The sequence below is a fragment of the Sinohyriopsis cumingii genome, chromosome 18 (genome assembly GCF_028554795.1).
Source record: "Sinohyriopsis cumingii isolate HCF-2022 chromosome 18, ASM2855479v2, whole genome shotgun sequence".
NCBI lineage: Eukaryota > Metazoa > Mollusca > Bivalvia > Unionida > Unionidae > Sinohyriopsis > Sinohyriopsis cumingii.
Window position 1 is genome coordinate 78,875,352 of NC_142978.1, and position 144,179 is coordinate 79,019,530.

At 36.0% G+C, this 144,179-nt stretch overlaps 5 protein-coding genes and 1 pseudogene across 18 annotated transcripts in view; 2 read left to right on the forward strand and 4 right to left on the reverse strand.

The window, feature by feature from the left end:
• Positions 1-4,496: 4,496 nt before the first annotated feature.
• Positions 4,497-82,766, reverse strand: LOC149777125 (collagenase 3-like). The gene is made up of 11 exons (XM_089941813.1): positions 82,631-82,766; positions 81,792-81,874; positions 80,934-81,088; positions 80,194-80,275; positions 78,080-78,234; positions 76,645-76,896; positions 76,294-76,371; positions 33,060-33,281; positions 32,085-32,236; positions 8,231-8,376; positions 4,497-5,118 (listed from the first exon to the last, which is right to left on the reverse strand). The coding sequence occupies exons 1-11, from the start codon at positions 82,730-82,732 to the stop codon at positions 5,016-5,018; spliced, it is 1,530 nt and encodes a 509-aa protein (XP_089797939.1). The 5' UTR covers positions 82,733-82,766; the 3' UTR covers positions 4,497-5,015.
• LOC149777126 (uncharacterized) lies at positions 37,048-49,742 on the forward strand. 9 transcript variants are annotated; one of them, XM_089941815.1, is made up of 13 exons: positions 40,120-40,201; positions 40,845-40,902; positions 41,738-41,869; positions 42,339-42,506; positions 43,038-43,174; positions 43,578-43,683; positions 44,141-44,224; positions 44,662-44,842; positions 45,151-45,240; positions 46,948-47,036; positions 47,477-47,535; positions 47,772-47,834; positions 49,562-49,742. In XM_089941815.1, exons 3-13 carry the CDS (start codon positions 41,762-41,764, stop codon positions 49,611-49,613), a joined length of 1,137 nt encoding a protein of 378 aa, XP_089797941.1. In that variant the 5' UTR covers positions 40,120-40,201; positions 40,845-40,902; positions 41,738-41,761; the 3' UTR covers positions 49,614-49,742. The 9 variants fall into 9 exon arrangements, 7 of the variants coding, with proteins under 7 accessions (XP_089797944.1, XP_089797942.1, XP_089797945.1 ...); XM_089941814.1 differs by lacking the exon at positions 40,120-40,201 and having other exon boundaries at positions 40,290-40,902; XM_089941817.1 differs by lacking the exon at positions 40,120-40,201 and having other exon boundaries at positions 40,290-41,869; positions 47,776-47,834; positions 49,562-49,698.
• Positions 59,405-69,590, reverse strand: LOC149777127 (general transcription factor II-I repeat domain-containing protein 1-like). 5 transcript variants are annotated; one of them, XM_089941822.1, is made up of 10 exons: positions 69,457-69,590; positions 68,134-68,278; positions 67,397-67,483; positions 66,770-66,866; positions 66,041-66,118; positions 65,615-65,670; positions 64,805-64,882; positions 64,368-64,445; positions 62,942-63,019; positions 59,405-61,245 (listed from the first exon to the last, which is right to left on the reverse strand). In XM_089941822.1, the coding sequence occupies exons 2-10, from the start codon at positions 68,258-68,260 to the stop codon at positions 61,169-61,171; spliced, it is 756 nt and encodes a 251-aa protein (XP_089797948.1). In that variant the 5' UTR covers positions 68,261-68,278; positions 69,457-69,590; the 3' UTR covers positions 59,405-61,168. The 5 variants fall into 5 exon arrangements, with proteins under 5 accessions (XP_089797948.1, XP_089797952.1, XP_089797951.1 ...); XM_089941826.1 differs by lacking the exon at positions 67,397-67,483; XM_089941825.1 differs by lacking the exon at positions 64,805-64,882.
• Positions 69,572-73,657, reverse strand: LOC149777128 (uncharacterized). Of its 2 annotated transcripts, XM_089941829.1 has the most exons (5): positions 73,371-73,513; positions 72,114-72,263; positions 71,065-71,203; positions 70,167-70,191; positions 69,572-69,629 (listed from the first exon to the last, which is right to left on the reverse strand). In XM_089941829.1, exons 1-5 carry the CDS (start codon positions 73,416-73,418, stop codon positions 69,587-69,589), a joined length of 405 nt encoding a protein of 134 aa, XP_089797955.1. In that variant the 5' UTR covers positions 73,419-73,513; the 3' UTR covers positions 69,572-69,586. The 2 variants fall into 2 exon arrangements, with proteins under 2 accessions (XP_089797955.1, XP_089797953.1); XM_089941827.1 differs by lacking the exon at positions 69,572-69,629 and having other exon boundaries at positions 69,641-71,203; positions 73,371-73,657.
• A 51,402-nt stretch (positions 82,767-134,168) lies between the features above and the next one.
• Positions 134,169-137,762, forward strand: LOC149777129 (coatomer subunit zeta-1 pseudogene; annotated as a pseudogene).
• A 2,306-nt stretch (positions 137,763-140,068) lies between these two features.
• The window catches only part of LOC149777130 (matrix metalloproteinase-19-like), an 18,679-nt gene continuing 14,568 nt past the window's right edge, over positions 140,069-144,179 (reverse strand). Inside the window, exon 11 of the mRNA XM_089941812.1 lies at positions 140,069-140,686. Within this exon, the coding sequence (XP_089797938.1) occupies positions 140,584-140,686 (103 nt within the window). The 3' untranslated portion in view covers positions 140,069-140,583. The remainder of the gene's footprint in view (positions 140,687-144,179) is intronic.

Below are 144,179 nucleotides of genomic sequence, written 5' to 3' on the forward strand. Positions count from 1 at the left end.
GAACAATACAGTTAGTAATACTCAGTCGCAGTTGTTTATTCACACTCATTGACATAAAAAGTAGCATGTAACAAATTACAATTTTCTTCAAAGGCGTTACTAAACCATCGCTTGCACTGCGAAAAATACCGTCTATTTCAATACGTTTATTTTCTTTTCACCCATAACCAATGCCACAAGTCAAAAACATATAAGTGATATATTCCATTGGACAAGTTGAATTGCATTACGTTTGAATTTGTATCCTGTATTTCATTAAATGTGTGTGTGTGTGTGTGACTTGGATTTTTTAATGTAGCTGTGGCGTTCGATGACGTTCTGCTATGAGTTGGGGTGGGGTGCTCCCAATATTTTATTTAAATTACTATAGAACTCCCACCCTGGCTACGATGTATGCAGTGTGACATTTTATAGTGATGTCAAGCACTGGGGCATCAGGCAGCAGACATTTAGCACCATGTCCCACCCAGTCACATTATCTTAACAACAGGCCGAACAGTCGTAACGCTAACATTTTAATGCTGAGAGCCAAGCGAGACAGCTGCTAGTACCCTTATATATATATATATATATATATATATATATATATATATATATATATATATATATATATATATATATATATATATATATATATATATATATTGTTACGTGCTTAGGCTCGAATAAACAGTAACACAAGAAAGAGTGAAAACAACAAGCTTCCAAAAATATTATAATTTAATTTCCTGGATAAATTCTGTAAAAACGAAAAAATTTGAACTTACGGTTTTAAGAATCAAATCCAAAAATAATATCAGAATAATCCACGAAATTTATTTTAGAAGTCCTAATAATAAAATGTTGTAATGATTTCAAGTTCAAGTCCCGACGAAGAATCCAAGATGGAAGACTATGACGTATGCTGTAACCTGTAATATGTTGAAGTCTGCAGTTCCTTGTAGAAACAAGAAATATCACTACGGTTTTGGGAATCCGAATACATTTTTGTAAGAGCTGTCTTTGTTCAAGAATTTCGTATGAACACAATTTCCAGGAAAAAAGAATTAATCCTTTTGAATCCAAATAATTTGAAATAACTGCAAACGACACAAATACACTTTCTAGTGTAAAGAAAAAAAGCCCAACTGAGAATATTTTTCCAAAACAAAGGTTATATGTTATTCTAAAACGCAGTTTCGAAAATTGCCAAGTTGCCAAATCGATGGGGGGTCGAGTGAGGGTGCTTATATCACGTACGCCTAACATGACCCTGACGAAAACCAATCATTTTACTCTAAGAAATAAAATTTAAAAAAAAATTGTTTACAACTTAACCACTTAGTCCCATCATGACCTCGACAGCATCCAATCAGTTTAAAATAAAAATGGAACTTATTTACGTGGCTGCTACTAATTTTGAATGAAGTTCAGGATCTAGGTCAACATTTACTGCTTACTAAAATGAGCAATCAAGGTCAAACTATTTTCTGGAAAAAGTATGAGTTCCTAGCAAACATTATTTTGACATATAACGAAATTTAAAAAAAAAAGAGATTTTAAAACTTACAAACAATGAAATCAGATATAATTAAATCAAATATACATAACAATATAGATATCTTTGGTATGACTCGGCCTGGATTCAATCGCGAGACCTCACACATCCGATGTTAAATTGTAAAATGATTGAAAAGTGAATACAAGGTTGCCTTTTCTTTAAAAAATATATGCAATTTTCCCATAGAAATGTATTGTCTTATTTCTCCACTGAACGATATTCACCATTAATTTGAAAGGAACTCTCCCTAGCAGGCATGATAAGGGGACGATAAAATATCGTGTATCTGTCCAATAAGAATACCATTAGAAGAGCACCAAGATGGGACACTAGTGACATTGCTTAGAACGGATTTATTACTGCCTTTCCGATCCACGAAATCAATCCAAGTTAATGGTTTTTCTCTTCTTTTCCGCTCATAGTTCATAGCTATTGTATTGTCTGTACTTAAAATGAACCAACATGGTTTTATTATTTTATTTTTATTTTTTATTTTATTGTCGAGCTTGCTTTAACGTTACATAATCCAAAAAGCAAAGCCACCTTGGTAACAAAATTAGGTTATTACAACCACAATTAACTTTTATGGGGTGATAGCATAAGTGACAAAGGTGAACGCGTACATCATATAAATGAAAGAAAAAGAAAATATTCAATGAAGCATAAAAATACACATGTGACACATCTGCCTGGATGAACCGTCAGCCTTTGGGGATTTCAACTGAACACGATCAAATTTCATGACTATATACAAAGATCTGTGTGCGCTCAGTAACGTATTATTGCCGATAGTAAGCCTTACCCCTCACATAGGATTGGTAAACGATCATTTGGAATTTTCGCATATGCGTAACAATGCTGTCTGATCTCTTAGTGTGCACGAGTTTATAACGTATTTTCCAAGGCAATCATCATCTGGATAAATCTGCATTTCTTTGAAAACTCTCTTATGCACGTCTATGTTCCTAGATTGTAGAAGCTTATGTTCAGATTAAAAACCACAAATTAATTTTTGAATGGATCCGCTTGTCAAACCTATAAATGTATAGCTAACGGCATGTCAGCACCATACCAGTGATAAAGTGGCAATTAAAAGTTGAGTATATACTGTTCGATGTATGTGTGCAAGCACACAAAAATCCATATTTGTTATTTTCTTTTTAGACCAACCATTTTGTATTTACAGCTGCTGTTTGGTACGATTCGATAGAATACCCTGTTTCCTTAACTACACATGCAGAGAAAAAGGAAAGAGAACATGCTGTCATTGTTATAAAACGATTCTTATGGGTAACACTGTTCTCTTTACAGCGAACCTTACGAACGCATCACGCTTTTGTTATATTAAACCTGTGTCCTTAGCGCCAACGTAGACAGTCCATTATTGTAGGGTATTCAGATTTATTTACACGGTGTGTGTCGGGTTCACCAGCTGTTAAGAGTAAACATTTATTGTATGATATTGGGAAAAAGAGTTAATTAAGGTGCTTAAAGAAATGAAAACAATCCAAATATACTGGTTTCTGATTAATAACATTTAATAAAAAGGACACTCTTGCGTACTTTAATAATAGATCCTTTTCACAATCTCTTGCATGATTGGTCTCCTTTCCTAGGAGGGTTTCTCGAAAGAGGCCAAATGTTTAAGGTCATTACTACCTGAGCAGTGTGACGCAAAGACTATGGGGACACTTTTACGCTCTCAAAATAATACAGAATGTTGCACAAATAAGTTAGCATTGTTGCGAGTGGGGGTGTGGTGGGAGTGTATTATTAGTATTATATTTAAAATGAGCGCTTCCTTATTAAAAAATAAAAGAATATCTATTTTCGATGTACACGGACCCTTGAATCTTAGTTAATTTAAACGTTCTTCAGAATTTCATGAAATCTTGATAAATTGATTTTCCTGAAATAATTTCAGTTTACAGAAATAATTTAAATACACAATTTTGTAAATTATATAGAGGACTATCTTGACTTTAAAAGTATATTTACTTCGGGGCAAGGGTGAGCCACCGGATATTTTGCACCAAAGAATCTTCTAACAAAATACTATCATTTTAAGGATAAATCACTTAGGTACTCGACTGCGCTTTACACAAAACATGCACATGCTACGTGGTCATCTGAAAATAGAACCTAGGTGAACCTTTTTTCCCCGAGAGGCCTAGTCGCTTAAGTGATTCTCGAGATCAAAACATAAGGATGATATTTTTTGATTTTTATTGCTTTATTAGCCCGTCAGAATTAAGTTCAATAGTTTAACTTTTTCTAGAAAAATCACATATGGTTTTCAGCATATTCCATTCTAATAAAATAATAAAATGTACGGGAAAAGATTGCGGTGCAGAAGCATTTAGTTTTACACTTGTTAATACATGTATACTATAATAGATTCACATCTGACGCAGTTCTCATATAGCAGAGCTATAAATAAACAAAACACGTAGGGTCATGTTAAAATTTGCCAAAGAGCTGTACGTGAAACGCTTTCTAATCAATGAACCGCTCCGGTGGCCTAGTGGTTAGAGCGTCCGCCTCGGATGCGGGAGGTCGTGGGTTCGATCCCCGGCCGAGTCATACCAAAGACTTAGAAAAATGGTACTAACAGCTGCCTCGCTTGGCGCTCAGCATTAAGAGGTTAGTGTTAGGACTGGTCGGCCCGGTGTCAGGATAATGTGACTGGGTGGGACATCATGCTACATGTCTGCGGCATGATGTCCCAGTGCTAGACATCACTATAAACTGCCACATTGCAGACATCGTAGCGATATGACTGAAAAATTGTTAAAGCTACGTTAAAAATCAAAATCACATCACATCACATCACACTTCTAATCAATGAGTGCTTTTTCCTTTCAAGTCCAGGATCAAAAAAGTGAATCAGGCAGAAATTAAACATTGATCCGCTCAAACTACTTGGGAAGACCATTCACAAATAATAGCGATGAGATATAGAACACTTATTTTATTTAATCTTTTTCCACCACAAGAATATGTAAGTGTACAGTATGCTGTGCCCAGAACTGCCCATGTTTCGCTTGGAAATAAAATTCATCCCCACGAATCAGACTTGCCAAAAAGCCACGAGCTTTGGAAAACTCGGAAAGATTTTTTTTACTATACACTCATGATGCACATGAAAAAATACGAATTCCAAATATTTGACTCTAATTTGTAAATTGATGTGTCCTATATATCAAATAATCCTAAAGTCATAAAATTAAAACGTTCAAGGACGGTATGTTCAAATCATCGCTTTTTCATGTTATTTCAAGTCCGAAAGAGACCACTACATATTGACAGGAAATAGTAATGTGACAAAAATGTATATACAGATGTTCATCTTTCTCTACTTATCTATGTACGTTAGAAAGTTTTTGTTTATCTTTTATAAGAGTGCTTATTCGACAAAGTTTTTCAGCCTATTTTTGTTTTATTCGATTTATGAGCACAGATGACTTTCTCGGAACTAGATGTTGGCGGATCCGCATGATCCCCTAATCCAGGCCGGCGCTACTGGTCGTGGGTAAGACTCGTCCAGTCTCCAATTTGTGGGATCAAATTTGTAGTACCTAGAAAAGAGGCGGAAAATGTGATTCAGGGATAGAAACAATGCTTGTAACATGTACACGTAATACATTTCCATAAGTGCAGCAAGTTAGTAGTTTTCAATTTAATAATATTTTATCACTCGTAATATTTCTTGTAAATGCAATAAACTGTTTTCAGGAATAAACGTTGCTGGTAAGATTTTGTGGACAACCTACGATTGCTACATTTCAGGGAGTTTCCTATATTCAAAAAGTAGCAGGCACTACTAATGAGACAAAGACGTATACAAGACATGAGAGGGCGGGGGAGAGAGAGAGAGAGAGAGAGAATAAAACTTAGAAGTGGAACAACATAATGTCTTGGTCCTTTCTAAAACCTATTTCGATCTCATTTAAACATAGATAATGGATAAGTATCAACAATGCAGACCATTCTCTGTACGTTTCAATATATATATATATATATATATATATATATATATATATATATATATATATATATATATATATATATATATATATGCTGTACCAATGATATACCACGAGATCTATACATTTTTCATTAAAAAGAAAGAAGGCTTGCCAAGTTTTCTTTAATGAAATCTGTATACAACGAGTGGTATATCATTGATGCAGCGTACATATTATACATATATTTTATTAATATCACATACAAGTACATATATTTGCCATTTGAGTGGAGTTCAGATTTACTACAGGCAGCTGTGTATTGGCCTAGTGAATGAACTCCTCATATCCCCAAAATGTAGTTCTATGTCTTTTGCGGCTATTCACAGTCACCTTTGCATATTGATAAATTGATTGTTTTCTTTTTTTTTTTTTTGTTTCTAGTTTTCTTCGCATTGATTAAATAAATATAGTACACACTTATTATTTAAACATGAAAGATGGTTTCAGTGACGAAAGTAGAGCACTACAAACACTTTGCTAGCTACGCCATTCACATGAACACTTAGACATTCACATACCGGCGCATGGAAAAATAATGTGGAATAAAAACTAAGCGAAATGACGAACCAGCAAGAGGTAATTAAAATATTTTCATATATTTACAATTGATCTCGGTCATTATTATGCTTCTTTAACAGTAGGCCTACCACCGGCCATGCAACTCAATCTCATATTTATTTAATAATAATTGATTTTTAGGGCATCTTAATATGTTTAAGAAACAACAACAATAACAAAACATTAAATAACCGAGGAATTTACCGTATAATGTCGACATGGTTTGCGATTTTGTATCATTGATAAACACTGTCGATAAATCCCAAGGAAAGGGCACACATATCGTTACGACGAACCATATTCTTGTAGGTTACTTGGTTAATTTCTGTTTCAAGGTTTTAATCCAGCCCAAGTTCCTTTTCTCTCTCACTCTACATTTCTGCGTAGTTTACTGTTATGCATGAGAGGAGAGGGGGAACATAAAGCAGATAGGATTGTGATGAAAATGTGTACCATATTAAATTCATTTAGAAAATGGGGATTATTAATACTTTTTATCGTTATTTTCATACGTCACTAATGATTAATGTGTGCAAATTCATCATTGATCTACAATCAACAATTGGACATGGTCGCGAAAATGATTGTATATACGTATTATTGCGTCATGGGCCATCACAATTCGATATACCAAAAGTATTGGTATATCAAATTGCTTTATACAAACAATTTAAAAGGAAGTGGTCGTAAAGTTAGAAGAACAAGGGTTGACAATAAGAATGGGTCGTCAATATGAAAACATAGATATCACAGAAAAGTAGCAGAAATTTATGAGCATTTTTACCGAAGGAAAAAAATGCAAATCAAATTAAAGAAAAGGACTGCTTGCACGGAAAGTATGCATGCTAATAATTGTATTTTGAAATTTAATATTTCGTTGTTATGTAGTTTTGTTAGAACTTTGCATCACAGGAGCTTGTAAAGTGGATGGGATATATGAAAGTTGTCCTGATATAAACTACTTTTTTCCCCTTTCCAAAAATATAGTGCGATACGTATATTAAATATGGTATCAGGATGTATCGTTCCAAATTCATTTCACACCATGGTCGTTCGTACCGGGCCATTTCACCCAGGATGTATTGTCTCTTTGGCATACTTACTTTTCCAACCATAAATTGACGCAACTTATTTCTTTTATTCTTTTTATTATCACAATTTTCGAACTTCAAACATTTCTCTCCAGCCATGTGAACGCTACACCGGTGCATTGGTTGTACATTTGGGTTCTTATGGTGATAACTTTAGGCATGTCATATCACCTGCACGACCTTGCATAGCGTAGCATGACGTAATGAATGAATACGAATAAAATCATGCCGAATAACTATAAATATATACCAGAAAATTGATTGGTATAATTTTTAGCACACACTAATTCTTGTTGGGAAACAATGGATAATTAGACATTTTAAATAAAGTAATTCGATCTGCTAAAAATAAATATAAATTGATGATGAAAAGAATGAACCTTGATGAAATTCTTCCCAAATATGATAATGATGTGTATATAGTCTGATACGGAGAAGAGTTGTTTCGCTGTGCACGGATTTGACACCATCCACTACTCAAATTCCCGTGTTTGCATGCTTCAGTTCCACAAGTCACATTCCTAACAATTCGATTCGATCAATCAAAGCCCAAACGTTTCATTCGGTATTGGTGATTTGGGGATCAAGCACACCAAATTTAATTAGACTACTAACGAGCGCGAAGTTATGCCTTGATTTCAGAGTGATGTACTCGTTAATATAAGGAAAGATATGACGAAATATGCATCGAAGGTCAGTGTATCTTGTACACCACCAGTAACTGGCCAATCAAATGTTATTCTGTGTTAATAAACAATCTTCTCTATTGTTCCGGTTAACTATTGTAGCGATGCATATCAGCTGCCTTTATTATACATTCCAGTTATACTTTGATACGGAATACGTTTTCCAGAGCGTATGCATGAATTCTCAGTGATTAATTGTCGAGTGAAATAAATTTAATCTATCCAATTCGTGACTGCATAACGTTCAACTACATATGCATCATCGACGTTAGAAGCTTTGCATCAGGCGACCACAATAATGATATACAAAACACGTTACAAACTTACTTGTCCTGCTTAAAGATGTAGATGAAACCATTTCGCAGGATGGTAGCCTGAAAATCTACAGGAAACTGTTTTCCCAGCTGAGAAATGGGATAGTTCAAACCACCGACCCGATTGCTGGAAGGGTGCCAGTCCCAGAAATGGGTTTTCTGTGTAGGATATATATATATATATATATATATATATATATATATATATATATATATATATATATATATATATATATCGATAATAAGCACCACATTGCGAAGAGAACAGACACAGATCTACCGTTCCATAATGTGCCGGCTAACCGGACGTGTACACTGCTCGTTGGAAATAACATGTAGAACGAACAGTCAGCGAGCATCAAGTTATGCCAGCACATCACGCGACGGAAGATATGGGTCTACGCAGATGGGTTCGTATAATACACGGAAAATGAACGACATTACTAACGGATACTTAATGTGCAGCAGCAGCAGCTTCCATACTTTAATTCAACATCTTTTAATATATATAATACATATTTTACATCCTCTCTAATTTTATCAGAAATAAGCTTCACATTTTAAATATGCTGTATATCCCCGCGTCTGTCCGTCCGTCCGACAACAGTTGCTTGTTATCACATGACAGAAGTCAAATTTCATTTTCATCAGATTTTGATCATACCTGGAATAACAGTTTATATCATGAAGACATCGAAAGAGATCAATAACGAAAGAGATCAGAACGGAAATCGAATTATTCTTGCATAGATTGGCAGAGTTTGTTGCCACTCTAGAGGCCATATTTCCAGTCTGATTTTAATCAGTTTTAGAATGGTCTTATATCATCAGATCTCTGATGTTTAGACACTGAGTAATGCGTGCTTACTAACGTGGTTATCCTGCACCCGATAGACTGGGATTGTTACTACTCCGTAGGCTGCATTTCTTACCGTATTTTAATAAAACTTCCATTATGAGTCTGTGTCATGGAGATCAAAGCATAATAATGAGGTGATCTTGCATCTGATTGGCTACGTTTATAACCACTCTGAAGGACATATTTCTGATCTGATTCGATAATGAGCGAGATCCATGCATACTAACTGAGTTGATTTTGCATTTGATAAACAGTCTGTTACCACAGGGAAAGACTTATTTCTAAGCCGATTATGATCAAACTTGGAATATAGGCTTATATGATCAAGATCTTTGAAAAGTTTTGTGATGAGCGATATCCACGTATGTTAATGATTTGATCTTTATCTGATTGGACAAACTTGCTACCATTCTAGTATCAATATATCCGGTCTCATTTTGATTAAACATGGAATGCATATGTCATCAAGATCTCGGATAATTTTTATAAGAGCGGGATCTGTTCATATTACTAAAGTGATCTTGCATCTGAGTAACCGAAGCGCTTTGAAGACCATACTTCTGATCCGATTTTGATAAAAGTTGTAATATTGCATTATACCATTATGATCTATAAAAAGTTTGACAATAAGGGAGATCCAAGAATAGTAATGATGTAAACTTGGGTTTGTTTTGGCAGATCTTGTTATCACTTTTTTAGCGATTCTTTTTATGATCAAATTTATATTAAAGTTTTTAAATGGTTTTGTATCATTAAGATGTTGAATGAATATGATTCCAACCAATCACTTCGCTTATTTATGAGGTAATCTTGTATCTAATTGGTTAAAATTGTTGCCCGTATGGAGAGGGAATTTGTATACGATTTTGTGGCATATGAGATCGTATCAATAAAGTCTTAGTTTTTATAACAAGTTTAATCTGCCCATATTAATGAGGTGAGCCGGCTGAGTTTGTTACAACTCTGGAGGCCATATATCTTGTCCTAATTTATCCAATTTGGAATAAAGGCCTACATCATCGCGATCTCAGATTAGATCAATTATTAATGAGATTCATGCTTATTAATTAGTTGATCTTTGGTTTGATTGTCTGAGCCTGTTACCATTCTGCAGGCTTTATTTCTATTCTGATTTTGATCAAATATAGCAATAAAAATCAACAGGATCTCTGGCAGGTTTAATAATGAGTGAAATCAACGAATCTGAAAGAGACGATCTTGCACTTGATTTAGCTGAACTTGTTACGACTCTGGAGGCCATATTTGTATCTCGTTCTTAATTAAAAGTGAAATATTAGCTGATGTGATCTTTATCTCATATATAATTTGATGATGAGAGAGATCGATGCATATTATTGATGTGAACTTGCGTCTGATTGGCTAAACGTTTGACCGTTCTGGAAGCCATTTTACTGGTATGAATTTGATCAAGCTTGATATGTCACCAAGAATACGTCATCAAGCTCTTAGATAATCTTGATCATAAACGTGATCTGTTCATATTAATGGGACAACAGTAGTGAAGTGGGGCACCCTACGTACAATGGGAATTAGCATTACAGGGACCCCTGGGTCACTCTACGTACAATGGAAATTTAACATGGCGAAAAATCGTGGGTCACTCTACGTACAAGGGGAATTTAACATGGCGAAAAATCGTGGGTCACTCTACGTACAAGGGGAATTTAACATGGGAATAAATCGTGGGTCAATCTAGCGTCAAGGGAAATTGAATATAGGATTTTTTTAAAAAATAAAAAAATAAAAAAAATTTTTTAAAAAAGGGGTAGGCAATGGAAAGGCTATCTCTTTTCGAGAAATATGGCTGGCCCTGAAAAGGGCCTTTGGGTTTTATGTTAATGTATTCATTAACATAAATGGCACCGCATTGGTCTTCTTCTTGTCCTTAGGCTGCGTCTTACTGTTGGTCCGTACATCAGCACTCTTTTCAGGCATCCTTGTCTTTCGACGTAGATCCTACGTATCCACAGGCTGGTGTTGGTCCTGTGGACAACGGTCCACTTCGATCGGACATACATGAGCAAGTCTGTCCGAAACATCATGGAAGACACAAGGGTGGATGACTCAACTGTAGTCCACATCTTGAAGCGACGAGAACAGGTGAATCAATGCATTGAACGGCGCTTATTTATAGGCGGAGGAAGGATTGAAACGGATTGAGTTCATTTACCAATCCGAACACGCGTTACAGAATTCAGTCAGCTCGCATCCAATCCGAAGAGAGCAGTCTGTGACGTCACGTAGTCAATATAGATTCGCTAGCGCTTGTGTGCAGTCAATCTATGCGACAGTGATTCAACATGACGGAAACTCAGAAAACGATCCAGTGGGGTGCACCAGCAGGGGAGACTGCCCAAGGGAACCCGGACTTACTTTCAGAAGAGGTGAATTGGGATTTTGTGGATTTTCTCTCCTCGCAAGAATTTGTTCCGGAACCTTCGTTACTTTCTTCATTACCGCAAGTGGAGAATTTTAGACAGAGACAGAAAGAAGAATTGGAGAAATTTATACAACGACAAAAGGAAGCGGAACAGACTTTTCTCCTACAGCAACAGCAACAAGAAGAAGAGGTAAGAAAAAAACAACAGCAACAACAGCAAGAAGAAGTAGCAGCAAAGAAACAAGAGGGTGAAAATCAAACGGTCACGGTACTGTTGGACATTTTAGCGGAGTTAAGAAGTCTGAAACAAATGTATCAGACTTCTTTATCACGACCGAAGAGAATACGACCTTCCCGAGCTAAACACGTCAACCCTGTGACTAAGCCTACCGTACCACCCTTAGTGATTTCAACCCAATCATCATCATCATCAACATTACGCAGTCCAGAAGTAGGCCTTGGCCGTGGCAAAGGCTTAAGGCAGTTAAAATTGATTGCTTAAACTCACCCCTTCACCATTAAGAAAAAAAGGCCCTTTTCAGGGCCACCCACATTTCTCGAAAAGAAATACAATTTCAATTTGCCAATAACTCAAAAAAAAACTCACCCATGTTACCCTTTTAATACGTGTCTGTGTATGAGTGCGTGAGTGTAGCTTCTTATTTTAAAATCACAACTCAAAGACACTTACCTTATATCATTCATTTATTCTTTTCTCCATTTTTTACAATCCAATTCACAATTTATAACACAACACTTTAATAAAAAGTTCATTAATTTCTTCTTTTCTCCTTGTTTAGTCTCTCTGTTTTTTGAATTTCTTCACCGTCACACTCTTTTCCTCTTCTTCCTCCTCGCTTTCTTCCCTTCTTCTTTTTTTCTCCTGTTTCTTTTTCTTCACCTGTCTTCTTTCTTCCTCAGAAGAATCCCTCTCTTCCTCTGAAGAATCCCTCTCTTCTTCTGAAGAATTCCTCTCTTCTTCTGACTCCTCTTGTTTCTTTTTTGGGCAATCTGGAGACCAATGTCCTTTTTCTTTACAATAATAACAGGTATCTTGACTTTTGTCTCTTTTATCCCCTGTTTTTTTTCTTTTTTGACGGTCTGGACACTCTGAAGACCAATGCCCTTTCTTCTGACAGATATAGCAAGTATCTTGACTTTTATCTCTAAAGGAAGGAGAGTAGTCCGTAGGCTGGTCTGAAGAGAATTTTCTAATGACCCCTCGCAAAGCTCTGACGAAACGTTCCATCTGGTCAGTCTCTTCCATCGTTGTGCTCGGCTCGAGAGTGAAATGAATAGTGAAAGGACAAGACACACACCCTTTTATATACGCTGGTCTGCTATGACTATAAAGTAGTTTATGGTGTTTGAACTTGAGTCATTTGACTTTTTGCTTTCAAGATGAAACGATCCCATTCATTCGAGAAGAAAGAAGAAGAAAGTAAGAGGCAGAAACGTGATCTATCGCCTCGTACCAGGGCTGAGATCTTGGCACAAATTCATGCCAGTGATTTTGAAGAGGACATGAGTGAACCAGAATCCGAACCCTCTAAACCAAGTTCATCACCCTTAGTTAACCCTGAAAATTACTATTCCATTCGAGAGACGGAAAAGCGCTCCTCTAGAAAATTTAGAACCACGGCTTACAAATACACGGTGAAGTTTAAAAATTTCAAGGCTGAAGTGCCGTTAGAGAAAGCAGAAGGGTTCATCACCGAGGTGTGGGATTCTTTGCTCACTGCACTCAAGCGACAATGTCAACCCAAAGAAGACGATCGCTTGAGACTTTCCATACAACACGACGGTTTGAAATCCCCTGTTTGGATCGAGTTTAGCACCCCTGCAGAATTAACTGCTTCCAAAGTCATGGACAAGATTCAACACGTACAACAATCTAATGATCAGTTTGACATCACCGATGGTAAAGCCACACTGGACATGACCCACGTCTCTCCTCCTCAAGGGACTGGACGCAAAAAGATGTTATTGGTGGACGACCTTCGCAACACCAAAACGAGTCTCGTCCGAATTAACAACCCTCATGACCAGATGTGTTTAGCCCGTGCCATCGTGGTGGGACGAACCTATGCCAACAAGAACGACACGGTAGAATGGAAAAGAACCTGGAACACTATTCAACGTTCCGACCGAGCCAAACAACGAAACGAAGCAGAACTCCTGTTACAACAAGCCGGACTGCCCAAAGACACACCTTGTGGCATTCCCGAGATGCAAAAATTGCAAGATGTCCTAGCTCCACGATACACCTTGAAAGTGCACCCTCAAGAAATGCGCGGGCCTCTATTGTTTCGAGGCCAAGATTTTAAGGACGGAAAATACATTCACCTTTATCATCACGATGACCATTTCGATACCATTACCAGTATCACTGGATTCCTGAGATATGTTTATTATTGTGAGAAATGTGACTATGGTTATAATAATCGAGAGCAACACAAACATTGTGGATGGAAATGCTCAGGATGTTTGGCCTCTCCACCCTGTATGAGCGAAGAACCAGTGCCTTGTTCCACTTGTCTGCGCACGTTTGTCAGCCCTACCTGTTACCAACAACATTTGAAGACGCAAGGTTCACAGAAGAAATGCGCTTGTCAACTCCTGAGATTGTGCCCTACGTGTGGACAAGGCATACTTACCAATAATGCCAAGGCACACGTATGTCGAGGAAAGAAAAAATGTCACATTTGTCACCACATCGTGGACTTGGAACACCAATGCTACGTGCAAAAATACCAACCCTCACCAGAGAAAGAGGACGGTCACAAGAAGAAAGGCAATTTCATCTTTTTCGATTTCGAATGCATGCAAGAGACCGGCATTCACATTCCTAATTTTTGCGTGGCTCATCGAGCGTGCGAGAAGTGCATTCAAGAACCTATCTTCAGTCATTGCCCTCACTGCAGCAAGATTCCTGGAGGACGTGAAAAAATCTTTCGGGGACCGAACACGTTAGCCGATTTTGCTCGATGGGTCTTAGACCCCATCGACAAGACGTGGAGCCAAGAGGACATCGAACGTTACGGAGATTGTCATCGTCATGCCACGGTGATGGCTCACAATTTCTCCGGATACGATGGACAGTTTCTTTTGAGGTACTATACGGAACAAGGCACCGAGCGTCCTAAAGTGACTTTGAACGGAGCCAAAATCATTTTCATGCAAGTGGGACAAGTACAGTTTAAAGATTCGATGAGCTATTTGGCCATGCCTTTGAGTCGAATGCCTAAAACGTTTGGAATGACAGAAATGGCTAAAGGGTACTTTCCACACTTTTTCAATACGGAAGCCAATCAACACGCCGTTCTACCCCATTTACCTGAGGCTCACTATTACGACCCCGACAACATGCGTACCGAACAACGAGAAGCTTTCTACGCTTGGTACCAGGCTCACGCTTCGGACCCTTTCGACTTTCAGGAAGAAATGCTAAAGTATTGTCGTTCCGACGTGGACATTTTACGGCGTTGCTGTGGAAAATTTCGAGAACTGTTCATGGAACACGGAGGGGTCGATCCTTTGAAAGAAGCTTGCACCATTGCCAAAGCGTGTTCCTTAGTGTATCGACAACGATTCATGCCTGAAAACACCGTGGCTGTCATCAGTCCTCAAACGACCCACTTTGTCAAACGTCAGTACTCGGTCAAAGCCCTACGTTGGTTACATTACTTGTGCGACAAGGAAGACAAGTGGATTCAGCATGCCCGCAACGGAGGGGGCGAAAAGACCATCGGAACATATTCGGTAGATGGCTGGGACTTAGAAAACCCCAAGATCGTGTACGAGTTTAACGGTTGCTTATTTCACGGATGTCCCGTCTGTTACCCTGACCGTGGTACTAAAAATCAGTTTTTGCAACGAACCATGGAAGACTTGTACCAGGACACTTGTCAGCGACGCCTAAAGTTAGAACAGGAAGGATACCAAGTGGTGGAAATGTGGGAACACGAGTACGATCACCGTATGAAAACCGATCCCGAGTTTAAACGTCTCGTGGAAAGTTACCAGTTCATGGACCCGCTGAACCCGAGGGATAGTTTGTACGGAGGAAGGACCAATGCCACCTGTTTGCTGTACCAAGCCGACGAAGAGAAAGGAGAAGAAATCAAATACTTGGACGTGTGTTCGCTGTATCCCTACGTGTGCAAATATTGTCGCTTTCCCGTAGGGCACCCGCAATTGCTGACGGAACACATCGACCTGAAAAACATTCGACAATACGAAGGCTTGATCAAGTGCAAAGTTTTGCCTCCCACGAACCTATACCATCCCGTCTTACCTCACCATTGTCAAGGCAAACTGATGTTTCCCTTGTGCCGTACTTGTGCCGAAACGTGCAACCAAGACCAGCCTTGTCAGCACAGCCAGGAAGAACGGGCCTTGACGGGAACCTGGGTCAGCGTGGAATTGTTCAAAGCTCTGGACATGGGATACCAACTGTTAGAAGTGTACGAAATTTGCCACTTTCCCAAGACACAACAGTACCGCAAGGGTGACCCCACGCAGAAAGGCATTTTCGCAGACTACGTGGATGCCTTTTTGAAACTGAAGCAAGAAGCCAGCGGCTATCCTTCCTGGTGTCACACTCCCCAAGACCAAATAAAATTCAAAGAGAAATATTACGAACAAGAAGGTATCACTTTAGACCACATCGAGAAAAACGAAGGCAGGCGATCGTTTGCCAAAGTGATGTTAAATTGCTTGTGGGGTAAAATGGCACAACGACCGTGTTTACCCAAGACGGAATATTTGACAGAACCTTCCCGCTACTTCCAGATGATTCACGACAAAACCAAATACATGAAACACGTGGACGTCGTTCGAGAGAATTTGATCTTGGTCAATTACGAAGAAGATCTGGACTTTGTACAAGACGACCCTTTTGGAAATGTCATCATTGCGGCTTACGTGACAGCCCATGCTCGCTTAAAATTGTACGAAGCTTTAGAACTGTTAGGGGAACGCGTCCTGTACTTTGACACGGACAGTTGCATTTACATCCATCACCCGATTCAACATCACCCTAACATCGAAGGAGACCGTTTAGGAGCCTGGACAGACGAACATCCCGACGACAAGATTCTAAGTTTCGTCAGTGGCGGTCCCAAAAATTACGGCTACGAATACCGTGACAAACAAGGAGAAGTGCACACGACGTGCAAAGTGAAAGGACTGACTCTGAATTATCGTACCAGTCGAGTGGTCAACTTTGGGGTATTGAAAGAAGCCTTGCAATCGGGAGAGGATGGAAACTTTAAAGTGACCACCTATCAACCGAACAAAATTGTACGTTTACCCACTCACCACATCGTCAGTCGACCCTTGGAAAAAGTCTATCAAATTGTATACCAGAAGCGAGTTCGACTTCCCAATCATTTCACCTTACCGTACGGTCACGTCGGTATTGGTTTGTATATAAAAAGGAACCCTAGACAAGATCGATAGTTCATTGTGACTACCAAGACCGAGCAAACAAGATGAATACTTTGAAAGAGACATCGTTCCAGTTTGGGGATTGTAAAAAAGTTGTATCTTCCTCTAGTGTGACTAATATTGGATGGATAAGACCCAGGCATTGTGACGGAAAATGTCCGGAAGGAAACTGCGATTGTCCATGTGGTTACCATTGTAATTGCGTAACGGAGTTTGCAGACGAGTGCGATTGTGAGCCTTGCGATGGGACCGATGCTGTACCTTGTGACCTGAGCGATGCCGTAAAGCATCATGGGAACTTTAGTGCCCCTACCCCTGTCATGGAAAGTGATGCTGTGCGTGTCAAACCTGTGGGATGCGAAAGCGATGCTGCTCGTCCTCTTGGACATTTTACTGGGTTTCGTTTTAAAGGGGAATGTCGACCTTCACGTTTACCTCCCTACGGATGTCATCCAGCCCTGAGCAAACTCCTACCCATTTCACTCAACCCTCATCGAAACGAACCTGTGAAAAACGAATATTCGTTTCCTGTGCGTTCGTCGGAATACTGCGACTTTGAAAATCGTCTTCAATCGTTCAAAGGAAAATGGCCAAAGTATCTGGGAGGACCGACCCCCGAAGAATTAGCCAGAGCCGGATTTTTCTACTTGGGCGAAGGAGATAAAGTCAAGTGCTTCAGTTGCGGTGTGTCACTTCACCACTGGGAACCGCAAGATTCGGCCTTCGTTGAACATGCTCGATGGTCACCGAATTGTCATTACTTACCTTTAGTGGGACCGAGACATTGAAGTAACTTCTTACCATAATCATTTGTTCATGGATACTTTACAAGAGAACATTCGTGCTTTGCCTGTGGAGTTGAGAGAACGCATTTACCGAGAGCTGGTCAAAATACAAGTGAAACGTAAAGAACAATTGCATCCGATACGTCACCGGTGTTTGAACCACTGGTACCTGAAGGCTATACAAGGACTGATTCAATTGAAAGTGTTCCATTGGACAGACATTGATCAACGACCTTCTGGTTATAAAAAGGAATGGTTTGGTATGGACGATTGTAGTTACTACATTGTAAACGTATTGCATCGAATTCCAGAGGAAGAGTTAACGAATTACAAACTTTTTGAACACAATGTCAACTTGGTGAAAGAGGAAACTTCTGAACGAATTGTAATGTGTAGATTAGTGACTCAACGATTTAAATTCGACACTGAAGTGAAACCATGTTTGTGCAAAGAGTACATTTCTTGTGTCAGACCAAAGAGGATTTAGTATGACCTATTCATGGATACTTTACAAGAGAACATTCGTGCTTTGCCTGTGGAGTTGAGAGAACGCATTTACCGAGAGCTGGTGAAAATACAAGTGAAACGTAAAGAACAATTGCATCCGATACGTCACCAGATCTTTAACCACTGGTACTTGAATGGTATAAAAGAACTGATTCGTCAGAAATTCTTTCAATGGTCAGACATTGTTCAACACTTTGAGGTCGCTAATGATCGACATGTTCATAATTATGGTTACTTCGAGATTCACCTACAGCAATACATTGAGGAAGACAAGTTAAAGGATTACCAACATATTTTACGTGGAATCTACTTAGAGGAAGAGGAAACACCTAAACGAACTCTGACGTTTCGGTTACAGTATGCAAGATTTAGATTCCCTACTGGAGAACGAAGATCTCTGGCTAGAAAGTACGTCTATTGCATCCGAAAAAAAGAGAATATAAAAACAGGCTGCCATGCCACGGTTTATGTCACATGTCATCCAACAGATTCCGTGGAAGGAACTCAATGACCATATTCAAACCGTGGATCATTACCATCAATTATTACAAGAACTGTATCCATTCAATTTTGGACGACAAGTGGTGTGTGTCTTAGTGACTTGTTTTCTGGGATTTCGTTTACCAGCCGATTCTTTGTGGACTCTTTACGATCAGTACTTACCACCTCCATGGCCTTAAATGGTCACGAAAAACTCCTTTTGTTCAAAGCCTTGCGTTTTCATCTGGATACTTCTCGACCTCAACAGGAAAAAAAGATTCGTCAACTTTTAGCGACCCAAGACGTGTATGACGATGTGTGTGTAGCTTGTGACTTACACCCTCATTGGACAGATGTTCGTGATTGGAAAAAGGGGGGTTTTGAGGCTTGGACCCAAGAAGTGGCCCAGTATGCACAAGAGTTGTTCAAGGAAAAAAGTTACTTTTCAACCCGTGTTAGTGACGGTGCCAGAAGAACCCGTCACCGAGAACAACCACTCGCTTCAGGACAGGACTGTCATGGACATGCCTGAAAGGTCATTCCGGGAGGACACTTGTGTGACAATACCTCATGTAGAGACTGTAAGAACATTACACACTGTCCCTAGGACATCTTGGTTAACCAAAACATGTTGTACAGACACTTGTTTATATTCCACTTTGATCGCTTTGCTGTGTTTTATATTCCTGTACATCACTATTTGGGTTGTATGTATTTTTGTCTTTCGTGTTCATATTTGAAACATTCAATAAACGTGTTCTGAAAAAGTATATAAACTCTTGTCTTGTTTGTTTTTTCGTGTCACAAGTGACATTTCTCATGCCATGGCTACCTCTGCTGTCTCTGCTCCCTCTTCCTCTACTGTCAAAGTCATCGACGAACACTTAGATCGTGCCAGTTGGGAGGCTTTGTATCTTCGCCATCCCTTTAACATGCTCATTGCTGGACCTAGCGGTTCAGGCAAAACCGAATTCGTCAAACGTTTGATCGAACATAAACATCATTTGATCGATCGACCCCCTCAACGGATCGTGTGGTGTTACAAAGAGTGGCAATCGGCGTACAACCTCTTGCGAGAAAGTCAAGGCGATTCCATCGTGTTTGTGGAAGGCATTCCTAAAGAAGACGATGGCATCGTCTCTGACTCCCGTCTAACCCATTTGGTCATTTTCGACGACATGTTAGGAGAAGACGAAGAAGAAATTAAATTGTGGTTCACGCGCAAAGGGCATCACCGTAATGCCAGTGTCGTTTACATCACCCAAAATTTGTTTCAACAAAGTAAAGCCCATCGCACCATCAGTCTCAATGCGCATTACGTGGTCTTGTTTAAAAGCCCTCGAGATAAATCGCAAGTGCAAGTCTTAGCCAAACAGTTAGGAACGCCTTGGCTGACTCAGGCGTACGACGATGCCACTCAAACGCCACACGCCTATTTACTCGTCGATTTGAAACCTACGACTCCCGAGGATTTGCGATTTCGTACCCACTTGTTTCACCACTGGTGCCAAGACGGAGGGCCTGTCCTGTACACGTCTCCGTCCTCGACTTCATTTCACTCCTCCCATGAAAAAAATCTATAAAAACCTCAGACCCTTTTTCGTCTGTCTCACACAGTGTGAACATGACGTCCCTTCAGTCACATCTTCCCGTCAAATTGATTCGTGCCTTGTATGGCATCAGCCGAGAAAAAGATCCACAAACACGAGCTCGTGTCTTAGAAGCTAGTCTCAAAGAAGTCTTACGATGGTTCACGGTGACGGCACGTCAATTACTCCAAGGAATCATTCAGATTCCTCATCAAACCCAACGCTTTTTCGATCGAAACAAAGTCGCTTTGGTCCAACTGGCCGATCCCCGCATCGACACTCAAACCAAAAAACAAATCATTTTGAAACCTGGAGGGAGCGGTACTCTAGGAGGGGTCATCATTCGCTCACTCTTAAGATGGGATCCTAATGCCCCCAAAGTTATCCCCAAGACAAAAGTCCAACGAAGCCCCAAGAAGAAAAAGAAAAAGACCAAGTCCCCAAGAAGAATAACTTCTCCAGTGGCAGGACCCTCCTCTTACCAGACACCACCACCATCACCCCGGAAAAAGAAAAGAAGCCCCCAGAAAAAGAAACAGAGAAAAAGTCCCCAGAAAAAGAAAAGTCCACAGAAGAAGAAAACTAGTCGCAAGAGAGGCACTTCGGCCAGGACGCAACCTTACACTCGCAAGCCACGACCTGCCACAGCGTCTCCGGCAGCCTCACGTTTGTCCACTTCTCCGTTGATGTCACCAGGAACTGAAGAGTACTTGGAGACGTTGATCACACCAAGAACTTCTCCGTTGATGACCCCCAAAAGAACTTCCCCAGTGTCAGGACCTTCCAATTTAGCGGCAGTGGCTGCTGCTCACAAAGTACCTTCTCCCAAAATCAAAGTCCATGAAAGATCGGGCATGTTACAAAGTTTACTGGATTTGTCCAAGCAAGAACTGGCTCGATTTAGTCCGTTACGTACCCCTGCACGACGTGTCATGCCTGTCCTCAAACTGATAAAACGTAAAGACAATCAGTGGCGACGAGTTCCAGTATAAAAAGACCTGTGACCAAATCGGGGGTATCAGTGAACTTGTAAAAGATGTCACCTCCAAGAAGCCACAAAAGAAAGAGACAAAGGCAGACGCGTCATCCGACAAAGCGCTTAGCCAAGCATCGACGTTACCCTAAAAAAAGACACAGTCGTTCCAAGAAAAAGAGGCGTCAACAAAGGGGAGGATTCCTTGGCGATTTTCGGAAAAACATTGTCACCTTTATGACAAAGCGATAGTCCCAGAAAAAAAAAGATAAAAGGGTGTGCGTTAAGTCATCGACGTTAGTGTCTGTTCGGTGAATGTCCCGGAACCCACAAGCAAAAATGTCACCCTCCAGAAAACCCCAAGGAAAAAAAAGGAAAGGACTGCCACCACGTTTAGCCAAACATGGGGACCTGTTATCTGTCCTGTCCAAAGCTTCTCCACCCCTACGAAAAAAACTCATTCAAACGGCCTCCAAAGAGGTCATCGATACCGTGTGCGAATGTTGTTTGAACGTTTTGAAAGGCACGATCCCTTTGTCCAAACACCAGAAACAATGCTTAGGCAAACATCGTCACGTTCTTCGGAAAATGGTTCAAAAGAAAATTCCCATTCGTCAAAAAAAGAAGATGTTGGTCCAACGTGGAGGCATTTTACCTCTCTTGTTAGGCCCCATACTAAAAGGAGTCTTGGGAACCATGTTGGGAGGACTGATGGGAGCAAGATAAAAAGGCCTTCGGAAGTCCCAAGATCTCAGAATTCATCCCTGACAACCCCATGGAAGGACGAAAACTAGCTTTAGTGCCTTACAAACGATGGATGGAATACCATCGTTGGCAAGAACAACGCACCCCGCATTTACCTCCCAATCCCAATTTGAGCGAGATGTCCCAGTTACAACACGAACTGCAGTCCTTGATGGATCGCCAAGATTTGTCCGAAACAGAAAAATCGCAAAAGTACGGTCAACTCTTGCAACGACTGCAACTCTTTCACCAGAAAGCTTTAGACGAAACAGCTCTACCCACTTTGAAAGATTTTAAGACCTTGATGAAAAGTCCAGCACCATCACCAGTACCAGTACCAGTACCACCAGTACCCGTGACCAAGACAGAAATAGGAGAAGAAGAGGAAGGGTTTCAAACTCCACCAGAAAAAGTACGCAAGTTAACAACACCACCTACCTCCAGAATTGGATGGATTAAAAAGATGATGGCCACCCCTTCTTCCTCACAAGAGAAAAAGAAAGTGAAGACAGCAGTGAAGACAGAAGTGAAACAAGAACCGATATCCCCCGCTCAGACATCCTTCTCCTCTTCGACACCTATTGCCGGTCGCACACGCAAAGCCTTGCAATCCAAGAAAATACCCCAAGAGAAAAAGAGTAGCCTCTTCCAAGAGTGGGTGCCTTATTAAGACACCAATCAACACAAAAAAATGGAAAAAGTCTTAGCCAGCATTTACTACGATCCCTCCCATCCTGCAGGTTATGCAGGAGTTCAAAAATTGTATCGTGCTGCCAAAACTCGACTGAAAAGTCTCCGTTTACCTCAAGTGCAACGATGGTTACAAGAACAAGCTACCTACACTTTACACAAACCCATTCGACGCAAGTTTGCCAGAAGTCGCACCCGAGTGGAAGGCATCGATCATCAATGGCAAGCCGATTTAGCCGATGTCTCTCATTTAGCCAGCTACAATCGTGGCTACAAATATTTGTTTTGTGTCATCGACGTCTTTTCCAAATTTGCCTGGGTCGTGCCCTTGACTTCCAAATCCAGCAGCGAGTTAGTGCGAGCCCTGCAACGGGTGTTGAAACAAAGCGGCCGTCACCCTCTTCGATGGCAAACGGACAAAGGCACCGAATTTCTGAACCAAGCTTTCCAAAAAGAATTAAAGAAACGTGACATTCATTTTTTTACCACCGAGAATCCCGAAACCAAAGCCAGCATCGTGGAACGTTTTCAACGCACTTTGAAAGAACGCATGTGGAAATATTTTACGCATCACCACACTCTGAAGTACATCGACATCTTACCTCACCTGGTGCAAGCGTACAACCAATCTTACCATCGAAGCATCGGACGTGCCCCGCAAGACGTGACTCCCGACAACGAAGTGCTGGTGTTTGAGCGCCTGTTTGGTACGTCCCCGACGAGGGCTGTCCCCAAGAAAAGTGGAGAGTTGACCGTAGGAGATTGGGTGCGCATTGGCAAAACCAAACGCACTTTCGACAAAGGTTACTTACCTAACTGGACGACCGAATTGTTTCGCGTCACTGGACGAGTGCATGGCCGTCATCCTGCCGTCTATAAATTGGAAGACATGAACGGAGAAGTACTCAAAGGAACGTTTTATTTGCCCGAGTTACAACGTGTCACCAAAAAAGAAGACGACGTGTACGACATCGAAAGCATTCTGGAACGCAGAACCCGTAAAGTGGGCAAACGACGTGTCAAAGAAGTCAAAGTACGTTGGAAAGGATATCCACCCAGTTTCGATTCTTGGATCGACGCTTCGCAAGTCATCGACTATAAAAAGAAGAAGTGACCATCATGCCCTTTCACACAGCAGCAGACGCAGCTACGTCGACCAGTCCTTCTTCCCCTAGTTCTTCTGTGCAAGATTTACAAAAACAACCCTTGTGGGTGTGGTGTGGAGAACGTGTGCCTAAAACGCAAATCGTCTTTTTCTGCCAAATCTTCGTGGTGTATTGTGTCATCGGGGCAGCCATCGCCAATTTGAGTTTGCAACAAGGAGACAAACAATTGTGGACCATTTTATTGAGCAGTTGCATCGGTTACCTACTTCCCAATCCCTCCCTGAAATTCTCCTCGAACGGGAACGTTGTGTCCAGTGCCAGTGCCAGTCACCAGTCCAACCACAATCAGAACCCCATTTTGGGCGGAGACACACCTCTGACATCCACTAATATTCCCTCGGACAGCCACAGAACTCTGGAATTATGAGTCACCAAAACCAATTTTACTTAACCTTACCCAGTGACAGTTCCATGGAGGTGTTTCCCCACAACACGTTGTGCTGTTACACGGCCAAATTACCTCAAGCCATCCCCTTAGATCACGAAGCCCATTGGGAAGTGGCTTTAGTAGAAATGATTCACCCGACCCAAGTCCTCAATGTCCTTCCCAATCAAAATAAATTTGATGTGGAAGTTCATGACGAACAAATGCAACAGTACTTGGATACCCATGGCAAATATGACAAGAAAACCCGTAACACACAAAATCCAAAGTGGACCACCTATCACTTGTTCATTCCCCCAGGCTATTATTTTAGTGGTCAACATTTGGTCAGCACCATAGCCACCAGGTTTAATGGTGTGTTTCTGAAAGCTTTGGAAAGTGTCAAAAAAAGTGTCACCCTGGAGTACCACAAAACAGCTCGTCGCTTCCTGATAAAATTTCCTGAGGGGCCCAAAATCATGTCTTTCTTATTTTGTCCTGAATTGTTTGACATGTTGGGCGGGGACATAGAGATGAAGAAGAAAGTAGAACAACAAAAAGGCGAATTACTAGTCATTTCTGACAACGATACTTTTGCCAAGTATTTTCGAACCCCGGTAGAACTGAACCAAGGACTGAATTTGATGTTCGTGTACTCCGATGTGGTGGAATACAACGTGGTGGGACACACCTCCGTACCGTTACTGCGTGTCATTCCTTTCAAAGTGGATTCTGCCGCAAACGCTGACGAGGAAGGTGGAAACACTTACCACGTCCACCGCGAATTTGTCCATCCTCACTATTTGCCGGTCAGCAAGTCGTATTTGGACACGGTCAACATTACTATAAAAGGAGATTTGGGACAAAATATTCCATTCACCAAAGGAAAAGTCACGGTGAAACTCCATTTTCGAAAACGGTTCTCTCACGATTCGTAAGTAAGTCATGTATCCAGTGTACCGAGGGGTGGCTCGACAGCGAGGACACGGTTTAGGAGACATGTTAAAATCGGCCTTTCGTTCGGTGGTCCCGGTGTTGAAACCGATGGTGACACGCGGATTGCACGCCTTGAAAGATGCGGCACTGACGCAAGGCAAAGAATTTCTCCAAAATGTCATCATCGACAAACAAAACCCTAAAGAAGCCTTCATGAGGGCAGGCAAAAATGTCTTGCTGCAAACGGGTAAAGACATTTTGGGCCGACGAGACACACCTATAAATGCCCTGCACGATACCGAGTCAAGCATTCAGCAAGGACAAGGCAGAAAGAGACGAAGAAGAAAACACCCCTTCACCAGACTTCAAGCGAGAAAGGCCAAGAAAAGAAGAACCGTACGAGACTTAGACGTTTTCGATTATTGAGAAAAGAGACAAAAATGATGCACCGAGAATCTTGCGCCTGTTCCAAGACGGAACTGGATCTGTTTGCCATGCCCCCCACCATGATGACCATGCAAGAATCCCAATGGGTGGAATTTCACCCCGTCTCCTCATTGACAGCCTCAGCTCCCATCGAGTTTGAAATCAAGGGACAGCCCGAAGATTACATCGATCTGAATAGCAGTTACTTGTACTTGAAAGTCAAACTTGTCGATGAGGACAATTCGACCCTAGATGGCGATGAGGTAATAGCTCCCGTCAACAATTTCATGCATTCCTTGTTTAGCGGAGTGGACTTGTACTTGAACAACAAACTGGTCAGCAGCAGCATGGATACTTACCCTTATCGAGCGTACCTGGAAAATCTCTTGACGTACGGAATAGACGCCAAGAACACTCATCTCAATGCCTGTGTGGTATGGGAAGCTGACGAAGCTGAAAAGTTTGAAAATTTAGAAACTGATGAAAAGAAAGAAAACAATGACGGATTTATAGAACGAAGAAAGAGAATCAAAGATGGACAGAGTTTAGAACTGATGGATCGTTTACATCTGGACATGTGGTTGCAAGAGAAATATTTACTAAACGGGGTCAATGTCCGCCTGAGACTGAATCGGAGCAGTGCCGCTTTCCATTTGATAGGTAATACTGTTTGCAAAACTGTCATCGAGGAAGCCAGGCTCTACGTACGTCGTGTGGAAGTGTTACCTAAAGTGGGTAACGACATCAGTCAAACGTTGAGCAGAACGACAGCCAAGTATCCCATACGACGCGTGGAAGTGAAAACCTTCACCATTCCCAAGGGACAACGATCCATGATCGAAGATCATCTGTTCCAAGGACAGCTACCCAAGCGTTTGATCGTTGGTATCGTCGAAAATGAAGCCTTCAACGGAGCTTTGGCTAAAAATCCTTTCTACTTTCAACACTTTGGCGTGTCCAAGATCGAAGTCAGTCGCGATGGCAAGACCTTGTGTACCCGACCCTTTGAGCCTGACTTTGAGAAGAAGAATTACTTGAGATCGTACTTGTCCCTGTACGAAGCCACCGGTCAGTTAGGAACCAACACCAGTCACGGTATTACGTACGAGGATTATGTAGGAGGCTATGCTTTGTGGGCTTTCGATTTCACTCCAGACCAAGGCAGCGACGAGGGACATTTCCACCCTATAAAATCAGGCCAGATTCGTGTGGAAATTCAGTTTGCAAACCGAGACCCTGATGTAACGGTGAACGTCATCCTGTATGCAGAATTCGATAATACCATAGAAATCAACAGTTTGAGAGAAGTCATCCTAGATTACTAGAAAGCCATGGAAGACTGTTGTCCCTCTTTACCTAGTGAAGAAACTTTGGAGATGGAATGTAAGGAGACCGTGGAAGGAGAAGAAGATATCATGATGAAGTCGAGATGGCCAGAACAAGAAGCCCATTTAGTCTCCTGTTTTGCCAAACACTTGGTCGACAAAATAACAGAATTGATTAAGAAAAATTGCTATGGATGTCAAAACGATCATCCCAGTCAAATTCAACACGATAAATGCCTGATGTTGAGTCAAGAAGAAAAATTGGACGAGTATCTGGACGAAGCTTGGAGTCTCATCTCGAACAAAGACGTGTTGCACCAGTGGTATAAAGACTTGCGTGAACATTCTTGTCCACCATTAACCACTCAAGAGATCCATCGTATCGAAACTCTCCTGAATCAGAGTGAGGAAACAGAACGAATAACCGTTTATTCGTCAGACATTTTCAAGCAAAAAGTCAGGATCGAATTGACGACTTATTATTACCTGTGAAGAAGAAAAAAACACAAATCAATGGATACCTGGGAACTTTATTACCTTTTGAACCATAGTTCGTATACGGCTTCTTGGAATCCTGTCGTCTGTGCTAAAGATGAACTCCCTCATCGCAAACCTAAAGACCATCAAGCTTACGTGATCAACACGGACGAAAGTCATCTCCCAGGAACCCACTGGGTAGCCGTCTACTTTCCTCAAGAAGGATGTGTGGAATATTTCGATTCGTACGGATTGCCCCCTTTGGAAGACGATATCATCGACTTTATGAGAAGAAATGCTCAAACCACCCGATTCAATAACGTGAAATTACAAGGCACAGATTCCTTGGTGTGTGGACAGTACTGTGTGTATTTTCTGCATCATCGCAGCCTGGGCTATTCCTTAGAACATTTAGTGACTCATTTCGATCCTCGTTCTTCTGCTAGAAACGATGTGAAAGTAGATCGATGGTTTTGTGACCATTATGCTTATCTTTTGTCTCAAGCTAGGAAACGTAGTGTCCATCAATGGCCTAATGATTTCCAACAGTGGAAATCACAATTTCATTCACAACGTTGTCAGCCCTGTTTAAAGTAGATCGTCCATTGAGAAAAAAAGTTTGTGATTTGAAAAAATTATTTGATGTTATAGTGTTGGATTATTGTTAAAAATGTTAGAGTTGTTGTTTAGTGTTAAGTGATTTTTGAATAAAAAATGTTGTGTTTTGAAAAAATGCCTTTGTCTTTTGTTTAGCTATAAGAATGTTGAATTGATGCTCTTTCATTTCTTACTATCCCTCTCATGACAATCACTGAACGTTGCGAATCGAAAATCGTGTGGGGATGTTTTCCTTCACGTCCGCGCTTTCACTATAATAACCGGGGTTGTTTCCAGTCTAGCCATCCATTGTCGACTCATCCTCCTAAGAAGATGTGCTCCAAACTAGCTAAGCTCAACGAAGCCTACGTGAATTTGCATAGGGTCAGACACAGTCTGATACCGAAGCCAGAAGAAATAGAGAATGTGAGAATGTTAAAAATCACTGAAGACCTGATAGAAGAGCTCTTCAGAGAAGAAGTGAACAGGGAAAAAGAAGAATGGACGGAGAAGTACAGACTTCAGAGACAGCAGCAACAGCAGCAACAGCAGCAACAACAGCAACAGCAGCAACAACCTGAAGCTGACAGAGGCTTTGTCGATTGTCGTATCGACACCAAAGAATTCTTCTTCTCTTTCCGAAGAAGCAGACCTATTGCCAGAAAGTCTATCCTCAGAGGACATCGCATTCTTAGAAACTAAAAAAGAATGCCATAGCAAAACAAAAAACAGCCCTTTTCAGGGCTACCCAATACTCTAGAAAAGAAATAACGATCGATTTGCCAATGTGTGTAGGTAGAGTAGTGTGAAAATAAACACTAACTCTTTATTAAAGAATGTGAGGGTATGAGTTTGTGTGTTTGTGTAATTGTGTTTGTAAGTGAAAAAATAGATTGATGTATATAGTAGATTAAAATGATGTTAGTTTTTTGGCTGTTTGAGGTGTATATTTGGGGTTAGATTGGATTGCCTTGCGTATGTGGATAGTCTATTGAAGTGATGGGTAGCATAAAAACGTGAGTGAGTGTTTCTTTTAGGTCCGCGCGTTGTTGTTGTTTCTTGGTCATGATCTAGGTAAGATGAATTTTATGTTTTTAGGGGATGTTTTCCTTCACGTCCGCGCTTTCAGTATAAAATGAAACTCGTTCGGCAGTCCAGCTACCCTTGTTGATTGATCAACACCAAAAATGAACACGAGACTGGAGAAACTGTTGGAACTTCATGTGCATCTGGAATATGCCAGGCGCATATTAAATGAACTGGCCGCTGAAGCCATTGTCGAGGAGGGAAGGATAAGAGAGGAGGAAAGAAGAAAAAAAGAAGAGGAGGAAAGAAGATATAAAGAAGAGGAGGAGGAAAAGGAGAGAAGAAAAAATTTCAGAATCCCAGAGAGTGAAAATTGGGATTCTGAAGCGACATATCCTGCCTCTGCTCTCTCCCCCCAAAAGGTAAAAAGTAACTGGGGGATAAGATGTGTATGTGGCGCCAGGCCTGGAAGGTGCCACCATTAACCAGGTGTCCATGAAGTTCCAAACAAAAACAGCCCTTTTCAGGGCTACCCAATACTCTAGAAAAGAAATAACTATTAATTTGCCAATGTGTGTAGGTAGAGTAGTGTGTATATAAACACTAACTCTTATTTTAGATAGTGTGAGGGTATGAGTTTGTGTGTTTGTGTGTTTGTGTTTGTAAGAGCTCAGGTATGTTAGTGTGAATAGTAGATTATGGGTTTCTTAGCGTATGTGAAGAGTATAGTTAGGGTTTTATTATATGAAATGAGAAAGTAGGGGGATGTTTTCCTTCACGTTCGCGCGATGTTGGGTCATCATCTAGGTAAGATCCATTTTATGTTTTAGGGGGATGTTTTCCTTCACGTTCGCGCTTTTCGTATAAGAAGCCACAGTGCTCGTTGTTCAAACCATTCTGCAAAGAATACAAAGAAGATGGCTTCTAACCAAATGGACAAAATGGAAAAATTGCAAAACGTCCTCGACAATTTAGGAATGATAGAGCAAATGTTGGTTAACCTAAACGAGGATCACTATTCATATAGTCCCCATCGAGTGAAGATGGAGATAAACAATTTACGAAAAATGAAGGTAATCATCAGTGATCTGTTGAAAGAAATAAAGGAGGAGAAGGAGGATGAAGAGGAAAAGATAAGAATAAGAACATGGAACGAAAAAATTGAAAAAGAAGAGGAAAATGAGAAGAGGAAGAAAGAAGAGGAGGAGGAGGAAGAGAAGAAAGAAGAGAAGGAGAAAAAAAAGAAGAGAAAGAGTGTTGGAGATAAAATAAGAAGTTGGTGGAGGAAAAGAAGAAATTAGAAGAAGAAAACCCAAAGGCCCTTTTCAGGGCCCCATATATCTCGAAAAGAGATAGTCTTTGAATTGCCTACCCCTTTTTTAAAAAAATTTTTTTTAAAATTTAAAAAAAATCCCATGTTAAATTCCCCTTGTACGTAGAGTGACCCACGATTTATTCCCATGTTAAATTCCCCTTGTACGTAGAGTGACCCACGATTTTTCGCCATGTTAAATTTCCATTGTACGTAGAGTGACCCAGGGGTCCCTGTAATGCTAATTCCCATTGTACGTAGGGTGCCCCACTTCACTACTGACAACCTGCATCTGAGTGATTGAGTTTGTTACCGCTTCGGAGGCCATACTGCTGACACGATATTGATACAAATTGGAATATAGGCTTATATCATCGTGATATAATGAGCGAAATCCATGTTAATGAGGTGCTCATCTTATGTCTGTTTTGGCAGAGCTTTTATGATCAAAATCTGATTAAGGTTATTTGTATCATTACCATATTAGATGAATACAATTCTAAGCATAATCTTCAAATATTTATGAGCTAATCTTATATGTAATTGGGTGAGACTACTTCCACTTAGGAGACCTGAATTTGGATTGTATATTTTTCAAACTCACGGTCTTTGACAGGTTCTTTAACAAATTTGATCTGCCATATTCACGAGTCTATCTTGCATTTTATTAGCTGAGTTGATTTTTTACTTCTCCACATACTATATTTCTTGAACAATTTTGATAAAATTTAGTAAATATGCTTATATCATCAAGATTGTGGATGATTTCGAGTGTTAGCTAGAGCTATAAACATTAATTAAACCTTTATGTTGGCACCTTAATTATGCCTTTATTTTGGTACATTAATTATGCCTTTATGTTAGCACCTTAATTATGCCTTTATGTTGGCACATTAATTATGCCTTTGCGTTGGTACATTAATTATGAATATATATTGGCACATTAATTCTGCCTTTATGTTGGTACATTAATTATTCCTTTATTTTGGTACATTAATTTTGCATTTATATTAGCACATTAATTCTGCCTTTATGTTGGTACATTAATTATTCCTTTATGTTGGTACATTAATTATGTCTTTATGTTGGTACATTAATTATGCCTTTATGTTGGCACAATAATTAAGCCTTTATTTTGAGTAAGATATTTTTAGACTGTAATAAAATAGGTAAAATTACCATGCTATAAAGGTTGGGAGATGGTTTACATAGGGTTGTGTTCTTATAATTATGCAGAAGATTGCTTAATGAAATTGCCAATTACGTGTAATGTGTGTGTGTGTGTGTCTGTGTGAAGGCTAATATCGATCCCTTTCTTACATGTATTTAATTATTTAAATTAATGAAAAGATACTGAAGATAAACACTTTTTTAAAGATTGATATCTTACTGTACTGAGTCGTTCAGCTGGTAGTGCGTAGGACTCGAATCCAATGGGCGCGGGTTAGATACCCGCGCATGCCAGCCCTGATAGACTGCCTCTGTGTGTCCTTGACAAATGAAAAAGGTTCCAATGTCCTCAGCAGCATGAGCCAATTATTTGCTAGAGATGCCGTCCAACTAGCCGTTATTCATCATATATATATATATATATATATATATATATATATATATATATATATATATATATATATATTGCATTTGCATTATGATTCAAAGATAAAGATAAGAGCGTAATATGTTTTATCCGTAACCCCTTTGTTTGGATAGATACATAGTACAGGTGTAAAAATAGCATATTACAATTCTGCAAGCTTACCCCAAACATGAGAATGTAATGATGATTTCCGTCCGAATGCGGTATCACCATTGCTGTCTGCGGTTTTTGCGGCATCCTTCGTGTATCGAGATACTGCTCTCGAGTTCTCACGAATTGTTCTCCCCGAATCTCGTATTGCAGAAGTCTTGTACCTGGGAAGACGGCATATATTCAAACTTTTTATTTGTTACGACAAAACATACATAGATGGAAATTTACTTGGTGAATAATACCTTGTGGCATTTTTTTAAATGATCTAGTTGACAAACAAGTATTTAAGGGCTATATTTTACTTTGTGGATAATGTCAATCCGGTTTGATAAATATTTGTTGCAAAGCATCTTGGTCGAGATGATCATATTCTGACGATATAATGTTTACACTGATATATGAAAAATAAAATAGAATCCAAAATAAACTGGGACTTCGCGGTATGCAATAGATTCAGTAAGTATTATCTGACAACGCTGGCATCATGGACTTGTCAGAATTTATCTACATACGTATTATCTGATTTCTGTGTGCTTCTTTAAAATTTAAAGAATAACAATGACAATTTCAAACGCTGTTCCTTAAAATAGTATTGCAGCACCAAAATCCTATAAATTATGAAACAATTCAGTTTTGTTTCAGAGGAAAAAAAATTCTGGTCCTGTCTCAAAACAGCAGCGTTAGAGTCCTTGATCTCAATGACGAAGTCCATACAATGTCGTAAAAGCCTTTACCCGTGCTTTGTCTGTTACTAACATAAATTAGTTTCATCAACTGACACAGCTGAAGTGAATTTGGTCATCATCGTAGTCGTTGTCTCCCTTACCTTCGCCACGTTATCATTACCTTCTAAGTCCTCGTCACTATGATCATCATCGTGATTGTCATCATCATCGTCACCTTCTACTTAACGTTATAGTATCATCAACGTCATCGTCATCGCTATTAGCTGTAGCAGCAATTACATCGTGAAAAGGTACTCACCATCGATAAGGTAAACCTCTTTCGTGCCAGGCATGTACATAGCGGCATCCACGCGAAAGGGGGCCAACGGCTGAAACAGGTCTGCGATGCGCCGTTTAGAGTTAGCCACGTAGCCGCCATCGTTCAATTGATGAACGTACATCCCACTAAAATTTCCCAAAGGACTGCTTTCGTCGTCAGCAAAAATAAATGTTCGAGGTCCTCCATTGTTCCAGCTTTCGACTAGAACAATAGACCAACCAAAATGTTATGCAAGTAACATAAGGAGAAAAGAAGAGAATATAAAATAAATCTGAAAAAGTAAATGAAGTTCTCAGAAAGGCCATTCGATTGAAGAACATAACGGGTGAATTGTACAGCAACAACCTTCAAACTAATGAATTTACTAAACAGTACCGCAGATTTAGATTAAATGTTTTTAAGGTCACCTGCCATACTCCAACATTTTTCTATTTATTTCAGATTTGCATTACATGATTAAAAATAGGTATACTCGCACAAAAAGAACAAAAATAATATCAAGTGTAAAGAAGAAATAATAGTTTAATTACTCGAAATAGAAGTATACAGCGTTGTTACTTTCCCTTAGTTACGATTTAACACCTATAAAGGACGCCAACCGGAAATGACGTACATTTATCCCTACAAGACGAAGTATATGCTTCTTGTTGTCAAAAAATAGAACACTATAAACTATGGATAGGGAATATTTTAGATGAAACTAATGAAAACTAATTTACTGTTCAGCCTTATATCGGTGTGCGTGCATGACGTACTAGATTGTGTCGCTTTCAAAACTGTTCCATTGTTTCAATTTATTTTTAAAATTCCCAGTAATACATGTAAAAAGAATCAATGCTGGCTTCCCTGTGTAGGCAGACTTCATAAAAGAAATAGATGAAAGAAATCGGCACACTTAAAAGAATCCGAAGGAACCAAACTTGACTTCCTTTTGTCGGCCGACTTTCAGAAGAAAAATCGGCACTGGAGGCGCTCACCAGTTGTTATGTACTTTTGAGAGAGTGACGTATGTAAGGTGATGTTGTTTGCATTTAAAACATGCGCAATGGAGAGAACGGTGGCATACCTCTATGCTACATTAATGTAATGTGGATGATATTTCTTTGGATATTGTACTTTTGGAAATTGTACATGATTTAAACACACTGCTAACTAAAATGAATGCTCCCTTGTGCTAAAAAATGAGTCTGAATTAGTCTAAAGTACACTATCCATAGCAGCTAATAAAATAAGGAAAATGAATTTTGCCAGACTAGTCAATACCAGTTTCTGAAAGTGCACTGAATGAATTATCAAATATATAAAATGTAAAAAAAGTTATCGGCTCTTTTTTATACAATTGACCTCTTAAGTTCAGGAAGTGAAAATGACCAAGTGGAGCTAGTACTTTTTTGAAAGGTGCACATCTGGAGTAAGACCAAGCTGTATACTCTATAACCCATATTACACCCATCAGTCATATACCAAATTAAGGGAATTAAAGGTTCTTTGAATTATATCTAAGATAAACAAGGTCTTTTTCAAATAGCCAATATAACCAGTGAGGAAAGCCGGGGAAATTCTTTTTCTTTAAAATCCTAACCCATGCAAAATACGAAACTGTAGAGCGTCACCACACTAAAAGGTCAAGTTTCCGGGGTTGCTTTGCATTGTAATAAAATAACCCCTGTATTAGATATCCTGTCGGTAAGTGTAAACAATGAGTTCATTGCTCTCTGCTAGTTGTGTTTATCACCCGGGCTTCTATATGTTTGCCATATGTAATCATAATTCATGTTTGCAGGGCAAATGGTATACACAATAATTACTTGCTTTAATAATACTTTTGTAACCCATGCTAGCAAAAAGATTATCATTTGCACTCACATTGAATGTATTTTAAAATAATGATTTTTTATTTATTTGCGAGATACCGACTTATAGTTAACCTGGAAACAGCACAATTTGGGTCAGTTTGCAATAAGTAACTTATAATGCGTAAATGGCAGGTGCCTTCAAGCAATCGGGTGATACTTTCGTATCATTTGCGATTTTGTTATTTGACATAAGCGATACACACTACACTAATGATGCATACGCAAGCCGGCATCCGCTACATATATTGAGTTCGTGGATATATATTTTTTTAAAAAAAATAATCTTCGCATGATGAAAAACGAAGGAATATATGATAACCGTGAGTGTGTGTGTTGGGGGAGGGGGCACAAATTAAACACAAATTTATTTCCTTTCTAATTTGTACGGAATAATTGAGCAAATATGATTGACGGTATTGACCAGTAATGACAAGCTTTCAATTTACAACTTGAAAAATAAAAACAATCAATAAAATTAACTGGTAAAAGCTTCATATCGCAGCAACTAAATACTGACAAAATGCTCAACATTATTCTCTCTCTCTCTCTCTCTCTCTCTCGTGTAATCTAGTACGTATTGTATGCAGCTGTGTTACAACGTGAAGCCTAAAATTAAGTATATTTGTTATAATATCTCATGTACACTACCCTTAGCAAAATGTATACGTATTATATAGAATATTACGTATTTTTGTTTGATAATGATTATTGATAATTTGACCGGAAGACTTAAATTGAGAATGTCGTTGTGCAGATGCATATATTTTTAGCATAAAAAATGTATATAACTATTTTAGTTAGAACACGCAAGATATGTCAGTTTGTATTTTCTCTCATAAATATGCACGTTACAAAGTATGATTATTTTCTTTCAGAGAATGTCAAAATAGTTTGTTTAAATTTAGTTTTTTCCCCTAAAACCTATCTTACATAGCATTACTTTTTTGTTGAAGAAAAAGAACGTACAAACTATTGTTAAGTTTGGACGAATTGTATTTCGAGTTGGGCCGAATTGTCTTTGGGCCAAATTCACTATAATCCGGCATATATGATACAACTTTCCCATCCATCCCCTATTCGATCCTATAGATTAAATACACTTTCTTCTGGTAAACATGGTTTTTCGGAAAAAGAAATAACGCTTTTTCCCATCATCACTCTTTTGATTACATCGTATGCAACACAGTGCACCATATTTGCTGTACAAAAGCACGATCGTACGCTATATCACATAGACATTTAGGTGGCGAAATTAAGTACTTGAATGGCTAGGTTGAATAGAATGGATAAATGTACGTCATATCCGGTTTTGGCACGCGGAAATTACCGATTGTTTACGGAGTTTGCAGAATAATTTTTTCTTTTTATAAAGCGGAGTTTTAAGTCGAATTAAACATTTTTATGGTGTGCATACATAACCAATGCGTTTTGTTTATAACTATAATACTATCATACTTTTGTACAATATAGGTGGCCAGTGACCTTTAAGTTGATGTAAAGGCGATACTTCATGAACCGATCCATGTTTCGATACATCGATGAATCTATCCGTGTATCGATACATCGATGATTAATCAGCGGTTTATCTGTTGCGCACGTCCGTGCTTGTCGAAAGACTGGGGCAACCAGCTTTTTATGAGTATTATTTAAATAAATTATCTTGAATGAAACAACGGAAACATGCAGAATCAATGAATATGAAAAGTTAATCGACTCTGTGTGTGTGTGTGTGTGTGTGTGTGTGTGTGTGTATCTTTGCATTTTTTTTGGGGGGGGGGTAGGAACTAAAAATGTAGCGTGGCATAACCTACCTGTACGTTTTTTTTTTTTTACTTTCTGCTTAAAAGAATATCTTATAACTTTTAAATAAAAATTTCATAAGTGGACAGAACATATAAATAATAAGAAAACTGAAATAAATGTTCATAAAGTTTCGAGTTTTGCGTCCATTTAATCATATAAAATAGGCATCGAAGCAATATATTGAAGGAAACACAAAAGCAAAGGTATGCAAATTATATAATTTGTTATGCAATGCTTGTATATGAAAAGTTATCAATTGGAATCAAATGTCTCTCTCTCTCTCTCTCTCTCTCTCTCTCTGTGTTTTCCCACCCGATACGTCCATTGTTACAGCCTACAAGCCTGGAATTGTTGATATTGTTAAGGCCTTCAAACCGCAACAACGTATATGTTCGTACGATGCAGTATACGTTATGTAGCTACCAAGCCTTAACAATGTTGTTGGAATATTTTCTCTGTTGCGCATGTGCGCAATTTCTAAAACTAAAACATCCGGTTGCAGAAGCTGTGGGCCATTCAATTTCCCTTTGTTCCTGGTATGTAGATCTTGAGTATGGCTTCATTCCCAAACTTATGATAGATTTTGATCTTGGATTTATTGTGTTGTCTGTTACTGAAGTAATTATAACAATAATAATTTGTATCAAATGGAAGAAGTAATTATCTTTGATAGAGATTGCCTGATAATTCATTTTCCGTGATGTTGATTTGTACAATTAAAAATAAATGCTTTGACAAATTACCCTGGAGATGTATCTGGAGAATTGTAAATGTGCAAAGCCTTATTTATAGGAACAGTTTAGCAAAGCTGAATTTTGTTGTAGCAGGTTGCTCAATATTGGTTTAGACAAGATGCAATAGCGAGAGCGTTGTGTTTAAGTCAGTTGAGAGCAGGTGTGAATAAAACTCCTGAAAAAGCACTGGTTTTTTTGACGTAATTATTCTTCGTTTTTATCACTTTAATAATTCCATTTTATTTGTTAGTGCCACAATTTTGGAATGGTTTGTGCTTTTTTATAGTATTATTTCATAGCGTTGCATTAAATGCAAATATTTGTCGTTGAATCCATTTAACAGTAGATAAAAATGTTTGTGTCAGTTTTTTATTAAGGAAAATGGTGTTCATATGGGATCGAAAGCCAGCCAAGAGAAAATATATATCTGTTCAAAACAAGTCAATTAGGGTAAAGTATGAGAGAATTTTACCAACTTCTAGTAGAGAACAAGACCCAGTGGCCATAGATGAAACAAGTGGATCTCTTCCAAAGGCAATATCTGCATCTGGGTCCATATCCTTAAACTCAGAACTTGTAGATAAACAATCAGAAGAGGCAGTTTTTCTCTCAGGTAAAATACAGTCTGTCCCAAGTTTAAGATCCTAATGCAGAGTCCTTGCAAAAAGAACATGTTCTTATTTGCAAAAATACCTTCCTATAAGATTTGATAGAATGTTTCCTGATATTTACCGTGTCTTTCTTTAATTGACATCCCAATCATTCAGTACATAATAAATGCTTACCTAACAGATGTCTTTAATTGGCAAATACTTCCAGAAAAGCAATAAAATTAGAACAGCCAAAAGAGGCATAATTACAGAAGAATAAAATTACAGTGGTTACAGCCTGAATATACTACAAAAGCAAATTTATTTCTAGCATTTTTTCTGTCTCATACATGTATGTGCTTATTTACATTGATTTTACATGTGACTGCAATATATGTATCATATGATGTATAATCTGTTATTTTTCTCTTATTAATCAACAACAAATAAAGTGCTTACAAATCTTGCAGATGCCTTAGATGAAACAAAAGTCTCCTACCGAGAGAAGAAGAGAAAAAGACTAGAAAATTGGGCAGCTCTTGCTGATGAATTGGTTGAAGTTGGCGCAGCCGTGTTGTTTACACCACCTCACAGTCAGTGCATTTGTTGTACACAAAGTCCCGATCAGATTTTTCGCTGCATGGACTGTGGCACATCAGCCGTGTACTGCAGAGAATGCCTTGACATTTGTCACAGTCTGCCACATCTACACGTGTTTGAAGTGTTTAAAGTAAGCTGTTATTAATTTTTAATGTGTAAGTTTTGTTAGCATCAGTTTATATTGTTTTGTATGAATTGAAATTGTTGTCTGTATATTTTACATCATCAAGATATTGATATACAGTCCAGGTTATCTTTTTATTAATTACCTTGTTAATCCTCAGATGATCTAGTCAGTTTATGAAAACAGATTTTCACCCAGGGAGTATAACATTTTGCAACATTTGCATATTAATGTGATTTTTTCATTCTTTTTATTTTCTTTCACATTATTTTTCTTCACTAGTTATATTAATAATATTAATTTTATTTACAAAAGATTTTTTTATTGTATAGAGATTATGCCACAGGAGGGAATATATATTTTTCAAATGAGAAGTAACCAGCATTTTCTTGTTTTTCAGAATGGTACATTTGTTTGTGTGGACACAGATACACCAGTGTGGAGAAGGCCAGATAACCATGTATGTCAAACCATCTATTGTCAGCAGATTGTAGTAATGGATGAACATGGTTGGTATACATTTATCCTGTTTAATATATACAAATTAAAAATGGTCCATTATCATTTCTAAACAGAAATTTACAAACTGCTTCTGGGGGCCCCGAGTGGCTGAGTGGTATAAAGCGCTCTCCGTTACGGATCACTGCCATCTCACCTCTGCCTGCGTGTGTTTGAGTCTCGGATACAGCCAATGTCGGTATGTGAGAAAGCTTGCCAGTAGCTTCTCGTGGGTCGGTATTTCTTTCCAGGTTTTCCTGGGTTCTTCCTCCGCCATTAATACTGGCCGCCATGTATAGCCTATCGTGTGCTGAAAAATGGCGTTAAACACTACAAGAACAACAACAACAACAAACTGCCTCTGATAAATCACCTAACCTGTTTGACAAAATTTGAGGGAGAAAAAAAACATCCCGGAATGGCTACATTTCAGACTGGTACTTATGATAAGAAATTTGAATCTGATATGTACATCACTACTACATGTGGAAACAAAATTCAATTCTTCCTGCAAACTGGTCAGCCAAGTTTAAAAATTTTTTAAGAGGAAACATTTCTTATTATAAGGCTTCTTAAGTTTGCACTAATGATACTAATCAGCCACTGATAATGACTTTGCTGCTTTCAGGTAATGTTCATTTTTTACGCCTTCATTTTTCCAATAAGCATTTTTCTTTTAACAGGCAGACAGCACAAGCGTATCATTGAATTATGTGGGTGCGAGTCTGCGGCAGTTACAATGATCCGTAGTTATCTCTGGCCTTCCTCACCTAAGAATCCCATTTTAGGTTTCCACATAGGACTTCTTGAGTGGATGACAGCACTGTTGCTGGAGTGTCCTGTGTCTACCAAAGGTTTCTGTGAAGCTTTAAAGGCCAAGTTGTCCAAGCATCACAAAGGATTGTTTGATTCAGAAGTAATGCATTCAGTTCTTGTCTTTTTCATAATTATTCCATTTTTGTGTTTATATTCTTTCTTGAAAACAGTTGTTAAATATTTATATATGTAATGAAAGATTATTATTTTAGTGGTTTGTAAATTGATGTTTTTGTAATGAGTTATGTTGTTTCCAGCAAAAATTAGGTTTTTTTTTTTGGTTTTCAATTTGTGGCATGTAGCAACTATATATCAACATAAAATTTAGATTTTACAGAATATTTTTACAAGTATCCAGTTCACCCAGATTTTATAACCTATGCTTTTTGCCATAATTAGCACACTGGGTTTGTTGAATATTTGACAGACTTGGTCACATTATCCTGTGAAATCATTTACACATCATGTATTGATATATAATTTGGTGTTATACATTTCCAAAGTTGTTGTATTCTGCTCATTGGTTCAGTTTCACATAATGTGATTTGAGTCTGTTTAAAATAGAAATAACTGAAGACCTGCATCCTGTTTCTAAAATAAATATTTCTGATAATTTTGATTTTGTTGCATCTTTGTAAATGTTGTTTTGTAATCCACATGCTTTACAATGATACTAATACCCTTTGCCTGTTTGTTTTGGGGTCTCCAGGTGGCCAAATGGTCTAAATCACTCTCCATTACAGATCACTGCAATCTCACCCCTGTCTGCGTGGGTTTGAGTCACTGGGTCAGCAAATGTAGGTATGTGAGAAAGCTTCCCATCGGTTGATGGCTCTTTGGGGTTTTCCCGTTTCTTCCTCCACGAGTTATACTGGCTGCCATGTATAGCCTATCTGGTGCTGAGAAATGGCGTTTAACCCCACAACAACAATAACAACTGTCTGTTTTGTTGATCTACCTATCAACAGATCTTTTTTTTCAAAACTGCTAGGTGACATTTCACAAAACTTTGTATGTTTTATGATCTTTCCCACAAAGTAAATATCATTTCAAAGAGAGTTCGAGTTTTGCAATCACCCGGTGGGAGAGAAAACAATGTTCTGTCACATAATATTTAGGTATATATTATGTTATAGCAGGAAGATGCACCATCTGTGTGACACATATTCCATTCCATTTTTTGGGGTAATCACAATATCTTGTTTTACAATGGACAAAGAAGAAATAAACTGTATCCATGATAAACAAAATTCTGAAAGTTAGTAGCTATTTGGCAAAGTATCCAGTATGCATATTTTAACTATCTCAGTTGGTCACATCGCCTTTTCTTTTATCAAACAGCTTTTATATGAAGTTTTGTGTTTACAAGATTCCATTTCATGTGAAGTTGACACATTCAAACAAGAAATATATTTAGATGCTTTCATTTATTAAATCCTGTTGAAATTTTGGGAGGGAAACTTTAGGGCCAAAAAATTCCATCTCTACAGGAGATGTCAGTTTACTTATGTGCTATGAGTTATCAGTAATATTTATTATATCAAAATTGTATGCCCTTCTGTTAGATACAGTATAAAGTTTAAAATGAATCAGACTTGTTATTTATATTCTTGTTTTTTTGTTGTTTATTTTCCAGTTTAAAGACGTTTATAAAATTTTAATGAATGAGTGCCTGGTGCAGTATCGAAATTTTAGGTACAGGATCAGTCACCCTATACATCTTTGTGAAGAAATTGATTCTGGAACCCAGTGCCCAGCATGCTTTGAGGTAACAACTGCTTTAAGAAGCCAATGGATGAATGTATGTATGTATGTATGTGTGAATATATATATATATATATATATATATATATTACATTATTCCTAGTATTGTAGACTGCAGTTTCTCATTATGTTTGTATATATCATCTGACAGGTATATAAATTTCCTTTGGATACAGTAAGATATGCAAACAGCTCCTTTATGCATAAAAAATGCAGTTTCCTAGTTGATATATAAATCTAAATTTATGCAAAATATTAAGCATGCACATTTCCATCTGGCACCTGTCATTTGATGTTGTTCATTGTACAGTCTGATAGAAGTTTTCATTGCATGTCAGCTCTGACATTGAAAGTTGATGGGTATAAGGAATTAGATTTAAATAAGTCAATCATGAGAGGCTTTTTTAACATAATTTTGACCTCACAGATGTACCACAACATTTCTTATAGCTCATTTTCAATTTCATCTTCAGAATCCACAAAAGATTATTTCTTTTGATGCAGATTTCCAGTTGGTCAGAAAGGTTTCATCGGGAGCTGAGGCAGGAAAGCCTAAACATGATGGTCATTTCTTTCTTGATCAGGATGAAGTTGATAAATTCATGGATGGCTACTCCACAGAAAAGACAAAGAATATGCAGGTAAAAGGCAGTTCACAATGTAAGAAGAGTTTTAACTACTTGATTCTATACTTTATATACTATTTTCCTCAAATAAAGACAGTTTCATTAATTTACTCATATTTTTGTGAAGCTATTATCTTTTTAGATGCTTTTTGTTTACCATTGCCTGCCCAGTGCCATCAGATGACAGATACATTAATTTATTACCACATCTCCATCCACTACAGATGGTTACCATAATAAGTACCATGTATGCTTAATTTCCACCAAATAGTTTAGAAGGTCATACATATGCAGTTTTGGAGACAGAATGGTAGTTTACATGCAGCTAATGCTTGAGTGAAAATCTTGTAGATCATGAGTCTTATAACAAGTTCTATTCTCATGCATTAGCGTTTAATAATTTATCATCTAGCTCCTTTGCATAAAGATGAAGGATTCTGACCTAAGTTTATTAAGTCACTTCATATTTACCATAAAATTTTGCCTTATCTTCTGGACTCTTGATGTAGTTATTTTATTTTGCAAGTTTCCGTTTGTTTATTTCAGGAATGTAGTGAGTTTCAAGCTGGCAGTGCCCTAAGATCCAAAGCAAAGAACAAGAAACTTGATGAAACTGCTCTGTTTGGTTCTGCCTGTCGTCATGAATTCCCACACTATTTTTTCAACTTGAAACATGGTGAAAGGTATGCAATTGTTTTTTTATCAAAAGTCTTAATAATTTAGTATCCACAATATCATTTGGGTAAATATTTGTCATGCAAAGTTTTATTTTCCCATCTTTGAAAATTGGTTAATGACTTACCAAAGTTTCTCTCCTCAAGGAATGTAACTGCATTAAAGATTTTTTACATAGTTGAAGGAAATATCTTTATGGCTCAGTTATTTCAATCAATTTTACATTTATTCGTAATTAGTCGATTACAATATTGTAATGATTATTTGTTTTGAACAGCATTGAGATTCATTAATACCGGTAGTAACTTATTGTTACTGGCAAAATTTTACAACTAAAGTTTGGTATACTTATACAATTGATTTTTTTTTCTTAATATGATCTTGTATGTTTGAATTTCAATTTTATTACAGAATTGGTTATTCAGTGTACCTGCTTGAAAAATTAGTTGCAGAAAACAAGGACAGCCAAATGCACATATTGTATGATATAGCTTGTCTCCTGGAAACCCACCTGAAGGTACATGTCTGCCCTGTCTATTATGTGGGTGAATTTCTCCTGACTTAGTTGTGTATGTGGCCATGTCATATTTCATGCAGTATTTCAGTAATTTTTCTGTTTTGATTCTCTCTCATTTCCTGATTGTTGTACAATACATATCTTCTTTTAATCATTTTAATGTATCAATTGAAAACACTTCTTGTTTATAATTAATTTTAGGTTCAGTATTTGATGTCAGATAATCTGTCAATAGATTGATGTGTGAAGCATAGCTGAAACCTCATTACCACTTTGTGACAGTGTTGTCATTTTGTTTTTGGCGTCACTGTTATTTATGTGTTCAATAATTCCTATGATAGTGTTGTTTCTAATCATTTTCAGCTTGCAATTTTGTTCTTCATGTGCATTCTATTAGCATGGTATCATTGTGATATTGTAACATTTTTTGTAATTTAATTTCATTGTTTATTTTTAGAAAAAAGAACGTACTGATCTGTTGGATGCAGTGAAGCTAGTTATCCCAATATTTCATTGCTATGGACACAAAATGGCTTGCCAGGTTTGTTTTCCCTTTATCAGTAAAAACATAATGAAATATATCTTCATATACCTTTTGAAATGTTTTTAATTGTTGATTGTTCCAATATCAAATGCCTGTCTTTTTTAATGAAAATTTTATATGATGATGTAGACGCTCGGTGTATGCACCAAAGTTGTAATGACAAAGGAAATCTTCTTGCTACTGGCATTTGTAAAAATGTTGCAGTTTGTTTCAGATAACTGTATTTTTAAGATCACGAAAAACTTTATTTAAGATCAGTTTTAATTAAATGGCTTTTGTAATTACTGCAGTTCTCAAGAATTTACATTCACTTTATTAACAAATTTTTTTGAAAGAACATTACCATGTAAAGGGAATACAAAATCTTGTGTATTAATGTTTCAACTGTTTTTTTTAATTCAGTTTTGTCATGTACATTTTCCCCATTTTTGTAGGTTTTGTACAACCCAAGGCGAACACCTGGGTTAGGACTGACTGATGGGGAGTGCTTGGAGCGCCTGTGGGCATACTTAGGGAAATTTAAAAGCATTTCCAAGGAGATGACTCCAGAAAATCGTGTTGATCTGCTTGTTGATGGCCTTATGCATTATGGAGATAAAATTAAAAGAAAACAAGGTACATGTAGTCTCTGCATATGCAGTTTTTGCAAGTAAGAAAATATGTCATTACCATCTAATTGTGCCATTAACAGATTAGGTTTTATCAAACATAATGTTAATTATATTTAAAATTCCTTGCCATCTTTTTGTTGTATTAATGTATACATACATAAAGAACTGTCCTAACATGCAAATCCTGGGGTGAATAGATTTGACCGGTTGAAAATTAATATAGTACATCTAGATAAAAACACGATTTTCACATTCATTACAGAAATTATATACACAAACACACACAGTAATTATCATCTTACTGATTTTCAGGCAAAACCTTTGCAGAAAGGTTGAAGAAAGCAGAAGCTCTGAAAGTCAACACCAACAGAATGCTTCAAGAAACTCTAGGAAATATTTCAGGTGTTTTTAAATTATGCTTTTCTTTAATTCTTTCTTTATGTATATTTTGAACCATTAATCAATTTTTTTAATTAAGATTTTCAGCTTATGCTTGTTTTTGTTTTTTGATATATTATTTTCAGTATAACATCCATGCATGTTAGCCTGTAACAATTTTGCTGGTGTTTGTTAAAAGTATGACGACCTGATAAAATCATGAACTAACAAATGAATAACAGGTATTTTGAAGTGATTTTCATGAAACGTGCAAGAACTCTAATGCTAAATCTTTAATAATTGATTAATTAAGCTGACACTATACATATTTTAGTCATCTCTGGTGGACACTGTATTTTTTGTTTGCCTTACTATTAAAAAAAATTGGAAATGTCTTTCAAAATTACAGCAAAATATCAAATCATTTTCAATTCAAACACAATTTCAGATCAAACCATTGACTTTGTATAAGCAGTGTTATTTAATTCTGAGCAATGGATATAATGCTTTCAGTTTATTTTTATAAGCAGTGTTGCTCATGGAGGTGCAGGGTATTACCAGTAGAGCAGTTTTCCTCATGATATTTTGTTCCAGCTGTACATACCACATTATGTTTCCACTAAATCATACATGCCAACCATTACACTTTTGGCATAATCATTATGCTTTTCTCACCAGATTACATTTTATGTTAGCCTGTATATGAATTGTGCTTTTTTGGCATACAAAAAAGAGCAATAAAAAGTTCTTTTGTAATTTTTTTATTATCATTTCTTTGATTCCACTCATACACTGGAGATTATTCTTGAAAAGATGACTGCTGTGTAAGAATAGTGCAAGAGTAGTTTCCTTTTTCGCTATTTAGAGCAACTGTATATGACCCATTTCCAAGAAACAGACTGGTTTCTTCAAATATGAACATTGCATCACAGATTCATTAAATTGACAAGCTAGTTAGTTAGTGGGCCTGTCTATACATTTAATGGTGCCATATGTTAAGCATTTATGGTGTGAGTCGTTATATGATAGAAATTATTAGAGCAGTTATCATCAAGAAGGAATGTACAGAAATTGCAAAGTAATCTTGTTATTGAAAGAAAGTAATGACATTTTTCACTTGTTATGTTAATTTGTTAAAAGTATGTGCATAATTCTAAGATTGGGGCATTGGTGTTGGCATCAGACTCCAGTTTCCCTGCCAACTGTATCATTATCATCACTTAGTGGAGTGTATGCTTCAGTGTCAGCACTTCCCATTTTTATGCACAAGCACTCAGTTGTTTTAACAGTATCATTTACAGTATCACAAGCACTCAGTTGTTATAACAGTATCATTTACAGGGTGTAGCTTATAGTGTAAGCAGACTCATTCATATGATAGACCGATCATTTGCTATTTTTTGGATGGTAAGCAGGGATTGTTCTGAAGAACATTCTGTGCCCCAAATAGCATTAAAAAATGTACTCTGATTTCTTGAGGTAAAAGAGAAAAAAATCAAAGTTCAAAAGAAAATCCCAAGACCTACCTTCAAACAATTTAAATGGTCAATTGTGGTATACCACAGTACAGAGTTATGTGTAGTATCCATTGTAGCTTCATGTTAGTGTAATATAGAAATTTGCGTTACATGCATTACTTGACCGGTTTTTTGCTTATTGTGAATTTATTTTCATGTATATCACTTTTTCTGGCTTTGCAGAAATAATTTCATTGTCGCTGTCTTTTTAAAGGTGTGTCAACAGATGACATTAGAAGATGGTCAGTGAAGGATAAAAATCGATTTTCCACAGGCAGCTCTCTTGCAAGAAGTGAAAGCAAGGTATAACAGCACATCATTCACTGAGTTTGGTTTAAGAGATGATAGCACCCCTATGTATAGGTCAGGTAGAATTTATATCTCTAAAATTTCATCTTTGCTCATTTTAATTTCTTTTTGCTTTGCTTCAGATCTGAATTTCAGTTTGGAGTGGAAAGAAATCATTGTTAATAAGAGTCGGTCATCATCCAATATAGTGACTGTGCTAAAATATATTTGCATGGAGGTGTTTTTGCCTTGTTTCTAATGAAGTTCATTAATAAAATACCTTTAAACTACTCATTTTCAATTGCTCTGAATCAATTATATTTTACTGTAACATCAGTAATATATGTTATTAAATCTATGATTATTTCAACCTCCAATTATTATAGGTGACTTCACCATGTCAGCTGCAATTGCACAAGCAATATGTTTAATTTATGCTTTATAATAAATTTCAGGAACCGCTTACCCGATTAGAGACATATGCTATCAGTTTGAAGAAATACTACCATTTAAGGTAAGTTGTTCATCTCTTATAACTGATACCTTTTGTTAATTAGACATAGAAAACCTCATACAGTAGCTTGTCCTTAAACCTGTAATGGTGATATGAATAATGTGCCAGTGTTGCCCTAAACAATAATATTTTCTTTAATAATTTTATAATTTCTTTGGAAGGAAAGACTTCACATAAATTTCAATTATATTTCAATATACATCAAGTCGGTATTATTTTTATATATACTCTTTCAGTCAGTCTTCACTGGGAGTTGTTGATCCACTAGTTAAAGAGAACATCAGGAAGAAAATGTCTGGGTAAATATGTTTCATTTTCATTATGTCTCAAGTCACACTCAACCATTTACTACTGTATGTATGGTTCAAGGCATTGTTGTACAGGCAGTGTCTTTTACTGCACAGGTGCATCTTGCCAGCATCATAGTTTGAGAATGTAGTATATGTCAAAATTAAAGCTGTAATTTTATGAATGAGGTCAAACCTGCCTGTTGTCACAAAACTACCAACAAATAAAAAAGATGCAGTGATCACATTGAATAATATATAATATGTTTTTTTGATTGTTTCAAGTTAATAATTGCAGAGATGCATATTTACTTCAGCCTATTCATTTTGGCAGGATGCATAGAAATCGTCTGGATTAGCTACAATAGAACAACCTCATGCATAGTTTGCGAGGCAGTTTTGGATGGCTTAAATTGGTCATTCTATAGTTTCTGTGCATCAGAGTAGTTTCAAAAACTTAGACTGAAATAGGTTTTTCAAAACAGTTTAATCAGTTGTCATATTTTTATACACACAAATGCACACCCAACACTTTTTCAAGTTGATGGTTAGGTATGGTGGCAGTATTTCAGAAATGGTCTAAAAGTGGGGTTGTTCAGAAACTGGTTGCAAATGTTAATGCCTGTTTCATGTTTATTCAACAGATTCAGATACATAGCTTTATTACAGCATGTGATTCATGGATTTATTCATTTGTGCATTTTAATTAACTTTCCATAGTTTCCTTATTAGCTACAATTAAAGTGTCCACACTTTTCGTGATATAGTTACAACAAACTATGATATAATCAGACTCAAGTGACAAAGTATTTAATGCTGAAAAAAGTGAATATTTGTTGCAGAAATGAATAAATCCATGATTCTTGCACCTGTGGTCATTGTCAGACTCTCTCCCCCTCCTCCCAATTTTCATACTGTGATTTTTAATTCCTCACAATTGGGTTACCATTACTTGTTAAAATGTATTTTAGTTATTTGAGTCACTGATGTTTCTCCAGTCTGTATGCTACTTTAGAAATAAATGCAGCATTTTGACTATTTAATCTTCTATTTGTTTCATTTTCTTTCAGTGATCATTGGCTCTTGATTGGTTTTCAAGCTAATCAAAATAAGTAAAAGATTTCTCTCAGCCATTAAAGTTTAGTATGATATGCTTCTTTTGCTGGGAGTGCAAACTATCAAGTAATCTTGGTATGCACTCCATTCAGTCAGACCGCTCTGGTGGCCTAGTGGTTAGACTGTCCGCCTCGGATGTGGGAGGTTGTGGGTTCAATCCTCGGCCAAGTTATACCAAAGACTTTTAAAAAATGATACTAACAGTTACCTCGCTTGGTGCTCAGCATTAAGAGGTTAGTGTTAGGACTAGTCAGCCTGGTGTCAGGATAATGTGACTGGGTGGGACATCATGCAAAATGTCTGCGGCCTGATGTAAACTGTCACATTGCAGACATTGTAGCGATATGACTGAAACATTGTTAAAGCTATGTTAAAAATCCAAATCACATCACAACACATAACACAATCCAGTCAGTCTAAAAAATTCTTCTCTCTTTTTTTGTTGCCCTGTTTTAATTGTTCTGGAGGAAAAAAAATTATGCAAAAGATGAAAACAATAGTGATGGCGCATGAGCAGCCTAAAATGAACACTGGGGCGGTAACTTAATTAAATTAAAGGAAACAGATATAGTGATTATTACAATTTACTGGCAGTTCAGAGTATTCTGATTTATGTTTTTCAGTCTAGAACAGGTCTTGAGATCCCACGAAAGGTCCTTAAAGATCACCAGGTGATCTTCGACATCAGACCAGTATAAAATGCACACTGAATCCAGTAATATAAAAACAATATCTGCCAAAGTCCAGGTGATGACAAGGCTGATGGCAGAGAGAACCTTCTTACTGCAGATGATGAAGAAATATGCGTGTAAGTATTGACATAACAAGCCTTGATATCATGAGATAAAGGAGAATGTGAAAGAAGTGTTAATGGATATTTGGGGTAATTAAAACATGTGTTTTGAAATACAGTTGTCTTTGTTTAAGAAGACTTACAATATTCCAGGCAATCTTTACAAATTTATCATTTTAGAGGTAATCACAAGAAACAATAAAACAAAATGTGTAGGGAATTAATTTGGTGTATGTTTTTATGGTATGGAGTTTTGTTTCATTGTAATATATATTTAGTTGATCTGGCTTTATAAATATAACTGGCATAATAAAAGGTCATATTTCTTGTTTTTCTGTCTATTCAAGGTGGACAAGCTGTTGCAGTAAGACTTGGGAGACAGCTAAAAAGAGTAAACACAGCTGTTCAACATCATCTTAAGGAGTACAATTTATTGGAAGGCAGCAAAATCCCGTATCCAGATAAAATGGACCTGGACAGCTTGAAATCTCTAGAGGTTCCAGCTGCAGTTCCAGAAGAACTTAAAAGGCTTCTAATTGATTTGTTTGAAACAATGGAGAGATGTGATGAAGAAATTGAACTAATTGCATGTGACATGAGGAGCACAAATTGTTTTTACATAAAACAACAGGGAGCAGTGCTAACTTCATTTGAGAGAGCAGAGAGTGATGTGCACAGGGCTGTCCTGCTCTTGGAGGGTTTACATATAGAGAGATGTATTCTTCATCTGAGAAACACGTTCTCTAATGTATGCATTGTTAATGAAGTTCCATTGCATTTCCACAAGATATTACAGTTTGACTTACCAAATGTCGACCAAGAAATTCCCTCTATTCTTGGCAATCTTGTATTAGATGAATATCTGCTAGAACAGTTAGATGTTGAAGGGTATGAATCGATGGATTCAGACCCATCTTCAGACGAGGCTGATGACATTGAGATGTATATTTAAATTCCTTCTCCTATCAGATTTTTTAGTGGTGTCTGTTTCTTTTTTTTAAGAGAAAAAAATCATTGAATTCTTCAAACAGAACAAATAATCTTTAAAATATAACAAAATATAGTATTGTTTTACATTATCAATCTGCAGAGTTATTCTGAACTTTTGCTTATTACCAGTTGTACATATTGCATTTAGAATAAAGATACATTAATTCTTACTTACTGATAAATGTATAGTTAACTGTTTTCATGTCTCAAATACAAACAGTATTTCGCTTTTATCTCTTAAATCCATATGGTTACTCATTTAATTGAGAGTGATCAAAATTATGGCAAGAGATAAGATTTAATCACTACATTATGCATAATAAATTGTCAAAATATAGCAATGATTATTTATGATGATTCACAAGAGACTGATTTTTTAATAATGTTATAATTAAGCAATGCTACGTCCAAATTCATCGTTTATTTTTCATAATGATCATGTTCATATTCATGTTATTGGACAAAGCCGATAAATCAGGTATTGGGACTGATAACACCTATTCATTAAAAGTTGCAAATATTTGTAAACAGTTTCATCTGCACATTTTATACACTTACTGGTATTTCTTGCAGCTGTTGAGCTATTGTCAACTTAAGGGTTCTTATGTATATAATATTTCTGGATCAAATCCTATGTTTGACAGATTATAACTCCATGTTTAATAGCACAACTCTTTCCAGTGACCATTTTTAATGTGGCACTAGATTTGGCTATTACCTAATGCCAGTGGTGATGTGAAATGAACAGGTGCATTAACTGTAATATTTTGTGGTTGGTTTGTTTTCAACATAACTTCTGCTTGTAGAGTCACATAAATTGTTGTCATATCCATTATTGAAAACTTAGTGACTTTGAACTGTATTTAATGGTTTGTAGTCAGACAGTATTGTTATATTTTTTGTTATTTTACCTCATGGCAAAGTGATGAATGTTATCATTATTAAGTTTGTTTTGAAAGCTGGCTATGTGCTGTAGATTTTATAGTAACTTGATTGACTATTTTGGGGGTATATGAATATAATAAAGTCATGACAGTACAAAGTCATGCATTCTTGAAGAAGTGATAGTCTGGCAATAGCATTTTTATATGAAATATATCTTGGAAATTAACATTTACTGTAAAGTACATAAAGTACACTATAGTTACTTAGTCATTTTGGTTTGTCATTTTGTATATTGTCATGCCTCAAAAACATAATATTGTGACCAAAATATATTTAATAATTATGTCTGACACAATAAACATGCTTTAATTGCATAATCTTTTATGTAATCCTTTCTTTATGGTTGTTCTCCATACCTGAACTTTCTGAAGTTGTTCTTTCATTTCTGTCTTTATTTCCTAGAATGTCTTTGAGTCACTTGTGCCTTCACTATGTATACATTTTTATATTTAAAATTTTTTAAACTTTCATATACTATTAAAAATATTCTCAGACATTTTCATTTAATTTACATACCTTTTTGGTGGAGTGCTATTGTAAAGTTAAGTACATTTTTGCTAACCTTGCACTAATAAGTTTTATTAGCCCAGACATTCACTATGTCCAACATTGTGGCCATCTTGAAAATCTTATTATCAAATCTGCTATTGAATTGATGGTCATATTGACATGGGGATTTCACCTGAATATTTGACTCCATTTAGCTGGTCTTAAATATTGTGGCTGATTGTATATTCAATATGGTTGCTACCATGGCATCATGGAACATTTTAACACAGCTCCAGAACGGATGGTCATAGTGACATGGTTTTCAACAAATTGTATCTTGTATCATTCATTCCTGGAATTTCTTTTCAACCAGTAGAGTGCTAGCCCCTTCCAGGGATGCTTGTTTATGTAGCCAGAAACAAGAGTGCCAGAGAAAGTTCACTCAGGATGATTACTACCATGATCTCAACAGGTTCCGTCTCATGACATAATTTTCACGCCTTGTTAGGAAAACTTTGTTTTTAACCATGACAGTTTCCTACATAATTGAAAATAATTACAAATTATCTTTTATACACGTTCAGTATGGCCCACATGCATTTTCATTATAATTTATCAGTTATTTAGGGATTTATACATTTTTAACATTAGCATTACTGGTCATAGATCAAAAGAGCATGTGGGATGGCCGGTTGCCAGATCAGTTGTCAAACGTGGCCTCCTGATAGAAAAGTCATATTCACCAGAAGACTTCATTGTTGATTCTAAATCCAAACAGTGCCCAGTGGATATCCATCATAGTCACTATAGCTGCCATCTTGAAAATGTTTAAGCTACTCAACCTGAATCAGTGGTCGTATCAACACGGACTTTTCAAGGCAAGAATTATGATATCTCGTTCCTAAGTGATAATGGTCCGGATCTGATATGGTCAAATATGGCCACTTCATTGGTCATCTAGAATATCCTGTTTTTGCTATTCCTTCTAAACAGAAAGTTGTATCAACATAAGATTGATGTAAACAGTGAGCCTTGATGCTGAAAGAAACACCTGGTCACATAAATTTAGTCCTCATCTCTGTAAGCATTTAATAAACGTGATACTTTTATAAATCTAATGTAAGTCAATTAGGATTATGAATGAAAATCCAATTTTATAATTCATAAGTTTCTTAGCCCAAATTTGTCTCCTGTTTTCTTCAACGTTTTCGCTTTTGATAAATCTACTTTTATCAAGTTGTTCGCACCTAATGTTTTTCAGCTATATTATTCAGTCTTTGGGCCATTAGGTCATGGAATCTATCAAAACCATGACCTTGTTTAAAACAAAGCATATAGAAAACTAAAGTGTTTTTTACTAAACGGGTCTAATTAATTGATCCAGCTATAAAGCCTGCAATCCTTATTCAGAATCTGACCCTACTCAAGACATTTCACCCAGGTTATATCGCAACAAATATATTGTTGCATTAAAACAAATGATCTGCCCATACATCTGGAAACATTTCAACTGTCTCTATCAAGCATATGACGATTATTGCCATCGTTGTAATCATCGTCATCCTGATTATCAGCTCTGTCTTCTTCCTGTGAAGGCACTTTAATTCAGTTGCATCAGAACTAACTAATCTGTCCGTGTTGCTGTTTCGTCACTGTGGTGTCGTGAAACACAACACGGAATTTTTTCGTCATTAGTGCGACAGTCGTGTGGGTGTCTGTCTGTCTGTGTGTGTGTTTGAGAGAGAGAGAGAAAAAATTCAGTATCAGTACACTTCGAATTCAAATTCTCTTTCTTACTCGTATTTCCATTTTTGCATTCTGATCATATGAGGCCCTCGGGCATTAAATTATAAATATCTACAACTCTCAACGCATGTAAGTATTAGAGAAAATCTCTCTCTCTCTCTGCAATAAACCGAAAACATTATATATTAAACAACGGAAAACCCTTTGAATCAAATTTAATTTGCGATTTTCTCTCTCTCTCTCTCTCTCTCTCTCTCTCTCTCTCTCTCTCCGAAAACAGTATATATTAAACACCGCAAAACGGAAAAACATTTGAATCAAATTTAATTTGCGATTTGGAGAGGTTTTATGTTTAATGCGCAACCGAGAGAGAGAGAGAGAGAGAGAGAGAGAGAGAGAGAGAGAGATTGTGTGTATTTGTGCGCATGAGTGAACAAATTAAGACACCTGTTGTTGTATTTTAATATAACATTTAATGACAATTTAGATGAACAATGAGCGTTGCTATCGACAATCACAGACATTCATAGAAATACAGTGCTCGTCTCAGTATTTAAAATACGTGATAATTCTTCAAGCTTAACGTAACTCCATTACGATTGTAAACAATAATCCATAGTTTTAAAGCTTCTGGATACGTTATAAGTTTCATAGCCCAAAATTGTCTCGTTTCTTCAACGTAGTGTTTAGCATCTATTCATATTCTATAATCAGATTAAATATATAATGAAAAGATAATACACTCATGCGACATTTAGCAGGTAGTTTTGACAGCTTGACGTACGAGTGGCGACAAATATCAGTGATCGCTACATAAATACGTGTATGCAATGCCTGTTATCTTTCGAAATTCCTTCTAGTAAATCTGACTGTTGTATTGGTCGCCAGCGACAATAAGCATCAAAAAGCTCGTTCATCAAGCCCTGGAATGCAATAATAAGAAATGCAAAAATGAAAATAAAAAATAAAACGTTATATGGATCATTGATACAAAATAATAGAGAGGAAAATACAAGAATCCGTGCTATGCCACCAGTTATGAACGGAAACGTTTTTTGGTCATTATCATGCGGGTAATCACCACAACAAATATCATGATTTAAACACAAGAAATTCACGTACCTCTATCAGCATGATTATTCGGAATATGTGATCAACACAATATTTATTACAAACCAATGATTTTAACCAAAGCGATCCACACACTTTTATAAGGATTAATTTGAATATATATTTTTGGTTGATTACTTACATGATAAAGACCAAAACACGTTTCCGTTTCATTCATTCTCACATATTCATTTGTACAAATGATCCATAAATTTGTTATTATTTTATTGCATTCCAGGGCTTCATTAACTTTATCTCTCTTTTCTCTCTCTCTCTCTCTCTCTCTCTCTCTCTCTCTCTCTCTCTCTCTGCGCACTGATGATGCAGTAGTGCAGATTTATCATCCTAAAAAAGAGGGAGTCAGAAAAGAAGTTTATATGTCAGTAATAAAATAAATGTACCTAAAATTGACATTTTGATAGTATCGGTTGAAACGCGATATCAACAATATTAAAATAATACATCAGTTGGATAGAGTAGATCCAACGGTTGCTGTTGGTTTTATCGATTGTCTCGTTTGTCACAGTTTTGTAAGTTGTTTTTTTTTTACTCTCTCTCTCTCTCTCTCTCTCTCTCTCTCTCTCTCTCTATATATATATATATATATATATATATATATATATATATATATATATATATATATACACATACATACATACATACATATATATATATATATATATATATATATATATATATATATATATATATATATATATATATATATATATATATATATATATATATAGAGAGAGAGAGAGAGAGAGAGAGAGTAAAAAACCAACTTACAATTTTTTTTTATCATGATTAATCTGCACTACTCTCTCTCTCTCTCTCTCTCTTTCTCTCTCTCTGCGCACTGATATTTATCATCATAAAAAGAGGGAGTCAGAAAAGAAGTTTATATGTCAGTAATAAAATAAAGGTACCTAAAATTTACATTATGATAGTATCGGTTAAAACGCGATATCAACAATATTAAAATAATACATCAGTTGGATAGAGTAGATTCAACGGTTGCTGTTGGTTTTATCGATTGTCTCGTTTGTCACAGTTTTGTAAGTTGTTTTTTTTTTAACTCTCTCTCTCTCTCTCTCTGTGTCTCTCTCTCTCTCTCTCTCTCTCTCTCTCTCTCTCTCTCTATATATATATATATATATATATATATATATATATATATATAGAGAGAGAGAGAGAGAGAGAGAGAGAGAGTAAAAAAACCACCTTGCAATTTTTTATCATGATTAATCTGCACTACTCTCTCTCTCTCTCTCTCTTTATATATATATATATATATATATATATATATATATATATATATATATATATATATATATATATATATATATATATAATTATTATTATTATTATTATTATTATTAAATAATTCGTGAACCCAGCTTTTGGTTTTATTTGACTGTTGACGTATCTTAGTCTTATTAGAGAAAGTGGTCGAGTATGAAATGGAGGCCCAGGTTTCGGTTTTGGCCACGAATTAGGTAGGTCTACATGTCCTAATCAGATAGATGCTTACTTTATTACTAACAGTGCAGTTTAAAGCACTTAAGTTATTGTGTGTCAAGATCGGTCGATGGGGGTGGGGAGAGAGAGAGAGAGATCGGGAGAGAGAGAGAGATTCACTACTACACTTTAGTGTCCACCTCTTTCTGGATCTTAAGAGCTATGCCAGAGCCCCCACGACCCAGACATGAGCCCCACCAAACCTTAGGATCCTATTCCAAGTTTTAAAATTTCAGTTTGGTTTTACATTATAAATTTAATATAAATTAAATAGGAACCCCAACTTAATATAAATTACATAAATTTAAATCGTAAAATTTTTAATAATTGGGGAAAAATCTACTAAATTATAACAAGGTTTGTATAGGAATTCTAACTTATTGTAACTTTCAAATACCATTTGAACTTTCTAAAGAATCCTATGACGTTACACATTGAAAAATTCTAAAATACTATTACCCGAAATATGAAACTAGAGGGAATCTACATGGGGAAAGTGCAAGGTGATGACATCATGGGGCTATGTCACAGGGCGCAACGTGAAGTGGACAGACCTTCTTTAACACGTATTGAGAAGAACGACACATATTACCACTCGAATAAAACAATAGAATTTTTTTTTCCATAACCTAATATATCACACAGTTCCGATCGCCAAAATTCTAAATTGAAAATAAACGGAATATAATTTAAAAAAATATATTGTAATGGATTTTAAATCCAAAGAATTAAAATAAGACAACTGGGGTGGGTGGGGGGAATATAAAAAAAATTGATTTATACTTGCTGTCTCAAACATACAGAAAATATAGCATACACACAATAGCAAACACTGAGAATTAGGAGACCTCTAGCAAAGGTCACAAAAATTACAAGGCTCGGATGGACAACCCTTTAGATAAACACTAGGGAAAAATAAATAACCCATCAAAAACTCAAATTAAATTTTTTTCATACAAAATTCTTTTTAAATAGAACATACAACATCTGAAGGAGAAACACAAACTTAAAATACTTTTTATATTTTTTTTAAATGGGGTGGCGGCATCTGTCTGAAAATTTTTACCGATGGATAAACAGGTGTTAGGTTCTGACAGGGATTACTACTAAAAAGGTGAGTGTTCTGAAGGATTTAATGCTATAGGTCAATAGTAGATTAATTTAACTTAACCAGATACAAAGGTGGATCAAAATAATTGTAGTAATTACTAACAAGTGGCCAATAGTCCGACAGAGCAGGTTGCTCAAAACTCCAGCACAGATAGTGCCAAGTGGAGAACCACTTGCTGCAGTTGTTGCCAAAACCTCATGCAAGCTAACATGGTATGTCCATTCATAGGTTCGCTGCAAGTATACAGAATTGTCTGTTACAATGCTGCATGTATTATCATATTGAAATTATACAGGCAAATCAGCAGTTGTTTTCTATTATCGTTTATTACTCATAATAAGTAGAACTAAACTTTATCCTGGCAATAAGGAAGAATGTTCCGATGATTTTAATATCATGACCTTTTGTCAAATGTTTTGGGATGCTCAGCATGGGTTTTCATTAACCTCAGTTGCATAAGTATCAAATCCAAATTTAGAAATATTTGCCAAAGCATATATTTTATGCAAAGCAGAGTAGACTATACCTGATTTATCTTTAAAATGATACCATTTTTAATATGATTCCTTGCAGCAACATTTACAGGGGAACTCTCATGTACATTTGTGTATATACTGCCCCATACAAAACTACTAAATGCCCCAACAAGTCTTTTAGAATTCTCTCTAATTTTGGATCAAAGCATCAGTTTAACTATTTTAAGATTTTGAAGTTATTTTGTGCCAAATCAAAATATTTGGTTGTCTTGACATTTATTTGCACAGCACATTATTAAAATATGTTCATGTTGTAATGAAACAGCCTTATCGAAACATACTTTGTTATACATTATAACGAGTCAGTTTTATTGCTGACATGATGAACATTATACCACTCCTAGGATGATAGATACCCTCTTTGGATCTGGTGCTTATGACCAGGTAGAATTTTTTTAACCAAAGTCTTAAATAGGCTATTTAAATTACCATGACCATGTCTGATGTTACAAGGTAGGGTTGAAGTGCATTGACTTGAATGGTACTGTAGAAATAATGTAAATTCATGAATGTTGGGTGTCCACTGTTAGGTTGATAAGAAAAATTGTTACCACATACCTCGCTGGAGAGTTCAGCATTTATTAGTCTGTGCATACAACGAAAGACTAGACTAGAAATACATAAATGCATGGCCTGTAGTATTTTGAACAGCATCATTCCTTATTTTGTTTTCTAATTTCAGTACAGAAAAACTTTATTTTGTGATAAGATTGTGTGAATTTTAGGTACTTTAGAAAGTAACGATCTTTAATTTACCGTAATCATTTTTCACCATACTCCATGTACTGTTTAAGCTCATTTGATAATAAATCATAATGAAACTGAAAAATACCTGATCCAAAAATATTTGACCACCTCTTACTAATTTTCGCATTTTTCAGTCTCTCACTGACAGTTGCCAAAAGGATAATTTTGATATCACACACAGTTGAAGATCCAAATCCTTCAACAAGGTTGCACTTTCAGAATTTAATATCACTAAGTCCAAAATTTTCTATTTAATCAAGATGTTCAAATGGCCTTAACACTGACAGAGTCAGAGGAAGAGTAGAGGTGAATGGCTATTAAAGGTCTTACCTGATTCCACAGTATGAGAGTATCAACCCAAACGTATGAGAATTATGAGCATTCAGAAAAAAGTCTGCCTTATCTAAGTCATACTCTCTTTAAAGCAGGCAAGACAACAAGGCATGAAAAACAAAAACATTGTAAAAACAAAACTTAATCCAGTTTCATCATTTTATTCAATATGTGCATTCACTTGTGACAAATTCAATACAAATGCAAAATAAATTTGTTTTTTCAGCAAGGAACTATAATACTGAAGCATCTAGCAAAGATTAAACTGATTATTGCTTAAACACCAGTTAAAGTTTAATATGCAAAGTGACTTCTAAGAAAAAAGAAAAAGTTGCAAAGAGTGTCCACGATCCAAAATCAAAATGCATTTTCTAAGCAACATTTTTCCTGAATGAGAAATTTATTAATGGAAAGCAACATCTTTTTTCGCAAACTTAAAATATCATTTTTTTAAATAAAAATCCAATCACCCCTCTCCCTCACAAAAGTGACATTAAGATTCTGTGCCAAGATGGATATAAATAACAGTTTTCTCAACTTTACATGGTGAATCTTTTATAGAGTCCTCCAAGATATTGAAACATATTCAACAACTTCTGTTGCAACTGACATTAACCTGCCTCACAATATACTGGCAGGGTTTCTAAAAAGGCTTTTAAATGACTATATGTCAGTACTGGCTGCATTTTGATAGCTGTAATATTGTCACCTAGCAGAAATTTGGCTACTTTCAATGTCCAATTTGTGTAGTTCATATTCTGAATACACAATATTACAGGCAAGATACATTTTTGATTAAGCTAGCAAGTTAACAGTTATAGGTTACTTCACTTGAGAGTGCAGTATATCCATCCGACAAAACGAGTTCATATTTTCCTATACAAATGAAGTAACCTTTTTATTATAGGCTAATTTTCTTATTCTACCTAAGGCTTAATTACATAAACAAAAATACACTACATGAAACAAAGTAATTGAATGTATGCCGCATTTCAAAAAGCTAAATACACAAGCAAATATTCATCAGTACACAACATTATTAATGCCCACTTAAATCCACCCAGATAAATTTGAAATGTCACGTGCTACACATACCTTCTGAAAGAAAATGGCATTTTGATCTACTTAAAATTTAAATTTGTAGTCATATTGTGAATGAATGTGCATTAAAACAGCTTTCCCATTTGATCTGTAATGAAAAGATTTTGGTATTTTTGTCATACCTACGAAATATGGACTGGATTTATGTGCCTACTGTACATGAAGTACATTAAATTTCAGCAGCGATGGAGCAACGTGTTGACATCTGCAAGTGTGTTTCTGTTCTGCCATTGAATGTTTGAAATCATAATGTAGGAAAAATATGAAGTCATTCAATTTAGTTATCAAAAAGACGCTATGGACATAACAATTATTTAGGATCTAAGCATATACTCTTATCATTTGAGTATTACATTGGCAAAATATATACATATGTACAAGAAATAAATATTAGAAAAAATCATCAGACTGCAATTGTTGCATCGAGAAACAATGTCAAAACTTGAACAAATAAGTACCAACTAAATCCAGCTCATGGGTGAAAAAAATACAAATGTAATAAATTATCTTGTGTTTTTTTTAAAATATTAAGCCCTATCTTTACACAGTCCGATCAATCCAGAATTATAGTAAAATTGGCTTGAAGTAGTACTAATTTGTACCTATATAACAAATGAATAGGTAGATAATAAAGCTGTCTCTGAATATTTATGGTAAATATGATAACTGGTTTGATGATAGGAAATGATATTCACACTGAAGGAAAGTGGTGTAGTATATGTATTGATGTTAATCCTTTTCTTGTAATTTTTTGGGTTTTCTAATATTGTGTTCTGGTTCCCAGGTTGGCTTCTCATATCCCTTCCACTTAATGAGATATTGTTTGCCTTTGCCTTTTCCTTTTTTTTTTTGTTTTCAGTATCTTCTCCACCTCAAACCAATCAGCTGAAATTAAAAAATTTAGATATTTATTTTCTTATTGTATTCCTGTTAATCAGTAGACACAATAAGCATGAGTGTGGCACTATAATTTAATTTCAAGAACAGTTAAATCCTATACTTTTTCATAAGATAGACTGATACAATTTTTTAAAACTTTAATTTAATTGGCACCATAAAGGCATTATCGTTTGGACATGATACTATACCCTAATACAAATATGCATACATACATACATACAAAGATGCGTACATACATACATACATATATAGATGTGTACATACATACATACATACATACATATATTCATAAATATAAACATACATACAAAGATGCTTACATACATACATACATACATACAAACATGCATGCATGCATGCATACATACATACATACGTACATACATACATACATACTGGAAATAAAGATTTAATACATACAGCACTAATTCAGAACAAAGTAAGTAAGCTTAATGCAGCTAACAATTCTATTTCAAATCAGTTATTGTTTACAAATGAGAATAATTTCTTTACAACATGTTCAAGGCCAATTTGCTCTTTGATTTCTCACTGTTATACATTATACTGTGCACTTCACAAATTTTGCAACATAATTTCACTGATCACAAGAAATGCATACTATATTAACATACAACATATGCAAATCTTAATAGCTTACAAAATTATAATTCAATTTTCAATAAACTGTCATTTATAATAAAAAAATAATTTGTCAATCACTGGAAATATTAAGAAGATCTCAGGGTTAAATTAAAAAAATATGTAATAACAAGAGAACAATTCATTTTCCAAATATCTGAGGAGTTACTGGATGCAAGGAATATGTCTTAACTGCCTTTAATATCACAAATAACAGTAACTGGGAAGGTGAAAAGATTTTCAAGATGGCCACCATGGCAGCTGTACTGGATGTCAGAGGAGTACAGTTTAGACATTTAAGACCAATGGGTATTTTCTGAATGAATAGGTGTAGTTTCATAGCAAAAATGCACACAATATTACTATATAACACATAAAAATCATAACTTCCACAACCTGAATGCAATTTTAAATAACTTAGCAAACATAATAATAACAGGGTTAGAAGTGAAGTTGAATTTGAAAATTTTTGGTTATTATTAAGTTTTTTTCTTCAAAGTTTTAAAAATATTTTTCAGGTTTAAAAAAAAAAAACATTTTAGGTTTATATTATCTATTTAGGTTTCCTACAGTTTCTTTGTGATTTTGTTAGGTTTCTAAGGTCAAATGAAAATTTAGGTTTTTCATGTTTTTTTAGGTCTGCTTCTAACACTTAACAAATTCTTTGTCCAGCACTGATAATATTTTCAATAAGATCAGAATGATTAAAATAAAATAATAAACTGGTTGGAGAAGAATGCATGTTCCAGAAAACTGTTCATGCTGTTGAGAAGGCATATCAATAAGATTCTCAAGGTTGTCACCATGGCAGCCATATTACATGCATGTCTGAAGGGCAAACTAGACCTTGCAACAAATAAGTGTACAGTTTCAGCAACCCTTCCAGTTTGTTAGGAGAAGAAGCAATAACAAATTAGCACTAATGGCTGGACAGATAACAAGTTATTGCATAAGCATTTATCAGTTATATATGACATAAAGAGATAAAAATTGTGTACACTTATTACAAGAGGTTAATATACACTCCTAAAGCAATTCTTACATGTTGAGGGTTCCATAACCTCTAACACTGAATTTGTATCCTCTGAATCAGTGAGGTCCATCAAAAGCTCAGCTTCAACTATAAATAAATTTTAAAACTGTGAAACGAGTACAAAACAATTATCAGACAGTAAAACAATGAACTGCTTTATTTTTGTTATAAAAATTGTTGAAACTTAGAGAAAATCATGATTTGATTTCTCTAGTGTAAGAATAAAGAAAACATTTTGTTACTTTTACAAACAATGGAGCAAATGTATTCAACATTTGCAATAGTGAAGACAATATAGGGGTCTCTGTATTAACACTTAATTTCACCTGCATAAGGTGGCATAACAGCAATAAAGAATAACCTAAAGATGACATATTGCACTTTCCCAATTTATGTTAAGAATCCAACTGAAAGCATGCTGTATCATCACTCAATCTGCATACTCACAAGTTATATATGATAATGCTGGCCATTATATAATATATATATGGTTCCCATTGCATTGGATTTTAACTTTGTTATTGATACATTGTTTTTAACTTGACTTGATGTTGGACTGCTCCCGTGGCTCAGTGGTTAGAGCATCTGTCTTGGATGATGGATGTCATGGGTTTGAACACCAGCTAAGTCCTAAGAAAGACTTATAAAAATGGTACTAGCAGCTACCATGCTTGGTGCGGAGCACTAAGAGGGTAGTTTTAGGACTGGTTGGCCTGGTGTTAAGATAATGTCACTTAGTGGGAAATGATGCCACATGTCTGCAGCATGATGCCCCAGTGCTGGATCAAAAAAACTGTCACACTGCAGACATCACCAAGATATGACTCAGATTATTAAAGCAACGTTAAAAATCTAAATCACACATACACATACATCTGATGTTGTTTCTGGCTTAAGAGAAACCTGTTATAATGTTGTTTTTAATTCAATGACACCAAAGTTTTGTGCTGGGTATAACAAAAATTTGGAGCATGAATATCTAGCCCTATTGTGATGATGTGGTTGAATGATTATCTTAAAAAATGAATATACATACTGCATCAGGGACATGCATATATTTATCAATAATTCTGAATTGAAATCATTACTGTAATTATTAAAAAAGCAATCTCGAGAATGTCAGACAGACTGAGACTTTAAAAAAATGTTTGTGCCAATAAAGAACTTATTGAAATAACAATTATTAAAAAAACGGGGCTGTTTATAGAAAGAATGCAGCTAAAATGTATTGCATGTTAGTCCAAAAGAAAGAGTCGTTATAATACAATGATAAACTCATTATACCGTCTACATATGCATATAAACATGCATATTAATTTCAATTTAGCCAAGAGCTACACAGCAAACAAGTGATGGATGATTAGCCAGTAGCAGTTACCATGACACAATGCAATGGGAGCATAAAAATGAAATGAGACCTTTGTCAGGAGAGTACCTGGATTGGGAACAAAGGCCTTTTGCTTTCCCTTATCTTCCAGTGACTCTTGCATTACATTTGGAACACCATTATGATCTGAAGTAAAACAAATTTCATTAAGTTTTCTGATGTTATTAAGTGATACTGCTTTTTAAAAAAGCAAATGTGCAAGGAAATAACTTGTTAAAAGAACTGCTATTAGGCATACTACATGAGTTACAAGATTTTTTATTTAAAAAAAGGCAGCCAAAATGTATTGCATGCAAGTCCAAAAGAAAGAAGGCAGAGTCATTCCAATGCAATGATAAACTCATCATCTACATATGTATAGAAACATGCCTACTAATCTCAGTTTGGCTGAGAGCTACCCACCTAACGAATTATAGATGAATGGCCAGTAGAAAATAAAATGCAATGGGAAGGTAAAAATAAAATGACCATTCTTAAGAAAGTACCTAGATTGGGAACAAAGGCAGTTTGGTTTCCCTCATCTTCCAGTGAATCTTTAATTGCATTTGGAATTTCAACCTGTTCTGCAAGAAAACAAAATTTGTTAAGTTTCCTCATGCAATTAAGTGATGCTTCTTTTACTATTTTGTCATCAACATTCCACTACCACCACGTAAATTCTGTCACACAAGGATAGTGCAACATATAAAGTTGGCCTAATTCCAAGACCGAAATGCACCCCCCCCCAAAACGATTCAGAATACAAGTAAAAAAGCTTATAAATCTGATTTAAGTTGGCTGTCAATATAAAGAGGACTACTAAAATCCAAATGCATAACTAAATTAGTTTCTGAGAAAACTATACCAAAATGGTTTTCATCAAATAATGCTTAATTTAAAAATATGCCAAAATGGATAAAGAATCGCAAGGGCCTAAATAACATATTACTTTGTTATGCATATGAACATGCTGTACACATTTAATTTACAGCTTTTAGTTGCTTCAAAATCTGGTCAGTAAATCTTTATATGAATACAAACATAACAAAAATCCTGCATCTATGTTGGATATGTCCAAAAAAAGCTTCAAATGCATGTACAAGTAAAAGATAAATGTAATCAGATGGCCATTAGAACTGATCATCACTGAGTAAGCAATCTACCATTATCACGATATTAGGTACATATATTACTGCTTTACTTGGTTAAGTGTATGAATTCTAATATAAATGCATAATAATCCAAGGCATATATATTCACAGATCAGCCTTTTCATGCTGCGAACACACCAAAAGGTATGTCATAATATAAATTACCTTGATTCAGATGGCAAGGCTCATCTGATGATGTTCTTGTGGCTACTTTACTTGTCCTTTAAAAAAGAAATTATAAAGAAGTGAATAACTAACCCTAACAGACATTTTGTAAGCTAAAGTAAAACCTTTTAAAATAAAAAACAAAAACACAATCTAAAATGATAAGAAACACACTATACATATATATGTATTTAAACTGTATAATTAATGGGCATAAAATCTTCACTGTATAGACAGCTTATAATCCAAAACAACAAACACTATGCTTCTCTGCTTGGCAGAGATTTACTCTTAATTCTCAGTTTGTCCCACTGCAGAGTGGATTACAAATTTATGATGTACTGTCCACATGTAACCTTAAATTGTTTCTTTAGATTGCAACTCTCTGACTTTGATCATTTTAGAGTAGTTTCAATGGCCAAGTACCTTGTGACGGAGAATTCCAAACTGTCTCTCGCATTAATTATTTCTTTTAGAGTTGGAAGGCCCATACAGCTTGGGTCCCTGGCACACACAAAAAAATACAACTGAGACACAATCTTGGATAGTTAAAAAACAATTCATGAACATACAATTACTTCAATGAACAAGAATTTTGCAGGATGTCTTGCATTCAAGGCTAGTGAATAATGTACAATACTTAATCAAAAGTTGAGTGGCTCTCTTTTGATTTTCTGATTCTGTAATATGAACTTGATACAGAGATGACCTCTCTGCTTGAGGGTCACTGTAAGAGTGCAGGTAAGGGTGCATACATTATGAAATGAACTCCTTCTTTATACTACATTACAAGTATAACACAGCCAGCCATCCCTGGATCTGGGACTTTTACCATATGCATAAACCTGAATGAAACCATTAACCAATGTTGCTGTTATACCCATTGGTGGAATTAGTGTATTCTGTGCTTTTTCTATGTGCATTTGTTTTATCCAATGTTGCATTAGTTTTTTACAAAACTCAAAAGATGGCAAAAACTTGATACATAGTATCAGCATCATAAGTACCTAATATAACTTGATACATCACATCAGCATCTGAACCTAATGCAGCACCTAATACATGGCAACATAATTTGATATATGATATCAGCAAGGTAATATATTACTCATAATGAATATAAAGTCTACAGAGAAAAGAAGAAAGAACACTTACCTAAATTTAACACCATTAGGCAAGTTCTTAATCTCTACCTGATACAAGTTATCTTTTATTGTCTTGTATGGCACTTTATTCTTTCCTGTTGTCTTGGCTGAAAAAGATATTGTCACTTAATGACAGACATTTGTTCATAGTAATTGTAAGTAAAGCATTAAGTTGTACAATGAAATTTCAGATGTTGAAACTTACAATTACATTTAATAAATATTTATTACCTATAATAAAAGGTTTTTTTTACTTGAAGACTTCATCTTAATGTGGGTAATGGATTTAACATTCATCAGTCATACCTTGATAACACACATTTTGTGAATGTAAGATAAACATTCATTTACCATGCATCAAACATATTAGAAAATTGAAACATGACATGACATTTGGCAGCTGAACAATTCATGAAGATAAACTGAATGGGTTTTTCAATTGCAAACATGGAGGATACAAGGATACATATTACTGAAGATGGAGAAAATGCTATCATGGTTAACTGACAGTTCAGTAAACATAAATTTTCCCTGCCATACAAATGATGACCATTACTATAGAAGGCATTCATATTTCTTTCTCTTTATCTAAATAAATGTAAGTGATGACAAAAATGAAATTTGTATAAAATATTACCCCAGCAGTCATTAAAGATCTGTCGCACTTGTGACACATATTTTTTCTTGATTTCATCAACTGCTGGTGATAAACTTGTCTGTGAATCTAAAAAATTAAACTGAAGCCTAAATTGCATATTCAAACAATAAATATTCATGTCATTCAAGATTTTAAAAGCCTTCATATGAGTTTGCAAACAAAATGCCATCGAAAATGAATGGACATGGATCTTAAATCCAATGTATAAAATAATTTTGTACAATACTGTAATTGGCAGAAAAACTCAGTTACATATAAATACAAAATATGCTAGCCAAATTCCTGTTGTATATGTTGATTTGTTTCTTTACCATTCTTAATTAATTTTGTTCACATGTGAATGTATAACCCAGTGTAATCTATGTTTATTTTCTGGCAATTACATGTATAAAACAAGCTTTCAAAAAAAGTGTCACTTTCCCTTTTGAACCTAGTAGCATTTCAAACAATATCTGGACCTAGTCTAAAAGTAGTGGACACCATCTTGAACATAACAAATTCAAATATACAAGCCAGTAAATAAAGCAGCTATGTATTGATATATTTAAACTAATTGACAAATTTATTACATATAATGCAATTTTGGCCAAATGATCATGACACTATTCATCTGCCTAAAAGCTAACAATGTAATGTAATACTTGGCCTAGAAACAAATATTTTCTGCCACTGAAAAATTGTCATAAAATGATATAAAACTGATTAGTTATACAAACCCATCATGCTGGTTACGAACTGATCTTTCCATTCAACAGTCTGAAAAAACTGGTAGGCCCTTGTGTTACCGAATACACCAACACGTCTAGTACTGTCAGTAAACAGACCACCAATATTTACACCCATGTCATTAAGAGCTTCACACTGAAAATACATGATAACAAAGTCCCTCAAAAAAAAAGATGCTTTACTGGGCAAATAGAATTTTCAGGAATTCAAGATAAAACCATTTCTTTCTATTAACTGTGAAGTCTTGAAACTATCTCTGGTGTTACTGTTATTAAGTGCTAAGAAGATTATCAAATTAGCTGCTGTGAACACTTTGGATTTCAGATTGACATCATTTCCATTTAGGGCAAGCAGACATTAAAAGTCTTCTGGCGAAAAGCCCACATTTCAATATTACCAGTCATTAAAGGGGAATGAGGACAACAAGATTTCAAGACAGCCATCAAGCCAGCCATATATGATGTACCATTGGCAAGATGTGCATTTTCAGGATTATGTAGTTAGCAAAAGAGGTCTTTTGGTGAAATCCCCATATTGATATAGCCATCCATATGGCTTCCACTGTGGACAGATTGAGAACTAGTTTGCATCATTATCATTAGTACCAACCTGACACATTACCAACCGTTAATATGAAATATAAACCCTCCATGTTCAAATTACTTTCTATTTAAAAGTAGGAATGACAAGATATCATTGTAGAAATATTGGACTCAATAACAGCACCATTTTAATTTTGGACCAGTAAGACAGTATACGAAGTCTTTTGGTGAAAACACAATGTTGATATGACCAGCCATCTAAGCTCTTTTCCTTTCTGATATGACCAGTAGAGCTAAAAACCAAAGTAAAAGCACAGACAAGTAAAAGAAAGAAAGAAATCACAGACAAGTAAAAGAAAGAAAGAAATGGAGAGACCGAAAAAATGGGAGAGAATGTATTAGCAAGCAAACTCTGCCAACTAAATGGCAAGCAAAGATTTACAAAATAATGACAACCTCAGCATCAAAATAAAAATGAAAACTAAAAAAGTATTTAAACAAATCAGTTCTAAATGAACCTCAAGTCTAATCATCAGTGAAATTAGCTTGTTTAAAACTGCATTTTATTAAAAATAGAAATGAAGGAATCTATAATATTTACATTGTTACCTGAAACACTACAGTAGTACATTTTATAAATCAATGTTTGTTAGATGCAGGTTCTCTTCCTCCAGGTTGAAGTATTCATAGGATCTGAAAGATGACCTCATACATGACTTCATGTTAACTGGACAGACATAACTTCATACTGAATCAAGAAACATGACTTACCGACTGACTGATCAGTTTTAGGTGGTGCCTTATGAATTTTGGGGTGCCCACAGATGTTGACAAATTTTGCCTCTGTTCCTCAGCAGTCTGCTGATATTGGACCTTTTCTGAAGCAGGCAGATACTTCTATTCATTTGCCCACTGAACAAAAGTAGTTCCTGAGGATGATGGCTCTTTAAACAAATATAGATAATAATATAAAAGAATTCCGATACTTTCATAAACAAAACTAACCACAAAAAATAATTCAAAAGTGATATAGGCATATAAATTGAAGTTTACAATAATAATAAACAAAATTCACTTTACCATCTAGGTATTAATATGTATTAAGAATAACAGTGTCATTATTTTTCAAACACCATTAGCATACAGTTACACATATATGTGAATATAATTTAAAGGTGCATTTTATAAAAAAATTGCTCAGAGTATGCTGCAAAGAGATTAATGAGTCTGGTTATACATGTGCATACACAAGGCTAGAGAAAAATGTAAGCAATAATACCTGAATAATAAATTAATAACAGAACATGCCAGAAGAAACAGGTAAAGCACTACTTTCCACACATTCACTATGTCGCAGCATCAAAAACAAGACAAAAAGCAAAGTGATCAGAAAAAAGAGTTTTAAATTACATTCATACAAAACAAACAGCCATTAACACCATTACCAGAGTGTATATATCACTAAATCAAAGTTATTTTACCTCTCTGACATCTTAAAAGTACAGACTGAAAATAAATAAAAATTAGTAACATAACAAGAGTAATAGATTTATGAGACTCCTTCATTATATAATATTTGCAAAATGAAGCCATTCAACACAGATGCATTTGTAGTAATTTCTGTACAATACAATTCATTTGCTTTCTAAATTTGTCAATAACCCAATAAGAGTGTTCTCAACACACAACTAATGACCTTTATTTTTTATTTCATATACATTTGACAGAATTTAACATCTTTACGATTTATATTTTATATTGTTGATAATAATGTTCATATTATGAATGGTTTGTCTTCCTAAACTTATGTGCAAATTCACTGTTAGATCATGTTAAATGTACCTTTAGTTGCCACTGCATAGCCACTATTGTGCTGAGGTGTCAAAAGATGTAACACACACACACACACACATCTTAATGAAACATCACCTAAAGATGATCACTATCTCAGCACCAGTGTACTATTAAGTTTACAAGAAGTAAATAAATGATCTGCATATGGGCAAACTGACGGACAGACAGGATTATTCAGTGTAAAATTACCAAGTGGGCACATGGTAAGATATCAGAGAAAATCTAAGTTTATGCAGAATAATTAAGCAAATGATGTCAGCATAAGTCAATATATACAGTTTTACCCCGCTATAGCACACTCCGCTATTATATGAATTCAGATATAACATGGTCTTATACAGAGTAGGACAAAGACCTAAACATTCTTTTGTTAGAATCTGTTAAAAACGAAGCAACACTTTCAAAGGGAATGAAAATAAATTTCCTTTTTCTTCCATTTTTGGAAATAGTGTGGTACAGGACTGGCTTTATCAAAACTGCACAGAGCAATAAAAAAGTTTGTGACCAATAACATATTTAGCCTACCAAGTGATTTTCCCTTGCAAAATATATTGTATGCACTAGGCCCTTTCAACTGTATTGGTTCTGGCTTGGAAGCAGAGCTTGAGACAGCAGGCTGCTGAATGCTGTGTTTCTGTTTTTGCCGCTGATTTCCAATCCAGTCCTGAAAATAATAAATAACCAGACTGTATGCTATTCATTGTGTCATCAACATTATTAAATTCATCCTAGATAATGCGAGCTTCCACTGACCTGCTGCACTCTATTTCATCATGTTTGTTTCCTGTATAATCTGTCCTTGAGAATAATGATCATTGATTTTTTTGTTGTTGCTGTTGTTGTGGGGTTTAATGCCATTTTTCAGCACATGATAGGCTATACATGGCGTCAAGTATTAATGGTGGAGGAAGAACCCTGGAAAACCCCGGAAACAACCACTGACCCACAAGAAGCTACTGGCAAGCTTCTCACATACCCACATTTGTTGAATCCGAGACTCGAACCCACGCAAACTGAGGTGAGATGGCAGTGATTCATAATGAGAGCGCTTTAGACCACTCGGCCATTCGGGGCCCCCTACGATCCTTGACAATGGGCAATCCATTTTGTACCAACCTCCAAAAACCAAATTGCAAAGCATGTGCCTAGCATATGGTTTTTAGGCAGACTAAAATATATTCAAAGATGCAATAAAATCATAATTTCAAAGAACGGATGTATTTAAATAATTTACAAACTATTGAATACATTTACTTCTGCACCCCCCCAAAAAAAACTGAATATGAAAACAACTGAGAACATTCATTTCTAAGGTGAAATAGAGATCAAGAAACCTAAAGAAATGTTAAAGCCAAAGATTTTAATTAATTGAAAAGAAATGTACTTTTGAGAAGTTTTACTTTCATTTGAAAATTGAGAAGCAAACACTGGAAATATCCTGCAACTCTGACTTACGACAGTAATTGATTAATATAACCAACTGTATTGCTTTTAAATTATTAAGAAATGCAATTCATTAAGCTGCTGGATATCAAAACTTTGCAAGAAAGAGGAAATTCTTTAAAACAACTAACCCTGACTTGTTGCATTGTAAGGTTCTGAGAGTTGGCCAGGTTCTCGATTCTTCTGCCATCCTTTACACTCGTCAATCCTGCATTCCATTCTGTTTCCAATGCATGCAGTTGTTCATCTGTAAAGATGTGGCGCAGCTTTTTGGATGCTGACTGCAGCAGATGATAACAAATTATGAGTTATTACATTGTTTTGATACCATATAAATAGGACTACCAATTCAGGGGAAGTAGCTAAATGATTCTGAAGATGTCTGTCCTAGCAGATGTCTAATGTCTGAGAGGTATATTTCATTCCGAATCAACAGGACATGATAAGAAGTCTTTCAGTGAAAATCACATATCAACTAATTTGACAAAACAGCTGCAATTGTAGCAATATTGGATACTATATTGGTACCATTTTCATTTAGGAAAAACCAAGCATAATAAAAAGTCTTGAGGGGAAACATGATGTAGATAGAACTGTCAACTGAAAATACAGGACCAGTGGTGATCAGATTTTCATCAAATCAGCACCATTTTAATTTTGGGTCATCTTTGGTTAAAACACCATATCTACATATACATCCATTGCAATAGAACGATTTTCAAAATGAATAACGTGTAAATATTAGATGTAAAAGTTATAAGGACCAACTAAACAGAAAATTATAAATCTTTTAGTAAATGACATGTGACCTATTACCTAGTCCTACCTGTAATACCTGACGCTGATAATAACTAACGCGCTGTGTAGTGTGTTTTGATGTCGACTAACATCGTTATGAAAGTAAAATTTTCTGGAATATTTCACACAACTGACAACTAAAATAACAACGCTTTTCTACAAAGTAAAGTTATAATGTTTTAGTCGTACTTTACTTACTATGATGCCCTTTCTCTAATAAATTCAAATTCTCACAAAAGAAACGGGCCCGTTTTCAAGTTTCTAGCACCTAAACAAAATCAAAGTGTGCTATGTCTTACATGTAGGACTGACCTATTACCATGCACCCACTAAGAGTACCTGTACAATTTTCAAGATGACCACCATGGTAGATGTATTTCATATCAGAGGGGTATTATTTTAATTTAGGACCAAGCAGTATGTATTGGTTTGATTGGCATTTTTAACGTTGCTTTAACAATTTGAGTCATATCGCTATGATGTTTGCCGTGTGAGATAGTGGTGAATTATTCAAGGTTTAAACATGTCAGCGAAAAATCAATTTCATATATTGTGACAAGTGTGTTAAGGAAATATTAGGATAAATATACCAGCATAGTATGAGCTGTCATATGGGTCTCAGTCGACATATTTTCCATTTCAAATTCTCAACGTTCTGCTTTCAACTACTTAATTACGCACAGCTTCCGCAACCGGATGTTTTAGTTTTAGAAATTGCGCACATGCGCAACAGAGAAAATATTCCAACAACATTGTTAAGGCTTGGTAGCTACATAACGTATACTGCATCGTACGAACATATACGTTGTTGCGGTTTGAAGGCCTTAACAATATCAACAATTCCAGGCTTGTAGGCTGTAACAATGGACGTATCGGGTGGTTTTCCCGCTAAGGAGCTAAGGATTTTATGTGCGATAGCTGATTTTTTTCGTGGGTTTGCTGTGGGGGTTTTGTGGGGTGGTGGTGTTTGTTTATATTGTGTTTTGTGTGTGTGTGCAAATTTGTCAATATATTTTTACAAACAAAGGGTATGTGATATTGGTATTTACGTTTCCGTTTCGAGGTTAGTTCGATTTTAGATATTATTTGTTTGATTATGGGAAATCTGCCGCTAGGAAGATATTTCTCAAACTGAGTAATTAGCGAATTATTAGGTATAATTCAGTGTATTAGGTATTTAGGTCTTGTTGAATAGTACTGGGTTTGAAATACTAGTATACGGCCTTGAAATGCGTACTGATAAACCATGCAAACGTGAAGCATGAAAAAAAAAGCGATAAAAGTATGAAATAAGAGTCTCGTGAATGTTTATTCATACTACAGTCTATACAAATAACCAATTATCTAACCCGACTATATAGCTTAATAATGACAATCATTGTATACATAAGAATGTAGGCACATTTCAAAACCTTTGTAGACTTGTAAGATAGGAACGTTTTTCTCAGTCCTGTGCTGTTAATTGATCTAGAAATGTAAGGGACTGACCATATCATTTTCGGAAAAGGGTAATGAATGGAGATTTTTTAAAATTTTAATTTATGGCCTCAAACGAGCTTGAAAAAATATTCTTGTCCTATTGTGAAAAAAATATATTAATTATATCAATTATATCAGTCGTAAAAAGAAATACCTTGAGGTAAAAGTGAAAATCCCATCTCCCTTCGATAATGAAATGGCTGCTTTCTAAGTTACTGTACTTAAAGCCTTAAAATTATCAACGCTGTATATCATCTCATACATTTCAAAACCCATATAATCGACAAGTGGGATAGGTTTTGTAAGATAAGAAAATGTTACAAACATGTAAAAGGGCAATCAAAACATTAAAAATAACATAAAGAGATTGACCTTGAGTTAAATACACAGACCTTACTATCGCAATACACTTTTTATGGGCTAGGATATACATTTTGCGAATAATTTTGAGCTTAAATTAGTCTTTTCTTAAATCAATAAGTACAAATGTATCACACAGAACGTCTTTACCCCTTACAGATCGAAAACATTTTCGAATACTGCTGTTTTCTCCTTATTATCTGGCTGATAACGTCGAAGATGTCAATATATTTTTCGAACTTTAAAAATTATCTTAAGAAGCATCCCCCAGCCCCCAAGAAAATCAAAATCAAACCCTTAAGAAGTTGCATTTTACAATATTTGTTGTTATAAATGCCGTACAATTAGAAAAAAGTTAAATTTATGAAAACTGTAATAATTTCATGAGAAATTAAACTAAACTTGCATCAAAGTGATTTGTGCAAAAATAGAACCAGCTAATTAAACCGAACAAATTTATACTTGTAGACTCTGTAGCGACTTTTTGTAAAGATAAATCTCAGAATTTCAGACCATGTGATATGGGTCTAAATCTTTCGAGGACTGAAATTCAAAATCTTTATTAAAATGTTAAATAGTCTCTCCGCCGAACTGTTGGAATTTTGTAGAAAACGCGACTTTCTATGAAGCATTCGGAATGAGAAGTTTAGTAATGTCTTTAATAGTTATACTATACAGGTTATTGATACGGAGTGAAGAAAGACTGGATAGCTGGTTGGTTGGTTGGTTTTAAACGGCAGTTTCGTCACTTTGATTGGTTATATAACACAGAGGAAATGGAAGCTAAGTGCCTTTCCCAGAGACACAACGAGACAGCCGACCTGGGCAGGGCTTGACGGATATCAAACCCGCGAACCCTTCGATTACGAATGTGACAGTCTACCAACTGAGTTGTCACTGCTTCCGAAAAATAGGAAAGAGAAAATATTTTGTCTTATTTGCATTTCCTTTTGAAAAATGGTGCTACATCTGTTGAACAGTTTCGTTAAATTTGCAAATTTATCTGTGCACTGTTGTGACATATATATTTTATGTGATGTCCAAGTTTGAAAGTTTTGGGCTTTTACATCTTTATACTTATTTACGTTTACTTATTGTGCTTTTTTTTACTAATATCTTTTTTCCTCGTCAAATTTGGAGGTAATATTTAAAATTACACATTTATAGATTTTTGGAATTTTAATATTCATATTTTGTGAATTTGTTTTATATCTGGATTGTATAATTGTTTTTCTACATATCTTTTCAATTTTGGGAATTTTATAAGTTTTATTGGATTTTGTAAACAAAGTTCTATATATAGTTTTAAAAAATATTCTGCGTTTGGAAAGAAAACATGAAACATATAAAAGTTAAAAGAAAGTTTGTTTTTTGCTTTGTGGTGTTTATTTGTATACTTGTGATTGTAAAGTTGTAAGAAAATATTTGTCTTACTCACAGTATAATAAAAGTCTGACAAGAAAAGTTTCAGATTTTCTTATGATAGGTACAACAAACACTGGCCCTAACAAACAAAAAAGCAAAAAACAAAAAACATTTTTGCCACCATCTGTCATTTAGCTCGTTTACATACAATAAGACTACTTTTCACCTTCGTTCATCTTCAGAATAAAAGAATCACGCGGAACTATACAAGTTTATCAAATATTTCTCTAAATATAAATTAAAACTTACCATGGAAAGCGGCCTGAAACTGAAGATTGCAAGGTTGCGGCGGTGGCGTTGTTCTCGGTTCAGGGTTAATGAGTTTTCCTGGAAACAATAGTATGATACGCTGACGTAAAACTGTCAGAAATAGATGAGGAGGAAAAGCAACGAATACAAACGTACTAATGTATTATTTACATCGCCTCTTTCATTTATGTACTTGAAAAAGAGGCTGACGTTAGTTATATACCCGTGGGGGAAATAACCAACGTAACACACTACGTAACACAAAATATGGTCCGTAGTGTTGGTGCATGCAGACGATTTCTATGACGTCACAAGACGCCAGATTTTGTTTCTTTTAAACACTAAACTTACCATAGAGCGACTGAATGCCATCTATATCATCCTTATGTAACGTTAGATTTTTTGAGTAATAGTAGTAAGGGAACATTAGAGCCCCCGGTACGTTCGAATGGTACAAGCCGAGGGCATGACCAAATTCATGTGCCGCGGTGATGTAGAGTTCCGTCCCTTGGTTCTGTGCACTGGGACCCAACAGCCAGGTCTCATGGTCATCAAAATGGACAATGCCCACTGGTGGGGGGAACGCATGCGCCAAAACTCTTCCTGGACAAATACAATAATAGAAATCATTCGAACTACTGGCTTAGCTATGATCATTTCTATAACAAAATTGCGGCTGTATATAGTGATTATATTGCAGTCCATATCACGGGATAGCAGGTGTGATTTTTAAACGTAGATTTTTGTTTATGCTAGCGACAGGATTGCTAATTCGTTCCGACAAAAATGAATGTGAAGATCAAATACATGTTCGTCTAAGTTATATGTCCAGATACATTTGGTTTGTTACTGAGACATTTGCATAAAGAAAAATAGAACAGCCATCTAATCTTAGTACATGCTTACAGAGAGAGAGAGAGAGAGAGAGAGAGAGAGAGAGAGAGAAATTTCATTCCACTGAAATATTGCAGGCGTTCAACCCCTTTGTTAGAATATGTCATATTAATTGCAATAAAGTCCCTCCAATTCCGTCTGTATTTATGCCTAATTGATTAACTATAAATGGGACCATGTTATACTAAATCAAATTTGATAAAGGTCAAGATGAGTACATATGCCAAAAGTCAATATGTCTACACAAATAAAGGTCGAGATGTCTATATAAACCAAAGGTCAGATATCTATATAAACCAATGGTCAAGATGTCCATATAAACCAAAGTCAGATATCTATACAAACTGTAGGTCTGATGGCTATAAATCCAAAAGTCAACTTGTTTATACAAACCAAAGGTTAATATGACTATGAAAAAAATGGGTCATTTGTCTATACCAACCCCAAGTGAGATGTCTATACAAACCATAGATCAGAGCTTTTCAATTCAGATGTATATGTAAATCATATGTAAGGTGTCCATACAAACTTAAGATCAGATGACATACAAACCAAAAGTCAGATCTCTATAGAAACCAAAGGTCAGATGTCTATACAAACCATAGGTTAGATGTCTATACAAACCAAAGGTCATATGTATATACACACAATAGGTTAGATGTCTATACAAACCAAATTATAATATGACAAATGCAACGGAGAAAATTAACACGCTTAACATCTCAAATCAGAGAAAAGGCCCCTCAAACAAGGCTTGCTTAGATAACTGATTTCATTCCATGACCAAATACAAAGTAAACAGGTGATAGATTGGGGGAAGGAGAGGAAGAAGGAAGATGACCATCTATATAGAATATGGGAAAATCATGTAACGGCATAAAGTAAATATTACCAGGTCCGTCGAATGCTTTTTCCTCGGGTTTGTTAGAATGCCAACCAACAGCAAACCTAATATCAATGTCAGCAAAGTCTCGTGGATTTTCTACATATCGAAAGCGAAGTGGTGTTTGTTTTGCCCAGATGTCGAATGCCCGTGCCATAGCGTCCCTGAAATTCAGGTTAAACATCATGAAAAATCGTGTCCTAATATAGTTTTTATCTTCTTCAGAATACCTCGATCTATCCTATCTATTACTCGTGTCAGATTGCTAGATTGCAAGTTAGTTTTCAGATCTTTGATTGATTCCCTCAACCTATTCAGCTTTATATAAAATATCAAGCGACGTCAGCCTGCACTCACAAAGGTACAAAAAAAAAAAAAAAAAAAAAAAAAAATAAAAAAAATAATAATAAAAGAACGGGAGTAAATATAACAGATATATTGGTTTGTCTGATTGTTCAGTTTTTAATATTGATTAAAACAGTCACTTACTTAATAAAACAATCTTGATTGTAATTGAAAATTTACTCGAAATTTTGAGATCTGATATCATCGAATCAACAAGACAACTGTAATGACCGTTTATCGCCGGATTAATTTATTCATACGACACGTGGTGTATAATGTATGCATATTCGTCCACAACCACAGAAAACAATTCGCTGGAGTGAAGCCATGATTTATAAAGTCTGAGTTTCGAGAAATCTGAAATCAACCAGCATTGCTACTAAGTTCTCTTTGTAATTATTATTATTATTATTATTATTATTATTATTATTATTTGCAATAGTAGTGGTCTGTGCTTATGGATTGATTGTTATATTCTTGAATAAAAATTGGATTTCTCATGTCATGAAAGAAATGGGAAAATATTATAAATTATTTTGTAGCAGATTTCAAGACAGATATGTCATTTTTTCCACCAGCCTTGATCCTTGAGGGTAAAAATATTTAGTGGACTTGAGAACTTCAAAACTGAGAAGGTGTTCTCCTGAAAATGTTAGGATGATTCGCAGTCTTACAAGGCAATGCATGTACTTAACACGTTAGCATATGCTAGAAAATAACTAAAAATAAGTTACTTCTTCTTTCTTCATCCGAACTTTTCTAACAGTTGTACTTGGCTCGAATATCTCTCATAATATCCCACTTGGCCCACACGTTGCCATACGTGACACGTGTCAAACATGTGATTAAAATATCATTCATATAATTAAATGTTTAAAATTGACATTAATTTGTAACAAACACATCTTTGTTTTAAAAAATTAATAGTGTCTGAATTATGTTGTCCTGAATAACTAAAGCATGCAATTAATATCATTAAATTGAGAACAGGATTACTGGGGAATTTCGGTACATTCCTTCCAGACGAAAAAATACCGCAGTACGTAACACTGGAAAAAGGTTATTTCGTAAACCGTATACCAGTAATACCGTAAAATTCTATTGCCACGTCAACGCGTCAACGAGGTCACACGCCGACAAGTTTGCATATAGGTGGCGCATTTATGGAACCAACGTGTTGATAGCGGTTTCTCAATTGAATCGAGACGACGAGAGATCGCAATGTTTTTGTTCGTTCATTTTGGTATTTGAGACAGGTCTGACCAGTGCCATTATTTACTCAGTGTTTGAGCTTGAGTCGGTCAATTTCTAAGAAAACCCACTGAGTTGGGAATGAAAGATCTGAGCTGAAAATCGACAGTTTAGCTTGAGACTGAACTTAGGGTTGGTTGAAGAAGCCTGGTCAAGGTATTGTACTTAAAAAGCTTTATGAATTCTAGGTCAGGTCTCATTTGAGTTGCCAATAAGATCTAATGATCTTAAAAAAGAGCGAGACCATTACTACCTGTAATGCGCGGAATGCGCACTCGTGTCCATGTGTGTGTGTGTGTGTGTGTGTGTGTGTGTTAAAGTCATTTTCAGTCTGCCGGCAGATCAGGATATACTGTTCAGATGACTCATAAGTTAAACAAAAGTATATACACTGATCTGCATGCGCATAAAGCGCTATATTGTCTGCAATTGGATTCACTGTACACTCGGCAGCTCGTCTGGTGACACTACCGTAACTTTCTAACTACCCCTTTATATTTATTAATTACATATTCAAATCTCCTCACCGCTGCTCGTCATGTGTTAGTGGGGAACTTCGAGAATAATCCGTAATCTTCCACGATAACGCCTTTTTCGGCCAGGTCGAGCCTGTGAAAAAGTAGGTGAACTTTGTTTTGACGTTTACTTGTGGTTATAAACGCAAAACAAAAGCAATAGAAAAGAAAAGAAAGAAACAAAAGCGCCAAATGAATGTTCTATTTACTTTTTTATCGCTTACTCACAGTGTGCCCTAATAATAAATTACTAAATAAATGACGATCTGACAAAATGATCAGCCAATCAAGTACCCAATTAATCGACTGAATGGCTGACTTATTTGCTGGATGACGGAATCTGCAACTCACATGCTAATAGACTGTCTGACTGATGCTTTATTAACAAGCTGCTGTCTTACTGACCTATAAACTCTTACTAAATGACCGACTGACCAGCTGATGAATGAGTGGAACACACTGACTGACTTACAAACTAAATAAAAAGTGAATTAAACTGAGCAAAAAAAAAATCGAAATCCCGTCCAGCCAGATAGCCATGTACTGGACCTATATATATATATATATATATATATATATATATATATATATATATATATATATATATATATATATATATATATTAGAACCGAGTAAGTCTCTCCCTTTCACAGATACCCAGTAAAACTTGTCTTAAGTTAGCAAATCACGAGCACAGAAAAACTAGCTCCTCTAAACATGTTTCACCTAATGTCTATAGGTCTATGACCTACCTGTGAGATAGTTTTGAGGACCATTCAAGGGCGTTTTCCTGGCTTCGTACGTCGTTTTAATGTCCTTAAAACCACAGCGGGGTTGTGCCATTTTAAGCAAGGTGTCGTTATCAAGCTGACCGGTGATGGGCAGATTGGCCATCGTTTGAAACAAACTTTAAAAATTATGATAATTATTAAAATATGACGTTGCTACTGTCCACTACAGTCTGTAAAAATCAATAACTAAAATGAAAACGACGATGATAAAGATATTGTTTTAAAAACTATTCGCCCTAGGGCCAGCTCTGATATACATTGCACAATAGTCACGTGATTTTGACGCGTTTCTAATAAAACTTTCTAATCAACGTTTTGCTTCAACTTGATATCGTTAACTTATTTAATATCTATCATACTGCAATCTCTTTTATCTACGTTTCTTAGAAATGAAAGAAATCAATATATTTATAATCAATACAAAAAGATAAATATTTTCTCTTGGCGAAACGTCTATATATAGACACTAACACCGAAGCACAACTAACCGGCAAAGTGATTAAAATCAGATCTCCACTGTCCTACGTGAAGATCTGACAGCAACCGCTTTGAGGTCATGTTCTGGTGACATTTTCTATTACCATAATCGCTAATTTTATGAGCTAAATAGATGATGCATTTTATCTTCGCGGTTGATGGACTGAGCAGTATATAGCTGAAGATCAACAGTGTCTGCCTATCGATTTGATTCATTTTCAAATTTCTGAAAGCTGCATTTCCATTGTTAACTCTAGGGTCACCAAAACATGACCGCTAAACTTTTGCTGTCAGATCTTCACGCAGGACAGTGGATATCTGATTTTAATCGATTGAACTAACCGGCATCCCATTTCAATTTCTTCATCTGTCAAAACTGAAACTTTCATGTCCGGACCAAAATAATTATATTTTACCAAAAATTCCTGCAAAAAATTAGAGAATTATGTTAAAACATGAAAAGTAACAAAAAACAAACTCCCCAAAACATACAAATAATCGAAATTAGACCGTGATAAAGTTTTAAAAATAATGACTATAGAGTTTGTAAGCATATTGAAATATTTTAATATTGCATGTATTTCAATATCGATACATGTTTATATTTTACACTACATTCACAAGCCAAAATTTGTTTTCCAGGCAAATTTACATAAGCGCATATTTGCTTTTTGCACCGTCTGCAGACATTATGCAAACTGACAATATATGCCATGTACATAAACTGATGCATGAGAACCCTGTAATGGTACCATTCATCTTGATAAATATAGATAGGTATGCAGCATACGTATCACACAAAAACATCAGGAATCAAGAACAGGCTTTTCTAGTAGTTTTGCAGTTAATGTTTTTCTCCGTTGTAAGTTATGAAAGCCCCTTGGTGTGTGGGATGTCTATATGACTAATAGTAAATTGTCTGTTGATTACAGGTTTTTAACATTTCGTTAATTCAAGAACAAGAAACATGGGTTTGCTTTAGATATTTTGTATTTAAAAATTGTATGCTGAAGACTTTTAAATTAAACTCAATATATATATATATATATATATATATATATATATATATATATATATATATATATATATATATATATATATATATATATATATATATATATATATATTTACTGATGTGAAAAGTTAAACATATTCACTCAAGAAAGTTAAAAAAGACTTACTTTGGCTTCATTAATTGTCAACGGTACCCTGGGATCTCGTTGACCGCTTCCAATCGTGAAGACGACACACGAGACCACAAATATAAGTAACATTCTGTCCATCTTCTTCTCGTCTGACTGCACTGACTGAAGAGTATCCACTTGGGCGAAGGTTCTTATATTGGTCCGCGCGTGTAAAGACATGAGAGGATCAAGTGTAACGTCTGGCAAAGGACTTAGTGGGGCTCAAAAAGGAGAATAAGACTCTTTCAGTCGTTCAAATGTGGATTTTTAATCTTTACACACACACACACACACATACACACACACACACACACACCTCTTCAATTCCTTTTAATCCACGAATCACATCCAAATTGTAAAATAATTCAAACCAAATTTTAGATAGAAGAAACTCATTGTCTCTTCCACAGGTTTGTAGGTCTTCCGTTCCCTCTTGTTTCTATTTGAAAACGTTAGTTCTTATATATCGATTGTGTGGCTAGTTCTGGGTGGGTTTCGAAACCGTTACCCTTCGATTACAACCCCTCACTCAATCAACTGAGATACCGCGAATCCAAGTTCTGACGATTGATTGTAATATGGTAACAATATTTGGCATTTTAATTGGAGGAAAGTGGGGAACTTAATAGTATGATCAAAAATGTATGAAATATCACACACTCTTGCACTATCAGAGATGATCAAACCTGGAACTATGTAGGTACAATGCGAGTGAGTATATAGTTACACACAACCCAGACCACAACAACCACCAATACCAACAACACTCACTCCATCTTTCTTTGTGGGGTGAGAAGAAGTATTATTGTTTTTGCAGTTCGTAGAACAGCTGGATAACAATCTGTGCAGATGAGCATTCTTTACAACACCAGTTTTATCAACATGACGGCTCCATAAACAGGGTGTGGTATTCATGAAAATTAGCCTTTGCAAGGACCCCTGCAGATCTGGAACTTCCATGCCGAGACACTTACGAAAGCAGATTTCTCTTAACTCTTAACGCTGTTTGAGAAAGTAAATACGTCGACATAACACAAATGGTAAAAAGTGCACGAAACTTGAGAGTCGTCGCAAAGCAAACATATATCTGGCATACCATGCAGATGGCTCCTTTGGCGTCCATTCTGACGAAAATGGTTCTGACCACGCCAGCTTCAGGTTTAAGCAAAAACATTAAAATTAAAGTTTCCCTATGATCTTGGTCTTTGGCGGAGGGCCTCTATATTTGTATATTGAATAATGGAGTGTTCGCACATTGATCAAATATACTTTAATAAGTGTGAAACCAAAAACTGTCATTGCACAATAAAGAACGAAAAACAAAAATACACCTGTTTTCATGCAATAAAAATCATACAATCTGATTTATCAGCACAAGATTCAAAGATAAGCACGAGTTTGTGTAATTCGTAATTGGGTCTCAACTTTCTTAAAGGGAAAAAATACGGTACTCCTAAGAGCAAGTCTTTAACTTCCGGTTGGCACATATCGTAAATGAGTTTGATTCAACATACCCATAAGAAGTCTTAGTAATTGTAACGAGATTCATATCCCGTTATTGCGATCAGAATGATGAATACATAACATGACGTATGCGTAATTCCCACCAGGATAAGGAAACTAGTTAGGTATATAACCCGCACGATTTAAGTACATTCAAATAGATTTATTAATATTATTATTATTAGTAGTGGTAATATAAGTACCAGTAGCAGCAGCAGTATTAGCAGCAACAACTGTAGAAGAAGAAGAAGCAGAAGAGAGCTGACGAAAATAATGACATTCATGGTGATGAAGATAACGTACGCCAATGATAACAAATAAGATACATTTAATAAAAAGATTTAAAGGTGATATTATGTACAACAAGGGGTTTCAGCACAGCCTTTGGTACAAAGTGGTTGCGTGCAATAACATTAATAGTACACTAAACCGACCTGAAGTACTGATAATTTTCATTGTTTCTTAATGTGTGAGCTTATCAGTCATGATACATACGGACAGAAGAAATTGCACATTGAACATTCCATAAAAAACTGATGCGGCATTTTATCTTCACAGAGATAATGTTAATCCGATCAGGTAAAGCTCGTATTTTAAAAACAAGCTGCCTGGAAATCGTTTTATGTGGGATAAATTAGTTACATAGTTTATTATTGACCGTAAATGATAGTCATGGAGTCATTGTCAAATTCGTCTTGAACTAGGTGCAAGCGCGTCCAATTTAAATTGGATACTGCCCCATATATCTCCAGTATGGACAAATAAACTATTTACCACAAATCGGGTATACGATCACTAATAAACTATGTACCATAAATCTGGTATACGGATTCTAACAAGCTATATACCATGCATCTTGTATACGATCGCTAAAACACTGTGTACCATAAAGCTGGTATATGATCACTAACAATCTATGTACTATAAACCTGTTATACAATCACTCGCAAACTATGTACCATAAATAAGATATATAATCACTAAAAACTATGTGCCATAAATCTAGTCTATGGTCACTAACAAAGTATGTAACTAATATTTTTTCATCATAGGAGCCTTGCTTTATCTTGAGAAATGTTTGGAGATTATTTCATATTGGAATATGAGATAGAGTGGATCACCACCCCGTTTGGTCTCTGCCTCGCCACTCCGCTATAGGAAGTCTTATTATCCCAGTAAGAAGGTATGAATTTCTAGAAATTCAGCACTTTTTAAAAATTTCATCCGGCCTCCTTTGGGAATAAACGTTTGGTGGGGCATAAGGCAAATCAGAACCTGATAGGAAAAAAAGACAGGTCGGATATTGGAAGTGGCTTTTGAGTGGAGGTTCCCATTATGGAATTAAGGCACAGCGATGCTTTTTACGTTGTATCGTTTTAGGCAAGTAATGTAAGGTACTTTTCAAAAGGACACTCATCTGTGTCCAGTAGAGGATAACCGTTGGTGAGAATCGTACAAGCACCCTTCTGGACAAAAATACAACGCCGTAGCCTCTTTGTTACAAGGGTTCCACAGGAACTCTAATAATATTTTTACCAACTTTTCAAACGAATACAGCCACTGATGTGTAAGATATTAGACTCTTAAACAAGAGACCTCAGATTACTCATATATTTGACTTATTCCGCATTGCAAAATGCATGAGCAGTTGAGAGAGACATCTCAGTCAGTGGGATGTTTTATGAGGAAATTTCTTCTAGTGCTGTTGATGACAAAAACGTATTTCAACTTGTCTCTATTGATGGCATATTTATTTTTATATTAAAGGGCCTTTACGCCAGGATGCGTTCTGTCCCAATTTGTACAGATTCTATAGAGTGATATTTGTTTTAATATTTTTTAGGTTGTCTCAGCGTTTATCCATTTGCAGCATAGCTACCACATTTTGTGGTGGATTCGCATCATTTGAATAAATTTCGAATGTCTTCAAGTTAGATTGCATGCAGTCAAAATGTCGAAATAAACCCTCCACAAGAAGGGGGTTTTCAACCAGAAATAACGTCGACTACGTTTCAAGAGGAATTCTCGGAGAGATAAACCTCCTTGGGAGGTCCTCCTGAGTTAGTCCAAATACGGTTTCTGGTTGAAAACCCATTAATTGCGCCTCGATTACAAAAAATGAACCAATTCGTTGTCGTCGTCCTCCCTGCTGCTATGAATTAAATTTTTTTTATCAAGACCAACTCGATACCGTGTTCTAGGATCGTGTAAGTTTATTGTTATAAACCCATGCGGGGTTATTTTAGCACGACGAAAGAATTTTTTAAATTTATTTATGTCCATATCGCCGCTACATCAGGTCTGATGAATATTTCGTAACGTGTGAGCATCAACTCCGTTAAACACAGTAGGACTATTACAGTTATCCCTGATCACTGTAGGAATTTGTGTATACCGCTGGGTTACATAAATTACATCTGTGTTTTTGTGTCTACCTCTGGAAAATATCCTGGCAGGACTTGATTGTCTATCCAGCATTACATCATCGTAAACAACTAAATTATTAATAAATCTATCAATATCATCAATACTTGACGCTTCATTAATGTCAGTTATAAGTTCAACAACATCATCTCCGGTCTCATTTAACTATTTTGCACTTTCATTAAAATCTTTTATTACATCATAGCATCGTTGATCGTCTACAGATGGAGCTAGCAGATATAATTTATCCCACTTCATCCACATCATTATTAAATTAAGTAACAACTGCGTCTTACCGCTTCCAGATGACCTATAATAATATACGAACAGAATTTGGTAGCGCTGCGTGATACTTAACTGGTTCTCGTTTCCTTGTAGCAGAAAAGTCAGTGATCTCCATTAGAATAATATAAAATAAATATGGATTAATATTGTGTGAAATCCAGGGCGCGCATGCCAACAAGTGATCTTACAACCATTACAACAACAAATAATTGATCTGCGGTTACGGGCAAGTGTGAACGCTGCGGTACAAAGAAATTTAAATTTATCTCTACTGACAAGTCAAGTCAGTGCAGTCAGGTGAAAAACCAAAACCAAAGCCAAAGTCAAAGCCAAAGTCAAATTCAAAGCCAAAACCAAAGTCAAAGCCAAAACCAAAGCCAAAGTCAAAATCAAAGCCAAAGTCAAAGACAGCGTCAAGTAAAAAAAAAAGCAACACGGGGGTGACATTGCAGCAAAATTAACAAAACTACCTGGAACTCCGTGGGCTAAATACCCAGGAGAAATACATCTTGCAGGATAAAATTACTGCGGCCCTGGAACCAGACTTGCTATATAGACTTGATGACCAAGACCAACCAAAACCAGGTGAGTATCCTATAAACGCTATTGATAAGGCGTGTCATGCTCATGGTGTAGCTTATAAAAGTAAAAATCTACAAGATAGGCATCTCGCGGATGTGAAATTAATTCACGCGTTAAATTCCATCACTGATAAATCTTTCAAGGAGAGGATACTGGAGGGGTAGCGCAGCGATTAGTAAACTCGCTGAAGCAGCAAAAGTTACACGTGTTACTGCTAAAAATTGGTTATCCAAACAAGCAATATGGCAAATTTACCAACCACCGCCTAAACAAATTCACTTTGCACATTTTGATGTTAGTGTTCCTAATGAAGTTAATCAAGCTGATATATTATTTATACAACATGATATCGTTAAAATCCGAAGACGTCAAATTACATACAAGTACGCGTTAACTGTAGTTGATGTTGCAAGTATAAAGATACAGAACCGTTAACGACTAAAACAGCATTGAGGTTGCTTCTGCGTTTGAACGAATTTATCACCGAGGTGGTCTACGATGGCTACAGTTGTTACAAGTTGATCCTGGCAAAGAATTCCAGGGTGCAGTATCATAGCTGATGAAGCAACATAATGTCAACATCAGACGAGGACATACTGAAATTCACCGTCATCAGGGAATTGTTGAGCGATTTAATCGAACACTTGCTGAGCGGTTATTTGGACATCAATACGCGAAGGAATTCATTCAGGACAAGAGATTACGCGAATGGGTTGCAAGATTACCAGGTGTGATAGCTGCATTAAATAATGAAATTACTCGAACAACCAACATGAAACCTATTAACGCAATTACCAAAAAAAAATACCCTTACAGCGACGTGATTTTTCAGCACAACCAATACTGGGCGATGTCACTGTGAGATATTTATATGAACTAGGTGAACTTGAAAAGGGTAAAAAAGAGCGACTGATCCTATCTGGAATATTACCACGCATAAGATATCTGGTGTAACTAGATCTACTAGTAGACTAGCAATCTACAGACTGGATTCAACTGCTCCTCAACGTGGATTCATGCGTGAACAATTACAAGTAATTCCCGAGGACACACAATTACGCCCAGATCACTTAATTAGCACCAAGGGTGACAGCACCCCGACGTCGATTACACTCAAGGCAGGCCAGCATCACATTTTCGCGTGTATGACCAAGACGATTATCTTCTATATCTACGGTGAATTGTCTTGGATTATTAATAAAATACTGCCACAACATTATACAATTACAGCTCACACAGTGATTATTCTGATGTTGTTTCAGTGTCATGATAAATTCAACAGCAAGGTCAAATTCTCGATTATTTATTTGTCACTCTGTTTGTAACCAGTTAATTTTTTTCTTATTATATCGACTTGACATTTATCGTTGTCATCAGCCATTGACTCATCCAAGACAATTCTCCGCAGCTGAGATATTCTTCTGACTCTGGACACAGCGAAGTAAACTAAGTTTGACCACTCGATACGATCATCAATGATCCAAACAACTGTATCAGAGATAGTCAGTCCTTGAGATGATTGTATCGTCATTGCGTATCCTAGCGTCCACGGGGATTTATCAGCGCGCAGTGCATCTTCAACAACATTGATATCAACTGCGACATTATCATTTAATACGAGATTTTGTTTCTCGGTCTGTCCTGGTATATCAACGTCAATATTTTGCCGTCGCGTATCAGCTGGTCGATAACACAACGGCACTGGCAACGTTGGAAACTTCTCTTTGTGTAACTGAAACAATCGTTGTTGAAGTGTGTCTCTGACTATCTTTCTACTTGCCACTATAAAGTCGTTTGGTCTCCACGTTTGCAGAAAATCGCTCATTGAAGTCTCTGAAATTATTTTACGCATAATTTCACATTGAATTGTATTCGATTTATGTCTGATTAATTTATTGAACTCGTTTAATTCTGCATCAAGCGCTCTATAATCATTAGCCACTTCTTCGTAGTGGTCAACAAAATCTTTTAACCATAAATGTGGAGATGGTCCAACAAAAGGTGGTGGCTGGCCATGATCGCCGCACATTATCACAGCTGTATTTTTTGTTAATAACCAATCGAGAAATGATTTTAATGTTTCTAACGGTCCCGTACATATTTCGTCCCAAACAGTAATCCTCGGAATATATTTCTCTCGCATTCCATCAAGGGTCCATGTGTCGCCCTTGTATCTGAAAAAGCTGTGATAAGTGCATGAGTTTACCCCATGTTTTGGTGTTAGCAAGATCATATCTGCATTCCGAAATAATTCAATCGCTCGAGTCGTCTTACCAGACCCTCCAGGCCCATTGAGATAAACAGTTTTGTGTCTGGACACTGAATCGTACACAGATGGTGCACTTGGCATTTCTGATAATTCTGATTTATAATAACTGTCTTTGATTTCAACGTCTGCGGACTCACAATAATCATATACCATTTTTTCTTTTATTCTCCACGAACCCCATGATGCATCATCGGTTATAAAACGAGTTACCGAATTCAGGCATTTCTTGTTGATGTAAAACGAATCCGTTGCAACTCTAACTGCAGTGTCAGTGAATCTATTTATCATCGATAGCAAATTTATTGAAACATAAGCTAACATTGAGTATCTTAAATGAGTATATTGAGGTGACTCGCCATCAGTATAACTTACAATTGTACCCAGCCGAGTTCCGTCAGATAAATAAGCTTTTTCTCGACTTAAAATTTACCTCTCGCATTTGCATCAGCGACCACAAATTTATACTCGGCGGGATCCATAATGTCATTTATGATCGTATGCACCACCCTGAGTAAATTTACCAATTATTCTTCTAACAAGATCCTTCGCGTTTCTTTTCTCTTTGAGATTGGCGATTAATGTATCATAATCACCACTGTCGCAATCAACCGGTTCAGGTGTTGGTAACCAAACTTCAGTCTGTGTCCGATATGATATAATTGCCTCACTGACCGTCAACGATACCAATATTTTACAATCAAGCATATATCGTAACAATACTATTGGTGCCCAGCGCTTTTCCCTAAAGTGCCGACCAAACCAAACATAACAAATAACATGAAGATCCTTGGCGAATTCAAATGACACTACATGAGCGAATCCTGTTAGGTCAAAATCGGGTAATGGTCCATTAATGGCCACTCGAGTCATCGAGTTTGTGAAGTGTCCAAATCTTTTAAAGTATCCAGAACATTCTCCCATCCCGAGAAGGCTTCCTAGATAACACGCAACCATATCAACTGATATAATTTCCTTGTAATTATACTTGGTATTCCACAATCCGCCGTGTCCGTATTCACAACAACTTAATGAGAAACTCACTTCGGGTTGGCTTCCACGAATTTTTTCTCTGGCAGCATGGGCTGCAACTGATGGGACAGTAAAACAATTAGTTAATAATCGGTCAGTATCTTTTGAGTATCTCTGAGCAAGTTTTCTCATTTCTTCATGTAGAGATTCTTTACGGTATATTTCACCGTTAACGCGCACAAACTGATCATATTTTTCATTATCTGAACTCGAAAATAACCACACTGATACAGGATAGTTTTCACCTATCTGTTTAATAAAATCAAACATGTTTCTCTCAGAGTTCCTTCCCTCGGAATTTTCCGAGGACGGGTAAAATCTTACAGTTCGATCTCGTGGAAACATTGTGACTGCACTGGTCCAAGCGTGAGCGTTATGATCAATGATATTTATTGGAACTCCTTGCGATTTATATTTCGATTCGTATAATACTTCCCCTGTTATTATTGCTACGGTTATGGGGAATCTTAATGCTTTTTCTAACTCGGCAACATCGTTTATTGTAGCTCCTGTATCCTTGACCCATTCAGCCCATTTGTTTATTTTTTCACGTCATAACTCCGTTAGACCTTTCCGCGCATCGCATTTGTAAAATGTTCTGTTACTCGTTCAGCTACACAATTCAGTGATGAAAATTTCATTTGGGGCAAGATCATTAATGTTAGGGTTTTTTATCGGATAGATTCTATAAATGACCGCGGTCACAGGATATGATCGAGCGTAATATGGTTTATCAATCCCAGTTAAAATTCCTGGTTTGGAATCTTTACTTAACAGAGCAGTTTTTCCATTAGCAAGGGCAGGGTCACGTTTGTCGCGGATAATCCACCTGTCATCATCCGAACGCATAATAAACTTTATTCTGAAAAAGTTTTTTTGATCACTTTGATGAATATCAAAAGGGTAATCGATGATCGTTTTCGCTCGTGCATCTCTCATTGTAGCGTCCTTGACATCGTCGTCGTGTTTAATTTTCAATGTAGACCACACGATAGATGCTCCATCATTACGAAATTCTTCTTTGGTATCTCTGATAATATCAAACAGACCAGTCAGGGCTTGCCTCTGCAAGTCAGGGGTTAGTCTGTCAAGATCAAATCTAGAAGCTTTCCAGGGCTTGACTCTGGATAGTCTCTCAAACTCCTCCATATTATATTTAAGACACACACACACATATATATATATATATATATATATATATATATATATATATATATATATATATATATATATATATATATATATATATATATATATATATATATATATATATATATATATATATATATATATAATGCCTCAAACCAATCAGTGCAAGTGGTTTAAAATGGGATCTGTAACTCCTTGTAACAAATCTTGCAGAAAAGAATTCTGCGGGGAACATTCACAAAGCATTCGATAAGGGAGTTTAGGACCAATACCGTGTCTGCGATGTGGCACTGGAGTCAGGGGTAAAACACAATTATGCGCAAGTTGCAGTGGTAAGCGATACAGGGAACTTAAGCGATATTATGATAAAAACAAAATAACAATGATGCGCTGAAATGTGAGCGCTATTATATAATTAAGTTTTCAGATCAATTATAAATTAGACAAATACATTATTACATAAAATGAATCAAGAATTTATCGCACACCCTATCATCAAGAATTACGAAGCAAATCATAATGGAATAGTTAGACATTGTCTGCTGAAAGAACCAGTTGGTGTTGTTGGGGGTAAAAGCTATTGTAATCACAGATTTGTATTCGAGGTTTTCCGTTGGGTGATGAAAGACGGTTTTGTGATCGATCACATCAACAACGACAAACTTAATAACTCTCTTCATAATTTACGAGCTATCACACAAAGGGAAAATTCTGCATATGGGAATGCCGGGGGAAGCAGAAGGCCTAAGATGGTTCAATCTTAAAATATAGCGACCGGCGAAGAGATAACTTTTCAGTCAATGGGCGCGTCTGGCAAGTATTTCGGTATTCATCCGCGTTCGGTCTAACGTATTGCGGAAAATATAAGCAAATCATCGTTTTCATACAAGTTTAATAGCTGGATCTTATTTTCTTATGCAGATGCAGATAACGGAGATAACTCTGCAGCGACTGTGTAAAAGTCAATGATGCAATTCCTTCCCCGAGATTGCGCAACACTCCTTGAGATTGTGCAACACACATATCATTACCTGTAAAGGTAATATATTATCCAGCGGCAGACAGATCTGTATGCAGTTTTTTTTTTACAGCCAATATAGTTCGTGGCGTCTGTATACACACTACATCACAGTCTATTTCAATAACACTTCCGCGTTTGATAAAATAAAAAATTGTCAGTACAGGTAAGTGTTATTTTCACAGTAATGTTTAGAATTAAAATCCAGTTCAGAATTTAAATTCAGCTGCAAACTGTCAACTGTCTGTCAATAGTTACCTATATGATACATTTTAAATCCTATATTATTAGATAAGACCATGTTGTAGTGGTTAGATCGGCTGACTCTCGTCCCCGACTCTGTCAATGCCAGTGGTTCGAGTCTCGTCACGGACATACTAGGGTTTTATAATATAATTTGGGGCGGCAGCCGAAGCCGTTCATGTACATATCTCTCCCATGTCAAATCGTGGGGTGACATTTTTCATCCTGGGGATTTGATCGGGGGGGGGGGTATGTAATGAATGCAATACACATACAGCCTTCTGAATAATCCAACATTTCGTTTCACTTTCGCTTAGAGAATTCGCCGAAGATATGTTTGTGATGCGCCCCCAAAATAAACAGTAGTCTTGGATGCATAAAACTCTAAGTCATATGGGTCCCACAAAAGAAATCATTCAGGAAGAATGCGGCCCTTGACAGAGTCAAGGAAAGAAACGATCACGAAGGATGCCGAGAATCTATAAGAAAAGATCTGTGAGACAAAAGTCTCAACCGAGATAAAATGTCGGGACAAAAGACAAGTCTGAAAAGACCTCGTGATAGGCTAGTGCAGGACCAATGAAAATGATAACCGCTCATCATGACTACTGTTTATTTTTGGTTTAAAATATTTTTTTTAAATATATAGTTCTTTTAAATATATAATTATCATATAAAGAATTTCGAAAATATCAGTGATGTAATTTCTGCATTAAAAATTAGAAGAAAACGGTATTAATATATCTGATGAATTAAATCCTGAAAAAATCATGTCTGATTTTGAAACTCTGTATGAGGCTAAATGCGAAGGGTGGTATATTTTGGCTGCTCAGTATATATTTATCAAGAAAATTCAAACTGCTATGTATCAATCGATAACTACAGTAGACGAAGCACAAATAAATGAATTTGTTTCGTTGTCTTGTGCAATTGAAAAAATAAGGTTGGAATTATCTCAAGAATATGAAGCAAAGAAAGTAATTGATACTCGCGTAAGGCAACTAAAAAAATATATGTCAGATTGTGAAACAATCGAAAGGCCGCCCCTTGATGAAATCAAGGATGAAATCACCTTGATATAAATACCTGGAAATGAAATCGAAAGTAGAATGTCCGTATGGTTACACTGACGGTGAAAAAATATCATTTTTTACTTGCATCAATCTGACCTGCATCAATCTGATGAGTTAATTTCACTCTGACCTGCATCTGATGAGTTAGATAATATTTTCCTTAGTCGATCAGATTTAATACAGGAGTGCGCATAATTTAGAATCTGATCTTTATCACACGTGATCATAGAAATACGTTCTTGCTGTAGTTTATCCAGTTGCGATTGGGTCGATAAGAAGTCTTCGTTACCGTATACATCAATAACTAAATCAACTGGGCCGACTAAAAACTGTGTAAATATTTTTTTGATGTAGTTTTTAAGTACTTGCTTGTCGTGTATAAAAACCTTCACATGCTGGTACATTATATAATACTCGCTTGATTAACTATAAATCAGGGTCTGTCAGTAAAAAATAAATTTCTTGCAGATATATTTTTTTGTTTGCTTTTTATTGAAAAACGTTGAATGCGCATGATTTTGACTAGCTAAGTGCCCTTCAAAATTAACAAATCAGTCGATGTGCATGATTTTGACTAGCTAAGTACCCTTCAGAATTAATAAATCTGTCGATTTTCATGATTTTGACTAGATAAGTACCCTTCAGAATTAACAAATCGGTCGATTTTCATGATTTTGACTAGCTAAGTTCCCTTCAGAATTAAGAAATTGGTTGATTTTCATGATTTTGACTAGTTAAGTACCCTACAGAATTAACAAATCGGTCGACTTTCATGATTTTGACTAGCTAAGTAACCTTCAGAATTAACAAATCGGTCGATTTTTATGATTTTGACTAGATAAGTACCCTTCAGAATTAACAAGTAGGTCGATTTTGAGTAAAAAATAAATTTCATATAATTCTGAGCGACAGTAAAAAGGAAAATATCCACCTTGACTGTAGAATATTTTTTTTTACTGTTTTCTTGGATGAGATTTTCAGGATGGAAATCTTTACGATTTCACAAGTAAATTAATATGTAATGTTTCATTCCTTAGATCCAGAAGGTGGCCAGATTGGTCTATTAGTTTGAAATTTATTCTTGACAACGGTGGACTATAACACTGCAAATAAACCGGATTGATCGGCTCTTGCACAATCAGATATCCAGGTGGTATATGTTTTGGTGTGAATAAATAAAGAACAATTCCTTGCTGGACTTGATTTGATACTGTCGTGTCTGTGCTGTAGCTGCCGTCAATGACATCACACACAAGACTGACCGCGACCACAGGGGTTATATTTACGATTTCGGGAGATACATGTTGCCCTGTCCCTTCCGGGTCATTGTTGTGCCGGAGGATATTTGCCGGTGGTAGCGGTTTTTTTTTTGGACTGTGCGAGAATGTCATCAGAGAACTCATCAATTATTTTGGTGGTGGATTTCCTTAGTTCGTCTGCGTTATACCCTGGAAATTTAAATGTTGGAATATCATCTACGTGTATTTTATACCTATTTGCAAAATCTTCTCTGGCAGAACCATCTTCGGCAGCTAACACCCCTTGAATAAGTCGTAGGTTAAACAATTCCATGTCATGTGCAATTTGATTTAATATTTCTATTTGTTTATTAACTGAGACTTTTAACTATAAATCAAGAATATGTTCTTGAAAATTCTGCCGTAGTCGTTGTAGTTGTGTTTTATATTCTTGATTGATAATTTTAAGATATTCAGTGACATAATCTGGTTTAATAATTATACCCACTTTCACATTGACGGGATTTTGTTCATAAACAAACCACCGCATATCATCGGATAAAAATTCATTGCCCAACATTTCACTTCTTATTTTGAGCAATTTATTTCTGTACAATGGTTTAACTTCGTGGTATGAATTCTTATCGGTGACATAATCAGACTTTTTAGGTTCTGGTGGTATTGGCGGTGCTTGAGGTGGGATTTCAGGCCATCCTAACACTGTTCTGATCGAACTTTGATATATATCCACAGCGTAGTCTGGAGAATTTATCTCGATTGCAGAAGACAGCGTTGGTTCGTGAACAGTTATTTCTATCATGGATTCTTTTCCTGTGATATTTTATATTCGACGTTGTAATTCCTCATCGATTTCTTCAATTTGATAAGACCCGGTTGGTATCCCAACGACGTTCCAGTCGGGAGTGCCATCTTGTTTTTTTTTATTTGCGAACACAAACGAATTATTCGCTGGTAATCCGCCAAATGATTTTGATCTGATATTGGGCCAACTGTAGTATGCTCGTAATTGTGCTAGTGCGATTTCTTTCAATTGGAAAATTAATACTAAATTCTGGGTTAGTCGAGCTTACTGTTATCATCAAAGTTTTTTTTGGGGGGGGGCTTGTATATTCCGCTATCTGTTGAAGTAATTCCGTAATTATTTATCTTTGTTGTTTTTAAATGGCGGGTGCAGTCTTCGTATATCTTAACCATTAGCGCGAGTTCGGAATCTGATATTGTTTCGTCGTTGAGGCTTGATGATATCAATTTTGAGTATGCTGCTGTTGCTGTGTTTAGTTGTATGACATAATCGTGCAATTTTGTGCTCGTGCATGAGGATATTTTTTTCGCGATTATATTAAAAACACCTGCAATTGCCTCTGATGATGAAAACGCATATTGTTACTGCGATTGCAGTTGTTACTGGTGTTAGCGCTGATAATACAACTCCGGTGGATGCAACTAACGCGGATACTGAGTATGCTATAGCATCCAGGATGACTGCTTGTCGTTTATATTTTTCTACTTTTAGGTTGTATTTGTCGATGAAGGTTTTTAACTCTGATTGTCATTCGCGTACTTGATCTTATTTATATTGCTGCGCATCTAATGTTGTCGTTGATGCTGTTGTCGTTGACTTCGTCAGGGATACCATTTATTATTTTACGCAGTAACCATTTGAGTTGTTTCAGCTACGAATTCGAAACACCACCAGTAAGATGTTGCGTTTACTGTCTTATCTGCTGCTTCCAGTATAAATTCCTCTTCGGTTCCCTTGTTTAATATGATAATTACAACCCCGGAAAACTTGGTGGAATGCCTCCAAAGATATGTTGTGAAAATCTCAAATTTTTCAGCACTGAACACAGACAGTCTATACACACCAGTAACTGTTGCGGTATATTTGATAGTTTTATTTTGTTTAGACCATGTTGCGAATCCAGATGATACCGTGTATACTATGTTGGTAAAATGCCCGGGAGTAACTCCAGGTGGAATTTTAATCAAACTGGTTTTGTTAACAATTTCAGGAATCCCACTTACGACATCTTGTTGTGTTTGTTTGATCGTGTCAATATTGGTTTTGATATCAGCAAGTTTTATGTCAACGGTGAGTGGATCATCAAAGAATTCCTCTGCGGTTTCATTAATTTTTCTAAAGTTTCTACCAAGATTTGTAAATGCGTTTACGTGAACGTCATACTCGGCACGCAGCGTGGATAATTTACTGTCAACGGCGCTGTGGTTAACGTCAACATACTTTTTCGTCGCGGCATCTTCGTCGGATGTTGGATCCGCTCACACCACTATTTTGTTTACGTTCATGTTGAGTTCACCTGTCATTGTGTCGTCGGTATTTCTTAAACTATTTGATAATAACGCTCCTAGGGTTGCGAAATGTGCGTCAACATATTGTTTGTTTGAGGCATCTTCCAGGGATGTTGGATCTCTTAAAACAAATATTTTGTTCCCGTTCATGTTGAGTGCACTTGTCATTGTATCGCGGTCTTTTTTACGCAATCCCCTGCAGCTTTTTGCGTATCAGCTCTTATCGCCGCAATTTATATCAGCGAAGCTTTGATTTTTCCGCTGTCATTGAATACAGGGATGTTACCCGGAGTAGCTCCAATAACCCTACGAATTATTTCATGCCATTTGCTATCATTGGTTTTTAGTTTTCCCTGTCGGTCCTGAAAAATAACAACTTCATCTGGGTCTATCCCGGATAACGTTAAATGATTGTCGATTTCATCTTTAGTCACATATTTTGATAAATCTATATCGCGCTTTTTTTTTTGTTTTTTTTGTTTCGATGAGAGATCTTCCGTAAATATCAATCATTATTTTTTAGGGATTGTTTAAAATATTAAATCGGCCCGCGGTATACTCGTGCACGACTTTATGAGGCGGTTTGGTTGATTTTGATATCACATCAATAGCATTTAATACTTCACGACCACATATTGGTGGATCAGTTAGTGTTTGTGTTGGTAGTGTTGAGTATCAAACTGGAATGGAGGCTGGAGTGCTTCGTGTGCATTTTAGAAATTCAACTGGCGGTACTAACCCATACGAATCGAAATAGATAATTCCACGTGGATGTATCGCGTAAGCAACCCATTGAGTTCCTGGACCATCGCTGTTATCGAGATTAATAATTCCAGTTTCTAGATTAATTGGTGGTCTTGGTATCTGATCTCGCATGAAGACGCCTCTGAAATTTTTTATATTTAATTGTTTAGCAGCATCGAGTAAATCAAAATTTGACAACGGTGCGAGACGCGCTGCTTCTGTCAACGGCGTTTGGGGTACCATGAGGGCGGAGTTCCTGGAAGTCTTAGACCCTTTCCGTACCATGAGGGCGGAGTTTCCTGGAAGTCTTAGACCCTGTCCTTTTTTGTATCCTTCTCCAGTTGCTTTCTTTAATGTCATTACAGCAGCTGTTCCAACAGCACCTAACGCGGCTGCCTTTGCGACAGCTGGGGCATCAGTAGCTATCAGTGCTGGTATTGCTGCGAGGAGTGGAAAGATACCACTGCTGCAGCGGAAAGTAACAAATCGGATACAGATTTGTAAAATCAAGCTGTAATATTTGCAGCCCAATATCTATATTTTTATTACGCAACAGAAATGTCAACAAGCGAAGGTATCCACGTGCTACATGATTATTTGTAAAATTTAATGATATATCTTCGGATGGTTCTTGTTGTCCGTTTATCCTCAACGAAACATCGGTAACACCAAATTTGTCAAATATCATATGGGACCGTCTTTAATTACATTCTCGTTTTTTTATCTTGCAGCGCAATAAAAATATGTTGTGGCGCAGAAACACCATGTTGTGATGCTTTATGCCAAGTAAATAAACCTCTGACGGGACTTTGGATGACGTCTGTTGCTACTGTTAACCACGATAGCAATGATTTACCACCTTGATTCATAAAAGAGAGTAATCGCGGTTCTTCCGTGACCGATGGAGTTAATACCGGCATCCACAGTGAAAGTTTTGTTGTGTTTACTCTGCCATCATTATTATCACCAGCAGTAGCACCAGCTCTTCGCCAGATCGCATCATTATCATCACCTTTTCTAAAAAGCACAATTGTGTGTCTAGCTCCGAAGATAACCCTTTTAACATCCCTGCAAAATCCGAAGATGTGATTTAGTGGAATCATGCATAAAAACTTCTATTAAGTCCTGACAACATTGCTCGGCGTGTTGAAAATCCTAGGTTGTAAGTCGCGCGATTACCTTTTACAATATCAAAAGCAGCAGCTGGTCTATTTTCATATTCAGGACCATTAGCAACTGGCTGTGGGTTAGATGCAGTATCTTGTGGTGTCCGTATTTTAGCATATTGAATATCGTCAGCATTGTCGGTAATATCCTTAGCAAACATCATCGTCAGAATATCTTGCTAGACCAATTATTGTTGTAGCAACATCGACATCATTCTGAATTTATTCGATATTTTTTCCATCAATCATGTAGGTGGCACTGTTAAACAATGCCATAATTCCATTATTGACAAAACCAACTCTACTTCAATAAACGCCTCAGCGGGCAAAAAATATATACTTGTATCATGAACTTGAAGTTCGATACGCCCTCATTGTTCCGGTTTAACTGCATTATGGGAATAAAATTGATAATCACGCACTGAGCTATCTTTGAGGACCGGCGCATCTATGTCAAATGCTGGGTCGGATGTGCATTTGAACATTTTATACTATTGCGTATTTTTCCAAATGGTGATTATCGTTGTCGCACACGAAGTCCATTTCCTGCTATCAAATTCGCTGTTTTATTTCTTTGTGCGTCAGATTCCTGATCTATCAACGCTGCTAGTTTCTGATTTGCAGCTTGATTTATTACCTTACTGACATCTGCGGGCATAATTTCGGTGCTTGGTAATTTCACCGGTGGTGATTTTCGCTTTATTAATCGTGTTAATCTTTCTTTGATTGCCGAGAGTGCCTTACTGGCAGCACTAACAATTGCGCCAGGAGCCTTTTCACCAACAACATTAATGGCTTTCATCGATAACTGTTTTGCAAGAGGGCCAACTTTTGATGCTAACCCCGCAAATAACTCCTGAACCACGTTGCCGAGTCAATCTCCGTAAGTTGCTCTATAGACTGGTAATCGTGCGTTTACTACTCTATCCTGCATGGCGTATAGTGTCTGTTGTATATGACCATGTTTTGCTATTTGTTATTGTCAAATCGCTATAATCATCAACGAGTTCATCAACGAGTTCTCGATATATACTAGCATCCATGACACCGCCTTGAAATAATCGCCGACAAATATCAGCTGCTTCATTAATTATTTCTGTTGAGTTATTTCCAGCTCGTTTTCCACCTATGAGAACTTCCAGCCGTTGCACATCTTGTACTATGTTTTCAGGACACGGTGTTACTAGTCCTGATCCGTTTCTTTTATGCTAGTGGGCTGTGTTGTTATCAGTGTTGTTTTTGATGGTGTTTTTAACGGCGTTGACAGATCTGCGGTCACAACATAACTTGCAATGATTCTTGCTTCAACAGCTTTCTTAAATTGTTCAAACTCATCTTCGTATCTTGCCGTGACCCGCTGAATACCTTTAAGTGTAGTAAACACCAACGGTTGCCATTGGTCATATTTTAACGATGGCCAACCCGGCTCCAGGTAGTTTTCATAATCATTAAATTCACCTACAGGAGCAACCGCGTTATCGTAATTTTTCATCTGAATATTTTTTTCCACATCCTCGTTGAGTTTTGCTTTACCGGGTTTGTATTCTGGCGGAGCTTCGGCTTCAGGTAGCGTTTCTGACGCATATACGAAAACTTCTCCGGGCGGTCTTGCTATAACTTCCCTGATAGCAGTGGCCGCCCTAGCGGCTGCTTCAAGGGATCGTTTGGCTGCGGCTGTCAGCCGTCTTGTTGCAACATTTTGTTGTTGAGCAGTACGCGATAATGATGTGGTAACAGGCTTAAACAATAGTTCAGTTGATTCTGTAAAACCATCCTTAGCTTCTTGTTGTAATTGGAAAATATTTTTGAACTCATCTTTTACAGGGATATATTTGTTAAGTGCTTCTTCTCGCTCTCTGGCTAGTCTAGCTGTATAAGACTCCGGGTGTACCATTATTTGGTATAACAATTATTTAATTCATAGCAGCAGGGAGGGCGACGACAACGAATTGGTTAATTTTTTGTAATCGAGGCGCCATTAATGGGGTTTTCAACCAGAAACCGTATTTGGACTAACTCAGGAGGACCTCCCAAAGAGGTTTATCTCTCTGAGACTTCCTCTTTAAACGTAGTCGACGTTATTTCTGGTTGAAAATCCCCTTCTTGTGGAGGGTTTATTTCGTCATTTGGAACCTTCTAAATTTTGTATGGTTCGCCCTCCCTGCTACAAATATGTTACCCTTTTGTGCAATATCGGGGATAGTTCTAACGCTGTGGACACAAGGGGCCCCGAGTGGCCGAGTGGTCTAAACCGCTCTCCGTTACGGATCACTGCCATCTCACCTCTGTCTTCGTGGGTTCTAGTCTCAGATTCAGCCAATGTGGGTATGTGAGAAAGCTTGCCAGTAGCTTCTCGTGGGTCGGTGGTCCTTTCCGAGGGTTTTCCCGGGTTCTTCCTCCACCATTAATATTGGCCGCCATGCTTAGCCTATCGTGTGCTGAAAAAGGGCGTTAAACCCGACAACAACAACAACAACAACAACAATCTTCGTGACAGACTGTCAGCATTGTCATGGCCAGGGCGATGTTGCATGGTCACCTTGTAAGTTCCTAAAATTTCCAGCCATCTTGTTATTTGTCCCTCAGTGTTCTTGGCTTTAAGGAGCCATTTAAGTGCTTCATGGTCTTTGCGAACAAGGAATTCTACTCTAAACAAATAACGATGAAAGTGATTGACCTATTGATTCGCTGCATGAAGTTCATCTTGGGTAACACAGTAATTTCTCTCAGCCTTGGAAAGTTCCTTACTGTAATAAGCAATATATATATATATATATATATATATATATATATATATATATATATATATATATATATATATATATATATATATATATATATATATATATATATATATATATAAAGACAACGTTATACAATGTTAGGGTGTCGAAATTCGATATCAGTGAAAGTTTCTTGTAAGACAATAAATCTGGAAATCGATATTTCCGTAATTGTATATATTACATAAGCTTTATAATTATGATCTTTTATTTTTGTGATAAAATATGTTCAGTGCCAGGAATAACATTATTCTCGAGTCTGTTCTTATTGCCATATGATCCAGAATATGAATATTTTCACTTCGTCAGTCACCAGTTGACTCCTCTCCAGGAGTAGACATTCTACTAATTGTATCCTCGGACAACAAATAAAATAGTGATCGATGAGGGAGTGCTTTCGCATCCCCACACGGTACGCCTATGACCTCACTGACATAATGGGACTTCTCTTCGGGGAAGACGCTAAAAAAAGAGAAAATAGAAAATATGTGTATTTTAAAATAACCCATTTAAACAAAACAATGCAATAAATGGCGTGTGATTCAATTGTATACATGATGGTATGACTGTATTGGGTAAACAAACGGCGTGTTACCAGTAAAAAATATTGCTTTCGGCAAGTTTTTGTAACGTTAATAACCCGTATATACAGCACAATTATTTTGAGGAAAATACTGATACACCTTTGGTGACCGTCTTGACTTATGGCGAATATCGAAGTTCAAATTTGCTCCGAAGTTTACCTGAAGGTAAGTGTCTTTATTTACTTGCTTTGCAGATCGATAATTATAATAGACCCGATATCAATGGCTTGTTTTCACCGACGTCACGATTGAGTACGCAGATACCCACAATGCAATGCGATTACACTTGCGCCGGCATTATGAGTCCCTAACAAACCTTTGTCAACATTAATCATCATGTATATTCAAGATAATAATCTGATTTAACTGTCGATAAGGACTTTTACTTCATTGAAACAATACATATATTAAACTTGAAATTAAGTGCCCTATAAAAGGAAAACAAAACTAAGGCTAGAAGTTCCCTTGCTTTTATCGAAAGACATAATAGTGAAGCTTAACCGTAATCATGTATATTGCTATCAGATAGAAATGCATTCTTATTTTACAAACAGGCAATATTGACATTTTTAAAAAGTGTGTCGTATAATATCCCTAAGCTTGTCATCTTCCGGACAATGATTTTCGGGATACAATATCAGTTATGAGTTAAAGTTTTACAGCATGTGGTTTATGCCAGAAAGGTGTTTGTACCAAAGACAGTTGACAAACCAGTTTAATTAGACTGGTCAAATATTGTATTTGTTGTGGAGATGATGGACGTAGGATGATACTGAACGAAAGTGATAACCGTTCAAAAAGACGTTACATCTTCACTGTATTCAAACGAAACACATGCAAAACGGAACATGACTTTGTGTCGAATGTCAAAACGAAGTATACCTGATATGTTTTTAGAAATATTAAATTATATATTAACAATTAGCCTTTTAACTTGAAAGATAACCAAATGATTGATTTCATCCCATGAAAATTAAAAATTATTAAATGTTTCTGCTTGTTTGTGTATCCATTTGTTTATGAGCTTTTTTTATCGATCGATCTTTTTGCTTATGAAAGAATAACAAAGATTGTTGAAATTTAAACGTTTTACTTGAATAAAACAAGTAGAAAAGTCACGCATTCTGTATCGTGCGGTTGACATGCACAACAGAATGTGATGTATTATTATATTCGTACGCACAAAATGAGACGTGCCTTCGTGCAAACACCGGACAGATTACTTAAGGTTGTTAACGACACATATCAAAACAGTTTGTCGCGATAATACAGCTCTGAAATAAGATGGCAGATCGCTCGTGTTCGCTGGCAGTCTTCAGACGTTTCTATTTTAATCGGACCTTGTCCCAATCGCGTCAACCCCCATCCATTGCAGGTCTACATCAGACAGCAACTGTAACATTATATCATCAACTTTTTGATCTAGGAACCGCTGAATAAGCGTTCCTGGACCACCCGAATTATGTTCAGACGCAATTTTTACATGGTGTGAGGGTAAACATTTTATGTATGACAACTTCCCGTCTTCAGGGTTTGTCGGTAACCTCCGCAAGAGTAGCGGAAAATGTCATTTTACTGCAAATAAAGTTGAATAGATCAAGTATGTATGGGATATTGACTGAGTATTTGAAAACTATTGTCCCGGGTGCATGTGGCAAAGTATGCCCGATCGTGCGTTGGCATCCTATGCCACATGAACAGGGGACCAAGATTTGTCAATACTAAGTCAATAACCTTTTTATTATATTCTTAATAACAAGGATATTAATCGTTGTGTTATATTAAAGGAATAGTACAACTGAGACAATACAATAATTTTGTTTTGTTTCATATTTTACATGATGTTCAGTCTATGATTGAAACCTGAGCACCGCGCATTAATATAGACTCATACTATGAACGAGATCGTCAGTAGCGAAAAAAACTTGCAAAGAGAATCAAATATTGTGTAGCCGAAGAAAAACAACGAAATATTGATACGAGAAACAATATTTATGTAAGAAAAAAATGTCTCAATACATCAATGGAAAATGAAGGGACAATTATGAAAAGATGCGCCAGAAATTATTTTATCGAATATGGTCTTTGTAGGCGACTTGGTCGACTTTTGATGATGATCTTATAGCCGAAGAAGTACAGTGGAAGTGAGGCTGGGGTGGGGTAGTTTCTGAACAGTAGTATGCATCAGGATTGTAAAATATTCCTTCTTCTCTTTTACACTTAGTTTACAGTGGTATGCCGTGATTGTTGAAAGATTTTTTTGTACTGTGCGCTGCATGATTTTATTTGGAGACACACCGGTTTTTAAGAGTGTGGTAACTTTTTTCCTGACGGAATGAATCCTGAATATATTCTGAAGTCCCTCGTTGTCAGCAGCAGCCTTTATCAACATTCCGCGGGTATTTTGTCCCATCTGGCCCATCGGTCTTGGATAATACCTCAAAATAAAGATTGGTATTCATTTTGAAGTCGCTGTGTTTCACGAGATTCCACGTACGGGATACAACAATGCTATTCAGAATGGCTAAAATTGCACCGTTTACCTGAAACAAAACATGTTCATGAACCTGCTGATTGATACATTGTATACAAGGTTAGTCTGACGTGTTATCTCTCTCTCTCTCTCTCTCTCTCTCTCTCCTTTTTTCATGCATTTTTAAGTCTATACCGCTGGGTATTGTCCCGTAGCAACAATATTAAACAAATGTAACTTTTTATGAAGTATATAATAAATTGCAAAATGCACCACGCATAATGTAATATTCACCACGTATAATGTAATATTCACCACCTATAATGTAAAATACACCGAAAATATTTAAGCGCGTGCTGAGATTTGTACATGACGGTTACACCAGAAGTAAGCAAAAACTCCAACTTAAATGATAACCCAGATAGTGCGTAGACTTAGAATCTTAGATCAATGGTTCTAAAGGCTAGAATTCTAAATATGTTTGCTCCATAACATTTGAACGATTTGCTATGTTTAAAACGCAATAAATACAAATTTTGGTATTTAAGTAGTTCAGATGTCACAAACATTCAAAGCTCATTTGGGTGTTTACTTTTTTCCTGGAATAGTAAAGACTAAATACAATTTCTCCAGCTTTTACCAAAGTGTTGAGCGTACTTTGCGCGTCATTTGAATGCATTCCAGGCGTAGTCGATGTTTATACAGCATTATGTTGTTGTTGTTGTTGTTGTGGGGTTTAACGCCATTTTTCAGCACACGATAGGCCATATATGGCGGCCAGTATTAATGGTGGAGGAAGAACCCGGGAAAACCCCGGAAAGAACCACCGACCCACGAGAAGCTACTGGCATGCTTTCTCACATATCTACATTGGCTGAATCTGAGACCCGAACCGGCGCAGACAGAGGTGAGATGGCAGTGATCCGTAACGGCGAACGCTTTAGACCACTCGGCCACTCGGGGCCCCTACAGCATTATGATACTCCCTTTGAGGCAAGTGCGCTTTCTGTCAAATTTGCTAAAATTTCAATGAACGATCTTTGAGCAGAGTTAATTACATATATTTTTATTTTTTATTTTTTACGTGGACGCCCAGACCAATTGTATATAAAGCAGATGGTCTTTTGCATCCACAAATAATACGTATAAAACTATCGTGACAGTCCGAATACGTCCAACGATTCGTAGACTTTCTATTCCTATTTTCTCCGATCCAAACTTATTATGTTCTCTTGGGTCGGATACAGATAATTAATTCAGCGTTAGTCACATGTGAATATCTCAATCAAACGTCTATGGTCACTCGTTTCATATTTGGCCAGCAGTTGTTTAGTCATTTGAACCCGAGTCTATTTTTGGTCAACAAATTTAGTGCACAATATGCAAAAACTTTTTATGAGATTCAAATGATTATTCAATGCACTAAAACAATCGCTGATTGATTGACTGTATTTTTACTGCGCACCAGCACTGTTAGGCTATTTAGCGCCATACAAAAGTGAATGGCTCATTGCAAGAAACGCACTCTGGTGGGTCTTCCCCTTTTAGCATGTGGGAGTGGGTTATACAAGTGTGACCAATTCTGATTCTTGCAACGACTACCTCCTCCCTACAGATGCTTCTGTATGAAGGAGTCCATTCTCCTAGAGTTATCTTGACAATACGCCGACCAGTCATAACGCTAACATCTTAATGCTGAGCGCCAAGCGAGACAGCTGCCAGTACCATTATATATATATATATATATATATATATATATATATATATATATATATATATATATATATATATATATATATATATATATATATATATATATATAATTACGTGTTTAGGCTCGAATAAACAGCAACTCAAGAAAGAGTGAAACCAACAAGCTTTCAAAAATATAATAATTTATTGTCCTGGAAAAATTCTGTAAAAATTAAAAAATATGAACTTACGGTTTTAAGAATCAGATAAAAAAATAATCCCAGAATAATCCAAGAATAAAATTTTAGAAGTCCTAATAATAAAATGTTCTAATGATTTCAATTTCAAAGTCCCGACGAAGAATCTAAGATGGAAGACTATGACGTATGATGTAACCTGTAATGTGTTGAAGTCTACAGTTCCTTGTAGAAACAAGAAATATCACTCCGGTTTAGGGAATTCGAATGTTTTTGTTGTAAGAGCTGTCTTTGTTCAAGAATTTCGTAAGAGCACACGTATTTTCCAGGAAAAACGAAATTAATCCTTTTGAATCCAAATAATTTGAAAAAACTCCAAACGACGCAACAGACACTTTCCAGTGTAAAGAAAAAAGCCCAACTGAGAATATTTTTCCAAAACAAAGGTTAAATCATATTCTAAAACGCAGTTTCGTTAATCCCCAAGTTGATAAATCGAAGGCGGTGGGGGTGGTCACGTGATCGTGTTTATATCACGTACGCCTAACATGACCTGTACGGAAACCAATCATTTTACTCTAAGAAATAAAATTTAAAACATTATTAAACCGCGTAGTCCCATCATGACTTCGACAACAACCAATCAGTTTAAAATAAAAATGGAACTTATTTACGTGGTTGATACTAATTTTGAATCAAGGTCAGGATCTAGGTCAACATTTGTTCCTTATTAAAATGAGCCATCAAGGTCCAAACAAATTCTGGAAAAAGTATGAGTTCCTAGCAAACATTATTTTGACACATAACGAAATTTTAAAAAAAAGATTTTAAAACTTACAAACAATTAAATCAGATATAATTAAGGCAAATATACGTAACAATATATATATATATATATATATATATATATATATATATATATATATATATATATATATATATATATATATATATATATATATATATCTGCGGCCTCACATATCAGATATTAAATTTGTAAAATAAATGAAAAGTGAATACAAGGTTGCCTTTTCTTTAACAAATATATGCAATTTTCTTATGAAATGTGTTTTCCACTGAACAATACTCACCATTCAAAAATAACTTCGGTTATCTTAATTGCTATTAATTCGAAGGGAACAATCGCCAGCTGGCATGATAAAGGGACAATGAAATATCGTGTATCTGTCCAATAAGAATACCATTAGAAGAGTACCAAGAGTGGACACTAGTGACATTGCTTAGAATGGATTTATTGCTGCCTTTCCGATCCATGAAATCAATCCAAGGTAATGGTTTTTCTCCTCTTTCCCTCTCATAGTTCATAACTATTTTATTGTCTGTACTTAAAATGAACCTCCGTGTTTTGTTTTTTTTATTGTTCAGCTTGCTTTGACGTTACATAATCAAAAAAGCAAAGCCACCTTGGTAACAAAATTAGGTTATTTGAACCACAAGGAACGTTTTCTGGGGTGATAACGTACGTGACAAAGGTGAATGCGCACATCATATAAATGAAAGGAAAAGAAAATTTTCAAAGAAGCATAAAAATACACGCTTGACACATCTGCCTGGATGAACCGTCAGCCTTTGGTGATCACAACTGAACCTCGATCAAATTTCAGGACTATATACAAAGATCTGTGTGCGCACTGTAACGTATTATTGCCGATAGTGATCCTTACCTCTCAAGGATAACATAGGATTGGTGAACGATCATTTGGAATTTTCGCATATGCGTAACAATACTGCCTGATCTATTAGTGTGAACGAGTTTATAACGTATTTTCCAAGGTAATGATCATCTGGATAAATCTGAAAACTCTGTTATGCACGTCTATGTTCCTAGATTGTAGCAGCTTATGTTCAGATTAAAAACCACAAATTAATTTTAATGGATCCCCTTTTCAAACCTATAAATGTATAGTTAAAGGCATGTCAGCACCATACCAGTGATAAAGTGGCGACTAAAATTTGAGTATTGTTATGCCGGTATATTTGGTTTAAGTCAACAGCGTCAACGTTAGCATGTTTACAGCATGGCATTTCTCGTTCACTGCGCCATCGTAATATATATCTTGTTCATGAAGTGAACTATTTCATGCAACTAGGAATGACCATATTAGTTATATGTACATTTTATGCTTAAAATGTCCCAGTTATAATTCACAGATATGTAGACTTATTTCGGGAGACGTGATTTGAACGTTCATTCTTGCGGACAACATGTTGTGTATTACCGCTACGATGTGTTGTCGCCGGATGTTGGAAGAAACGTATTTTAAACTGATTTGACATTTTGATCACACGGTTCGTCTACTTACATATTAAATGGATGACGCCTTGTGTAGTTACATTTTATTTCTAATCATTCCTGTGGAAATCTGTAGAATTAATTATTTAGTGTGTCCCATGTTCTTTGGGTTTTCATGTTTATTCGAGTACGTCACTTTCAGCATAGAATATTTGATGCTTGAGTTTGATTGGTCAGTAATTCTTTCTTGCCCGATGATCGCAAGTGCTAAGTTCTGATTGGTCAATAATAATAGTATAAAAGAAGGTCAGCGTTCATGAACTTTGTCACTTTCCAGTCTTTGTCCAAGGCACTAAATACAAAAATGGCTCAACCAACCGTAAAATCATACGTGGCTATGGTAAAACACATGTTAAAGTTGTTTAACTAATTCCATTGTATAAAAAAAACACTAGCAGAGTGTTATTTTGTGACTTAGTAAAATGACGTGTTTTTAACTTATTTTGTCATTAAGTAGAAGGTGAATAACCTACATCTGCATATATCAACTCTATTTATATTCAGTGCGCCTATAATTTATTATTCTAAATTCACAAACATTATATTTCTACTCTATTTCTTTTATATAATTTACAAGTTTTGTGTGAAATTCAATAAATAGAACATGCCAATGACTGTACTATCTTCATAAAAGACCAAAATTCCTTTAAACACCTGCAAAAGGAACACGAATCATTTTGTAAAGCATCAGGGTCGCAAATAAATCATGATAAAACATAAATATTAAAAATAGGGAACTGGAGGGGAAACCACCCCAGTTTACCACCACACATGATCAAGCTAACTGTTAAAGCTTTAGGAATCTTCTTTGGGAAAAACGAAGAAAGAGAAAACTACAAAAATATATACAAACAAATCAAAGAGAATATCGAAATCTGGGCACTAACGCCATTGTGCATAATGGAACGTGCACAAGTAGCAAAAACATATATGTATGTACTCTAACATGAACTATAAAATAAACTCCGTAGATTTAGAAAATAAAATTGTAGATAAGATAGATAAGGAAATTATAAACTATATATGGAACTTCAAGACACATTACGTCCAAATAATAACAGTATAAAAGCAGGTCAGCGTTCACGAACATTGTCACTTTCCAGTCTTTATCCAAGGCACTAAATACAAAAATGGCTCAACCAACCTTAAAGTCAGATGTGGCTATGGTAAAACACATTTTAAAGTTGTTTAATTAATTCCATTGTATAAAATAACACTAGCAGAGTGTTATTTTGTGACTTAGTAAAATGACGTGTTTTGAACTTATTTATTTTGTCATTTAAGTAGAATGTGAATAACCTACATCTGCATATAGCAAATCTATTTATATTTAATGCGCCTATAATTTATTATTCTAAATTCGCAAACATTATATTGACACTTTATTCCTTTCATAGAATTTACACTTTTGGTGTGAAACTCAATAAATAGAACTTTGTCGTCTGCTTGTGAGCAAACCATTGAACGAAGATGGGTATACATCAATGAGGCAGTGAACCAGACATACTTGGTGCACTCTTGCACCCAAACTCGAAACAGTAAACGAGAACCATATGTTTTGGGTGCATCTGTACCCAGATCTTAGACACATTGAGCACCAAAGGCTACGATGCACCAATAATATTAAACCTTGAACCCAGACTTGGATCTTGTAATTTTGTTATCCCCCCCCCCCCCGTAATTGAATAAAGAATAAATTAAAAAATATTGAACACCAATAGCTTGCATGACCCAGTATTAACCATGTTAACCCTGCATATAAGAAATAACAAGATACACTTGAGTATTTTAGTCTTTATTGCTAATTAGTTGCATGACACATTGCATTCTCATTCACCTGCATGATTCAGCTCTGTCCATCTGTATTTAAAAGTACTTTCAGTTAGAAAAGTATATTTAATTACTTGCTGCTTCCTGTTAGTCATAACGTATGTTAACAAGCTTTATGAACAAAGTTGTGTTCTACTAACAGATTCAGCTTACACTAACAGTACTTTATATCATAATATATTGCATTTCATAATGTTAGTCACGCTATAATTTCACAAGCATTTCCCATCAGTCACCTGAGCTGCTTGGCTCATCTTTCTGTCATTAAATAATGTTACCTTCATTTGCTTCCTCTGTTCATTAATTGTATCCTTAGAATAAGATCGTTCCCAAAGAATATGATAGTATATCCTCAAGTGAACCAAAAGCTAATGACAAGACGAACCCTTTCTGAATTCGTCGCCCGTCCATGAAGGTCGACGTGATAAAATTTGGCGGCAGCGGAGGGATCCACTTGTTGTTGGGTTCCTAATAGTTATTTCCCATACATAGTTATTCACATATATTGAGTTGAAACTCTTGTTATCAGTGGTAAATATGAGGATTCGTTACCGGGTGCAGGATGGATGATTCTGGGATTACATTTGTGAATCATGATGAAACCTCCCTTGAGGAGGAATGCTCATTGAACACTTCAGAAAAACAATTGCAGTATTGAGTCCAAGATAGAAAATCAGGTTGCTTTATATGGCAAAAGATGCTGGAAAAATTACATGCAAATCAAGAGAATTTGGTACAGTTTACAGAAACGGCGTTGTTTCACATGGACAAGGAGATCTCGGATCTGAAGTCGCAAATTCACAGGGTGGGTTTTAAAAGTGACAAGATAGGCAGAGGTGACCAGAATCCACATTCTGAGTTGGTGACTGATCTGAGACAACAACGGATGCATTCCAGTTGCATCAGAGCTGATTCTTCTTCCAATACAAATACAGAGGATTTGGATCTAGAAGAATCATATATTATCTCTAGGCATAAGAGTGAGCCTAGTGGTAATAGTAGTTAAACAATTGGGTATGTGCCTCAGGACAATTCAGATCTGTATAATCAGCACTCTTTGCTGCATCAGGTGCGGGGTCAGCATGATCAACCTGTACTAACGGTTTGGTATCAAGAAGTAATGCAGCAAATATTCATGATCTAACCCTACCCCACCCTGTACAATCACACAGTCATAAAAGTAATGGATCTTTCAAAACGAAACCCCAGTTGTATGATGGAATAGAAGACTTAGAAGAATACTTATCTCAGTTTGAGAATGGTTGGGATTACAACTTAAAGTCCTTGTATTTGGCAAGCAGCCTCATTGGGGTGCCTTACTAAATGAACTGACATCAGCTCAAAGGCGAGACTACAACAGTCTTGTTAATGTACTTGACTTGCGATATGGTTCTCTGAGCAGAGCTGAGATTTTTAAAGCCAAACTACAAACTCGCACAAAGCAAAAGGATGAGTCTATATACAAATTGGCACAGTCTATTAAAAAGTTGACTCGCCAAGCTTATTCAGGAGCTCCTACAGCAGTAATTTCCACTTTAGCAAGGGATCATTTTATAGATACACTCACTGAATCTGACATGCGTCTGAGAATTCGTGAATCACGAGCTAGGGATATCAATGATGCAGAAATCTCAGCCACACAGTTGGAAGCTTTTCAGCTTGTAGACCGCCATAAAACACAGCGTGTCCACTCTGTTGATTTTTATAGGTCCTGAATGTGGTTTGTCAACCTCAAGTAAGGCAGAAAATGGTAAAGCTCTGCAAAACGTGGTAGATAATCTGTGCCAGGAGATTAAGTCCATAACTGCTGACCTCAAGGGTGTTATTGAGTCCAACCAGACCAGTTTCTCTGCATGTAAACCTGACAAATGTAAGGACAAGCATCAGACTTGGCAGAACAATCAGAATAATAATACACAGACAAAATCATTATAATTCTCATAGAAAGAATAACAAAGGCTACAATGCATGGAAGGGCAATTCCTATAAGCCCCGTACACGGCTACAATAAATCAGAAAAAGCTAAAGCTGACTCCGCACAATTAAACTTGAACCAGTCGAACACGGCCCGATGTTCGACAGGGAAATTAAGGCCCAATGCTATTACCATTTGGTCATCTAAGTGTGTTGATGAGGGATTGTTTGTTGCAACTCTTGTTCAAGATGTATCAGTAACCATGTTAGTGGATACTGCTGCTAATGTGACAGTTTTGAAAAAGGATATTCTTGATAAATTTCCACACTCATGCTGTGTGGAAATTGAACCAGTAAATTTGAATTTAGTGACTGCAACTGGTGAAATTTCACCATTTCTTGGAAAGTTGAATGTAAAAATTAAATTAGGAAAACATATTTTTATGCATGATGTCTTAGTGGCTGATATACAAAATGATGGGATACTTGGCATGGATTTCTTATCCAATGTAGGATGTGACGTACTGTATTGTTAAGAGAGAGTTGTCTGCTTGTTCCAGGAAATAAGATACCATGCTATCATTTTACAAAGGATGTCAAACCTACCATCTGTAGGATTGCAGTTTCTCAAAATGTAGACATTCCCCCAGAAACTGAGATCATTGTTCCTGTGAGGTTTATTGACCCTGTGGTTAATTTTCAGACTGGTTTTGTTGAAGCCATGTCACAATTTGTTGAAAGAACAGGTTTGATGTTAGCTCATACTCTAGTAGAGACGCAAAGAGGCATGGTTCCTCTCCGCAGTTTGAATGCTTCAAACCAAACCTGCAAAATATACAAAAACACAATTGCAACTAAATGTGAGACAATGGAATATGTTTCTCAAGAAGAAAAATGTGAGGTGGGCATAAATATTCAGAATGTGACTACTTCTGATGTTTTACCTTCACATCTGCACAACATTTTTGAAGCTGGCTCTGAGAAGATGAATGATGATGAAAAGAAACAACTGCAAATGATCTTGATTAAAAATCAAGATGTATTTTCGAAAGACTCCAATAATTTGTGGGTTACAAACTTATTTGAACACATAAAAAATACTGGGGATGCTGCACCGATACGCCAACCCCCTCGTCATATTCCCCTTGTCCAAATGAAAGAGGCAGAGGAAGAAATCAAAGATATGGCTGGTAGAGGGATCACTGAACCATCAAATAGCCCTTGGTCTTCACCAGTTGTGTTGGTGAGGAAGAAAGATGGGTCTATACGCTTTTGCGTGGACTATCGCAAGTTGAATGATGTGACCATTACAGATTTACATCCCTTTCCCAGAACATATGATACTTTGGATGCCTTATCTGGTGCTAAGCTATTTTCAACTCTTGACTTGAAAAGTGGATACTGGCAAGTGAAAGTTGCAGACAGGGATAAGCCTAAAACAGCATTTTCAGTTCCTGGTAGTGGCCAGTGGCAGTTTACAGTGATAGGTTTTGGTTTGTGTAACGCACATTTGAGACTTATGGAATGGGTCCTTAGGGGCTTATCCTGGAAAGTATGCTTAGTTTATCTGGATGATATAATAGTCTTTTCAAAGACCTTTAGTAACACATAGAAAATTTAAGCCAAGTTCTTAAGTGCCTTCATTAGGCCCATTTGAAACTGAGTCATGAGAAATGTCATCTGTTTAGAAAACAGGTCACCTATTTGGGTCATGTGGTGAGCAGCGAAGGTGTTGAAACTGATCAATCAAAAGCAGAGGCTGTGATGAGCTGGCCTGTACCAAAGAACGTAAAGCAAGTCAGAATTGGAGTAAAATTTGATTGGTCTGAAGCTTGTCAGAAAGCTTTTGAAGAGTTAAAGTGTGCTTTAATTAGCTCTCCCATTCTTATATATCCCACTCCTGGGGATTTGTTCATTCTCGATACAGATGCAAGTAATGAGGGAATGGGAGCGGTTCTTTCTCAGTTACAGAACAATGTTGAGCATGTTGTCAGCTATTACAGTAAAGCGTTCTCAAAAGCAGAACGTAGATACTCGAAGGGAACTTGTAGCAGTTGTGTCATCAGTCAAGCACATTCATCCTTACTTATGGCAGGAATTTTCTAGTGACAAGTGATCACGGAGCACTGCGTTGGTTTTTTTAAATTTTAAAAATACTGAAGGACAGATAGGTCAATGGATTGAGACTCTTGCTACATATGATTTTAAAATTGAACATCGAGCAGGGAGAATCCACTCCAATGCCGACGCACTCTCTAGACGACAGTGTCTTGAAACTAACTGTACATTACTTACTGCCTTTGGGCTGAATGCAAATATGAAAATAAATCTGTTTAATTGTTAAGATCACTTCCTGTGGATGGAGAGGAAAGTGGAACTGACTTGGGAAATAGTTCTTCCCTTCTTAGTAGAGGTAAAAAGCTGCATGGTGAACCTCCTACCCTTTTAATGTCTGATGCAAATGATGTATCAGCAGGATGTGGTTCCTACATGGAATTTATTTCTGTGGCCACTAGAAGGGGTAAAGCCTTCAGAAGATTGGTGTTACAGTACAGTTTCCCTAATAGATGCCCAAAGAAATGACACAATTATTAAAAGACTGTGTGAGTGGAAAGAAAATAACTCTCGTGCGGCATGGTCTGAGGTGGCCAGAGAGAGTGCTGAGTTGAAGTTTTATTGTGCTAGGTGGGAGTCTCTAGAAATGAAAAACAATAAGTTGTATTATAAGTTGAACGGCGCAGTTGTAAACCATGTAGCTCATAGCGATACCAGAGATCCTACGTGGCTTTGGTTTGATACACTGCATGACACCCCCACTGCAGAACATTTAGGTATTAAGAAAATCCTTCAAATAGTGAGGGCTAAATTTTTCTGGTATGGCTTAAGGAAGGATGTCGAACAATGGATCACAAAGTGTGATATTTGTGCGTCTCAGAAGAGACCAATTAAACGACCTAAGGCACCACTTTGGTTATATTCTGTAGGAGCACCACTAGAAAGGATTGCAGGTGATGTAATGGCCTTTGCCTCGTACTGCAAAAGGGAACACGTATATTCTAGTTGTTGGTGATTATTTCACCAGATGGCTGAATGCTTTTGCTATACAAAACCAAGAGGCCAAAACTGTTGTTAGTGTGCTGATGGAGAGAGTAATAGCAGTATTTGGAGTTCACCGCTTTATACACAGTGATAAAGGATCCAATTTTGAATCTCTGATTTTTTGCAGAGATGTGCAAGTTGTTCGGTATTGAGAAAACCAGGACAACAACTAACAGACCACAGTCGGGTGGCATGGTGGAGAGGGCCAATCAAACTATAAAAGATATGTTGGTGGTCTTTGTTGACCAAACCCAAAGAAACTGGGATCATTACTTACCTATGTTGATGATGGCATATCGTTCTTCAGTCCATGAAGCTATTGGTGTGTCACCCAATGTCATTATGCTTGGAAAAGAAGTTGTCTTGCCTGTTGATTTGTTGTTTGGACAACCTGTGCAAGAAGATGGAAACTGTAATAAGATAACATCAAATTATGTGCATGAGCTGCAGGAGCATATCAAGCAAGTGCATGCATATGCTAGGGAAAAACTTAAATTGACAGGTCAAACCATGAAAAAAATACTATGATCATAAGATTGCATTTAACATATATGAACCAGGAACACCACTTTGGATTCATAATCCAAAGTTTAAGAGAGGTCTGAACAAAAGGTTGCAAAGAGACTGGTGTGGTCCATATATTGTAACACAGAAACTGAATGATGTGATTTATTGGGTCCAAGAGACACCCGGATCTAAACCAAAGATAGTTCATCATGATAAAATGAAACCGTATGTACGGAGGAATGCACCTACTTGGGTCAGATGTTAAAAAAATAATATTTGTTTTACTTTAAAATGCCTATCTGTAAGTGTTGATTCATACCTTGTGTCATGTATAGTTTAATTTCACAAACCTGTAAGTGGTGTGCAGCAGTATAATCAAATTTCATACCTGTTTGTGGTTTGCTTGTATGAAATGCATCATGCATGTATTTATAGTACCTGTTTGTGGTACATTCCATTTTTGTTCCAATAATAATACCAGTATGTGGTATATCATCTGGATGTTGCCCAGTATGCCCTACATGAAGAGTCTTCAGCAGAAGAACCCTCAAAAGATGGAACATCTCTTGGATATTGGACGGAAGAGGATACTCAACTAATTCGTGTTCGTGGACATTTTCTAACTTGTGCTCTCCAGACTTCATTATTCTTGGTGGACTGTGAACTTTAAATTTTGGATTAAACTGTGCATTAGAACTGAAGGGTAAAAGTGTGTTAAACTAGCACGTGCTAGTATTAGTGTAATCACTGGAAATGACTGAATAATGTATGACTTTATTAGTCAAAATAATTTTCATATTTCTCTCACTAAAAATATGACATATGATGTCTCACAGATGTACATGTATTTGGTAAGTATCATCTAGGAATGATGGGTGGAAAAACTAAGTGTTGATATGCATGTACTAAACTATGTGAAGGTGTATATATTTATTTTTTTAAATGTTAAGGGTTGGCTAGTTAGCATAGCTCAAACTGTTCCATCCCCATCTGATTCCATATGCACTTAATAATGAATATGTGATTATGTTTAGGACAAAAATAAGTCAGTCATGGTTCACAATTTGCATATTTCAGGTTCATGTATATTCAGAATTATGAGGAAATGAAAAATAAGTGTGCTACATCAAAGTAATTGAACCTGCAATGGTTCTGTTATATTTCAGGAATAGCAAATGCACATGTATTGTTTATTAAAATTTAATAGTTCGTTTTGTTTCTAATTAGACATAGATAGCAAATTATATTGAGTGCTGCTTCCTGAGTGCATTCAACTATCACGTATTGGTTAGTTGGCATAATTCTATTTTTACATTAAAACAATAACAATTCAAATTCATGATTACTATTAAAACTTAACTTTTTCATAGAAACAAGGGAAGTTATTTTTGGAAATGCTAGAGTTAGGAAAGGTGCATTCAAGCGTAGTATTTTTTAAAACATAATACTTGCCTAATATTAATGATCTTGACTAGGAGTTCATTCTGATTCTTCTCATCAGGCTTGTGCTTTGCATCATCGGTCTGTAAATGAAAATGATACTTCATTAAAAATGTGTTTTTTTTGTTAGTATAAAAATATACATTGTAATGGTACATTAAGTATAAATGATAGGGTGAATATTTTATGATATAAGCATTTATATAAAAAAATTTTATATCTGATTCATCATATGTATGAGCTATTGTAAAAGTTATTAAAACAGGGCTCAGGTTTTTAGCAATTAAGGGCATCAAGTGTGTATTTTGTACATGTCAGTAAGATTCTTCCTTTGAAAATGAGATCTAATACGCTTAATTATTGTTTCTTGTTTTAACTGAGTGTTTTCGCAGAATAAATATTACACAATTTTATCAGTATAATAGTTGTGTATTGCATGCAGATGAAACTTAGTTGCGTTAATGATGAATAGTCTATTAAATGGGTACTTGATTATTTATGTTCATGAATAGGTTGTACAAATACTTAGTTATCTAAACAGCCATTAGATTTAATAATATACTCACCATCTTTGTTTGGAGACCAAATACTGACTAAAGTGGGGGCAGTGTTATGCCGGTATATCTAGTTTAAGTCAACAGCATCAACTTTAGCATGTTTACAGCATGGTATTTCTTGTTCACTGCACCATCGAATACCGTTGTTTTCACGTTGTTGTTGTTGAGTTTAATTATAGTGGCGTGCGCTCAATTATGCATGTGCCACTTTTTGCTGACTGCGCCGCAGTCTGCTAGTTGTTCCTGGGGAAGGGGATGGTGCCACCTCCCCCAGGCTTTTATGGATTCAAGGAACCCTGATAGTTTGACCTCAAACTGTGGGTCCATAAAGATCCCTACAGTTGAATGGTTGGCTGTCATTAGTGGGAAGGAGAGCTCGGGAACGGTCCTGCTTGCTTTACATCGCTGGTTTCTTGTTGCATTTGCCTGGTGTTTCTTGCGTTTTTTTAATTTTATTTTTTATGTTTTTAAAATATTTTTTTCTTCTTCAAAATGTTCTAAAAGGAGGGGGGATGTTCTATGCTGTTTATAGAGGTTCTTAGTAGATATCAGGTATGAAGAGAGATTTTCAAGGTTATTATGGTATTACTAGTCGAGGTGTTTAGGGTGTGTTTCCTACGTTATGTTATTTATAAGTTTTTAGATATTACCTCTTTAAGTTATTTAATAATTGATGTTTTTAGAGATTGAATGTTATTTATACTTTATTTAGCAAGAGACCGGAGTCCTAGCCGATTACACGGTTCGTTAAGGACATCTAGGACCGGAATCCTAGCTGATTACTCGGTTCGTTAAGGACATCTAGGACATCCGATTTTGCGGTTTCCTTAGTTTTTATAGGTGCTTCGTAAGTGAATTATTTATTAATACTTTTATAAAATTGAATGATATGTTATGGGTTTTTATGAGGTGGCTTCTAAATTTATTTAGCTAGTTACTGGATCTTTTGGTTGTGTGGGGATAGTAATTATATTTTGTTCCTAAGTCCTGCTGAGTCTATGAATTGATTTATATTTTGATATGCTGATTGTTTATTTTTATTAGAGTCCATAAGTAAAACTCTGGGTATGTGTGTGGTGATCCAATCTCTTTTTGGTTTTTGATAAATATTTTCCGAGCGGGTTGATATTTTGGGCATATATTGAATACGTGGTGTAGATCTTCGGTGGTGTGGCAGTTAAAGCGGTTAATGGTTGCTGGTTTGGGTCCTATAAACCTTCCAAAACTGCTTGCTAGTTTAGTTTTTCCAGTTATTATCCTGTTTATGGTTTTCTGTTCTAAATAGGTACCCTTAGGTAGCTGTATGTTCCTATCTACGTTTTTTTTTTTTGGGGGGGGGTTTCATGGTGCTTTTTACCTTTTGTGGAGGAGTTCCAAAAATCTTGCCATGTCTGGTCTATATATGTTTGTGCGATGCTTATTGCTTCTGTAGAGCTATAGTTAAGCTTGATAGAGTTTTGATCTCCTAGTTTGGTTTTTGCAACTTTGTCTGCTGTTTCGTTGCCAGAGATTCCAATGTGCGACGGTATCCACATGAGCTCGACTAATTGATGTGCTGTGGTGATTTCGTCGATTAATTGGCATGCTCTGTCGAAGAATTGTTCCCTAGAGTGTGTATTGCGATTTTGGATCGATTTGAAAACGCTTAGGGAATCGCTTATAATGACTGCTTTAGGTATTTGGTTGTCTTTGATCCATTGTAGTGATTCAAGTATAGCCCAGAATTCAGTGGTGTAAATGGAGCAATAGTCAGGTAATCTGTATCCCGTTTGTATATTGAATTCAGGGATGACTATTGCTGCTGCTGTTCTTGGTGGGTTGTTTGTTTTTGATCCATCGGTATATATCTTAATATAGTCCGGGTATTTTTGGTTGATTTCGTTTACCAGTACAGGTTTAAGTAAGTTTTCTTGTCCTTCTTTATTGCCTAATTTGGTAGCTTCAATGTTAATCCTTGGTGGCTTTTGTAACCATGGTGATTTGTTCTGGTCTGTATTGTTTGTTACCTGTTTTTTTAGTAGAGGTATCTTTTCTCTTAGTTCAAGGATTACTTTGCCACTTGGTGTGATAGGTATGATTTTGGGTTTGAAGACAACTTTACACTTATTTATAGCTATTTTGGTGGGATGGTTGTCTGGGTGGGTATCTAATCGAATGGGGTATCGGAGCAGCATTTCTTGCCTACGTAATTTTAAGGGTAGTTCTCCTGTTAGTGTTTGTAGTTCTTCTAATGATGTTGAGGGGAGTGTTCCTGTGCATAATAGTAAGGTTTTTATCTGGATAGTGTCAATTTTTTGTAGTACAGGCTGCTTAGCCGAGTTATATGCTTGGTAACCGTAATCCAGTTTTGATCTAATTAGGCTTTTATATATCGTGAGGAGGGTTTCCTGGTTGGATCCCCAGTCAGTCCCTGTGATGTTCCTGAGTAAATTGAGATCTTTGTTACAATTCTGGGTGAGTTGTTCAATGTGCTGTTTCCATGTGAGGTGGTTGTCAAAGAACATTCCTAGGAATTTTACTACTGTTACGTATTTGATTAATTGATTTTGTATATAGAAGTTTGGATAGACTAGGTTGTTATTTCGTTTGGGGGTGAATATGATTGCCACAGTTTTTTCATTAGATACTTTGAAACCCGTTTGTCCGTCCATCTCCCTATGTTGTCTAGGCTCTGCTGGATTTCTTTAACTACTGTTTTATTGGCAGGATTTCCATTCCTCCATATGCCACTATCATCTGAAAATTATGACAAGTTTATTTTTGCGGAGACTGCATTGAGGTCAAGGTCGTCTACCATTAGGTTAAATAGTAAAGGACTTATTACACTGCCTTGCGGTGTTCCATTTTCAAGTGAAAATTCTTCCGAATGGGTGTTGCCTATTCTAGAGGTAATTTTCCGGCCTGTGAGGAAATCGCCAATCCAGTTGAACAAGCGTCCAGTTATTCCAAACTGGTTTAATTTGGCCATTAGTCCATTGGTCCATACTAGGTCGAACGCTTTTTCTAGGTCTTAAAAACCGCTAAGAGGTTGCGATCGGTTTTCCTGTGTGCGTTAAAAGCGAATTTGATGCCTGTTTCCAATCTGAGAAGTTGGTCAGTGGTGGACCGTTTGTTCCGAAAGCCACATTGATTTATAGAGAATAGGTTTTTGGTTTCTAGGTGGTGATTTAACCTATCTGCGATTATTGTCTCCATTATTTTGAAAATATTGCCAGATGGTGACTTTATTATTTTTGTATTATTCATTTTTGACGTTGTCTTTATCTGTTAGTCTTGTGGTCCAATCAGCTAGTATGGCGAAAATGGTTTTGAGGGTTCTGATTATGCTACTGAGATCTTGCATTAGGGTTCCTGTTGTTAGGTTCATTACTTCCTGTATTAATTCAGTGTTGGGGTGTGTGTTAGGTTTGGGGATGTTTGGGGTGACAGTTTTGTTTGTATCTGGAGTGTTATCAGGGTGGTCATGGTTTGTTACAATGTGGGTTGTAGTTTTTGGTTCTTTTGTTTCCTGATTCGACGGTATGTTTTGTGGTGCAATGTTTTCCCTTCTGATTCTGCGTGGAGAGTTTTGGTGCTCATTGATTGTTTCAGAGGTAGATTTTGGTGTGTTGAGGTTGTTTTTACAAATAATGTTTTCGGCAGAATGGTAGGTGAGGTGTTTTTCGTTCATAAAGTCCACTATTTGTTTCTCTTTTATTGCAAATCTGCATTCTGCCGATCTAGGATAATGGTTTTCTTTACAGTTAGCACATTTTTGTTTAATTGTGTGGCATTCTCCTTTGTGTTGACCTCCGCAGTACTTACAGCATGGTTTGAATCTACATCTGAGGGCATAATGTCCCCAGTGCAGGCATTTGGTGCAAAATCTTGGCCTATTTATGTAGTTTTCCAGCTTATGGTACACTCCTGACTGTCCTAGTTTTATTATTGAGGGTATTGGCTCGGTAGACTCTATAACTGCTTTGTTTGTTCCTTGTCCCTTGTGATTTTTAAGACGATATACTTTGGTGGTCTGTGTTCCATCTGCTGTGAGTTTATGAAGTAGGAGTTCATTGCTTATGTCCTTGTTGTATCCGTTTAGTGCTATTGCTTTTTTAAAGATAGTGGTTTTAGTGGGTTCAGCCAGATTAGTTGTGGTTTCACTGTGTTTGGAGTTCGAAGTGACTCGTGTTTTCCTCTGAGTGCTATGGTGTCTCTCTACTTTGATCTTTATTAGGCCTATAGTTTCAGTTTGGATGAATTTTTCCACCTGTTGAATTGTGCTGCATTGGACAATCAGGTAGTTTCGCCTTGGTCTTATCAGTTTGAATTGTCCAGTGTGAATTTTGGCCAGTGCTGTCATAACACTATTGGTACATAGACTAGTAATTCTGTTGCACCTGCTGCTTATGTATATGGTGTGTTCGATGGAATGATAATTGTAAATTTTGTTTTGGGGGTTATGTTGTTGTTTTATTTCCTGTTTTGAGTTAACCTTACTTGTGGGTTTTGTTTGGTTGCTTTGGAGTTTTAGAGGGCCCTTGCCATTACCTATGTATGTGTTTTGGGTTGTTTGGGGTCTTTGGGTTGCCATATTAGTGATGCTGCTGGGTAGTTTTGTAGTGTCTAATTCATTGGATTTGTTCCCATAGGTTGGTGGTTCCCTTGTTGTTATTATCCCCGATGGTCCGGGAGTTTGGCTTGAGTGTATAGCTTCTTTCCTAATGTTTTGATTTATTGTTGCTTGCTTGATTTCTTGTTGTTGGCTTGTTTGCATGTTTCTAGAATTGGTTATTTCATTTTTGGTGAATTTTGGGGTACTGGTTATGGTTATGTGGTCTAATTGTGGGGAGTTTAAGGTATGTAGGTTACTGTCAAATTAATTTGTTAGGTTTGAAATAGTGGTGTCTATTTCTTCATTTGTGTTTGGTTTTTCCGCTTCCTTGAAGAAGATTGGCGATAGTATTGGCATTGTATTTATATTGTTCCCTGGAGTGTAGTTTTGTATTTTTAGTAGTTTCTGTTGGTGGGGTGGGGGGTGTTAATTATGTCTGCTGGTTTGTGATTTGTTTGGTCTGTGTTTGGGGTCCCAGTGTGATTTGGTTGAATTCGAGTTTGCTGTGGTTGGTACTACTTGCGCTAATCTTGCTTGTTTTACATGCTTTATTGGTGCTGTTTGGAGTTGTGATACATCCAATATTTTTACTGATTTATTGATAGGGTTGTTTGGTGGTTTGTGTGTTTCCGTGTTTGGATTGAATAGAGCCATTTGTTTGGACCTAGTTTGCATTCTTCTACTTAAATTGCTTATAGCATTGAATGATGACTTATCTTTTGTTTTTGTCCTAACCCAGTCTGCTCCTCTTCTAGAAGTCTCTCCTTTGTTTTCTGTTACGTGTTCCTATCGTTCCTTTGTTTGATAGTTCCTTTGTTCTGTTCAATTCCTTTGTTCACGGCTTGGCGGTTTGCTAATCGTTTCCTCTTCTTGGTATTATTTCTTTGCTCTTGTTTTCCTGTTCCTTTATTCTATTTTAATTCGTGACGGTGGTGGCCGCACTCAGTAGAACTTTTAAAATTATACACCAAGCCGGTTTTACACAGTAAACAAATCAAGCAAATTGAGAGATAGTTTTCAAACTTGACGTTATGGGAATGACGTCACTAAAATACACAACGTTAGTTTACATATGACAGTTTGTCATTCTATGTAATTCTGAATATATTTAAAGGATATTGAAAAAATCGTCACAAAAACCTTACACAATTCTCTCTCGGCAACATGGTCTAATATTCGATAACAACACTGTATCCATTTGCGAAGGAACTTCAATAAAATTTGCAATAATATCAGAGCTAAAAAAAAAATCCGTTTGTTCGCTGTGATGTCACAAAACGTGTGGACTTCCATATCCGCCATTTTGAGCCCCTAGCCCCTCAAATCGGCACCGAATAGCATTGTTTTTCCCGCATAATTACGAAGGCACGTCTCATATTGTGCGTAAGAATACAATAGTACATCACATTCTGTTGTGCATGTCAACCGCACGAGACCAAGTGTTTGACTTTTCTATTTGTTTTCTTCAGGTAAAATGTTTAAATTTCAATAATCTTTGTTATTCTTTCATAAACAAATAAATCGATCGATAAACAAACGCATAAGCAAATGGATACACAAACAAGTAGAAACATTGAATGATTTTCAATTTTTATGGGCTGAAATCAATCATTTGGTTATCTTTCAAGTTAAAAAGCTAATTGTTAATATATAATTTAATATTTCTAAAAGCGTTTCAGGAATACTTCGTTTTGACATTCGACACAAAGTCATGTTCCGTTTTGCATGTGTTTCGTTTGAATACAGTGAAGATGTAACGTCTTTTTGAACGGTTATCACTTTCATTCAGTATCATCCTACGTCCATCATTTCCACAACAAATACAATATTTGACCAGTCTAATTAAACTGGTTTGTCAGCTGTCTTTGGTACAAACACCTGTTGTCGCGAAAAGTATCTGTACATAAAAGTTCTGTCATAAAACACATGCTATGAGATTTTAATTCGTAACTGATATTGTATACCGAAAATCATTGTCCGGAAATACTCTTTCAAGATGACAAGCTTAGGGATATGATACGACACACTTTTTAAAAATGTCAATATTGTCTGTTTGTAAAATAAAAATACATTTCTATTTGATAGCAATATACATGATTACGTGCCAGATTCACTATTCTGTCTTTCATTACAAGCAAGGGAACTTCAGCTTTATTTTTATTTTCATGATATAGAGCACTTACTTTCAAGTATAACCTGCGTATCCTTTCGATGAAGTAAATGTCTTTATCGACAGTTAAATCAGATTATTATCTTGAATGTACATGATGACTAATGCTGGCAAAGGTTTGTTATGGATTCAAAATGGCGGCACAAGGTGCAAGCGCATTGCATTGTGGGTATTTGCGTACTCAATCGTGACGTCTGTGAAAACAACCCATACATCTTGTTCATAAAGTGAGCTATTTCATGCATCTAGGAATGACCATATTAGTTGTATGTACTTTTTATACTTAAAATGTTCCAGTCTTAATTCACAGATATGTAGACTTATTTCGGCAGACGTGATTTGAACGTTCATTCATGAGTAGCACATGTTGTGAATTACCGCTACGATGTTCAACAGTGTCTTGCAGTGCACATCCGCGAGAAGAGCCGGAAGTCTACAGGTAGAACCACTGCCAAACATCCACGCTGAGAACCAATTCAAGAGTAATTTCCCTTTATTAACAATTGTACGAAGAAGAAGAACTAGAACAAAAAAGATTATGTGTGAGTGTAATTAGGATTTTTAACGTAGCTTTAACAATTTAACAACAAAAGAGATAATAAATATGTTACCTCTGTCTCTTCAAGTAAAGTGAAATAACAATATTTCTTCGTGCACGGAGTACTGTAATAAAGCGAAGGCATATGAAAACACACATCTCTCTCTCTCTCTCTCTCTCTCTCTCTCTCTCTCTCTCATATTTGATATTTCAATGCAACATAACAAACTCATCACACATGTTTCTTACTTTACAGAGAACATTTGTTTACAGAATATTAACCTCAAAACATATTTCTGCTACTAAATATGACATCATCAGTAACTCTCTCTCTCTCTCTCTCTCTCTCTCTCTCTCTCTCTCGATCGACCGATGTGTTGTCGACGGATGATGGAAGAAACGTATTTTGAACTGATTTGACATTTTGATCACACGGTTTGTCTTCTTACATATTAAATGGATGACGCCTTGTGTAGTTATATTTTATTTCTAATCATTCGTGTGGAAATTGGTATAATTAATTCTTTAGCGTGTTCTGTGTTTTTGGGTCTTCTTGTTTATACGATTACGTCACTTTCATCATAAAATATTTGGGTCTCACTAAACACCCCAGGACACTCCAATACACCACAGACCACCCTAAGATTCTCCAAGAACACATCAAGGCTTAATAAAATACCTACTTTAAATTTCAATAACAACACAAACAAACAAAGAAACAAAAAGTGTGAATATTTAGCGATTGTTTATGTTAAGGAAAACGTAGCGAGGTGAAGGAGTTGTCAAGGGAAATAACTCCCATTTAGACGAAGAGTGTTCGGGTGCAGTAACGTGAATATTTATCAACATTTATAAATAAGTAACAATACCACAGAGGAGCAAGACATTTCGACCTCAAGAAAATTCCCAAGACATTTCGACCCCAAGACACTTCAACTCCAGTCAAGGAACAATTCGCCCCCCCCCCCAATTCATGCATATTTAAAATAATAATTAGCGCTAATATTAATTTCCACTAATCACGCATTATTAACTGACGTCTGCAATTAAAGAAGATACTAACACATCTCTAAGTCGACCAAAAAGATGTCAATAGTTAGTTATAAATAATGTCACTTTTATTAAGTTAATGAATGCACACTAATCTGAATGAAAAGAAATCACATTTACTGCACCCTAGAAATTTGCATAAAAAATCCGATTTTGTTTTAGAAACAATAATTAACACACTGCTAATGGTCATTCCCACTAATCACACGGTTATTCATTGATGTCTGCAATTTTAAAAAAAGATGTAAACGGTTAATTTTAATTAAAGTCACTTTTATTAAGTTAATCAATGCACGCTAATTTGAATGAAAAGAAAAAGGTTTGAGAATTAAACGCACCACACGCTTTAAATTTGTACAAAAAGAGACAAACATTTTCATTACATGCTAGTTTTTATCATAAGCTTTAATAAAGGTGTTTGGAATACTTGTGTGTAAATTTTGAATTAATTTATAGTAATTACAGTTTATATTATAACATTTCGATCGGATATATTTTGGTATAATATGAACTGAACTGTGTTAATTGTGACAATGGCGTTTTATCCTTGTGTAAAATACCATAATCATTTCAGGCCTGGCCAGCTTGCTTTATCTTGTAATAGATGCCGGAAATGACAGCATCGCAATTGCAATACAAGTTAGAGTAATGATTCATTAACTTTTTTTTATTCTGTCAGTCTTCCTATCTTAAATATTTATTTATTAATTTATTTCTGAACATACCAGGTAGCATAGATGATGCTTGTATATTCATACATTTTCCAGTCAACGGAAAGTTGTAGAATGTAATTGATGGACGTATTTTCATTAGTCAAATTCACGCGTTCATTATTTTTGCAGCTAGGTTTTCGAAAAAAAACATGTATGTAGTCTTGGTTTCAAGTTGTTCATAAAGTATGGTGCAACTGTCGGATGCTGTTCACTGATGATTGTTTCCAGAAGTTCCGATCGACTTTCAAAATCTATTGTAGTATTTGCTTCTGTGATGACACCGGTATCAAATATTTGGGTCATTATTATATCACGTTCACCCATTTTCACCCATATTTTATTTTGAAGGAAGTGCCTGACATTATCCTTCAGATGTTTAGTGCAAAGATAGCGTGTAGCCGATGTGAATACAGGCTCTATTGGCTTGGTTATTATTTTCTCACCATCACTTCCAAATTCCATCATTTCAGGCACTCTTACTTCCACGGACTTAATACCTCTATCTAGCTCTTTAGTAATATGTTCCAGAAAGCTCTTTTAAGTTCTGTAAGAAGCATCTGTGTACAGAAGGACAGGATCAATACATATCGGAACTTCGTTTGTACTGTTTCCGACAACTCTTTGATACGTTATACTATCGTTTTAATCATCAATAACTCTTTATGCAATTTGTTTTGTAAATATAACGCGAAGAAAGCACGATTTGCTAGAGAATTCAATAATCAATAAATATGCATTACTGTTTGATAGTTTTAATAATGGCCTGATTTACGAAAAGTTAAATTTATATTTTCTTTATGGAAACATTGGAAAGTTATTTTGGTAAAATTAAATGTAAATGCTCATATCTTTCTTCTGATTTCAGCTAGTAACTTTCTATATTAAATAAATTTAAAACGATGAAAATCTACCTTTTATATTCTATTACTATGCTTTAATTAATAACTTCTAAAACAAACCAGTTATGTGTGTTTCATCGTTTTTCCTCTTTTAATCAGTCTGTAATTTGGGTAATATTTTTGGCATGTCCTCTCGATTCGCTATTGAAACTGAGTAATTCATATAGAATAATTCATATAGAGAATCAAACGACTTGATGGTTTGTGAGATATTGTTGCTAATTAATTGTCTGTGTGACTATGTCAATCATTAAATGACCTGTATAATCAGACAGTCTAGATAAATTACATCGAATACATCAAGCACGACATTGATGTAAAATCAAAGGAATTACAGAGCGACTTTCCTTTACGGCAACTTAAAATAAAGGGAAATCACTCGCGTGGAGCTTGTAACACTCTTTCGTCATGTATTCTAAACGTCTCTGCCAAAACTTTTGATGCACGATTTAAAATGAAATTTGTATATAAACAGTTTATAACAATATAAATGAGAGAAGTATGGTGCTTTGCCATTAAATGAGGAAATTGTTTAATAATATTATAAAATTAAAGAGATTTGATGCATAAGAGTTAGGTTGTTGGAAATAGGGACATCAACCAATACTATTAATCACTGATGGTACCAATGTCCGTATGTGTGTTTGCTTTTTTTCTTTCGCTTCTTAGTACGTTTTTGAGAGCTTTGGTGCAAATATATGTAACATTGGCGTGTTCTTGGAGAGTCTTGGGCAAATGTCCCGAACGTTTTCGGAAAATCTACTTTTTTGTAATTTCTGCCAATACCGTTTGGTGATAGACTATATATCGAAGTTAAATTGAACTGACAGTAGTAATATACACATCTGATACGCTGCCATTTCCTAAATAGGATATAGCTGCTACATTACCCGTAAGATTTAGCAAGCTCACTTGGCAGCATGGAACTCATAATATGGTGTTGCGTACGTCACGTGTCGTCCTTCAATCAACAATTGGTTCTTACCACAAAGGAGACCATGTTTATGATCATATGTTCATCGAACTTCGAATGTTCGCTTGTATCATCGAGATCTTGGATGAGTTCAATTATGAACGAGATTCTTGTATAGTGATGATGTTGTCTTGCATCAAATTAGCTAAGTTTATTAAAATGCCGGAGGTTTTATTTCTGGTCCGGTTTTAACCAATTTAAGCTAAGATCATCAAGATTTCGGACGAGTTCATAAATTTGCGAGGTCTAAGCATATTGATGAGGTGGTAATGTATCAGATTGGCCATTCCTCTTACTCGATTTCGAATCGCCTTTCTCTCTCTGTTTATGAACTCGCTTGCCACGAAAATGCAAGAGGTTTTATGCTATACCCCCGGCATTATAGTGGGTGGTGGCCATGTAATCGTTAACAAACATGCAGGCCCGGCCCTAGAACAAGGCGAACGAGGCAACCACCTTGGGCCCCGCGCTCATCGCTTGCTGCCTTGGGCTCTGTACATGCTAGGGCCCGGCCTGCAAACATACACCTGTATGTTTTGGTTTCTCAGACAATATTCATTATACAATAATGAACCATGACACGTGCATGCATCCTAATTAGAAAGACTCCGCGATATCAAAAGTAGATTAATAATACATATATTTCCCGCTAAAATTGTTATATAGACATGTACATTAAATTCGGTTTTTGGGATACTGATGCTTATACAGTCATGAAAATATATTCCACAATACCAAATGTCATTGGGGGCCCCGAGTGGCCGAGTGGTCTAAAGCGCTCACCGTTCCGGATCACTGCCATCTCACCTCTGTCTGCGTGTGTTCGAGTCCAAGGCTCGGCTAGCGTGGGTACGTGGGAAAGCCTGCCAGTAGCTTCTCGTGTGTCGGTGGTTCTTCCCTGGGTTTTCCAGGGTTCTTCCTCCACCAGTTATACTGGCCGCCATGTATAGCCTATCTTGTGCTGAAAAATGGCGTTAAACCCTAGAACAACAACAACAACAACCAAATGTCATTGTGACCTCATTTTAGGATCCAGTGATCATATCTACTATTTACATTTACGCTGTTTTCTGGAATAGAAATGCAACACAATATCAAAAGTAGGTAAGTGTCCTACATTTTACACTTTGGTGATTATGTACAATTATTGTGAGTTTACTTTCGTCTCGTTGCTTCTTTAGTCACCAAACTGGATATAAGCGTACATATGAAAACTACTGCATAACCATACAAGAAACGTCGCTGTGATCAACATCATCTACTTGATTTGTTTTTATAATCATTTAGTATTAATCATTTTGTCTGTCGTCAAATGTATACCTCTGTTATCTGAATAAATGTGAGCAGGCGAACTTTAGTGCCTTCTGATGGCTTCGGGGGCGCTCACCAATTAATATGTACTTTAGAGAGAGTGACCTATGTAAGGTGAAGTAGTTCGCATTTAAAACATGCACAGTGGAGAGAATGTTGGCATACCTATATGCTACAGTAATGTAATGTGGATGATATTTCTTTGGATATTGTACTTTTGGAAATTTTACATGATTTAAGCAAACTGCTAACTAAAACGACTGTTCCCTTGTGTTAAAAAAATCAGCCTGAATTAGTCTAAATTACACTATACATAGCAGCTATTAAAATAGGGAAAATGAATTTTGCCACACTAGACAATACCAGCTTCTGAAAGTGCAATGAATGAATTACCAAATATATAAAAGGTAAAAAAAGTTATCAGCTTTTTTTTATTTATACAATTTACATCTTTAAGTTCAGGAAGTGAAAATGACCAAGTAGAGCTAGCACTTTTTTGAAAGGTGCACATTTGGAGTAAGGCCAAGCTGTGTACTCTATAACCCATAGTACACCCATCAATCATACACCAAAATAAAGGGAATTAAAGGTTCTTTTAATTATACCTAAGAGATACAAGGTCTTTTTTAAATAGCCAGTATAACCAGTGAGGAAAGCTGGAGAAATTCTTTTTCTTTAAAATCTTAACCTATGCAAAATACGCAACTGTAGAGCGCCACCTTCATTCGTGTGAAATCGGACTCGTCGTCAGCGTATGAAAGAACAGGAGAGACTGCAGAGGAACAGCAAACATTAATACAGTTCTTTGACCTTAGTTGTTTTATCCCCCACCAAAATTGCGTTTCAGTGTTTAAAGAAGTCCTATAAATTATACAGTGGATAAAGAAAACAATTTTTCGGCGAACGATTCTTTTTCTCTCCTCTTGACAAATATACGTCACTTATTAGTCTTGAATCACGTGCCTTAATCATAACATTGTTTCCTGAACATTAGTTCCGGTTTCCGGTATATTTTAAAATACGTTTTTAAAGTACAAAATGTAAATCATCAACAATTCAGTTAGTAATACTCAGAACAATACAGTTAGTAATAATCGGTCGTAGTTGTTTATTCACACTCACTGACATAAAAAGGAGCATGTAGCAAACTATCATTTTCTTCAAAGGCGTTACTAAACCATCGCATGCAATGCGAAGAATACCGTCTATTTCAACACGTTTTTTTTCTTTTCACCCATAATCAGTGCCACAAGTCAAAAATATATAACTGATATATTTTATTGGATAAGTTGAATTGCATTACATTTGAATTTGTATACCATATTTAGTTAAATTTGTGTGTGTGTGTGTGTGTGTGTGTGTGTGTGACTTGGATTTTTAATGTAGTTTTAAGACATTTTCAGTCATATCGCTACGATGTCTGCAGTGTGACATTTTATAGTGATGTCTAGCACTGGGGCATCGTGCAGCAGACATTTAGCATCATGTCACACCTAGTCACATTACCTTGACAACAGGCCGACCAGTCATAACGCTAACATCTTAATGCTGAGCGCCAAGCGAGACAGCTGTTACTACCATTATATATATATATATATATATATATATATATATATATATATATATATATATATATATATATATATATATATATATATATATATATATTATTACGTGTTTAGGCTCGAATAAACAGCAACACAAGAAAGAGTGAAAACAACAAGCTTTGAAAAATGTGAAAAAATATCAACTTACGGTTTTAAGAATCAGATCCAAAAATATTCCCAGAATTATCCACGATTTTTTTTAGAAGTCCTAATAATAAAATGTTCTAATGATTTCAAGTTCAAAGTCCCGACGAAGAATCCAAGATGGAAGACTATGACGTATGATGTAACCTGTAGTGTGTTGAAGTCTACAGTTCCTTGTACAAACAAGAAATATCACTCCGGTTTTGGGAATCCGAATAAATTTTTGTAAGAGCTGTTTTTGTTCAAGAATTTCGTATGAGCACACGTATTTTCTAGGAAAAAAATTAATCCTTTTGAATCCAAATAATTTGAAATAACTCCAAACGACACAACACTTTCCAGTGTAAAGAAAAAAAGCCCAACTTAGAATATTTTTCCAAAACAAAGGTTATATCATATTCTAAAACGCAGTTTCGTTAATCACCAGGTTGTTAAATCAAGGGGGGGGCCACGTGATCGTGTTTATGTCACGTACAATAACATGACCAGGACCGAAACCAATCATTTTACTCTAAGAAATAAAAATTAAAAAATTGTTTACATCTTAAACCACGCAGTCCCATCATGACCTCGACAACAACCAATCAGTTTAAAATAAAAATGGAACTTATTTACGTGGCTGATCTTTCGTATGACTCGGCCGGGATTCAAACCCGCGACCTCACACATCCGATATTAACTTTGTAAAATGAATGAAAAGTGAATACAAGGTTAGCATTTTCTTTAACAAATATATGCAATTTTCCCATGAAATGTATTGTCTTATTTTCTCACTGAACGATACGTACCATTCAAAAATAACTTCGGTTACCTTAATTGCAATTAATTTGAAGGGAACTCTCGCTAGCTGACATGATAAGGGGACGGTAAAATATCGTGTATCTGTCCAATAAGAATACCATTAGAAGAGTACCAAGAGGGTAAACTAGTTACATTGCTTAGAACGGAATTATTAATGCCTTTCCGATCCACGAAATCAATCCAAATTAATGGTTTTTCTTTTCTTTCCCTCTCATAGTTCATAACTATTTTATTGTCTGTACTTAAAATGAAATAACATGTTTTTTTTATTATTTCTTTTATTTTTTTTTTTTTGTTTTATTATCGGGCTTGCTTTGACGTTACATAATCCAAATAACAAAGCCATCTTGGTAACAAAATTAGGTTATTACAACCACAATGCACTTTTTGGAGGTGATAGCGTAAGTAACAAAGGTGAACGTGCACATCATATAAATGAAAGAAAAAGAAAATATTCAATGAAGCATAAAAATACACGTGTGACACATCTGCCTGGATGAACCGTCAGCCTTTGGTGATTGCAACTGAACACCGATCAAATTTCATGACTATATACAAAGATCTGTGTGCGAACTGTAACGTATTATTGCCGATAGTGAGCCTTACCCCTCAAGGATAACACAGGATTGGTGAACGATCATTTGGAATTTTCGCATATCCGTAACAATGCTGTCTGATCTATTAGTGTGCACGAGTTTATAACGTATTTTCCAAGGTAATCATCATCTGGATAAATCTCCTCTTCTTTGAAAACTCTGTTATGCACGTCTATGTGCCTAGATTGTAGCAGCTTATGTTCAGATTAAAAACCACAAATTAATGGTAATGGATCCCCTTGTCAAACCCATACATGTATAGTTAAAGGAATGTCAGCACCATACCAGTGATAAAGTGGCGATTAAAATTTGAGTATTGTTATGCCGGTATATTTGGTTTAAGTCAACAGCGTCAACTTTAGCATGTTTACAGCAAGTGCATTTCTCGTTCACTGCACCATCGTAATATATATATTGTTCTATAGATCTTGTTCATGAAGTGAACTACTTCATGCAACTAGGAATGACCATATTAGTTATATGTACTTTTTATGCTTAAAATGTCCCAGTTTTAATTCACAGACATGAAGACTTATTTCGGCAGACGTGATTTGAACGTTCATTCATGCGGAGCACATGTTGTGCATTACCGCTACGATGTGCTTGTCGACGGATGTTGGAAGAAACGTATTTTGAATTGATTTGACATTTTGATCACACAGTTTGTCTACTTACATCTTAAATGGTTGACGCCTTGTGTAGTTACATTTTATTTCTAATTATTCGTGTGGAAATCTGTAGAATTAATTATTTAGCGTGTCCCGTGTGCTAGGGTCTTCATGTTTATACGATTACGTCACTTTCAGCAGAGAATATTTGATGCTTGATTTTGATTGGTCAGTAATTCTTACTTGCCCGATGATCGCAAGTGCTAAATTATGATTGGTCAATAATAATAGTATAAAAGGCGGTCAGCGTTCACGAACTTTGTCACTTTCCAGTCTTTGTTCAAGGCGCTAAATACAAAAATGGCTCAACCAACCTTAAAGTTGGTTTAGGAATCTTCTTTGGGAAAAACGAAGAAAGATCAAGTCCACGTCAGACATGGATTCGGGCAATTTGGAGCCGTCTTTATACACTATAAAGGCCATTGCCAGCCTTGATAATGATGGCAACAGGTTGTTGGCTAAATACTATGATGATACATTCCCTACAGCAAAGGAGCAAAAACAGTTTGAGAAAAATTTGTTTAGCAAGACGCAGAGAGCCAATGCGGAAATTATTATGTTTGAGGGATTGACCTGTGTCTACAAGAGCAATGTGGATCTGTTTTTCTATGTTGTGGGCAGTTCACTAGAAAATGAGTTAACTTTGGCAAGTGTGCTGAATGCTTTATATGAAACCATAAATCAGATTCTGAGGCGAAAATGTAGAAAAAAGGGTGCTGTTAGAGAACATGGATACAGTATTTTTAGCAGTCGATGAAATCTGTGATGAAGGGATAATACCTGACTCAGATGCCTCTAGCATTGTATCCAAAGTTGCAGTGCGATCAGATGATATTCCGTTAGGAGAACAGACAGTTGCACAGGTCCTGCAGTCAGCAAAGGAACAAATCAAGTGGTCATTATTAAAGTGACCCAGTATGATGGCAAAATTTGAAAAGAAACTCCAATACAGATGAAAGAATGGACAACAGTTTTTTGATTCAACATCATCACCATTATGAATCACAAAATGGAGCTTAGAAAATTAATGTTAACAAATCATGTCCTTGTCAGCTTCATAAATATTACATAAAGGCATTTATCCCCATGATTTTGTTTTGTCACATCATATGATGCAAGACTTTAAAATGTGCTCTGCTTTTCTTTTACAAGTCTTTTTACAAGTAAAGCATTAGATTTTCAGTTCATTAAATGAAAAAACTGTTGAAATTCTACGTGCATTTATTTCCTAATCAAATTGTTATAGTCAAGCAAAAAAAACCAGATTAATATTTTTGAAAGTTTTGATTTCAGTCTCCATTTACTCCAATGAAATTAGTTTGTCCCAATACATTTTCTAAAACATATGCTTCATAAGTAATTGCTATGGTTCAATTTACGAATCCATGAAAAAGAGAAGTTTGAGAAAATGCAAAATAACCGTATCTTTGAGACCAGATAAAGCCGCAATACAACAGTCAAATAGGGAGAAGAGATGGCGTATTGTGTGTATTTATAGTATAAATATGGTTATTTAGTGTTTTAGTAATTTTTTCCATATTTTTTTATTGGATAATTATCAGACACCTGTGCTGTAATCATAGAAAATCTGTTTTGTTTATTTGCGTAGTCCTTATTTAAAAAAAGAAATAAATAATTTTTTATGAGTTTAATTCATCTGTTGCATTAATTTTGACATATCATTGATTTAGTAATTACAGAAGATTCAAAGTATTTTAACTTTTAGATCTATCAGCTTCTTATTATACCTGGTTTCCATATTGTATCAACATTGTACATCATTATATGAACAGCAATAATGTTAAATAGACTGAAGATTCAAAATATTTTAACTTTTAGATCTATCAGCTTCTTATTATACCTGGTTTTCTTATTGTATCAACATTGTATATCATTATATGAACAGCAATAATGTTAAATAGACTGAATTACATCCATAACAATCAATTAACATGAAATTCCCAGGAGGCTGTTCACAGGACTTTGTTATACTTTCATATGAATATTACAATTGAAATCATAACCTGTCCTGGGATGTTGAAAACATCACTTACAGTGATCTTTTAACCATATTTTGTTTGATGGGTCAAAGCATTATCATGACAGACATTGCCAAATGTTCAGAATAAATTAGTATTCATTAAACATACTGGGAAATGATTTTTAATCCTTTAATTACAATAGTAAATCAGTCTTCAACTTCAGTTTTTTGCTATAAAATCATGCTGTAAATTAGCTACATACTCAAAATTTGTGGAACCAGTTGAAAGTTTGTATGACTACTTCTTGTACCTAGATAATGAAGCCACACAAAACCTAATTATGTCTATAGTCATTGTGCAAAATTTCACTTGAACACCATACCTAATCACTTGGACACCATACCTAATCACTTGGACACCATAACTAATCACTTGAACACCATACCTAATCACTTGGATACCATACCTAATCACTTGAACACCATACCTAATCACTTGGACACCATACCTAATCACTTGGACACCATAACTAATCACTTGAACACCATACCTAATCACTTGGACACCATACCTAATCACTTGGATACCATACCTAATCACTTGAACACCATACCTAATCACTTGGACACCATACCTAATCACTTGGACACAATACCTAATCTTCAACATCAAAAGAAAATCATATTTTTGTTACAGTCATGGTATTTCCAGTATCCATTTGGTTTTGGTTTTCAGAATAATAAGTAAAAATAAATTCTTGTAAGAAAAATATCTGCCAAAACAAGTTTAAGGACACATAAATGAGGGAGATTGAATATCTAGAATGAAGAAAGAAACTCCTACAGAACTGAACATTAAGTGTGTGAAAACTCTATTAATTTATTTTTTATATCTTTCTTGTCAGTGTTTTGGAATTATGTTCTCTGTTACTAAGGGAATATTGATCCAATAAAAGTTGTAAACTAACAAAAAAAAAAAAAAAAAAAAAAAAAACAAAACAACTTAAAATCAGATGTGGCTATGGTAAAACACATTTTAAAGTTGTTTAACTAATTCCATTGCATAAAATAACACTACCAGAGTGTTATTTTGTGACAGTAAAATGACGTGGTTTGAACTTATTTATTTTATCATTTAAGTAGAAAGCTACATCTGCATATAGCAGTGTGCCTGTAATTTATTATTCTAAATTCGCAAACATTATATTGATACTTTATTTCTTTTATAGAATTTACACTTTTTGTGTGAAATTCAATAAGTAAAACTTTGTCGTCTGCTTGTGAGCAAACCATTGTACCAAGATGGGTATAAATCATAAAGGCAGTGAACCAGACATGCTTGGTGCACTCTTACACCCAAACCCGAAACTGTGAACCAGAACCATATGTTTTGGGTGCATCTTCACCCAAACCTTACACACATTGAGCACCAAAGACTATGGTGCACCAATAATAGTAAACCTTGAACCCAGACTAGGTTCTTTTATTTTTGTTATCCCCCCCCCCCATGAATGAATAAAGAATAAATTAAAAAATATTGAACACTAATAGCTTACATGACTCAATATTAACCATGTTAACCCAGCATATAAGAAATAAAAAGATACACTTGAGTATTTTAGTCTTTATCGCTAATTGTTTGCTTGACACACTGCGCTTGCATGCTTCAGCTCTGTACATCTGTCCTGAGCGCCAACATAGACAGTCCATTATTGTAGGGTATTCAGATTTATTTACACGGTGTGTGTCGGGTTCACCAGCTGTTAAGAGTCAACATTTATTGTATGATATTGGGGAAAATAGTTAATTAAGGTGCTTAAAGAAATGAAAACAGTCCAAATATACTGGTTTTTGATTAATCACATTTAGTATAAAGGATACTCTTGCGACCTTTAATAATAGATGCTTTTGACAATCTTTTGCATGATTGGTCTCCTTGCCTGGGAGGATTTCTCGCAAGAGGCTAAATGTGTAAGGTCATTACTATCTGAGCAGTGTGACGCAAAGACTATGGGGACACTTTTACGCTTTCAAAATAAAACAGAAAGTTGCACAAACAAGTTAGCATTGTTGCGAGTGGGGGGAGGGGGTGTAGTATTAGTATTATATTTAAAAATGAGCGCTTCCTTATTAAAAAATAAAATAAAAGAATATCTAATGTCGATGGTGTACATGAGCCGTTGAATCTTGGTTAATTTAAACGTTCTTCAGAATTTCATGAAAATCCTGATAAATGGATTTTGCTGAAATAGTTTCAGTTTACAGAAATAATTTAAAAAGACACAATTTTTTAACTTTTATAGAGGACTATCTTGACGTTAAAAGTATATTTACTTCGGGGCAAGGGTGAGCCACCGTATATTTTTGCACCAGAGAATCTTCTAACAAAATACTATCATTTTAAAGATAAATCACTGAGGTACACGACTGCGCTTTACACAAAACATGCACATACTACGTGGTCATCTGAAAATACAACCTAGGTGAACCTTGTTTCCAGAGTGGCCCAGTCGCTGAAGTGATTCTCGAGATCAAAACATAAGGATGATATTTTTATTTTTATTGCTTTATTATTCTGTCAAAATTAAGTTCAATAGTTTAACTCTTTCTAGAAAAATCACATATGGTTTTCAGCATATTCCGTTTTAATAATATACTAAAATAAGATTGTGGTGCAGAAGTATTTAGTTTTGCATTTGTTAATACGTGTATACTAGTACTAGGTTCACATCTGACCCCGTTCTCTGATAGCAGAGCTATAAATACACAAAGTACATAGGGTTATGTTGGAATTTGCCAAAGAGCTGTACATGAAACGTTTTCTAATCAAAGAGTGCCTTTTCCTTTCAAGTCCAGGATTAAAAGAGTGAATCAGTCAGAACTAAAACATTGATCCGCTCTAACTACTTGAGAAGACCGTACTCAAATAATAATGATGAAATGTAGAACACTTATTTTCTTTAATCTTTTTCCTCCACAAGAATAGGTAAGTGTGCAGTATGCTGTACCCATAACTGCCCATGTTTCGCTTGGAAATACAATTCATCCCCACGACTCAGACTTGCCAAAAAGCCACGAGCTTTGGAAAACTCGGGGAAAAAAATTGTTATTATACACTCATGATGCACATGAAAATCCAAGAATTCCAAATATTTGACTCTGATTTGTAAATTCATGTGTCCAATATATCAAATAATCCTTAAGTCATAAAATTAAAACGTTCAAGGAAGGTATGTTTAAATCATCGCTTTTTCCGGTTATTTCAATTTTGAATGAGACCACTACATACTGATAGGAAATAGTAATGTCACAAAAATGTATATACAAATGTTCATCTTTCTCTACTTATGTATGTACGTCAGAAAGTTTTTGTAAATCGTTTATATGAGTGCTTATTCGACAAAGTTTTTCAGCCTATTTTTGTTTTATTCAGTTTATGAGCAGATATGACTTTCTCGGAACTAGATGTTGGCGGATCCGCATGATCCCCTGATCCAGGCCGGCGCTACTGGTCGTGGGTAAGACTCGTCCAGTCTCCAATTTGTGGGATCAAATTTGTAGTACCTAGAAAAGAGGGGAAAATGCGATTCAGGGACAGAAACAATGCTGGTAACATGTACATGCAATAAATTCCTATAAGTGCAACAAGTTAGTAGTAAATTTAATAACATTATATCACTCGTAATATTACTTGTAAATGCAATAAACTGTTTTCAGAAATAAACGTTGCTAGTAAGATTTTTCTGGACAACCTTATTATAACAACCATCGTTCCTACTATTGCTACATTTCAGGGAGTTTACTATATTCAAAAAGTAGCAGACACTGTCTGCATAAAAATGAGACAAAGACATATAGAAGACATCAGAAGGCGGAGAGAGAGAGAGAGAGAGAGAGAGAGAATAAAACTTAGAAGTGGAACAATAAAATGTCTTGGTCTTTTCTGAAACCTAATTCGATCTCAATTCAACGTAGATAATGGTGCGTGTACGGCAGTATGTAAATGAATTGTCTCATTCTTGAAATTATTTAACATATTGAAACTATCAACAATGCAGACCATTCTCTGTACGTACATATATATATATATATATATATATATATATATATATATATATATATATATATATATAAGAATTATGCTGTACCAATGATATACCACGAGATGTAAACATTTTTCATTAAAAGGAAAGGAGGCTGGCCGAGTTTTCTTTTAATGAAAAATGTATACTACGAGTGGTATATCATTGATACAGCATACATATTATACATATATTTTATTTATATCACACACAAATTCATATATTTGCCCTTTGAATGGTGTTACGATTTACTACAGGCAACTGTGTATTGACCGAGTGAATGAAATCCTCACATCGCTGCCGAGGATGTTCGCTACAAAATGTATTTCTATGCCTTTTGTGGCTATTAACAGTCACCTTTGCATATTGATAAGTTGATTGTTTTCTTTTTTTGTTTCTAGTTTTCTTCGCATTGATTAAATAAATATAGTACACACTTATTATTTAAACATAAAAGACGGTTTTAATGACGAAAGTAGAGCACTATAAACACTTGGTTCGCTACGCCATTCACATGAACGCTTAGACATTCACATTCCGGCGCATGGAAAAATAATGTGGAATAAAAACTAAGCGAAATGACGAACCAACAAGAGGTGATTAAAATATTTTAATATATTTACAATTGATCTCGGTCATTATTCTGCTTTAGTAACAGTAACAGTACCACCGGCCATGCAACTCAATCTCTCTCTCTCTCTCTCTCTCTCTCTCTCCATAAATAACGAATCCACTATTTTTGTGATTCTATGTATTACATTGCATTTCCATACTTTGTCTTAAAATCTTCAGAAAATGGAGGAATAAAAGAATATAATTATCATCATCGCTGGTCGGTTTGACTGTTTGACTTTAAAACTCTCTCTCTCTGTCTCTCTCTTTCTCTCTCTCTCTCTCTCTCTCTCTCATCTTATGGTCAGTTTGACTTAACGTTTGCCATCATTCATAAGTCCACAGACATCATGGGATGACACAAACGAAAGTCCCTACGTTCGTCGTTTCATAGATTTTAGCCATATCTTTCTACGATGGTCCAGACAGACAGAGAGAGAGAGAGGCCATTGGACATTCTCATATTTAATTAATAATAATCGATTTTTATGGCATCTTAATATGTTTAAGAAACAACAGCAATAAGAAAACATTAAATAACCGAGGAATTTACCGTATAATGTCGGCATGGTTTGCGATTTTGTATCATTGATAAACACTGTCGGTAAATCCCAAGGAAAGTGCACACATATCGTTGCGACGAACCATATTCTTGTAGGTTACTTGGTACAATTTCTGTTTCAAGGTTTTAATCCACCCCAAGTTCCTTTTCTCTCACATTCTACATTTCTGCGTAGTTTACTGTTATGCATGAAAGGGGAGGGGGGAATATAAAGCAAAAAGGATTGCGACGAAAATGTGTAAAATATTAAATTCATTTAGAAAATGGGGATTTTATTAATACTTTTTATCGTTATTTTCATACGTCACTAATGATTAATGTGTGCAAATTCATCATTGATCTACAATCAACAATTGGACATGGTCGCGAAAATGATTATATATGCGTATTATTGCGCCATGGGCCATCACAATTTGATATACTAACAGTATTGGTATATCAAATTGCTTTATACCAACAATTTAAAAGAAAGTGGTCGTAAAGTTAGAAGAACAAGGGTTGATAATAACAATGTGTAGTCAATATGAAAACATCGATATCCCAGAAAAGTAGCAGAAATTTATGAGCATTTTTACCAAGAAAAAAAAATGCAAATCAAATTACAGAAAAGGACTACTTGCACAGAAAGTATGCATGCTAATAAGTGTATTTTGAAATTTAATATTTCAATGTTATGTATTTTTGTTAGACCTTTGCATCGCAGGAGCTTGTAAAGTGGATGGGATATATGAAAGTTGTCTTGATATAAACTACTTTTTTTCCCTTTCCAAAAATATACTGCTATACGTATATTAAATATGGTATCGGGATGTATCGTCCCAAATTCATTTCACACCATGGTCGTTCGTACCGGGCCATTTCACCCAGGATGTTTCGTCTCTTTGGCATACTTACTTTTAAAACCATAAATTGACGCAACTTATTTATTTTATTCTTTTTATTATCACAATTTTCGAACTTCAAACATTTCTCTCCAGCCATGTGAACGCTACACCGGTGCATTGGTTGTACATTTGGGTTCTTATGGTGATAACTTTAGGCATGTCATATGACCTGCACGACCTTGCATAGCGTAGCATGACGTAATGAATGAATACGAATAAAATCATGCCGAATAACTATATATATATATATATATATATATATATATATATATATATATATATATATATATATATATATCAGAAAATTGATTGGTATAATTTTTAGGACACACTAATTCTTGTTGGGAAACAATGGATAATTAGACATCTTAAATAAAGTAATCCGATCTGCTACAAATAAATATACATTGATGATGAAAAGAATGAACGCTGAACGCTGATGAAATTCTTCCCAAAATTGATAATGATGTGTATATAGTCTGATAAGGAGAAGAGTTGTTTCGCTGTGCACGTATTTGACACCATCCACTACTCGAATTCCCGTGCTTGCATGCTTCAGTTCCAAAAGTCACATTCCTAACAATTCGATTCGATCAATCAAAGCCCAAACCTTGCATTCGGTGTTGGTGATTTGTGGATCAAGCACACCAAATTTAATTAGACTACTAACGAGCGCGAAGTTATGCCTTGATTTCAGAGTGAAGTACTCGTTAATATAAGGAAAGATATGACGAAATATGCAACGAAGGTCAGTGTATCTTGTACACCTCCAGTAACTGGCCAATCAAATGTTATCCTGTGTTAATAAACACTCCTCTCTATTGTTCCGGTTAACTATTGTAGCGATGCATATCAGCTGCCTTTAGTATATATTCCAGTTATACTTTGATACGGAATACGTTTTCCAGAGCGTATGC

Excerpts from the sequence above, each read along its gene's own strand:
- LOC149777126 (XM_089941815.1), top strand. The coding sequence starts at position 41,762 with ATGAATGAGTGCCTGGTGCAGTATCGAAATTTTAGGTACAGGATCAGT. Across the intron at positions 45,241-46,947 it reads AACTCTAGGAAATATTTCAG|GTGTGTCAACAGATGACATT; the intron begins GTGTTTTTAAAT and ends GTCTTTTTAAAG. Across the intron at positions 47,835-49,561 it reads ATCAGGAAGAAAATGTCTGG|TCTAGAACAGGTCTTGAGAT; the intron begins GTAAATATGTTT and ends TATGTTTTTCAG.
- LOC149777127 (XM_089941822.1), bottom strand. The coding sequence starts at position 68,260 with ATGGGTGTAAATATTGGTGGTCTGTTTACTGACAGTACTAGACGTGTT. Across the intron at positions 66,867-67,396 it reads GATCTTTAATGACTGCTGGG|CCAAGACAACAGGAAAGAAT; the intron begins GTAATATTTTAT and ends TATCTTTTTCAG. Across the intron at positions 66,119-66,769 it reads CCTAATGGTGTTAAATTTAG|GGACCCAAGCTGTATGGGCC; the intron begins GTAAGTGTTCTT and ends TGTGTGTGCCAG.
- LOC149777128 (XM_089941827.1), bottom strand. The coding sequence starts at position 73,418 with ATGGAAAATATGTCGACTGAGACCCATATGACAGCTCATACTATGCTG. Across the intron at positions 72,264-73,370 it reads TGACAGCTCATACTATGCTG|TCAGCATCCAAAAAGCTGCG; the intron begins GTATATTTATCC and ends CATCTGCTGCAG. Across the intron at positions 71,204-72,113 it reads TTACAATGCAACAAGTCAGG|GACTGGATTGGAAATCAGCG; the intron begins GTTAGTTGTTTT and ends TATTATTTTCAG.
- LOC149777125 (XM_089941813.1), bottom strand. The coding sequence starts at position 82,732 with ATGGACAGAATGTTACTTATATTTGTGGTCTCGTGTGTCGTCTTCACG. Across the intron at positions 76,897-78,079 it reads AAAAGCATTCGACGGACCTG|GAAGAGTTTTGGCGCATGCG; the intron begins GTAATATTTACT and ends GTATTTGTCCAG. Across the intron at positions 32,237-33,059 it reads AGAGGTTTACCTTATCGATG|GTACAAGACTTCTGCAATAC; the intron begins GTGAGTACCTTT and ends CCGTCTTCCCAG.